Genomic DNA, 144,179 nt, shown 5'->3' on the forward strand with positions numbered 1-144,179 from the left:
ACACTAAACATTTGGATATATTAAGCATATGGTTTGATGCATTTTAATGTATGTTTGTACCTGTGTATCCGCCATTCAGATCAAAGTATAGAACTTTTTTACTGCCTCAAAAAGTTTTCTTGTGGAAATCTTTTGTATACAGTACCTAACCCACTCTCAACCTAGAGGTTGCCCTTGTTTGGATATCTATCACCACAGATTTATTTTGCTTGGCAGAAACTTCATATAAAGAAAATTATACATCACCTGCCTTTTGTGTCTTTTTTACTCCATGTAATTTCAGTATGGCTTTAGTTTCTTAATCTACACAAGGAAAGGAGTTGGGCTAGATGTTCTGACAATGTGATACTCTCTTCCCACTGCTTTCCAAAATTAGATGCAGAAATTTTGACCTGAATTTGTGGCTTTGGCACCATAACCATATTGGGAATGGTAATTTTAATGTGTAATCCAGTGAGAGCATTTGTGTTACATGTTTGGACAGGGAACATTTTATGTACCTGTCTTATGTAAGGACCGAACCAGTGGTTCTGAGCCCTCCCACGTCCAGTCTTCTTCCTTTGTGACTTGCTAAGTTGAATTGTACATATTACAATTTAAATAGTCATTGATAAACAGGCTTAAAATATCTACCTCAAGGACCCATCCTAATTTTGCTTGGAAATCCACAGAGGAAGTGTTTAAGAATAGTCCATGGAGTCAGGAAGACTCATATTCAAATCCCGGTGCTTTGTGTTTACCTGTGTGACCTTGGGCAAGACACTTAACATCTCTGATTCTGTAACCTCTCTGATTCTGTGTTTCCTCAACTGGAAATGGAGGTAATGACAGTTATCTCACAGGATTGGTATGAAGGACAAATGGGAATAAAGCATGCAAAGTGCTCAGAGTGTTTAGAATTTGGGTTCCAACTACTAGTGCCATTGCTGCTTCTCAGTGAGGTCTGTTATCCCATGTTGCTGAGACTGAAATTTCTCAATGCCTTTCCTTTCTGTTCCATTCTTCTTTGTGAGTAGATAACAGCCACAGGATTTGTAACTAATCCTTTGAAGAGGGAAACTATCAGTAGAGCATAGAGAGAGACAGTTAAACAAGAATAAGGAGAGACCTGAGGAATGGGAAGCCTGGGTTCTATCAACTTCTCTAGTTGTAAAACATTTCATGATCTTGACTGTGGCCCAAATCTTTTTTGAAAAAAGTATAGTAGCTTAGTGGTTTAGATTGTGTTTTTAATTCACACCCTGTTCTGCTCCTTAATCTAAAATGCCTCAAACTCCCCCAAAGGAAAGTTCCTCATCTGGGAAAGCAATAGAGTTTAGGAGTTAAGCAAATGGCAGCTGGAGTCAGATGAATTGTGTTTGAATCAACATTGCCATAAGCAATCTCTAAAATATTGAACAAGTTAATTAATTTCTTTCAAACTTGGCTTCCTGACCTGTAAAATGGGTTGTAATAAAAGATAGTTAATACAAGAATACTTTCAGTGGTGCCTGGTACAGAGTAATCAGTCAATAAATGTTAAATATTATTCACAAAATGGACTTTATGATACTTACCTCTGCAAATTGTTACAGGTGTTTGAATGAGATTATATAGGTTAAATGATTGGCACACAGTAAACAATTAATGCTGTAACTTATTTTATTGCCAATCTTATAAGACTTCAAATTTTACTTCTAGATAGACATTATAATTTATGAAAAGAGGGTTAGGTATATGATAAGAGTAGAAAACCATCAGCATATTAATGGCTTGACTATTTTTTAATGGGAGTTGAAGAAAAAATGAGAGGTGCAAGGGGGTAGTTCAGTGGTAGAATTCTTGCCTGCTATGTGGGAGACCCAGATTCAATTGCTGGTCCATGCTCCCCTCCCTGCCTCCAAGAAAAAAAAAAAGATGAGTGAAGTTATATTAAGGTTTATGATATCTGTGTAAAAGAATATGTTTTACTCAGAATTAGGGTAAAACGAGTAGAAATTCTCCAGTCTGGCAATAAAGTAATGATAATGATAGTAATGTTAATGCTAATAATTATAATAATGATTATAATAAGTTCATTTCCATGGAGTAAAGTGAGGTGAGGTCATTGCTCTTATGGAGTGCATGTTCTAGTGGGAAAGACAAATAGTGCAAAAGTAAACATTAATCATAAGAGGATGCCAGAAGGTGATTAGTGTATGAAAAAAATAAAATAAACTATGCAACAGAAAATAATTTTGGACATGGGGATGAGATAGACAGACGATCTACTTTAGATGTGGCTGTAAAGAAAGACCTCTCTGACTAAATACTATTTGCCTTGAATCCTATTTGATGAAAAGGAGCCAGCAACTCACAAACCTAGGAGAGGGGCTGTCCAGGCAGAAGGGACCTTTTGTATAATATGCTAAGGTGAAAATAAACTTGCCATGTTGGAAGAACAAGAACAGGGCTGATAGTGCTGGAATATAATAAGTTAGGAAAGAAATAATACTTCAAGCTGAGTTTGGAAAGATTCATTAGCTCCTTGTAGGCCACAGTTTGGAGTTTGGATCTAATTCCATATGTGAGTCTAGAGCAGCAGGCCTTATGAGAGATGGCTGGAGCTTCGTTTAGCTGGTAGCAGTGAGGCGTTCAGAGTATACGTGGAGGAAGAATTGCTAGGATTTATTGATGTATTGCTTAGAGTGGAATAAGAAGTTTAGGGCTTAGGCTTAAGAAATCGAGTTGAAGCTGGAGACATTTATTGTGATAGGCTGTAGTATGGTAAAACTGGTCCTTGAAGAACTAATGGACTCATCTAAATAGGGGCCTTCTGGCTATATCATGGTATTTTTTTTTTTTTTTTTTACCTTTTTTTGGTGGAAGTTTAAGCTGTTGTGCTGTTGGTGATGATTTCTTTTATAGAGGACTCTGTAGTGGTCAGACCTGTGTATGAATTAAGTAAAATTTCCAGTCAGTAAGTACTGCTAACCCTCTTTTTTGGCCAGTTATTTCGAAATGCTTTGAGAAGCATTTGTGGGGAAGGTTATTAGTGATAACAGAGAATAAAATAATGTTAAAAAATGAATACTTCTTGATTGCTAGGAAGAGTTCTACCTACTTTAGACATTATTAACTTATTTAATTTTAATTATTTAATTATGAAATAGGTACTACTATTATCCAGAATTTAGATATAAACTGGGACAAGGAGAGGTAAATGAACTTGCCCATATTTACACTGTTAGTAGAAGATGGAAAGCGATTCAACTTATTTCTAGAATCTGTTACAAATCACTATATCTACAATTTACAAGATTACCAGCCAGACATCTTTTTTTTTTATATGCAGAAAACGAATAACATAGTGCATGTAGTTCAGATAGCAAGTACTCTAGTGGTTAGGGAAAAATACGTGTGAACTGAATAAGTTGGTGCTAAATTAGCTGAGAACGTGTGACTTGGTTGAAGTATTGAAAGAAAGAGAACTTCTCTATTCTTTGATTCCCTGCTCAGTTGACCAAAAACCATCATTGATAGCGTCATCATTGCTATCAATTATTGAGTGCCTACTATGTGCCAGGCCCTGAGTTATAAGCACTGTAGATATTACTGATAATCCTCATATTGCTATCATCTTTTTATAGGTGGAGCTAGATGAAGTAGAATTCATAAGGCTTCATGAATATTAAGTGTCAGAGCCTGGATTCAAATCCAGCTTGCCTGTGTCTAATTTCAAAATCTTAACAGTTTTTACATTGCCAATTGGAGAAGATGTCATTTTCAAAGCCGGTGTGATACCAAGAAATTCAGGACAAAGAATTCACATAAGTTGACATATATTTAAAATATATAAGCAGTAGCCAAATCATGTGAGCCTTGAAAAACAGAAATGAGGAGGTAGATCTTGATCTTGAAGAAGTTGTTGGAGGATTTTGTGGATAGAAGTCACAAGTTAAGATTAATTTTTTATCACCCTCATACCAAAACCAGGCAAAGATATTACAAAAAAAAGAAAACTACAGACCAATCTCTCTAATGAATACAGATGCAAAAATCCTCAATAAAATTCTAGCAAATCGTATCCAACAGCACATTAAAAGAATTATACATCATGACCAAGTAGGATTCATCCCAGGTATGCAAGGATGGTTCAACATAAGAAAATCAATTAATGTAATACACCATATCAACAAATCAAAGCAGAAAAATCACATGATCATCTCAATTGATGCAGAGAAGGCATTCGACAAGATTCAACATCCTTTCCTGTTGAAAACACTTCAAAAGATAGGAATACAAGGGAACTTCCTTAAAATGATAGAGGGAATATATGAAAAACCCACAGCTAATATCATCCTCAATGGGGAAAAATTGAAAACTTTCCCCCTAAGATCAGGAACAAGACAAGGATGTCCACTATCACCACTATTATTCAACATTGTGTTGGAGGTTCTAGCCAGAGCAATTAGACAAGAAAAAGAAATACAAGGCATCAAAATTGGAAAGGAAGAAGTAAAACTATCACTGTTTGCAGACGATATGATACTATACGTCGAAAACCCGGAAAAATCCACAACAAAACTACTAGAGCTAATAAATGAGTACAGCAAAGTAGCAGGTTACAAGATCAACATTCAAAAATCTGTAGCATTTCTATACACTAGTAATGAACAAGCTGAGGGGGAAATCAAGAAATGAATCCCATTTACAATTGTAACTAAAAGAATAAAATACCTAGGAATAAATTTAACTAAAGAGACAAAAAACCTATATAAAGAAAACTACAAAAAACTGCTAAAAGAAATCACAGAAGACCTAAATAGATGGAAGGGCATACCGTGTTCATGGATTGGAAGACTAAATATAGTTAAGATGTCAATCCTACCTAAATTGATTTACAGATTCAATGCAATACCAATCAAAATCCCAACAACTTATTTTTCAGAAATAGAAAAACCAATAAGCAAATTTATCTGGAAGGGCAGGGTGCCCCGAATTGCTAAAAACATCTTGAGGAAAAAAAACGAAGCTGGAGGTCTCGCGCTGCCTGACTTTAAGGCATATTATGAAGCCACAGTGGTCAAAACAGCATGGTATTGGCATAAAGATAGATATATCGACCAATGGAATCGAATAGAGTGCTCAGATATAGACCCTCTCATCTATGGACATTTGATCTTTGATAAGGCAGTCAAGCCAACTCACCTGGGACAGAGCAGTCTCTTCAATAAATGGTGCCTAGAGAACTGGATATCCATATGCAAAAGAATGAAAGAAGACCCATGTCTCACACCCTATACAAAAGTTAACTCAAAATGGATCAAAGATCTAAACATTAGGTCTAAGACCATAAAACAGTTAGAGGAAAATGTTGGGAGATATCTTATGGATCTTACAACTGGAGGCGGTTTTATGGACCTTAAACCTAAAGCAAGAGCACTGAAGAAGGAAATAAATAAATGGGAACTCCTCAAAATTAAACACTTTTGTGCATCAAAGAACTTCATCAAGAAAGTAGAAAGACAGCCTTCACAATGGGAGACAATATTTGGAAATGATATATCAGATAAAGGTCTAGTATCCAGAATTTATAAAGAGATTGTTCATCTCAACAACAAAAAGACAGCCAACCCAATTACAAAATGGGAAAAAGACTTGAACAGACACCTCTCAGAAGAGGAAATACGGATGGCCAAGAGGCACATGAAGAGATGCTCAATGTCCCTGGCCATTAGAGAAATGCAAATCAAAACCACAATGAGATATCATCTCACACCCACCAGAATGGCCATTATCAACAAAACAGAAAATGACAAGTGCTGGAGAGGATGCGGAGAAAGAGGCACACTTATCCACTGTTGGTGGGAATGTCAAAGGGTGCAACCACTGTGGAAGGCAGTTTGGCGGTTCCTCAAAAAGCTGAATATAGAACTGCCATACGACCCAGCAATACCATTGCTAGGTATCTACTCAAAGGACTTAAGGGCAAAGACACAAACGGACATTTGCACACCAATGTTTATAGCAGCATTATTTACAATTGCAAAGAGATGGAAACAGCCAAAATCTCCATCAACAGAAGAGTGGCTAAACAAACTGTGGTATATACATACGATGGAATATTATGCAGCTTTAAGACAAGATAAACTTATGAACCATGTAATAACATGGATGGACCTAGAGAATATTATGCTGAGTGAATCCAGCCAAAAACTAAAGGACAAATACTGTATGGTCCCACTGATGTGAACGGACATTCGAGAATAAACTTGAAATATGTCATTGGTAACAGAGTTCAGCAGGAGTTAGAAACAGGGTAAGACAATGGGTAATTGAAGCTGAAGGGATACAGACTGTGCAACAGGACTAGATACAAAAACTCAAAAATGGACAGCACAATAATACCTAATTGTAAAGTAATCATGTTAAAACACTGAATGAAGCTGCATCTGAGCTATAGGTTTTTGTTTTGTTTTGTGTTGTTTTGTTTTGATTTTACTATTATTACTTTTATTTTTTTCTCTATATTAACATTCTATATCTTTTTCGGTTATGTTGCTAGTTCTTCTAAACCAATGCAAATGTACTAAGAAATGATGATCATGCATCTATGTGATGATGTTAAGAATTAATGATTGCATGTGTAGAATGGTATGATCTCTAAATGTTGGGTTAATTTCTTTTTTTTCCGTTAATTAAAAAAAAAAAAAAAGAGAAGGGATAATTGGAGATGAAGGGATACAGACTGTACAACGGGACTGGATATAAAAACTCAGAAATGGACAGCACAATACTACCCAATTGTAATGCAATTATGTTAAAACACTGAATGAAGCTGCATGTGAGGTATAGGTTTTTTGTTTTTGTTTTTTTTGTTTTTTTTCTTTCTATTATTGTTTTAATTCTTATTCTGTTGTCTTTTTATTTCTTTTTCTAAATCGATGCAAATGTACTAAGAAATGATGAATATGCAACTATGTGATGTTATTAAGAATTACTGATTGTACATGTAGATTGGAATGATTTCTAATTGTTTTGTTAATTCTTTTTTTTAATTAATAAAAAAAATGTAAAAAAAAAGATTAATTTTTTAAGGAATAATAAGTTATCATTTATTGTATACCTACTAAATTTTAAGAATTTTCAAATATTACCTAATTAATCCACACAATACCTCATCCTAGGCTCAGAAATTTTAAGTGATTTTCTGATGTTTTCACAACTAGTACATGGTTGATCCAGCACTCAGACCCTGATCTGTCTAAGTTTAAGGCCCACATTCTCCCTTTGTCATGCTACCCTGCCTGTAAAATGCTTTAGCAATGTAGAATAGACAACACTGTGCTGCATTTGAGATGGTGGAGATGTTGCACTGGGACAGCAATTAGATCAAGGAGTCAAATCAATCCTATTTCACATGAGGGAATACTTAGAACTCACATTTTTTCTGGTTAGTATTTTCTTGTTTGCCTTAAACAAGCCACGGCAGGCATACTGGGAAATTCTGTGAATTTTTTGGCAGAATTTTGGGATGCTTAAGCCCATCTTTTTGTGTGTGTTTTTGGTATATGCTTAAAAAATGTTTTTCTTAGGCCTTTGGGGAAAGGAATTACTTCAAAATTGAGAGGTGTTAAAGCTTCTATTGGTTCTTGAGGGATAGAAAGGATTTAAATGGGCTGTGATGAGAAAGTGGATATAGAAAGTGATTTCAGCACCAGCTCATAAGAATAACTATGAGGGAAAAGAAACCTAGGTCTACCGTCAAACTGTTTATGACAGTCTTGAACTGAGATTGACTACAAATTTTACCTTGAAATTGATCTTTTTGGAGCTACATTTCCTTCCTGTAGAATAGGAATAAAATTACATTCTTCATAAAGCTTTTGTGGTAATTACATGGAGTGATTAAGGGAAATGGGTTTGTAATATCTGAGATCAGCATTTGTGACTGTGTGAATTGTGATATTCTGTCCTGATCAGAATATCAGGAGATATTCTGGCTTGACCATGGAATGACCACAAGTTTAAGCACATTCCGGATAATTGTATTTTTAAATCTTAAGAGGATAAAAAATGAAAAATTCCCCTCATCAAAAAGTATTTATTCTCCTCAGATACTCTATAAGGTATTGTGCTTAAAAAAATGTATGAGGTATTGACTCTGCCCCGTTAGGTATACAATATGTAAATAAGAACCAACTCATGATCATTAGAATGATTAGTATCAAATGAGTGATCTTGTTGATATGTGTCTTTTAGAGGAGGGAGTGGTCCCTGAAGCCTGGGAAATAGAGAATGCTTCTTGTAATGGATGAAACTGCTCCACCTCAATTTTAAGGTAGTGGGAAGATTTACCTATTGATACTTTGCTCCAATATTAATATTGCATCATAAAATTGGGAAGAAAATTGGGGATCTACAGTTCTACCACCTCATTTCACAAATGTGGAAACAGGCTCAGAGAAGGCAATTTTCCTAAAATCTAGGTTTTTTAAATGATGAAATCAATATTCAATTCAAAGTATCTATGGTTTCCAGATAATGCACATCAGCACTTCTTTCCTTTTCTGTATGTTATTGTTGCACTGGAAGACTGCTGAAAGGGTGAGTTCCATAATGTTTGTGTCACTCTTTATATCCAGGCAAATTGACTTAAGAGTTGAGTCGTCTGCCTCAAATGTTTTTTAGAACAAGGTGGGGTGGAAATAAGTTGGTAAGTGAGCATAAACAGACATGAGTAGTCCAGGATAAAATGACAGTCTTTTAATCTAAGGAAATCCTATACAATGACTCATACCTCATGCAATGCTTGCCACAATTTGACCTTGGAAAATTTGATGGATCTTAAGGACAGTGTGATTTAATTCATTAAAAGGGGGTGGGGATAGGGATCTGGATGGAAGGGGAAGAGAAGAAACATTAATTCGTTTTTATTTGCCAGTTATTGGGCTAAATTTCATTTAACTTTAATCCTCACACTGTCTGTGAGAAGAATATCAGTATTTCTTCTTACCTACTAGTGATGTGCCAAAGTTCACACCCCTAAATAGAAGAGACAGGCTCTAAAACATGCGCCCTTTCCCCTGCACTGGTTTGCTTTGTACAGTTCAGATTGGGGTAGGTTTCCTCATCTGTAATATGGGAATTTTTCTCATCTATCCCCCACGTAAGGTTCCTTCTCAAATTTCATCTCTCCTATAAATATATATGTATTTTTTTGGCATGGGCAGACTTTGTGAATCAAACCCGGGTCTCTGGCATGGCAGGCGAGAACTCTGCCACTGAGCCACCGTTGCATTGTCCATCTCCTATAAATCTTTACTAAATCTCTCAGCTGGTAGTAAATTTTCCCATTCTAAACTCCCATGATGATTTTTTTTTTTGCCAGCTATTAGTTTTTATTTCAAAGTAAGGGTATTTTAGAGATATATCTCATCAAGCCTATTAGATTATAAGGTCCTTCAGGGCAAAATGTATATCTGATTAATCTTCAGTAACTTCCACAGAACTTTGAAATTCATATTTGGTAATGATTTAGTGAATAAATGAACAAATAAATGTTTTTGGTTGATATAATAGAAGATGAGAAATGGATTTTATAAATGACCAGAGGGGGTAGCAAGTTTGAATAATGTGTTTAGTGGGGAAAGATACAATTCTTCATTACATAGGGAATATTCAGCAGATACAAGATGTAACATAGCTCAGAAAATTTAAAATCTAGAGGGAAATGTAGTAGGGAAAAAGTATCTACACTTTCGCCTCATTGTGATTTTCTAACTGTTTATGCCTTTTCTCACTTTCGATTTGATTAATAAATATGTACATACTTCTTTGCATGTACCACCAGTAAGCTACATGCTGGATGTACACCGATGATTAAAAAGGTTATGTCCCTATACTGGTGATCAAAGAGAATCTGGGTGAGGCATCTTGGTCATCCCATCTACTTGACAACAAAAAACTATTTGATATGTATATTATAATAACATTCCAGATATTATTTGAACAAATTTTATTGTTTAAGTGTTGATTTAGATATAACAAAGGTGGACACATAGCTAGTCAGGAGGAAAGACTGAAGGTATCTAGGAAAGTTCTAAAGTAACAAGTTAGAGAGGAAGTTATGAGAACAGGCTTTGGGAACTCAACTTTAAGATAGACCTTGGCTATAACAGTGTAAACTGTCAAAAAATGCAAATAAAGCTTTAGAATGTGACCCAGTGTGAGTCCCTGGGTGGCAAAGTTTCCACCAAAGTGGAAGCAACTTAAAGAAAGGAAAAGGATATTTCTGGAATTTAGTTCTCAGAGTTTAGCCTTAAACATATTAAGTGATTCCATATGATTGGGAACTTTGGAGGAAAAAGGTGGAAAGAAGGGCAAGGTAAAATACCCAGTATTCTCCATCTTCTCATGAACTTGATCATGTCTCTGGCCAAAATTGATTATTTATGAATTCAAGATTTACTCACACATTCTTTACCCGGTACAGTGAGAATTCTATTTTTAAATCAGAGATGGGGTAATGGCTAGGCTATCATGTCCAGGTGTTTGGTCAAACACTAGTCTAGATGTTGTTGTGAAGATGTTTTGTAGCTATGATTAAGATCTTCAATCAGTTGACTTATAGAGATTACCCACCATAATGTGGGTGTGCCTCATCCAATCATAAGAGCAAAAATTGAGGTTTCCCAGAGAAGAAGAAATTCTACCTCAAGACTACCATAAATATCTTGTCTGAGTTTCTAGTCTGTCTCCCTCACCCTCTCTCTCTCTGGAGGATGCTGACAGATACAGATGGGAAACTGGCCTATGCCCTTTATAAGGATCATAGCAGATTTCTTTGTTCCAGAATCTACTGTCTAATCAACAAAAGAATTAATGAAGCTTTGAAGCTAATCCTGATTAATAAGCATAGAGCAGGGTTTCTGAACCTCTCTATTGATATTTAATCCAGTAATTAATTTTTTGTCGCGGGGGACTGCCCTGTGCATTATCAGATATTCAGCAGCATTCCTGGGATCTACCCTCTAGATGCCAGTAGTTCCTCCCCAGTTGTAACAAACAAAATGTTTCTAGATAATTGTCAAATGTCTCCTTGGGAAAAAATATCTCTGGATGAGAAATAGTGACGTAGAGTAAAATTTATAAAAATGTAAACTAGAGGTTGAACCCATCATATAAAATGCTGTTTAGGAGATACTTAGTGTTATTTCCTAGAATCCAAGATGCTGAAAGAGTCAAATACCCAAATCAGGCATGATTGGGTGTTTGGAAAAATAGTGTAGGGAAGGCATACTGATGTAGGAGTCAGAAGAACTGTAATGAGTTCAAGCTCTGCCACTTTCTAGCTATTTGGCCTTAATAAATTATTTTCCCTTGTCAGGCCTTCTTGACAATCAAGGTATTTGAACGTACTAGGCCCATTTAAGTATACTAAGGCCAGCACAAAGACTGTGATAAGTTGGTTACTATTCATAGATCTACGCATGGTTTTTTGGGTTTTGAACTTTCTTAAAGTCTATACACAAGAAGGTTGAGAGTATTCTCTTGTCAGGACTTAACCTGACAGGTTTTCCCTCTTTCTCTTTTCCTTTTCTTACTGGGCCTATCCCCAAATCCACTCTCACTGCTTAACTCCAGTAGAAATGGAGGAAGGAAGTATGATCAGCAAGGGCATAAGATGATGATGCTTATAGTGTTTTCTTATCTCCTACAAAGGAGGGACCAGGCACTTTTGGCTATGAAAGCCCTTTTTGATAAACTCAGAAATGTAAGCTAACTGGGCTGTGGGCAAGGGACCAGGGTGAATTCCCACTGGAATCATAGCACTCAAATCTCTCCACTTAACCTCTCTTCTCAGGAAACTGACATCAGAGGACATTCAGCATTTCCATCATAAGTAGGCTACCATTTTACCATTGCATCACAGCTCTAGGATGAGAGATTACTCTGACTCCCAAGAGTTGTTTTCCAGTTTAGCTTCATAACAAACCTGCTAATTAGGCAACATGACAGCAGGGTGGAGTGATACTTTTATTCTGGATGTTCCACACCCACGGTGGATTTGGCTCGGTGCCACCAGCCACCCTCACAGCAGAGGCATTTTACTTTGTAACCACACCCAGACAATACCTTGTCTTTTTTAAAGGCTCACTTTGAATTAAAAGTTACAAATATTAATTGATGTAGGGACAAAAAAGAAAAGTCTCAACATCCCCCCTCTCCTTTTTGTCCAGGTTTTGAGATATAATGAGCTAGAATTGTGAGCATTCCTAAAAATGGTGGGAGTTGGGGCACGTCATAGCAATATGGATCAAACCAGGCCTTGGAATAGCAGGGACAGGGACTAGCTTTTGCTTAGGACTTTGTAGCTCACAGAACACCCCTATTTACATCGTTTAATGACATCTTCATGACAGAACTGATATGTAGTTGGTATTAACGTTTTTACTTTGTTACTAGGGATGACCTTAGAGAGGTAAATAAAACTGTCTAAAACCACACAGACAAGTTGAGGGGCCCAGTTTTTTTACTTCAGATCTCAAGCTTTTTAATTCTTTTTCACAACTGTGTTCCCTAAGTAGCTTATAGATGGAATGTTCTGGTCAAAGGGACCATCAGTTAATTCAATACATATTGAATGTGACTCTGTTCTAGGTACTGCTGTCTCCAAAGATAATATTTTCATGACAGATGCATTTGATTAGTATAATTTAATTGGTGTGACTTCTTATCACCTTTGTCCACTTCCTAATGTTTCTTACCTCCTGAGTTATTTAGGAATTTAGTCTATGTTCCTAGTCTCACTTCATTGAAAAGTGAGGAATGGAATTAGAATATACATCTTGTGGCTCCGCATCAAATACTCTTTTGATTATACTTGTAACCTTTCTAGTAAGTTAGAGGCATAAGGATTGATTTCTAACTCACCTACCCCCCTACCAGACGGATGATAAAACATTTCCTCTCTTTTAAGGAAAGGGAGAAGTTTGAACATTCAAGAGCTTAGAATGAGATGTTTACTTTTTAAAACCTATTTGAGAAGGTGTCACTTTTTATGGCTTAAATGGCCTTCCAGCCTATCTAACCCTGTGTAACTATTGTTCATTAATGAAAGTAACGCATTTCTTGGGCCTCACCATTTGGAGTACAATAAGCTGCTAAATAAGGAGGGGGCACTATGAGGAAATGATTCCTCTAGCTCTGGAGGCCATTTTTACCCCTGAAACTAGACACTGGTTTTTGTCACTTCCCACAAAAGTGATTTAGTACTTTCTAAGCTCAGAAGTGGTTTTCCCCATTTCTCCTGATTCATTGTAATCAACAGGTAACTTAAGACACTTCTAATGAGATTGAAGATATTATAATAGCAACTAACATTATGCAGTCACTATGTACCAGACACCATCTAAATGCTTTAGATTTATTAACTTATTTAATCCTCATGGCAGCAGCTATTACAGTGTCAGTTTAATGGTGAAGAAACTGAGACAGAGAGTTTAGGTAAATGGCCCATGGTCACACAATAAAGAAGCTAAGCCAGAATTTGAGACCAGACAGCATTACTCCAAAGCCCAACATTTTACCACTAAGCTATAATAGCTTTGGGTTCTCAAGTAACCTTCACTATGGATGATTTTAACTGTTGCCCATAATAATAGATGCTTCAGTAGTTTCACACACATCACAATCTGCTCAACCATCCCATCAGGAGCTGATACTCCTGTAATTCATTTGAGGTCAGGTGCTAGCATGGTGCATGAACACTCCCAAATTGGCTGGTTTTCTATGGTATGGGTTGCCTTATACTGTAGAACACTATACTTATAACACTTTATAACGCTTTACTTATACAGTGTTAAGGCACTGTCTAGACCCACATGCAGGTCCAGGGAAATCCTGAAGCACTTTACTTTGCAATATACTATGAAGTGATTGTTGTGGAAGGATGCATCCCCCAATCAAAATAAATCATGATATTTGTTGTTGGATCATATAGCTCAGAATTTGGGTGTATAGAGTATGTAGTTTATTTTTAAATGGAAGATAATCAAGACAATCCACTCTGATGGTCTTAGTTTTGATATCTTCATCTGTAACCTAAAGAGGGGAGGCAGATGACTTTTAGTATCTTATTAAGTCTTAAAAATATCTGATCTTTCTTTTGATCATTTTTAAAAATAATGTTTTTAATGTCATTAAAAAGAATTCCTATTGCAGAATACTTATCAGACAAGAAAAATAAAAATCATAAGTCCATCGGTCATAGACAACGAGTATTGGGAGGTTTTATATATCTTTCTTTCTTTCTTAATGCATAGATGTTTTTAAATGTAGTATGGCATTTAATATATAATCTTTTCTAAAAGCTGGCTTATTGAGGTAAAATTTATAAAAGCAAAATTAATAATTTTAGGTGTGCAGTTACACAGGTTTTGACAAACATATATACTTGTGTAACTACCAGCACAAACAAGATACAGGTAGTTTCATCATCCCCGGAAGTTTCCCTGTTCACCTTTGTAGTCAATCCCCTATCTTTATCTCCAGCTCTATGAAACCATTAATGTGATTTCTGCCCCTATAATTTTGTCATTTGAAAAATGTAATATAAATAGAATCACAAAATATATTAAAGTTTGTGCTCCTGGTTTTTTTTTTTCATTTATCTTAATGCTTTTGAGGTTCATCCATGCTGTAGTATGTACAGTAGTTCATTTATTTTTTATTCTTGAATAGAAATTTGCTCTGTGGATGTACCACTGTTTGCTTTTACTTTCACCAGTTGAGGTACATTTTGGTTGCTTCTAGCTTGGGGCATTTATGAATAAAATTGCTATGCATATTCTCATACAGTTTTTGTCTAGATGTATGTTTTCATTTCTTTTGGGTAAATACCTAGGATTGAGATTAATAGATGGTATGGCAAGTGTGTATTTTACGTTATGGAAAGTACATAAAATTTTTTTGCAATATGCTTTAAAAAACCTTTTTTCCCAAAATAATTATAGATTCATGGGGATTTGCAAAGATGATAAAGACAAGTCCCATGTACTCTTTACCCAAATTCTCTAACAGTTAAATCTGGCCTGTCTTGGAGACTGACTATTCCACGCAGGCTTGAGAAGAATGTGTATTCTGCCATTGCTGGATGAAGTTTTCTGTTGGTGGTGTGGCTCAAGTCAGCTATGTCCTTACAGACTTTCTGCCTGCTTTAACCATCAGTTACTGAAACAGGGGAGAAGATTCCAACTATAATAGTGAATTTATCTATTTATCATAGTTCTATTAGTTTTTGCTTCACAAATTTTGATGCTCTGTTGTTGGGTGCATTAATATTAAGGACTGTTATATCTTCTTTATCATTAGATAAGGCCCCTATTTATTCCTGATAATTTTCCTTATTCTGAAGTCTCCTTGCTTTGCAAGAAATTAATATAGATACACCAGCTTTCTTTTGATAAATGTTAGCAAGGTATATCTTTCTGCATACCTTTATTTTTTAACTTTTCTTTATTTTTATATTTAAAGTAGGTTTCATCTAGACAATATACAGATGTAACTTGTCTTTTCTTCTTCTTAACAGAGCAAAGGTTTTTCAGTTTGACAAAGTCCAATTTATCATTTTTTCCTCTTATGGATCAAGTCTAAGAACTTTGCCTAGACCTAGACATTGAACACATCCTCCTGTTTTTCTCTTCTAAAAGTTTTGTAGCTTTAAGTTTTGTATGTAAGCCTATGATCTGTTGGCTGGGATCGATTCATTTTTTATTAACTTATGTATGTCCAATTGTTCCAGCATTAATTTGTTAGAAAGGCTAGCTTTCTTCCAGTGAGTTACTTTTGCAAGTATCAGTTGGTGTTTGTTTGGATGCATCTGAGTTCTCTATTTCTGTCCAGTGACGTGTATTTTCCCCTTGGTAAACACCACACAGTCTTGATTACTGTAACTATATAAGTTGTGAGATTGGATAGACTGAATTCTACCATTTTTTCTTTTCCAAAATTGCTTTATCTATTCTAATTACTTTCCTTATTATAAAATTTTAGAATAACGTTGCCTCTGTCTACGAACAATCTTGTTAAGATTTTTTTTAACACTCTTAATATATAATCATTCTGTTCTACATATATAATCAGTAATTCACAATATCATCACATAGTTGCATATTCATCATCATGATCATTTCTTAGAACATTTGCATCAATTCAGAAAAACAAATAAAAGACAACAGAAAAAGAATAAAATGAAAACAGAAAAAAAAATTATACATACCTGTCATGGTTAGGGACAGGTGTCAACTTGGCCATGTTGTGGTACCTGTTCGTCTGATTGGGTAAGCACTGGCCTGTCTGTTGCAATGAGGACATTTCATAGGATTAGGTTATGATCACGTTAGCTACATCCACAGCTGATTCCATTTGTGATCAGCCAAAGGGGAGTGTCTTCTGCAATTAGTGATGCTAAATGCAATCATGGGAAGCCTTTTAAGGAGGACTCAGAGGAGATAAGTTGCATTCCTGCTTTGGCTGGCGAGCCTCTCCTGTGGAGTTCATCCAGGCCATCCATTGGAGTCATCAGCTTCGCAGCCTGCCCTGCGGATTTTGGACTCTGCGTTCCTACGGTCACGTGAGACACTTTTATAAATTTTATATTTGCAAGTGTTCCCTGTTGATTCTGTTTCTCTAGAGAACCCTAACTAATACAATACCATACCCCTTACCACTCCCTTTCATTGATCACTAGCATTTCAAACTAAATTTATTTTAACCTTTGTTTCCCTTATTATTTAATTTTATTCCATATGTTCTCATCTGTTGACAAGGTAGATAAAAGGAGCATCAGACACAAGATTTTCACAATCACACAGTCACATTGTGAAAGCTATATCATTATGCAATCATCCTCAAGAGACATGGCTACCTGAACACAGCTCTACATTTTCAGGCAGTTCCCTCCAGCCTCTCCATTGCATCTTGAAGATTTTATTGTTAAAGAGCTTACAATGGAGTCAAACCTGCCTTTGAACTTCTACCAGGTCCACTCTGCTTTCATAGGTTGCATAAAGTAAAATTATTTTTTTTCTACTTGATCATAAAGAATTTCAACAAACTCCTTAGTATTCAACATGCCAACATATAACAAATCTAATTTGAAGTGGATTGATTATAAACAGATATTATGATTTTTAAATATGTTCTGAGAAAGTTTTGGTTTCATCTAACAGAACAAACAATGGGAAATATTCTTTCATCTAAATTTTACAGCTCTTGCCTACTTCTCATTTATTATGTACATGAATGTTTAGGATTGACATGCCCTCTTGATGAATTGATCCCTTTATCATTATGAAATTATTCCCTTTGTGCTTTGTTATGATTAATGTTAGCAGCACATGGGTTTTCCCATCCTTTTACTTTTAATCTATATGTCTTCATATTTAAATTGTCTTTTTTCTAGGCAGAAAATAGTTGGATCTTGCTTTTTTAAATCTAATCTGACAATATTTGTCTTTTAATTGGGGTGTTTAGATCCCTTGCCCATTAAATAGGTTATTTTAATGGTCATATTTAAATCTACCATCTTGCTATTTATTTTCTTTTGTCCCTCCTGTTTCTGTTCCTCTTTTCCTCTTTTTTTTTTTTTTATGAATCAAGTATTTTAATGATTCCAGTGTATCTCCGTTGTTAGCTTATTAGCTCTGACTCTGGTTATTATAGTGGTTGCGTACCCATTTATAGCATTCATTTTCTATATATCACAGTCTAGCTCTAAGTGATACTATACCATGTCACACGGAGAAAAAGAATCCTGAAATATCTCTCCTCTGACCTTTATGCTATTTTTATATTTTAGGAATACATATTCTATAAACCCCACAACACATTGTTATTATTGTTCAAGCATTAGTCATATTTTTGAAGAGATTTAAATATGAAAAAAAATTATATAGATTTACCCAGTTACCCTATCTAGTGATTTTCTTTCCTTTGTGTGGATCCGTATTTCCACCTGACATGCCTTTTCCTTCTGCCTGAAGAACTTCCTTTAATATTTCTTCTAGTCTAGGTCTGCTAGTGAATTATTCCAAATTTAGAATCTCTGGAAAGGTGTTTATTTCACTTTCATTTTTAAAAGATATTTTCATGGGGCACAGAATTCTAGGATTACAGATTTTTAATTTCACTCCTTCAGAAATGTTGCTTCATTGCCTTCTCACTTGCATTGTTTCTAAAGAGAAATATTCCATTCTCTTAAACCTTGTTTCTCCATAAATAACATGGCTTCTCTTGCCCTGGCTGTGTTAAAGATTTTCTCTTTATCACTGCTTTTGATAAATTTGATTATAATGTATCATTTTGTATTTTTCTTCCCCTTTCTTGTGCTTGTGGTTTATTGAGCTTCTTAGACTTATGGGTGTTTAATTTGAAAAATTTTGGCTATTATTACTTTAAACATTTTTTCTATATCCCCATACCCACCTTGGGAATCCTCAATTACATTTAGGTTAGGATGCTTAAATTGTTCGGCAGCTCACAAATGCTCTTATCTTTTAATTTTCGTTCTCTGTTTTATTTTGAATAGTTTCTATTGTGTATCTTCATTAACTTTTTCTTCTACAAGTTCTAATATATTGTTAGTCATATCTAGTGTCTTTTTAATCTCAGATATTGTAATTTATATCTCTGGTTCAATTTATGTATTTTTATATCTTACATGTCTGTACTTTAAATTTTTGAACCTGTGAAATGCAATTATGATAGCTCTTTTAATGTCCCTGTTTGATAACACTAATACCTGTATAGTTTTTATTGATTTTCCTTTCAGTTTGGGCCATATTTTCTTGCTCCTTAGCATGCCTAGTAAGTAATTCTTGATTGAGTGCAAAACATTGTGATTCTTACATTTTTGGGGAGTTTATATTTTTGTATATGATTACATATTCTTGATTTTGTCCTGGGACACAGTTAAATTATGTGGAAACCATGTGACTTTTCAAGACTTGCTACTAATATTTGTTATGCAGGATCAGAGCAACATTAGGCTAGAGCTAATTATCTCTTACTACTACTACTAAGGCAAGATCCTTCATAGTACTTTACCCACTGCCTTGTCAATTTTGAGGTTTCCCCATCTAAACAGTAGCAACAAGCATTATTTTTTACCATGTATGAGGATTACATCTCTTTCATTAATCCTTTCAGGTAGACCATCCCCTGGTCTCAAATAGTTTCCTCCTATGCATTTGATGATTAGTTTTCTGCTAAATACTCAAGTAATATTCAGCTCTCTTGGAGTCCCACTCTGTACAGATCTCTCTTCAGTGTTACCCTGCGCTATTAACTCTGTCTGCATTGGGTCCCTGGAATCTCAGCTAACTACGCAGCTCAGAACATCTTCATAGTTCTATCTGGGTTCCCCCTCCCTCTACTCTGGCCTCGAGCTTTCTCAAGTCAGAAAAATGAGGCAATTTTAGGCCCAGCTTACTTGCTTCCTGTCTTTCAAGGATCATTTATTTTTAATTTTTAAAATTTTTAACTATTTTATTGTATAGTATGACATATGTGGATGTCATGTCCCATGTAGTAGGGAGGGCAATGATTTCATTTGCAGCGTTGGGCTTAGAGAGAGTGAGGCCACATCTGAGCAACAAATGAAGTCCTCTAGAAGTAACTCTTAGGCGTACCTATAGGTAGTCTAAGCTTCTCCGCTACCTACATAAGCTTCACAAGAGTAAGCCTCATGATTGACGGCATGGCCTATTGATTTGGTTGTGCCTAATATCAATATCAGGGGATTCCTTGATGGTAAAGTTTAATATTTACATATTCTTTCTTCCATCCCTCAGGGGACTTTGCCAAAACTTTTTGATTATCTGCTTAATGTACTCTAGGATGTGTCCAGGCTTTACAATAATCTATACAGGAGTAAAGGACCTCTTTCTTATTCTGTGCTCCCTGTGTTTCAGTTGTTCAAATGAGCCATAGAGTTAGGTTGAATTAGATTGTGTACTACAGAAAGTTTCAGTTGCAGACCAAATAAACCTTTCATAGGTCTCAATGAGTATGTGTGGTTCTCAAATATAGACACTGCCTTCTTTACTCCTATGTTCTGAATTACTTTAACCCCAACCTGTTCAGCTTTGTTTTTATCTCTAAATATCAGGTTGTATATATATAAAAAGCCTTTCAAAATCCAGAAATAATAATCACCACTCTGGACTTAATGTGTCTGCTCTAAAAGCTTACAGTCTTGGCCCCTGGGTTCTTATAAGCATTTTCTAAAGGTGACCATACCATTCTTGTCCATTTGTCTCTGGCTTATTTTGTCTCACCAAATGTTCCACATGTTCATTCACATCATTGCATCCCTCAAGACTTTGCTTCTTTTTGTAGCAGCACAACCTTCGTTCATAAGTATACACCATCATTCGCCAGTCTACTTCTCTGTCAGTGCATCCTTCAGCCACCTGCATTCATTGGGCATCATATAGAGGGCCCAAAGGTCACAGTTCATCAACATTCTCAATTTTAGATAATTTCATTGTTCCCAAGAGAAAGAAAACCAATAAACACCCCTCACCAAATAGGAAATCTAAACTTCCTCTTAACTCTTGTTCCTCATCCCATTATTTGCCTCTGCTCTTGCTGTGGTAGTGCTGATGGTTTCCTTTCGAACATAGCTCATAGCAGGCAATAGCAGTTTTCCCCCTGTACCCTGGACTTAAACACTCTTTGTACAAGAATCATATCTTTGAAGTAATTCTTGTGAGAACTAATTCATATTTCTATGTTAATCTGTGGGACATGTAGGTCTGTACAATCCCTTTCAATCTTGTTCATCTTCAATACTGTAATATTACTTATAGATCCACTAGAGAACCACCTTCACTCCTATCTATTTCCTTACATCGGAATTCAACCTCATTAGCTAATAGTTCACCCATCTCTAGTTTCTATGTATCTCTAAGTCCCCTATATTCTGTAATATAAGCCTCTCATTATACCTTTATGCTGGTCATAAAAGTGCAATCATACAGTATCTATCCCTTTGTATTTGGCTAATTTCACTCAGCATTATGTCCTCAGGACTCATCCATCTTGTCATGTGCTTCAGAACATCATTTTGTCTTACTGCTGCATAATATTCCATCATATGCATGTACCACATTTTGTTGATCCACTCGTCTGTTGATGGGTATTTGGTTTGTTTCCATCTTTTGGCGATTGTGAATAATGCTGCTATGAACATCGGTGTGCAAATGTCTGTGTCATTGCTTCTAGTTCTTCTGGGTATATATCAAGTAGTGCTATTGCTGGGCGTAGGACAACTTGATACTTAGTTCCCTAAGGAACCACCAAGCAATCTTCCATAGTGGCTGCACCATTATACATTTCCAACAGTACTGCATAAATGTCCCAGTTTCTCCACATCCTCTCCAACATTTATGGTTTCTTATTTGTTTAATAGCAGCCATTCTTATAGGTGTGAGGTGTCATCTCATTGTAGTCTTGATCTGCATTTCCCTTATAGCCAGTGAAAATGAGCATCTCTTCATGTGCTTTTGAGCCATCTGTATTTGCTCTTCAGAAAAATGCCTATTCATATCTTTAGCCCATTTTATAATTGGGTTATTTGTTCTTTTGTTGTTGAGTTGTATGATTTCTTTGTATATACAGGAAATCAAACCTTTGTCTAATATGTGAGTTCCAAATATTTCCTCCCATTGAGTTGGCTGCCTCTTCAACTTTTTGACAGAGTTTTTTGAGATGCAGAAGCATTTGATTTTGAAGAGTTCCTTTTATCTATTTTTTCTTTTGTTGCTTGTGCTTTGGGTGTAAAGTTTAGGAAGCTACCTCCTATTACTAGGTCTTGAAGAGGTTTCCCTACATTTTCTTCTAGAAGCTTTATGGTGCTAGTTCTTATATGTAGGTGTTTGATCCACTTTTAGTTAATTTTTGTGTAGCGTGTAAAATAGGAGTCCTCTTTCACTCTTCCTCTGGCAATTGATATTCAGTTCTACCATGCCCATTTATTGAAAAGACTATTTTGTCCCAGTTCAAGGGATTTGGGGGCCTTGTCAGAAATCAATTGACCATAGATTTGGTGGTCTATTTCTGCATTCTTGATTCAATTCCATTGGTCAGTGCTTCTATCTTTGTGCCAGTGTCATGCTGTATGGACCTCTGTGGCTTTATAATAGGTTTTAAAGTCAGGGAGTGTTCATCTTCCCACTTTTTTCTTCTTTTTTAGGATGCTTTTAGCTATTCGGGGTTTCTTTCCCTTTCAGATGAATTTGGTAATTAGCTTTTCCAAATCTTCAAAGTAGGTTGTTGGAATTTTGATTGGTACTGTGTTGAATCTGTAGATCAATTTGGGGGAGAATTGACATCTTAATTATATTTAGCCTTCTTATCCATGAGCAGGGAATGTCTTTCTACCTATTTATATCTATTTTGATTTCTTTTAGCAACGTTATATAGTTTTCTGTGTGCGAGTCCTTTACGTCCCTAGTTAAGTTCATTCCTATGAATTTGGTTCTTTTAGTTGTTATTTTGAATAGAATTTTTTTCCTTAACAGACTCCTTTGCTTGTGTATAGAAATGTTACTGATTTTTGCACATTAATTTTATATCCTTCCACCTTGCTGAATTTGTTTATAAGCTCAAGTAACTTTGCTGTAGATTTCTCAGGAATTTCCAAGTGTAGAATTGTGGTAGATTCACTTATCAACTAGGCCAGGTGAGCGTACCTAGTTTTGTTGCTACGGACATAAGCCAATGGCTCATCTGTTGCTGATTTACATCTGCAGTCGGCTAGGAGGCATGCCTGCTGCAATGAAGGACGTTTAACTTAATTGGCCGATGCTTAAATGAGAGACCACAACTTAGCACAGCCTAAGCAGCTCGGCATCCCGCATCTCAGCACTCGAAGCTCAGCCCAGGCCTTTGGAGATGCAGAAAGAAGTCACTCCGGGGAAAGTTGTTGGAACCCAGGAGCCTGGAGAGAAGGCCAGCAGAGACCATCCTGTGCTTTCCCACGTAAGGAAGAACCTCAGTGGAAAGTTATCTGCCTTTCCTCTGAAGAACTAACAAAATAATCCCATTTTATTAAAAGCCAATCTGTCTCTGGTGTGTTGCATTCGGCAGCTAGCAAACTAGAAAAAGTATCATACTTGGATCTGCAAATAATGAGACTTTTACTTCTTCCTTTCCAATTTGGATGCCTTTTATTTCTTTGCCCTGCCTGATTGCTCTAGCTAGAACTTCTAGCTAGAAATCTAGCACAGTGTTGAATAATAGTGGTGACAGTGGACATCTTTGTCTTGTTCTTGATCTTAGGGGGGAAAGTTTTCAGTCTCTCTCCATTAAGTATGATGCTGGCTATCGGTTTTTCATATATTCCCTTTGTCATATTGAGGTGGTTTTCTTTGATTCCTATCTTTTGGAGTTTTTTTTTTTTGTCAGAAAAGGATGCTGAATTTTGTCAAATGCTTTTTCAGCATCAGTCAAGATGATTATGTGATTTTTCACATAATCACATAATCCCTTTCAGTTTGTTACTGTGCGGGTCATTTATTTTTGCTTCAAAAGACCTATGTCCAGTCTCTTGAAAATCATTGTTTCATGTATTTTATCTTTTTATTGTTGCTGTTTTTCAGTTGATTACTTATTACAGATAGGCAGGTAACACCTGTCCCTGTTATTCCATCTTGGCAAGGGTGGAAATATTACTTGTCATTTAAAAATAAACTTAAAGTTGCCTAAAAAAAACTTGGCATATGTCTTCGCTCACATTCTAATTTATTTCTCCTTCCAGGATAAAGCAGGTGTTTTAATCTTCTCACCTCCTTTCTCAAAGGCTTGCCATCATTTGCTTTCTAATTAACCTACGAATTTTATATCTAAGCATCTTTCACATTGTTAGGAGAGTCAATAGAGCAAAAGGTTATAGATTTTTTTCAGGAAACTGCTGTCTGTTTCCAGCTTTCACCATTTAATATTTGTGTCTTTGGGGATGTTCCTTAATGTCTCTAAATTTCAATAAAATGGAGGTGATATCACTATGTGTCCAACCTATGTCACAGTAAAAAAATATATATATCAGATCAGGAGCCAGAAGGCCAGAGCTCCTGTCTCAGCTCTTCCACTTATGGATAATAGATTTTAGACAAGTTATTCAGCTGTGCTGATCTTCAGTCTTCTCAACCATGAAATGGAGATGACAGCATACTTTCTGCTTACCTTTGCTTACTTATTCATGTTAAATGAAATAAACCAGTCAGAAAGGACAAATATTGCATGGTCTCATGATATGAAGTAATTAGAATAAGCAAATTCATGGAGTGAGAAACTAGAATACAGATTATGAAGGACTAGGGAGGGGGTAGAGCATGGGAAGTTCATGCTTAACTAGAACAGAGTTTCTGTTTGGGCTGATGGGAAAGTTCTGGCAATGGATGATGGTGAGGGTAGTATAGCCATTATGAATTTAATTGACACCACTCAGTTTTATACTTGAATGTGGCTAAAAGGGGAAATTTTAGGATGTGTATATGTTGCTAGAATAAATGTTGAAAAAAGTTAGTAAGTAAATTAAAAAGAAAAATAATGTGAGTGTCACAGAAGCTGAAAAACAAGATCTTGAAGATCAAATAAAAAAAGAAACAATGTAAAATATCACCATACTTACATTTTATATAGAAATTAGTAGTATACTATATTATTCTATAACTATGTATTGCTGTATAGTAAAATAAATTATACTGTACATATAACTGTGCTATGATATAATATGTACAATGAGAGGACAGTGCCTTTAATTTAATGCTAGTAACTGTATAGAATGCCTAATTAATTTCCTATACATTTTAAATACTTTTCTCAGCAGTATAAGTGTGTTTCTCATCAAGGAGGGAAAGCAAAAATAATCCCTATTTTATATTGTAGACTAAATCTAGTTATGGCATTTTGTAAGGCTATTGATATGGTTGGAAAATAAATGCCTGAAACATAGATTCTTGTTCAAAAATATGAAAATCACTTTCTGGAAAAACTTAAACAGTTTTACAGTAAGGATTTGGTGATGGAATACATTAATATCACATGGGATATGTCACTCAAAATAAAACTCAATAATAAATGCAAAATAATTTCCATCTTCAATTTTAATTTCATATCCCACCCACAAATATTATTAGGTAACTTCATATAGTAGAGATGAAATATATTAGATGAAAGACATTACCAGAGCAAAACTTCATTCCCACAAATACTTAAGGAATAATTTATTCTGTAAGCTGCATTTTTTAGATAGATGAGGCTTTGAGCATCAAATAAATTTTTACCTGTCCTATTGATTGCTCCTTTCTCCCCTGCAGCCGTTGACTCAGATGAATTACTTCTCTGCCCAGTTAAGTGGTTGAACTGAAGTTGTCCTATCCAGAAAGTAGAAGAAAAGAACAAACCTGTTAATAGTTTGTAAAGGTATAGAAGAGTTTAAAAAGTGTCCCAAGAAGTTGCCAACAGGCTCATCCACATTCCATGCTGTAACAAAAAGGACTGTCTAATTATGGCTTCACGTTGCTCTCAAGATGAACCCAAAGTTATCTTGATCTTGGGTTATAAATCCCTCTGCCTACTTCTCCAGTCACAGTTCGTTTCCTCTTTCCCCACTTCTTGTTGTAGCCACTCTGATCTTAACTTCAGTTTCTTATGGTGTAATACTTTCTTCTTTGAACATGTTTGAAATGCTGTTTCTTCCCTTTAACTGCTCTCACCTGTTAATTCCAGCTCATTTAAGTAGATCAAGCCAAATTTCACCAGTGAACCCTTCCCCTCACTCCCTCTGTAGGTTAAATATATCAATTATGTGAAATATTTGTTCTATGGACATCTCCTTAATAGCACTTTCACAGATTTAATGGAACAATGATTTGTTCTGCTAGTATATAACCTCTTAGAGATCAGAGACTGTATCTTTTTGGTCAGGTTTAACATTGGGCTTTAACATAGTACCTTCACATAAGAGGCATTTAGTAAATATTTGTTGTAGACATATGGGGAGTATTATGGAGTCTACCTGGAATATCATAACACCTTCCTAACTTTGGACTTATATTATCAACTTTTTCAATTGCATTTCAGTTTGGTCCCATGCCTGAGAATTCCCTGATTTCATTCTTATTACTCATTACCGTCTTACTTTTTCTGACTAATGATGTCAAAGTTGTGGTATTACAAATGGTTAATTCTATCTTTTTACTTGATTTAATGACATTTTTTATCTTTAAGTCTGAATATGAGTCTTAACCCTACCCTTAGAAGCCATGTGGTCTAGTGTGAGTCACTGAACCTCTCTCTGTCTTGACCTTCCTTTTAAACTATCCCTCTTTCCTAGAGCAATTGAGGTTAAATAATATAATAATTGTGGAAGTTTTCTGTGAATTATAAACTACCATTCAACTATTAGGCATTACTTTTTTTTTTTTTTACTCATTAATTCATTCAAACAATTACTTAGTTAATGGGAAAGATAGACAAGTCAACTGCAATTGTGTAAGACAGTATAGTAGGTGCTTTGTCTAGAAGTGGGCCCTAGATGCTACGGTGTTCTAGAGGAAGGTACTCTACAACAGGTGACCAAGGTGGTCTTAACTTCTCCTTGGATTGACTGATTTAAGAAGTCTTCTTCAGAACTCCAGGTCCCTGACCTCCTGCTCAGACAGCCTTTATATTTTCCAGGAGCCTAACAAGTGCCAAAAGAGAGAGTCACTTATATTTCTCTTCTCCTCTGGCCCTTACAAGATCCGGGTAGCCTAATCAGAGTAAAATAACAATTTCCTTTTGACCCTAATCACAGACTTAGTATCACTCACCCATCCCAGTGATCACCCCCTACCCTCATCCTTCAGTACTTCTTCCCTAGCCCACTGCCAGCCCTTCAGAAACCCTGCTCTCATCCTGTTTCTCTGGGGTTGATTTCTGGCATATGTCCCCTATTGCAATAGCTGTTACTTGATTAACATTGTGTGGTGTAATTTTTCCTTTGATGTGGGTCAATGAAGAGTTCCAGGAAAGGTGAATTCTACATTGAGTCCCAAGAAGATAGAGATAGCCAGGTAAAGAGTAAGAAAAAAACATTCTACCATAGACAGAAGCAATGTATGAATTCTTAGTAGTGAGATGAAACATGGCTCATTGAAGGAAATTCGTGAGTGGATAATATTGGGGAAAGCAGGGAGAGTCTGAAATCAGTCTAACTCTGTTATACGTTATTATTGAAAGCCATCTAAAACGCCAGTCTAGGACCTTCTGGCATAAGTGAGGTAAGATCTGTACAAAGAAATCAATGAGGGAGTAACAAATGCAGGAGGTAATCTCCATCCTGAAAGTTTGTTAACATCCCTGTTTCCTACTTTGTCTATTCTACAAGTTCATAAGTTTAATGCTTATTTAAAAGGAAAGCAACCTACATAAAAGTGAATTCTGAACTATTTAAAGGCCCCCATATTTTAATGTGCAGTGTACATGAGTAAATATCAATAAATGTTCTGAGTGTCTGAGATAAGTAAGTTACAAGTATGCATACTGCAGCCACTTTGGTGTGATGTTTAAGAGCACAGGCTTTGGAATTTGACTTTATTTTCATTGACTGTATTCATTTGCAAAGACCAATGCTTACACTCTGTACGAACCAGGGAAAGTTTTGGATTCATTCTGTCTGATTTTATCTGTAAAAAAATAATAGAATTATACCTATTCCTTAGAATTTTTGGAAAAAAAATGCATAGTATAACTTAGGTTAGTGCCTGCCACTTAGTATATGCGTAATAAATTTTAGAAAATTATGTATTTCTTTGCAAATCTTTTTATGAAGATATACTTATCCCATTTCCCTACTTATGCTTATAAATTTATGTTCTTTACTTTTTAATATGTGAATATATTTGTGTGTGTATATATATGTATACTTCTTAATATATGAATGTATATGTGTGTGATATATATATATATACACACAGAATGCTTTTTTTGCCAAAATTCTCTTAGTTACTTCAGAATTAATTCATTATGACTTTTTAAAATATCTGTGATTCTGTAAACCTCTGTTTTCTGTAGTCATGATGAATCCCAGGAAACTTTTAATGTACTCAATTTTTAAAGAATGGGATAGTGGTTCAGGTGGCATCTGATATAGGGAGAATCTGAATGTTGTGTTCAAGGACTAAATATAACACAATACAGCTTAAAAATAAGACACTGAAACTTTCCTGTTTTTTTTTTTAAGACTAATCTAATAAGAGCCACAATTGTGTTTCTAAACAGCAGAGTCTGTACACTCAGCGATCAAGGCAATACACCTTCCATTATATTCCTAGGTACAGTGAGACACTATCTCTTATCTTCTGAGCCCTTCCAGTGCAAACAAAAAAATTTCTCTGAGAGGGAGTGAAGTTAGCTGTTCATGGATCATTTTAAGGTGAGAAAGTGGATAAAGGCTGTTTCCCAATTAGTGTCTTTCAAAGAGGAAGTAGACATGCTGAATTGATGGGGCAAAAAATGATAATTACAGGAAAAGGAATTAAAATAGAGAATATAAAAAATAAAATTGCTTAATTTTCAAAAATCTATTAGAATATATACTTTTCTGGGGGGTGGAGGTGGGGGGGGGGGGGCGTGCATGGTCCAGAAATCGAACCCAGGTCTCCCATATGGCAGGTGAGAATTCTTCCACTGAAGAATATATACTTTTCAATCATGATCATATGTCTTCTGTTTTTGTCCAAGTGATTAGGGTGTGGTGTGTGTGTGTGTTTGCATACCTGTGTGTGTGTGTGTGTGTGTGTGTGTGTGTGTGTGAGCATGCATGAGAAGAGAGAGAGTACAAGTGCACAGGGGATTCCAGGAAAGAATTATATTAGTGTGAGGAAAGACCTGATTCCAGGATAATGAAGTATAAATATGGATTCTTGTAACTGCTCTGCTTTTGATCAGTTGTGATTTTAGGCATGTCCCTGCCTAAAATCACATAACCTCAGTTTCCACCTCTGTAATATGAAGGAGTTAGAAGTCCTTTCAGTAGTAGAATGATAAACCTATGACATCTGAATTCTCTTTAAACCTGCTGAAAGGCTGTGATGTAGCCACCAGGATTCAGAGAAGTTAAGAGTATAAACGAGAATGTGGCAAGGCTGGGAATATCATCCAAGCTAATGCCTACTCTGGGGTTCTTAAATGGTACCACTTTGTGCAGGCAAGGAAAGATAACATCTATTTTGCCACGTCACAGCATTACATAAACATGGCAGATTGTTTTGAAAGCTGCGGAAAGCACTTCAATCATAAGGGACAATAGTTATTTATTAAACTATCATTATAGTCAAGAATCTCTCTACATAGATAAAGAGAACATTTGAACCATGATCTGGATTTTTGGAAATAATCCTGATCTTCAGTAATATTACTGTGCTACAAAAAATGATTTATTTGATCATTTTCTCATCTCTTCCTTTTGTGTCAATAACCTTTATGTGAGTTGAAATTGTAAGGCACTTGCTATATATGTAGGATTCTAAAGTATATACTTTTTTTTTTTTAAAGGAAAGACAGAGAGAAGGAAGGAAGGATAGAAGGAAGGAAGGAAGGAAGAAAGGGAAACATCTTTAAACATTTTCTTGTTTTTTATTGTATTCTGTTTCTCCGTATTTGTTACATGGGCTGGGGCCGGGAATCGAACCGAGGTCCTCCGGCATAGCAGGCAAGCACTTTGCCCGCTGAGCCACCGCGGCCCGCCCCAGTATATACTTTTTATTACCTAGTTCCACCCATTTTAATGAGAAGAAAAATAATTCTATATTTGATGAATAACTGAAAAAAATTTAAAGAATGGGATAGTGGTTCAGGTGGCATCTGATGTAGGGAGAATGGGAAAGTGCATGGGAGAAAAAGACAGAATTTGAGATTTGAGAATGATACTTTTCTAACCTATCTCCGATTAAAACCCCAAGTTCTTCAAAACCTCAATCCCATTCATGTACATTTAAATTCTGTTGTTTTTCAGAAACAAAGAATGATTAACTGAGCATATGATGAATCACCTCTAGATTTACAGCATTCCTGAAATGAAATGGAGAAAAAGCTCCAATAACATGAACCAATTGACTGGCACTTCCAATTTTCGGGATGCTCACTGAATTTTCTTTTGGCTCTCTTCTCTTGGAAGAGGCTGTCAGTTCCAGCCCTCTTATTCATCATTTCCAAAGGTGCTGACTATCAGTGAGGAGCTCTTTTCCAGTCAGTAGGAAACCGACTCCTTCAGCCTTTCCTCATAGCAGAGATTCTTCAGAGAGACAATCATCTTTTGGTTCGTTTGTTCCACCCTGGCACCACTTCCACTGCTAGAAATATTATCCATTTGGGCTAGATTTGGAATCATTAGAGCATATTAAACAGTCATCAAATCTATTGTAAGATATTAAACTTTACTACCACCAATAATTGAGTGTACAATTGAGATACATTTCATATGGTCTGACAGAGCATAAGAAAGACTAAAAATGAATATTGGTATGTTAATATTTAGAAGTTTTTACAGATAGAGACCAGGAATCAACAATGATTAAAATATAGCAGTGACTTAGGAAAGTTTAACAACTAATGAGTAGATATTGTAGATTAGAATACAATGACAAAGTAAAAAAAAATCATAGATCTTCACTCTTTAGTTTTACTTCTGAGTATTGTTGAGGGTAAGTAATTGTTATACGATAACTGAACTTAAATCTATTGTTAAGGTCCATCTTCAAAAGAGGTTCATTTTTCTGGAATCTTAGAAATTATCTAGTACAAATGTATCATTATAATGACATAAAAAATGGAATACCAAGTATCATTAAGTATAAGGTTTATCACATATACCTGGAATTGTTCTGGACATTATATATGAATTATTTTTAACCCTTACAACAATTTAGAATATAAGTATCATTAATCCTATTTTACATGCTAGAAAACTAAGGCTTAGAGCAAATAGTGACTTTCCCAAGGTAATGCAGCTAGTAATTGGTGAGTCAAGGTTTGGAACCAGATCTACCTATCTCCAATGCCAGGATTGTTTCCATTACATAGAGTAGTTGAAAGAGAAGAACAGAAAGAGATTTCTTGACTCCTAGTCCCATTCTTCATTAAGCTGTTATGGACTTCAGTGTTCTATAACTGAATTGCAATTTGAAACTGCTCTCCATGGTCACTAATTTTAGAGGATCATGGGAAAGTGCTAAAGCCAAATATAAATTTAAATATATAAAACAGACTTTGAAACCAGTGATCGTATTTTTTTAGGAAATAAATTCTTTCAAGGAAAAAAAGAAAAAAAGGAGGGACACTGTTGCTTTGATGATTTTCAGAATATTGACGTGATCCTAAAATTGGGCAGTATTAGATCAGTTTTCTGGCAAAATCTCAGAAGGCCTTTGATATCATACAGCCCATAACTTTCTTTCTACAGATGTGGAGACTCTGAGAAGTACTGGAACCAAACCATCTGCTTCTGGCTTCACTCATCTTTGCATAATTCTTCAGCTGCTTCTTAAACTGGTAGACTAAAACTAGCTGGAGACCAAGTTCTTGTACAATAAAAGGAGAAAAGAAACTATCTCTAGAAAAGTATAAATTTATATTTCAAAGTATTTAAAAAGTATTTTCTTTTATCTTTCCTTCTTGGAAAAGTAAATAATAAGGCAATACAGGGGTAGACTTAATTGATGGAAAACCAAGCCAAATTTTTCAAAAAATGGAAAATTACACCTTGAGTCTCTAATCCTTGTGATGTTTGGTTAGAATATAAGACTAGGCATTAGAGTAAAAACTTGTTTCGACTGAGAATTTTTTAAAAAATAATTAGTTACATGCAGTCTTGATTTCATAGTTTCTGTTTAAACTAATGTGTAATGGTGAAGCAGGGTGGGAGTGGAAGGAATGCCGAGCTTGTGGTAACTTTCAAGTGCCAGCTCGGCCTCTTCCATCTAAATTGTATGTTCTTAGGAAAATCATTGTTACTCCTCTGCATTCTGTTTCCCCGTGAATATTAGGATTTTGCTAGGCTATTTCTTAGAGTTGTCAACTCTAACTTATGAATAAGTCTATGACACTGAATTCAGACACTTCAGAACATCTACACATGGAAGCAACAGGAATACTAGATTCTTTCATGATAAGCAGCTTTCTCCAGATGTGGAAATTTTTAAATCTTTCCCTGAGCAGTAGGACAACCAATCTATCTTCCTTTCTTCTCCCCTCCCACATATGAAGGAAGACCAGTTAGAAACGTGTTTTTCTGTGAGGTAGCATATCTGGTGTTGAAGAATTCAGTTCTCATATACAAATATGGAGTATTTAACTTTGAACAGGGTTTTTGGAGCCAACCTATTGCTTCTGGGGGAGGTATCACATTACTGGTAACAAACGCATTATTGCTTTAGAAATAGACATCATCTGTTAAAATCTGCCACCTTGACACCATACTAAAGGATGTTAAGATTAGTATAACCTTGAACAACTGGTTTCATAATGTTGGCCTGTCAGTGTGGGTGTCAACTGGGTGTAGCAGTATATATAAAAGTGAGATGCTTCTGTGCGGGTTCAGTCTTGGAGCATCAACTGAGCAATGCACGGAGCAGACTTGTAACCAACTTACATCATCTTCATCATGAAGATAGCCACATTGACCATCCTTCTGACTCTGGCTTTTTGCCTCCTACGAGGTGAGCAATTTGCATATAATCTAAGCCTCTTGCCACACATCTCAAGCTGGAGGGAAGAGACTTGTCCTTGAAAAAGAAAATATATATGTATATATGTGCATAAAATTCTATAAAGTCTTGCTAGACACAGAGCTGTGAAAATTATATGTGTGAGTTTATAACTATAGAAATGATAACATAGCCTGCAATATCTGAATTTTTGTCCATGAGAAATCCTTCTATTAAGTCCATATTAGTACTAAAAAATTAACAGTCTTCATCCTCCCTGAGCATATTAATTCATTTTGCATATACACATGATATATTTTGAATCTTTTAAGTAATATATTTTGATTTTAAATAAAATTATAAATATTTTTAAAAGCAAATTCACCAATCATCTTTTCTTATTTTTTAAGCAGTAGTACCTTCTAGCATATTTTACTTTTGTGGTTTCAAGTCCTAAATGGACTGGAAATATTTTTTCTAAAAGGTGAGCAGCTTTCTTAGGTGCTAGGAGGCAAATTTTTGTATTTTCTATTTGATTTTGAGTGGAAAACAGATTCCTTTTACTGTTCTTGCTCTGAAGCATTTACCTTTTTAAAAGGGAACCTTAGAGTTGGAGTGTCAGTGAGATCGTTATACATAAATAATGCCCACTTACCTAAAACAGTGTATAGATATGTCAAAAGCCTGCTAATGAGATAGTATAATGATCTGGGAACTTTAATTAATCTTAATTTTTGGCATATTCCTGATTTTGTAATAAAGAGGCAGAATCACCAGAATTCAGGAAACTGAATTATATGTGTATATGCTATAATCTTCATTCTATGTTAATTATATTAGACCTGATATTATTTATTTTAACTTTTTCAGTTAGTAAATATGTTCATTATGTTATAATTTTAAAAATAGTCTGCTATACTTTACTTTGAAGGGACCTTTTGGGAATTATATATTTTGAGGGGTCAGAAAGCAGATGAGTATTATTTCCAAAGTAATTGGAACTTTATGAGTAATTGTACCTTTGTGAGTGAAAATGCTGATCTTTCAGAGTAGTGCCCTGATTTTAGTTATCATGGTAAATTATTATGTGTTCAAATTCAAGGTTTTACAACACATTGTTATTAAAGCAGTGGCAAGACTGCACTGAATAAATTGTTTAAATTATTAAATATTTTATAATACCTTAACCTTAGTTTCTTTATTTTTGTCCCAGATGCTGCCAGTGAGGATGAAAATCAGGTTAGTCCTGCTTTTTCTGTTCATTGATTCTATTGTAAGAGCCCAAAGAAAACTGGTTTGTGGCCAACACATTTATGTCAATAATACAGACATATTATACTGATACATACTAATACGTTTTGCTAGAAACACAGAAACAGGTATTTATGAGTCACAGACATGCACAATGTATTATTGATGGTAAATGTCTGCAAGAGGCAATTCACTGTCCATAAGAAGTGTTTTAAATTCCATAAACAAACAATAGAAATCTACTGGTAAATGATGAGGGTCAGTGTAGCAGCTGAACAAGTCAAGACACACATGGGAGGTTGAAATAAGGGTTGTTTGTAGCTTTGTATCGGTGTATGTATTTCATTCAATAAATACTTATTGAGCATCAGTCTGTGCCAGACACTGTTCTACAGGCTGAGGATATTCTAAATAAATCAAATAGATAAAATCTCTGCACTCATGGAAGTTACATTCTAGTGGAGGAAAACAGGCATGTTAATAAGTAAACCATATAGTACATTAAATAATCATTAGAGCAAAGAAAAAAAATAAAACAATGTGGAAGATAGAAATTGCTGGGAATGGAGGTGGTATCAGTTCTCATTAGGATTAGGAAACTTTCACCATAAGATGACATTAGAACAATGATCTGAAGATGATGAGAGAGTGAATTGTGCAGATAATGGCAACTTAGCGCAGACAAGGCAGGACTGGCAACAGAGACCCTGAGGCAGGAAGGTGCTTTACTAACCCATAGAAGTCTTTTCTTGGGAAAACAAAAGAATCATTCTCTATAGAATTTAAACTTTCCATGTATTTGCAAAACAGGATAAAGGGCCAATTATATCCATATATACACATATGTTATGTATCCCATTAATTCAGCACTTAAAATAGGGCTAGATATGAGCAGATATTGGCTGTCTCTCCTAGGCCATGAACATTAAATGAATAATAAAATAAAATGAACTTCTCTACATCAGAGCTCTTAAAGCCATAATTAAAATACTCTCGTTGTAGTTTAGTGTAACAATGAAAAAAAATTCCCTACAGGAATATTCTAGAGTATTTCATCATGGTCTCTCTTATGTCAACTAGGTTTACTGAATAAGGTAAGGTCCAGAAAGTCAGGTAGAGTAGAAAGAGGCCTGAATTTCTGGGAATCAGAAAACACACACACTTGGATGGTTTATACTGGCAAGAAGGAAAGTATTATAAATGTCAGTGTACGTAAAGTTGCCATTTTCTTTTTTCATATTCTGATAGAGTAACTATTTTGGTGATTGTTTCTAAATTGTGCAGAGTTTTCATGCAATTTAACACTGTTTCACTGAAAATTGCTCTCAAAACATAAATTTAGAAACCTTTTATACTGGAATAAGCAAGAAGAACAAAAAGAATAATTATTTTTTGAAAACCTTTCTGTTGATAATCTTTGAGTATTTTTTCAGAAATGAAAACCGTTCATTCAATCTTTCTTATGGTGTTGGAATTTTTGCTGTTTTCTGAGTTCTGTAGTGTGGGTTCTTTCTAGAACCATAAAAGCTGTGTTGAATGTAATAAACATGAGCCAGTTTAGCATGGAAAAGCCATGTCGTCATCTGCAAGGATCTTTAACATTTGTGTAAATTTGCCCTCACAGAAAGGTTATTATGAAGCCGAAAGCAAACATCTAGCTGCTCTAACACTGAAATGCCAGTTCCTCAGGAATTTTATTATGATGAAATACAGCAGGGTAGTTCACAGCCAGTGAGGAAACAGGAAAGGCTTGGCCCTGGAAGTTTGCAGTGTTTCAGAGGTGTGTGTGGGTAGAACAAAATAAAAACAAGTCAGGGGTTGGCAGTTTGCTAATAAACAGTTGCTGAAAAGTCATCTGCCTAAGCCAAGGTGACTTTTTTAGTCTAGATTTCCTGTTTCAACAGAAACAACTTTTACTTTAAATTTTTAAGGTCTTCTGTTTTCCAAGAGTAAATTTGATGATTTCACAACACAGAAAAATAGTTGGCTCCCTTCTTAATAATTAGTTAACACTGAACAAAATTCTTCACCTAGTTTCTTGGCCTCCATTTGCCCATTTGTAAAAAGTGAGTCCATTTAGGAATTAAATTCTAATCTAATTGTGACTTTGGATATAGGTAATTCAGGAATAATTCTTATGGATGCTATGCTTTCTCAATTAACAAAATTATTTAGAGCCTCATCACAGTGCCATCATTAGTCTTTATTCTCAACACTCTCTAAGATCTTTTTTCATAAAGGTATATTGTTATTAAAAGGACACCAGGCTCTTCTGTGATTCTATGATAGGCTTTTTATCTATAGTTGGTAGAGTCAGTTATAGCTACCAAGCTGAACAGCAACATACCCTTAGTGTACAATACTGTATAATCAGGTGCCACACCCAGCACTCATGAGACTCAATAGTAATTTGATGTCAGAAATCACTGCAGTGCTACTCGGATGAGATCAGGGTGGTGACAGTAATCTTAGAGTTATTTAGTAGGTCACTGTTAGCAGAATCTCTCTGGGCTACTCTCTGACATTACTTAGTTTTTCTTCTTCACCATTAATCATTCTGTGAGAGCTCCCAATTGCCTACCATGTTTCGGTGGATAGGTGATGTGTGTCATTATTAGTGTAAGCACCACTCAACTAAGGACACTTCTGTTTTATTTTCTACTGTATCTGCAACACCTAGCAGAGTGCCTCGGACACTGTCATCTACTAATGAGTGTTTTCTCATTTATTGGATGATTATTATAAAAATATAGTAGGCTGAATAGAATTCTATCCTTGGTCTTTTGGAAGAGGTTGTATTCCTTGTTTAGAGTTGAAGCAAAGAAATGTTTGGACCTCTCTCAGGACCTTGGAAGTAGAATGTGACAAAGAAGGGTCCTGAGACTAAAACTTCTTTAACTTCACAATACATTTGCCTGTTTTCTTTTTTTCTAAAACATAAGGTATATCACAAGATCTGAAGTTTGTTTTAGAAAAGGAGGTATTTCAACCCCATTAAAATCCAGTTTCAGGGTGGGCAATGGTGGTTCAGTGGCAGAATTCTCACCTGCCATGCTGGAGACCCAGGTTTGATTTCTGGAGCCTGCCCATGCCAAAAAGAAAAAAATCCAGTTCCAAGGAATCATGTTTGTTTCATTCACTATAATAATCCAGTGCTGAATACTATAGCCTTTCATGACAGACCTGGTGGATACATGGTTTCCAAACATATCTGATCAAAGAATCCTTTTTTAAATTTAACAACTATTAACATTTCTAGGAGCTAGTGTTTTCCTGTACTCCCTTTGGGAAATGTAGGCAGAAGCACTTTACAGATTTTCAGGCTTGCAGTTTGTTTCAGCTGTCCAGCAACTCTTTCATGGACTCACGGCATTTGTTGGCCTACTATGCTCCATACTTTTACCTGTGTCATCTTAGTATTTTTCAACAATATTAACAGTGACAGCAACAAGAATAATAATAAAAGAGAAAGAAGAGAGGAGAATCTGTTTATTGAACATCTGCTATGTACCAGGCACTCTCTGAGGGCCTTATACACTTATAATAATTAATCCTTCAAAATCTATGAGATGTATATATTTATATCCCCTATCTTTACAGTTAGGGTAATAAACTTTGAGGGGATAGTTTGCTAAGGCTATATGGCTGGTAAATGAAAACTCCTGAAAACCAACTCAGGCTTTTTTAATTTAAGTCCCTTATTGTTTCCTTTTCATTAATTGTTTTAAGTGAGTGCTTATTAGGTAATGTGCAATCTCAAGTAGACAAATAGAATCATTGTTTATTTGTGTGTTTTTTGTGTTAATTGAGTGCATGGCATCTATATTATCAACACAGGTAGTAGTCAGTGAATACCACTGCTGAAAAGTGCTTAGAAGGTAAAGCCTTGATTTGATGAGATTTAAATGAACATAACTTGTTTTGTCTTTTCTTCAGGAAAACTGCAGCGAATTTAGGGAATTGATGAAAAATGGAAAGTTGTTCTGTTTGAAGACTAAACATCTTTTTCAAAGTCCACATGGAATAATACTCATCAACAAATGTGCCACGTGCAAAGTGATCTTGTGAGTAAAGACCCCTTTCTTTCGAGTATTTGAATTAACAGTTGTACACGGAACCAGTTAAATGTATTCTCTTTCTTTTTTTCTTTCAAATGTATTTTTCTAAACCTGAAAGGTTAAATACAGATGCTTAGCAAATTCCTCTGACAGTCCCCTCAGACAAAGTTGAATAATTTCCAACAAACTAAAGAGTTTTAATTATCACTATAGTGGTAGTCTAAAAGCATTCCATGAGGCCATTATGACTGCCTTAAATAGTGGTCTGTGGTCTTTTGCGAATGTAGGTCCATTTGGGGCTCTCTGGCTCTGGAAAAAAAAAAATTTCAGATAGAAATTCAGGTTCCTTGGGCTTGGTAAGACCTGGCTCTGCTGTACAGTTGGCACTGAGAAGAGCCCCTCAGATGAGGATCTGACTATCCTGTGCTGGAAAACCAGCAGGTGGATTTAAGCAGAATGCATCCCGTCTCTGTACACTGGCAGTACCTGCAGACATCTGGGATAAGCTGTCATTTATTGTTTTAATGTCTGACAATTGTTTCTTAAATGAACACCAACCCAAATTAGAAATAGGACAGAAACAATGCACTTTTCTCTTATACTGAATCACTAGGTACAAACATAAGAAAAGGTGAAGACAAATTATTTGTAAACAATTAATTACCTTTATTATTGAAGCAGAGTGACCTGAAAAATGCCAACAACAACATCAAGGGAAAAAAACCAAAACCCAAAAATATAGTTTACAAACATGAGCATAAATAGGTAGATTGTTAAAAGGGTCTCTCTCTACAATTTGGAGAAAGGGAACTCACTCCCACTTTAACCAAAACATTATACAAGAACATATGAACAGATAGAATTTGGTAACATAAGAATAATTTGTTTCTTCTTGCTTTTGCCTTCATTGATGGTAAATAAAAGTAAAAAAAATGAAACATCTCTTTCCTCACTGAAACTACTAGCATGTTTTCTCATTTGAAGGAGATTCTTATAAAATATGTAAGTTTGATTGTGTTCAAGATTCTGTTTCCTAAACCTGAGGCAAACTAATCTTAAAAAAAGCTGTTTATCTATAAGTTATGTTATTATTTTATTAATGTTCTTTTAACTCAAACCAGTTAATGTTTAACATGATATGGCTTCTAAAACAACTGGAGTCATAGGATGTATAATTAATACATTTATGTCTCAGAAGCAAAAATATGACTTCTTGCTCTTCACAAACAACACATTTCCTTTACAGTTTGTAAAAGCCGAGTATACAAAGAAAGAAAAAGGAACAAATCAGTAATAGTTCCATGCTCAGGAAAACAAAATCCTTATGATCGTGCTATGGGTCCGTCCAGAAAAAAAATAACTAGATATAAAGAGAACAAAATTTTTATGTGCCTGAAGTTCTACTAAAGGATCGATTATAGCTTCCAGTTATCCAAATCTCAGAAAAATTAGGATGATGGGAGGGATCGTTTACTCACATTTATCCAAAGCTTTTTAATTTGGTTTCCTTCTTTCCAAAGACACAAAGGGAAGTAGGCTTGAATTTACAATTATAGCCCTCCAGACTGGAGTATTCTAACTGGTTTTGAACAGGAAACATCTTCAATATCTGATCATCAACAACACTTCAACACTGGTAATAGGTGAATACTATGCTTACCCTTTTATGGTAATTATGTTATAATTGGCTTTTGAAAATGCCAATTTGGTATGTATCAGGAGATTTAATTTGACATAGTCGATGATGTTGGGATAATGAAGCTTTAATCACTTGTGTTGCTTCTAGTGAAGAGACTGTGGGAAGGTGAAAGTAGGCAAGGTAAGATTTAGGGTGGGGAGACACACAGGCCATTCTTAAAAGCTGAATGTAAATCAGCAGGTGTTTTATTTACAATAAAGTTTCTTTCTTGTTCCGTAGGGTTTTTGATGGGAAACCAAAGCCATATATATAATGAGTTTCCTGAAAAATAATTTAAAACAAAAATAAAAATGTCTTAAGACACATAAGACAGTTTTCATTTGAAGGACAGTCACTCAATTATTATTTTTGTTACCTATGTAAATGGTGGTGGAGTAAACTTGGTTTTTAGTCTGAAAAGAAGAGGATTATGTGAAGCATAAGAGCTTTTTTCAAGTTGCTGAATGACTTCTGTGTGGAAGAGGATATTGATTTGCTTTGTAGGTTTCTAGAGGTTAGAGCCACAACTATTGCATACAGACAGACTTTGGTTCAATGCAAATATGGTCTTTTAAACAATGTAAATATGGTCTTTTAATTGGCCAGCAATTAAACAGATAGCTTTCAGATTTGTTGATCACCTGGCTATCGGAAATATTAAAGGGAAGTAGTTTGCTAAGCAGGTAAAGGTAGAGATTTTTGCCATGAGGAAACGCTCCTTCAATAGAGCCGTGTTTGAGATCTCTCTCAGCACTGTGGAGAAATTTGTGGCACTATGTTATGGAAACAGCCTCTACTTATGGCATGCCAGATTAGGTTGAAGACTGCAGTATACACCTCTTAAACAGGACAACATTAATTTTACTATGTAAGTTGTTATCCCTAATGGTTGGGCAAACATGTATAAGCTGTGCTACTCCTTGTTCTCTTCCAGGGAAAAGGAAGCAAAATCCCAGAGAAGAACAAGGCATTTGGCAAGAGCCACTGGAGCCACTGCCCCAGCAAAGGTGAGCATATTTGGAGAAAACCTTTCAAGTTTTGATTGTGTTTAGTGCTGTCTCTTTATTTCCTAACTACTAGGTCATACCTGTTGTGAAACCAACTGCTTTGAAGGGAAAGAACATAACTTAGTCCACAGGTGGGTTAAATATTTGATACAGGTTGTCCATTTGCCCAACCCCTGACCCAGTTCTCCAGAAAGACACTGGGCAGTGAGATAGGCTGAGAGACGGAGTAAGCTAGTGTAATGCTGCCTTCCCTGGCCGTTTCTCATTCCTGCTTCCTGTCGTACCTCCAAGAAGAGTATTCTCGGGACTGTGGAACTAAGTTCACATTTTAGTTCTTATTTACTATCTGTGTCAATTGGGCAATTTACCCACCTCTGCGTCTCAACTTTTTATCTGTGAAATGAAAAACTTCTTATGAGAAACTAAGATTAAAAAGCTGATCACAGTGTTTAACATCTGTTAGCAGACTTCTGATTCATTTAATTCTCTTTCTTTCCCTCTTTTGCTCCCTACTTCAAACAGAGAGTTGCGTTTCTATAACCATCTTGAAGTTTGGGATTCAGACTAATTATCATTGGAGAAAAATGATCTATGGCAAAAGATAAAAAAGAAGAGGAAAGAGATAAAGTGTACCAATTAGGTCCATCGTTCAACCACTTCACTTTATAGATAAGAAAAAGATGGCCAGATTGGGGAAAATATCTGAGCTACAATGTCTTTGGATAGATTATTGACAAAGCTATAACCGGGTATCCTGACTACTATACCCGTCACTCCAAGTCTTCTGTGTGGCTTCTTACCCAATATTTTCTTTCATTTCTTCCCCTCTTGACCCTGACATGTACTTAAAATGATCAATTAAGACAGCCCACCCAAATTACTTAAAGTATCCCCTGTCTAACAAAGCTGTCATCTTCCTTGACAGTGTTAGTAATGCCTGAGAACCTCCGCCTTTGCAATAAACCTGTTTACCTGTGCTCAGTCTCACCTTTGAAACAATATATCATATAGCCACAGTCACCACTCCATTGGTCGATAACCGCAAATATTTTATCTATAACAACAGGGACATGCTTGTGTGTTCTATAAAACTTGAGAGAGTCAGAAAGCTTTACTGATAACTTTCGAATCTGCCTTTATTTGTCAAATTCAAATAGAGACTTGCTCCATGTGATCCATTCTCCTTCATGAAAAACCGATATATTAGTGGTATTAAAAATATAGACTATAGGGCAGTGCAACGGTGGCTCAGTGGCAGAGTTCTCGTCTGCCATGCTGAAGACCTGGGTTCGATTCCCAGTGCCTGCCCATGCAAAACAACAACAACAAAAACAACAAAAATATAAAATACAAACAACAGACAAACAAAAATAACACACGCACATACACACACACATACGTATATGCACCCCAATCCTAACAAACCTATTTTTAATATTGGGGGTCAGATGTTTCTGTATCTAGACACATCTACTGACTTTTAGTCAAAATGGTTGTTTTTTTACATGGGTTGGCACCGGGAATCAAACCCGGGTCTCTGGCATGGCAGGCAAGAACTCTGCCTGCTGAGCCACTATGGCCTGCCCTTAGAATGGGATTTTTAAGAAATAAAATCATAGAATTAAAAGATACTATACCTTCATGCTAACATTTGATACCTGAGTTATAATTTTTACCTTTAAAGTTCTTAGATGCTATGTGGTTTGCTATCTAGGAAAATATTCATAAATTAAGTTACTATTTGGCTCATGTGCTTTTCAAATAATTTCTATCTGTAGTTTAGTTGTCTGAGTTTGAATGGATTTGTGTAATTACCCTGTTTTGATTGTTATTGTTCCCTCCATTATAACAACTCATTAACTTTCTTTGTTTAGATTTCGCCAAAAATCAAACCTGCCACTCAGTTGCAGAATAAGATGCTTTATTCAAGAAATTCCCACTTATAGACATCCCCTCTCTCTTGCATCATCAATTACTTCTTCACAAGTATGTCATTCTTTCATCTCCAACTCAGCTCTAATGTCTACTCCATTAGCACGTCATGGTGGTACTTTATCCCACATTGACCCCTTTTCATTCTGTTCATTGCTAACCTCTGCAGTCCAATCAGTCATAATTTCTGTCCTCTAACAATTTTAGTTCACATGAAACTCTAAAAATTGATTGATAGTTGCTTTTAATGTTTTTATTGATTTATTTTGCCAGCTTTGTAGGATATTAATTTGAATGTGTATGTGTGTATCTGAGTCCTCTATCCTGTTCAAATTGGTTGAGTACTTTAATTGCTAGTAAGGTAAGTCCTGCCTCCTAGTTCATCCTTTTCAAAGTTGACTAAGTGATACACAAATACATATTTTACATGTATATATTAGAAATAAAATGCTCACTGAGTTTATAAAAATCCGTCCTGAATTTGGGAACCCATCTGGATTTGGGATACAACAAAATTTATTAATTATTTAGGTATATTTTACTTTTTATAATATTAACATGCTCACCTAAGGAGCATAGAATTGCTTATCATTATTTCATATAATTTCTAGATACTTTATGAAATACCTTTAGAGGATCTTAATATTTTTAAGGTTAGAAAATTTGTAACTTCATTGTTATTTAGAATGACATTTTAAAATCTCCTTTTAGCTAATTTTGAGGTAGACAAATTCTCTTGGTTTCTGGAATTGATTTTATATTAGACAACTTTGCTGATATCTTCTGTTAATTCTGAGTTTGTTGATTACATTATTTTCTTCAGGGTGGTTGATTGCATCATTGTGTATAATAGGAGTTTTGTAACATCCATGCCAATCTTGCCACCCCTTTCTTTTTCTTTCCTTACATCATTTGCAAGTATCTAGAGTTCAATGGTTAAACAACAGTGATAATTATGAATGTCTCCCTACATCCTCTCCCCCCATATAAAAAGGAATACATCTAAAGTTTCTTTTTTAAGTATGTTATTTGCTATAGGTGTTTTGTCCATAGACTTTAGCGAGTTTAGGAAGTTCCTGTACATTTTCCTAATATCTGTAAATTATTATTAAATGTCCCCTGTTTTTTTAATGTTAGTCTATTAATGTAATAAATTTCTTGATAAATTTTCTAATTTAAAACCATTTTCATTTCTTAGAGTAAATCATACTTGATCAGAATATATAGTTAATATTTTATTTAGAAATTTTGCAACTGTTCATCAGCAAAATGACTTTATATTTTTCTTAATTATTCTTAATCTGGTTTGAGGATCAATATTAAATCACCCTAAGCAGTCAGCAAATCCTTTCTCCAAAAATCAACTTTAAAGTAGACATAAATGATAAAATCAACCATTTTAGCACTTTAGAAATAACCCAAAAGCATATGTTAATTTGAGAATCATTAATGCTTGAAAAACTGCTAAGCTTTAGTAAGAACAAAAGGAGTTGGTTGCATTCTTGCTTAGAGCTACTCCCTCCTCACCCTCAGTTCTGTTGGTGTGAAGATTCTACCAAAGCATTACAGGCTATGAGGATTGGTAGCTGCAGTGCCAATTTAAGTGGGTTCACCTGATTTGAAGTAGTGGCCAACAACCATGCCCCTAGAGGTGTTTTCAGTAGAAGTGCTGAAGGAGCATGGCTTGCTCTACTAACCTGAGGTTGCAGGCTATTTCTGGCTGAGTCTTCAGATATGGGCAGCAGAGATTAAAGAGGGCCCAAACAGACTACACACTCTTGGCTAACTGTGGCTCTGTGCATTCACTTAGAAGACACAGAAAGTCTCAATGGATAGCAAATGCTATGGTAGATTTAAAAACAGCATGAACTTTGAATGCCCTCCCTTATATACATGGATCTAGCTGCAGAAGATCTAAGCCTTATTGGCTTGAGGGGTTTAAGAACAAATGTGTCCAGTCTTAAGCTGATCACTAAGCTACACAGGCAAAGGGGAAGAAACCTAGGAAGCCAGGTTTAGAATAATAATTATTATTTTGAAATGTCCTAAGCAAACCTATGAGCAGTTACACTTTATGATAGAGGAAGATTTCACGGATTAACCCAGGTAAATTACTAAAAAGATACAAGTAAATCAACAACAATAATAATATTTAAGGGAAAATCAGAATCCAGAGTTGCTGAAATATATTATTTAAAATTCTCAGTTTTCAACAGAAAATAGGAGATGTGCAAAGTAATCCGAATGCATGACCCACATGCAAGGAAAAAAAGTCAGTGGAATTTGTCTCTGAGTGTCCCTAGATGTTAGGTTTGGTATGTAAGACTTCAAAGTAGCTATTAAAAATATGTTCAAAGTACTAAAGAAAACCATGTTTGAAGAACTAAAGTAAAAAATTATAATAACAATCAACAAATAGAGATTCTCAATGAGGAAATAGAAATAAAAAACAGATGGAAACTCTGGAGTTAAAGAGTGCGATAACAAATGAAAAACTCAATATAGGGACTCAACAGCAGACTTTAGATTGCAAAAAAAAAAAAAGAACCAGTAAACTTTTAGAAAGGTAAATTAAAATTAGAAATTGAAATACAGAGAGAAAAGTGATTGAAGGAAAATGCAGAGCGTCTGAGAGACTCCCACAACAACAAGCATTCAAGCAAATGTGTGATGGGAATTCTAAAAACAGAGGAGAGAAAGGTATAAAAAATATTTGAAGAAATAATAGCCTTAAATATACCAAATTTGATTAAAAAATTAATCTTCACATCCAATAAGCTTGACAAACTCCAAATAGGATGAATACATGGAGATCCACACCTATTTATGTCATGATCAAAATGTTGAAATCAAAAGACAGTGAAAATTTTGAAAGAGCCAAGAGAAAATGACATATCCTGTACAGTTTAAATAAATTGTCAGCTTCTCATCTAAAATAGTGAAGACAGAACACAGTGGAAAGACATGTTCAAAGTGCTGAGAGATTAAAAAACAAACAATGCCATTAACTATGATTCTATATCCCGAAAAACTATCCTTGAAAAGTTAAGGCAAAATAAATACATTCTCACATCATTGACATTTGAGGGAATTCACTGCTAACAAAGTTGCCTTATGAGAAATACTAAACGAAGCCCTTCAGCTGAAAGGAAATGACTACCAGATGGTAACTTGGGCCTACCATGTGAAAAGTATCAGAAATGGTACATATATGGGTTAAAATGAGGCACTCTCTAAATGTAATTTCCTTGTTTTCTACTAACTTCCTCTATGGTATAATATTGTAGAAAGCAATCTTATAATGCTGTTTAACTGGGTTTATAGATATGATATATATGATAACACCAGCACAAAGAAAGGATAGAGGGAATGGAGCTTTATTAGAAGAAAGATTAAATATTTTACCAGAATTAAGTATTAATTTGAAGTAGATAGTGAGAAGTGAAGATACATATTGTAATTACTAGAGTAATCACTAAGAAAATGACACACACATTACAACCCCTTAAAATGACAGTAAGGGAGGAATAGAGACAAAAAAGACAAGACCATATAGAAAATAAACAGAAAAATGGCAAATGTCAATACAAGCATATAAATAATTATATTAAAAGTGAATGATTTAAATATCTCAATCAAAAGACAGAGTTGGAAAGGAAAAAACTATGTATAAGCTGTATCCAATAGACACACCTTAGATTCAAATATACAAAGAGGTTGAAAGAATGAAAGAGATACATTATGCCAAGTGTAACCCTAAAAGATAAGGAGTGGCTACTTTAATATCAAACAGAATAAACATTAAGACAAAAATATTAGAAATGAATAGGAACATTTCATACTAATAAAAATGTCAATATGTCAGGAGTTGTAACAATTATAAATGTATATGTATTTAGCAACGTAGGTTCAAACTACATGAAAAATTTAAAGATGTACTCAATTAGAGATTTCAAAACTTTACTCTCAATAATTCATAGAAAACTAGAGAAAATATCATTAAAGATATAACACCATCAACCAACTTAAACTGAAATACAGAGAATGTTCTACTAATGATTGCAAAATACACATTCTTTTTAAACACCTATGGTACATTCTCCAGGATAAACTGAATTCAAGGATATGAAACATTGCAATAAGTTTAAAATAATAAAAATCTTTCAAAATGTGTTCTCTGACCACAACTTGATTGAATTTTAAAATAACAAAAGAAAAACGTTTATAAATTCCCAAATATTTGGAAATTAAACAGTACACTTATAAATAACTGATGGGTCGAAGACGATATCATGAGAGAAATTAGAAAATAATTTTAACTGAATGAAACCAAAGCACAGCATATAAAAATGTATGGGATGCAGCTAAAGCAGTGTCTGGAACTTTAAATGCCTATATCAGAAAAAAAGAAAGATCTCAAATCAATAATATAAACTTCTACCTTAAGAAACTTAGGAAAAGAAGAGAAAACTAAATGCAAAGCAAGCAGAAGAATGGAAAGAATAAAGATCATGGTAGAATACAAAAAAATACAAAATGTAAAAATAATAGAGGAAATTAAGGAACCAGAAAATTGGTTCTTTGAAAAGAACAAGGAACATCGACAAACTTTTACTTATATTGACCAAGAAAAAAAGAGAAGATAGAAATGACTAAAATCAGGGACGAAAGAGGAGACACCCCTGCATGCCCTAGAGAAATTATAGGGACTGTACAGGGTTATTATGAAAAAGCATTTTGCCAACTCATTAGACAATTTAAGTGAAGTGGACACATTTCTAGGCAGATAAAAATTGCAAAAACAGACCCAAGAAGAAATAGAAAATCAAAATAGACCTATAGCAAGCAAAAAAAAAAAAAAGCATTTGTAATAAATTAAAGCCCAGTCCCAGATAACTTCACTGGTGTTTTCCATCAAATATTAAAAGAAGAAATAATTCCTGTTGTTTACAGATTCTTTTAGGCAGTAGAGGAGGAAGTGACACTCCCCAGTTCACTCTGTGAGACCAGTATTATTCTGATACAAATCCAAGATGAAGCTATCGCAAGACCAGAAAACTGACAAATACTCTCCATAACATAGACATAAATATCATTAACAAAATATCAGCAAACCAAATTTATAATATATAAGAGTGATAAAACCATGACAAGTGGTAATCTTTCCAGAATTGAATAATAATTGGTTGAACAACAGAAAATCTATCAGTGTAGTACACCATATTAACAGAACAGAGAGCAAAACTACATTATCTTCTCAATGGACATTGAGAAGCATTTGGCAAAATCCAACACTCATTCGCGACAAGAACTCTCAACAAACTAGCAATGAAGAAGAGTTTCTCATTGTACTAAAAAGTGTCTACAGAAACCTACAGCTGATATTATCCTAAATGTTGAAAGTGAAATGCTTTGCCCTTAAGAATGGGAAGAAAGTAAAGATGTATACTCTCACTATGTCTATTCAGCATTTAACTGGAAATTCTAACCAGTGTTAGAAAATTAATCTGTTGAATTTTGTTTTAAATTTATTAATTAAAGACATCCATGTTGGAAAGGAAACTATTTTATTGCAGAAACATGATATTGTTTGTAGAGAAACCTAAGGATACCCCTTTATAAAAAACTACTAGAATTAATAAGTAGTTTATCAGGGCTGTAGTATACAAGATCAAATGTACAAATTTAGTTGTATTTCTATATACTGGAAATGAAAAATCCAAAAATTAAATTATTATATTGCATTTATAGCAGCATCAAAAATAAAATGTGTAGGAATAAATTTAACAAGAAAAGCACAAAACATATACACTAGAACTATGAGATGTTACTGAGTAAAATGAAAGCTCTAAATAAAGTGATATATACCATGTTCATAAATTAGAAGACTCAGTGTTTTCAAATGAAAATTCTCCCAAAATTAATTTATAAATTCATCATGTTTCCTCTCAATATCCCTGTGAATTTTTTGGGGGGGAAGGGGGAAGAAATCGCCAAATTGAAACAGAAATGTTGGAACATTTAGCAATACCTCACTTTAAAACTTAGAAAATGCCACAGTGACCAAGGTAGCATGTTTTTAGTGCAAGACATATATATATATAAATTGAGATTCCTTGGATTCCTTGAACTTTTGGTCATTTAATATAGGCTCAATATGTCAAGATCATTTAATTCTGGGACAACTGAATATCCACAGATAAAAGTTGAACTTAGATCCTTAGCTTACACCATGCATAAAATTAATCCAAAGTTATTTTTAGTCTTAAATTTTAAGAGCCAAAATTATAAAACTTCTGAAATAAAATATAGGAGAAAATATTTATGAATTTTGGTTAGGCAAAGAGTGTTTAGATATAAAATGAAAAGCTTGATCCATGAACAAAAAATTAATCAATTGAACTTCATCAGAATTGAAAACTTTAGTGCTTCCATTGACATCATTAAGAAAATGAAAAGGCAAGCCACAGACTGGGAGAAATATTTGCAAATCATTTTTATGTTTAAGGACACGTGTTAAGACTACTTAAGAATCCTTTACAACTCGATTATAAGACAACTTACTTAAAATAAACATTTCACTGAATACATGTAAATGGATAATAAATATGTGAAAAGATGGTAAACATCATTATTATTTAGGGAATAGCAGATTAAAATTGCAATGAGAGACCACTATACATCCACTAGAATGGCTATAATCATAAAGGAAATACCAAGTATTACCAAGGATATAGAGACACTGGCTACCTCACAGATTGCTGGGGAAGTGTAAAAGAATGTACCCACTTTGAAAAATAATTTGGCAGTTTCTTAAGAAGTTAAACATGAACTTACAATGGGACCCAGTAAATTCAGTCCTAGGAATCTGTCCCAATGAAATGAAACATGCGCCAATATGAAGACAGGGCTGTTAACATTCATAGCAGCCTTGTTTTTAACAGCCCCCCAACTAGAAAGGATCCAAATGTCCATCAGATCGTAAGTGGATTAACAAAATGTGGTATATTTATACAATGGAATATTATTCAGGAATAAAAAGAAGGTACATGTTAAAAGCTAGATGAACCTCAAAAACATTACCTAAAGTGAGCAAAGACAGAAACAAATGATTACATTTTGCATAATCCCATTTACGTGAAGTATCCAGATATGGCAAATTTTAAAACTCAGATATAAGATCAGTCGTTGCCTGAGGCTGGAGGTGGGAGCTGAAATGAACTACAGATGGGCACAGGAGAACTTCTTGGAATGACAGAAATATCCTAAAACTGAGTTGTGTTGGTTACACAACTTTGTAAATTTACTAAAACGTCAATGAATTGTTCATTTTAAATGAGTAGATTTTGTGGTATGCAAATTATATCTCAATAAAGATGTCTTAAAAATTGTTCAATTTATATTGTTCAATTTCTATAGTAACATAAATTATTTAATATGTTTTCTTTTTCCTGAAACTTTCTTTTACTTATTACACCAATTTTGGTATTTTTTCTAGGCATATCTTCATTTTGGCCAGATTTTCAAGTTTATTAGCATATAGGTACTTGAAACACACTTTCATTGGTTTCATATCTCAGTATTTATACTGTCGTGCCCCATTATTTTTACCCTCTTTATCTCATATCACCACTACTAACAACATATTCTATTGTTATTTTTAAAGAACCGGCTTTTTGGTTAACCTTCTCTAAGCCATTCTTTTTATGTTGTTTCATTATGTATGCTCTGTTCTTCACTTTAAAATGAATTGAGAAAATACTTAATTCTTTAATGTTTAACTTTTTTCCTGCCAACTATATTTGAAGATACTAATGATCATCTATTCCACAATTTGTATTTGAAATGTTTCTAGTTGTCATTCAGTGTCAAAATTTCTTAATTTTTCTGTATAGTCCTAGTGTTTTGATGTTCTTAATTTTATTGTGCAAAACAGGATTATATCTTTTCCCCCTTGATATATAATTTTATGACAGGTGAGTATTACAGTCTTTAAGTTATTTATTTAAGTTCCTTATTAAACTTATCTTTGCTATTGACTTATCTAATTCTATTACATTCTGTTAGTTGTTTGACATATTAGGACATATTAGGACTATTACATGAATGTGTGCTCATGGTTGTTATAACTTCTGGTTTTATTCTGCCTTTTACATTACAAAATAACCTTCTTTGTCACTTATAATTTATTTTAGACCAAATTCTATTTTTTTCTGGTATTAACGTTGCTACTCGTACTCTCTTCTTATTCACATTTGCCTCATATAGATCTTTTTATCCTATTTTTTTGTATTTTTGTGCCTTTTAATTTAATTTGTCCTTTGTTATCAATACATTTTTGATACAATTTTTAAAAATCCAATAAAATTTTCTTTTAATTTATGTTTAACTAATTTATACTTATTATTATTTCCATTATAGAAGGACATGGTTCTCCCCCCCACTTTTTTTTTTTTTCATATTTTCAGTTACTGCACTTGATTTTTTTAAAATTTATTTTTGAATTGCTTTCTTTCTCCCGACTTTTCTTTGAAAGTTACACATCTGTTTTTGTTCTTTATCATGGCCAAATCTCCTATTTATAGCTGTTTAGCACTATTACTAATATCTGTATCTATTACGCATCTCAAGCTCCTTTTCTGCAATGTGAGTACTTTAACCTGCTCTTCATTTCATTTTGTTAAAACCTTCCAAACCACCAAAATGTTATTAGTGACTAGAATTTTAGTCTGAGATGTTATGGATATTTCTCTTTTTCTCTTGTTTCTCTCATTTTTGAAATTAATTATAGCATTTTTTTCTTTTCTCTTATTTCTTTTTCTTTTGCACTTTCTTTTTTTTTGAGAAGTTTTACTCCCATAAATCTCCAAAGAGAAACTAGGTGGCATCTTGCTCTTTCATTTTTAAAATTAATTGTAGCATTTATTTCCCATTTCTTCAAATAATCCTTTTTTACATATTTTCCCTCCTTTTGGGGACTTCTATCCTTTATGTGGTGTAACTTTTCTACTTAACGTTTTATTTTCTTTTTATTGCCTCCTAGGAGAGTCCCTTGATTTGATCTGGTTCATAAATTTCTTATATATTTATATCCATCTTGCTTTTATACTTGTAGAATTTTATTTATTTCCATTTCAATATTTTCTTTGTCTGAACTTTCATTTTTTTCCTTCATACTTCATTTTGCCTGTTTCATATGGAAGGTATCTTTCATCTCTTGTCTCTTTAAGGCAGAGCAAAGTTAAACGTTTGAAAAATTATTGTCCTGCCCGTTCCAATAATTCGGTTTCAGTTGAAACATGTTGTACAGTCTGCTGTCTTTATTTTATGTTGTTTTACTCCTCCAGGTAGTTTGTAAGTTCTGTAATGGCTTTGGCTATTTTTTCCTGATAAGTATATAAGATAATGTTTTAGTTTCAGTCTGTGCCCCTCTGCTGAGTGTAAGGAAAGGAAAAGGGTAAGGTCCAGAGTAGAATGTTCTGTAACTGGCATTGCCCACCCCAGTTTGCTGTCACTCCACTGGTCAGAAAATCATCTGTAAGGCCTCAGAAATGATCAGCATTAGGAAGAGGAGTTCCCTAAGGTTATGACCCACTAACCTTTCAGAGAATGAGGGGGAGGAGGTGGAATAGTAAGTGCTTGCATCTGTTGCCCATCTGGGTGTTGGATCCACCCAGTCATTACTGTGCCAACACCTGTGACCTGGTATGTTGCTGTTGACTTTTCTTGTCAAGGAGTATAACAGTGATTGCCCCAAGTTAATTACTTTGATCCATCATTTCCTTATGTTTATGTAGTTTATCCAGAAATTATTTTTAAGAGAAAACCAGCAGGTTTCCTGCTTGTTCCTTACGCTCCAGCCATACTTGACAATCTAGTTCCTACCACAAATCCATTGCAATTGCAATTGCAGTTCTCTGTGCCTTGAATGCTCTTCCTCCAGTGTTAGATGGTTGGCCCCCTCTAAAGAATCTTAGCTCACCTCAGATGTCACCTTTCTAGAAAGACCTATCTTGCCACTACATTTAGAAGAATCACCATTCCATTGACTTATCAGTTTGTTCAGTTTATTTTTTCATAGCACTTATTGTAATCTAAAATATTTGTATTTATTGTTTGTTTCTTCGCATCAAAATATAAGCTCTATAGAACATGCCTGCTGTTTCTCATTCCTAAAATCTAAAAAGAATGCATGAGCCTAGTAGATGTGAAATTAATTTTGAGGAATGAATGAAATAACATATATGGCCCTTACTTCTATTTTTGACTTTTCCCTGAACATATGATGTGAATAGTGCAGTGTAATTTCTTAACTGTTACACATCTTTTACTAAATTTTTTCATAAGATGATATGCCACAAAAATTTATTTTGTAATTACATCATGAAAAAAAAATTCCAGTTTTCTTTTCTTTCAGATAGAAGTTAAATTTGAATTAAATCTGTATCTTCTTTAGCTAGCTTAAATCACAGTAATGAGTTGCCCAGTGAAGAATTATATTATATTTGAATAATCAAAAGTGTTTCATACATATTGATTTGATCCTCACTACAAGGCTATAACTTAGGCAGGATGTGAATTCCCATTTTGCAGATTAGGAAAGTGAGGTTCAAAGAGATGAGGTATGTGGCAGATCTCATATTTGAGCTTTAGTCTTCAAATATTACTCAGTACAGTTTTTTCATATTATTAGAGTACACATTTTTTAATATCTTCCATCAGCCATTAAAGATATTTAGTTTCTCTTGCTTGTTGCTTGATTGTTGAGTCTTAAAAAAGCATTTTTTTTTTTTTTTTTTTGCATGGGCAGATTCTGGGAATTGAACCCAGGTCTCTGGCATGGCAAGCCGGAATTCTGCCACTGAGCCACCGTTGCCCACCCTAAAAAAAAAAGCATTTTAAGCAAAAACATCAACAACAAATAGCTATGATATGCCAGGCACTGTTCTGAGTTCACATATTAACGTGTTTAAGTCTCCTTATGATCCTGGGGGCTAGTAATATTAATCCTTTTGCAAATGAGGATGCTAAAGTGGAAAGAGGTTAATTAACTTACCCAAATCAGAGTTTTGAACCTGATGGTCATGCTTTTAGCTCTACCCTAACCTATAATAATAAAACTTTATTATAGCTTATAGTTTTCAGAGAGCTTTCATATCCATTATCTACTTGACCTCACTACCTCTCTGTGGAGAAGGCAGACAGAGTTTAATAGACAAATGGTATATTACATTTCAAAGAGGTGGTTAGGCCTGGATCACCCAGCCAGCAAGCAGGTGGAATCACACGGGAATCCTCTCTCCTGAAATCCAATTATACCTTCTTTTCTTTGAACCATGTTTTATTATCTATGATTTTTACCTGAACATGTTCTCTTCCCCCTCCTGTGAATTATGTTGTCATGAGCCTACAGTTCTAACCTACTTATGTATCTGAGAAATATTTTATTTCTTATGTTTTGGTGGCTTGATTCTGTCTCTTGCAGTTGAACTGTGATGATTTCAGCAAGGGAGAACGAGATGGGGAATTTTTGTGCACGTTTGATAATGCAGCTGTTTGTGGCACAGATGGCAAAACATACAGCAACAGATGTGCTCTGTGTGCAGAGAATGCGTGAGTATTTTGTGAAGCAGTCTTTCTCCCTAAAACATGTTCTCGGTACAATTATGTGACATATTTTTTCCCACTGTCTTTAAGATAACAATCCATTTCATGGAAGTTAGCCATCCATAAACTAGTACTACAAATTCTTTAACTACTGGTAAAAACAAACAAAACATATACTAACTATATATATATAACACTTTATATTATTCAAAGCACTTTTTGTGTGCAATTTATCAGATACTATCCATTGTCTATGATATGAACAGAATACACACACACACATCCATATGCATTTGACATCTATCTATCTATCTATCTACCTCTGTATCTTATCTTGGATTATATCCTTTTTCACAGAGGATGATTTAATCATCAAATGGTATTTAATAAGTGCTCAGGAATTTAAAATATTACAATAGAGAATTGGGACTTTCAATATTGAGCTTCTTCCAATCTATTCTGCCTTTGTTACATAGCTAAAGCATCTCACTGTCTTATATTTTGTCCCCATTTTATTCTTTCTCCACCCTCAGTGCCAGGCTTGGGAATTGATGCTCTTCAACTAACAAGATGGCATACCTGCTTTGCAGGTTCTGGCTTGTGACCTCGATCTTGAATTCTTTGCTGTTCACATTTTGCAAATATAATAACCAGTGTTTGAGAAGGCTAGTAGGGGTTAAGATGATGGTTATCTTTGTGGTTCTGCAAGCTTTATCCCTTTTTGTAAGAAGTATCATCTCTGAAATACAACTGAATTAAATCACTCTGCCTCACCTGACTCAGAAATACATTCAAAATAATGCCTTCAATTCTCACCAAGGTTCACCATGAAGAAAAAGAATGCAAAAATTGACATACATATTTTCTAACACTGCTATGAGCACGCGTACATTTGATTTTCACTGCATCTTAAGTGGGGGATCCTGTGGTAAATTCTCTAAATGTCTGTGCCAGAAAAATTTTCTCTTTCCTAATTTCTAGTATAATTACTTTCATTAGACAATGAGAGGCATTGCCCATTGTGTTTTTATCTAACTTCTGGTTGCTAGAAGGCTCTGTGGTCACACTACAACTTAATTTTCATAATTTCCCTTAGCTGGCACCTTTGATATAACTTTAGTTACTTATAACTACTTAGCTGTCTTCCTTTGATGCATTTATTGTATTTGTCATTGATATACTGATTCTATGATGATAAGCTGCCTTATTATTTTTAGACTGTAGGAAGTATATCTTACATTTATGGGTTTTTTCTTTCAGATATACTTTAAAGCTCTACTCAACTAAACAAAATTATCATGACTTTATCTGTTTCTTATGAAAAATAAGATGCTAGTCAGCATAACCCAAATGAAGAGGAGTATAGTAGAATGCTAGATACGACAAATTTGAATTCCTTTATTTAAAACCACAGCAGCAACAACAAAAAAGTTCCCTGGTGGGCATCTAACACCTAGTTATGAACTTTACTTTTCCCGCCCTTCTGTAGTTGATCTTCCATAGACACAGAAATAAAATATTTGGAAATACTATTTATAGGTCTGAATCTCATCAGTTCTTCTAAGTGACTCCATTTCTTTGCCTCAACATTATAAACATAGTCTCTCATTAGAAAGAGTAAGTAAAGTAACCAATATGACACACTGTTTTCGGGAGCAAGGGAAATCAAATGCAGTTAGATTTGATTGGTGGGATGATGGCTGAGATATTAAATTGCTATTTCTGCTAACTTTCTATTCCAGGAAGACCAGGTCGCATGTTGACGTAAAAAGTGAGGGGGAATGTGAGAACAGTAATCTGGAACAGGTGAGGGCAAATGTCAGCGGGCTGGGAAGTAGGGTGGGCTGAGTTCACAGAGAGCAGAAGCTCTTCTCTACCTTCTTCGCTGGGGTGTTCAAGAGGAAGTCGTTCTCACCCACTTGAAATGGGAACCTACCTCTTTAGATGAAAAAGCAATTGTTAATTCCTGAAACTGGAGCAGGTTACTTTCAGAGACCTTCAGTTCTGTTTCTACTTTGTATTAACAGACAGACAAAACAGAACAAATCAAAAGGAGACTGGATGTATAGTTAAAAAAAAAAAGGCACTAAACTTTAGTCACTTAACCTGAGTTGCAGCCCCAGCACTGCCACCTGCTAAGAGAACTTGCAGTTAAGTACTACAATTAAAAAGGTGAATTTCAAGTTCCTTTCCCTGTTTCTCAGGATGTATGTAGTGATTTTCGGCCTTATTTGAAGGACGGAAGACTTGGGTGCACAAGGGAAAATGACCCGGTTCTTGGTCCTGACGGGAAGACACATGGCAATAGGTGTGCGATGTGTGCTCAGCTGTTGTAAGTATCATCATTCCTAAGCAGGTGAAGCTGATCACGCACTCCTTGGTTCCCTTCCTGAGAACTGCTCTTCGAAGACCTAGAGCCCTTTTCATTGAAGCCTGTAATCCTCTACCTTCCTAATGTGAATCAAACCTTACTCCTAGAATGGCTTCTTTTCTTTAACTTCATATCATCTACTGAAGTTTCTCAGAAGGAGTAAATAATGTCATTATGTTAGATATTAAATTCAAACCCTTAACTACTGAATAATGAGTCTAATTAAAAATAATAAATGCCATTTGGCTGGATTCATTATTAGTGGAATGTTATGAAAGGGAAGAAACCGTTGGGTTATTCATTATATAACCCATTCATACCTCAAAAATCTTTCCTTAGGTTCCCTGCACTTCTCTGGGCAGTGAGACCCAGGTATGAGTAAGATCCAATGAGTCTCTAATAGCCTGGCTAAACAAGGTATAGACTGTAATAGCTTATCAATACAGCTTAAAGTAACTCTCCATTTGGTGCTTTAAAAGTAGGGCAGAGAAAGAGTTAACAGGTTAATAAACTTGACAACTGTCTGAAAATTACAGTTAGTTATTATAGAATATAAGGACAAGACCTTTTAGGGTCAAAAACAATGATTATAACTGGTTTCTGGACAGGAAATCAACTTGATTTCCACTTTTTTCTCTAGGAGGCATGAGCTTTTAGTGTTCAAACCTGTTCTAATTCTGTGGTTTTCTATTTCTTTTCATGCACTGTCTGAGAAGGAGAATTTTGGCTTCTCTGTCTCTTATGTCTTCCTTTGCAGAACTTTGGTAGTAACTTCTGTCTCCAGGATGGGATTGCAGTTAGATAATATAAATGAAAAGGCTTGGAAGCCCCCAAAGCATGATTCAAATATAGCTTTTATGCAAAGGCAAACAAATAATTTGCAAGGTAAAAGCTATATGTAAGAGTATGGATGGCAATACCTTAAGTGCTCTGTTTTGTTTAATCCTTGTCAAAATATTGTTTTAAAAGCTTTTGGTTCTGCCTATTAAGAGGAATTTTCCTGACAATCTTCTATTTGTCAATCACAGCATCACACCCATCTAGTTCTACGGAACAAAGCTCCCAATTGACTGTAGTGAGTCAGTTTCACAGCTTTTCTTTTCTTTGGCAATTCCCTGGCTCAGACATTCAAGAGAAGGAAATGCTTGTCTCATAAAAGTGGATTGGTTTCAACAAATTATGGCAAAGGAGAGGAAAGTGCTTAATAGAGAACTGGACGTTGAAAATACTATTGAGCCATAAACTGACAAACTGTTTATTTTTCTTAACAGTTTAAAAGAAGCTGAAGAAAAGGCCAAGCAAGAAGGTGAAACCAGAATTCGAAGAAATGCTGAAAAGGTAAATGATTCTCCAACACAAGTTTGGTATACTTTATGATTTTTGTGACCATAACTATTAGCAAACTTATGTCTGAAACATTGAAGTAATGCAATAATGTCACTGTCCTCTATTAATACACTGGATATTTTTCTTAATTTCAAAATTTCACAAGTTGACTATTTCTAGTATTTTAATCATTATATTGCATTAAAATAACATTCCCCATCTAATGCCTAAAATATGCAATTTACCCACCTTACTTCCCCAAATGAAAAGAATGTAAAAGAGAAATTTTATGCAAACTAAGTTCTGCTTAATTTATACCAGTTTCCCCTCTGGCAATATAAATTCATTTTTCTTTGAATAAATTAAGGAAAAATAAACCTGCCACATAATGTAAATTAGGTAGGAATAATTTTTTTTAACCTCCTGAGTCTTTTGAATAGAGTGTCCCCTGGCACATTTTACATATAATTCCATTGTCACAAATTGAAGTTCTTCACTTTTCCATTACAGTTATTACACTCAGTGAGAATTGCTTTTATAAAGGTCTTATTTCTACTTAAATGAGAATCTCAAGTAAATATTGAGATTGTGGCTTTAAAAATACTCTTAACATTATTTAGTTTCCAAATTATTTGATCATTTAAATTTTCAACATAATGTAAAATATTTACTCCTTTTGTTAACTGAATGAGCATGATTGGTAATGCAGCCTGGATTTGTTAAATCACCATAGTCATAAAATCCGACCTTCAAAGAGAGTGATCTATGATTACTTTGTTAAATGACTAGTCTTTTGTTTGCAAGTCAGAACACCTGAGTTCTAGTCTTAGTTCTGTCAGGCTTTGGGTGTGTACAACTGAACAAGTCATCTCTTCTCTCTGGGCCTCAATTTTCTTGTCAGCAAAGTGAAGAGGTTGGATAGATGATCTCAGTTTTACCTTCCTGTTGGATTGGGATTCTGTATCCTTCCCTCTTTTGTACTAATAGAAGTATGTGATTTATATAGAGCATGTGTTTTCCTAAGGGTAGAAAAAGGACCATTTTTAATAGTCAGGGACTGACCTTCCACTTATAATGACATTAAATATAGTAAAGTTCCCACCCTAAATAGGGTGTTCAGAGTTTAAGAAAAATGAAGCATTCATAACTGTCTCTAATTTGTTCAACACTCATGGATTTGAAAAGTAATTTTTTGTGCTTATTGTTAAATTTCTGCCCAAAGCTTTGGTCATCTTGTATTATTCAGCATTTTATTACTTCATAAACAGAGTTCTTTTGTTTTTCATCAGGTCTTAGCTATATTTCCCTCTTCTGTGCAGCTGGATTTTGGTGAGGTTGTTGGACATGATTACATTCAATAGGAATGCTTTATAGTGAAGGCTCAATATCCATCCCATAATTAAATTGTTAGTGATTGTTCCTAAAAGTGTTTCTTCAGAATCTCCTTGAATGAATCACAACTTATGAACTGAAATTATCATTGTTTCTGTTATGGGAATCAATGAGTATTAATTTTATTACCATGCTCTGATTACTGGGTGTTTGTTTCTCTGTTTGTGTTCCTAGTTTGTTACAACCAGGAAGTGTGAAACACACCCATTGCTCTTTCCAAACCAAAAGTCTTCTTGGGAGGCAATGAAGATTCTCTTTTAGAGTGCTGTAATGAAATGTGATTTATTTATTTATCTTTTTACATGGGCAGGCACCAGGATTATTGTTTTTTAAATAAGATAATTTTAGATCTAGAAAAAGTTCTAGAATAACCTTATTGTGTAGATAGTAAGATTGATGTTCCAAAGGTTGTGGGGCTTTGCTATAATCTCCCAGTAAGTTAGAGCAAGGGTGTAGGTGCCCTGATTTCCTGACTTCATCCACTGCTCATCATGCTCATGTTTCATTGGCTGAAATGAGAATATGGGGGTCACACAGTTGAAAAGAAAGTTATAGAGCAGGAATTTTTGGAGATTGTATTATTGCAATTTATGCTGTTACAGAACATGTTTATTGACATATTTTGATATCAATAAACATAAATATCCTATGCTATCCCTAAGCCTAGAGGGATATACTCTAAGCCTAGAGTATACTTTTTGGTAAATAGAGCCCTCATCGTATATTAGAATTTGCAAAACAAATAGAAACCTGGAAGTATTGCCAAAACATCATGAAATCTAGGAACAAGCCTCTCTTGAATTTTTGGTGAAGTCACAACCTTTCAGGGTTTTCAAAATAAATATTAGTATTAGGCTTGATGGTCTTCCTCTCTAGGATGTGGAATAAAAGAAAATTAGATTCACTCCTTCTGAGGATTTCAGCTACAATATTAATATTAATAAAGGAGGTAGAGTACACAAATATGATTCATAGAGCCACAGAGAAAACAAAGTAACCATAATGCTATTGAATACCATGTTAATTCCTTTTCCCCTGCAAACTAGGTTAGATTGTTTTTGACCTGATCCATGTTAAATCACTTTTAAACATCTTATTTTACCTTACAGAGTCTATTTTCTGCTCATCGGCAACAATTTTTTTTTTTTGTCTTGCCTACACACTTTGCCATGTCTTTGTTGGAAACTCTTGAAAAATTTCTTTTTTTTACCCATGAATTTAGAAGCCAACAAGAATTATTTTGTTTTAGATATGCTCTGTCTTCTTTTCTAGGATATTTTACTTTAATAATTTTAACAGGTACCAAGTAATTTTATAGTGTAACTACTGTTTCTTATTAATTCAGCTGTATGTTTTTTATCAATGTCTTCTAGACCTGACATTCTGTGACTATAAATTTATCATGTGAACTTTCTAGATTAAAGAGTAGACAAGTGCAAAATGAAATTATTTGCCTTTTTAAGGATTTTTGCAAGGAATATGAGAACCTTGTGAGGAATGGGAGACTTTTTTGTACACGGGAGAGTGACCCAGTCCGTGGTCCTGATGGCAAGATGCATGGCAACAAATGTGCCCTTTGTGCAGAAGTTTTGTGAGTATAAATATAATTTTTCACAATTACTCAAATGGCAGAAGTGGAGCGCAATTGGTTGATGAGTAAGAATAACATTGGGGGAAGTTTTTGCTATTGAGAGCTATTTGAATAGTATCATACCCCACACAAATCATATATTCTAGTAAGAAGGCTCTCGTACTGTCTGTCTTTTCTGAGTACAGCTTGGCTTTATTTTCCAGTTGGAAGACTGGTTTACAAAATACTTAGCATTTTCCCTTGTGACTTTGTGAGCCTCTTTGTATGTGATCATAGCAGAGAATAGGGATAAAACAGGTATAAAGACTGATTTTTTTTCTTTAATACTTATCTCATTGTGTTAGAGTTGATGGGATTTCTTCAGGAAATTCATATTCATACGTTAATTGGGTTACTCATCTTTTCATTTGGGGCATCTGTCCTTGGGAGAAGGGCAGATTCTACCATAAACAAATTATGGCATTTATGAAGATGTCTAAAGAAAATATCTCAACACAATTTCTTTCAGATCCTTGAACACCATAAGCTCTTTCCTATATGCTGCTCCCTCTGCCAATTCTTCTTAGTCTTGGCCAGCTAATGCTTCCTCTTCTTGTAGATTGCAAGTTGTTAATATTTATTCACTTTCTATTTATTTAAAATAGTTTTATTCCCACACCATACAATCATCCTAAGTGTACAGTGAGTGGCCCTTGGTGTATCACATAATTATGCATTCACCACTACAGTTGGTATAAGAACATTCTCATTTCTTCTGAAAAAACAAACAAAAGTCTCATACCCTTTATATCCCTTATTATTGACATTTAGCTTTGGCTACAATTAATGAAAGAATATTCCAGTGTTACTGTTAACTATAGCCCTTAGTTTCCATTAATTGTATTTTTTCCATATAATACCCTATTATTAACACTTTGTATTAGTGGCGTACATTTGTTCTAGTTCATGTAAGAACTTTCCTATTTTTATACAATTAGCCACTGTCATCATTTGGTGCAAGCTTGCTCAGTTATACAGTCTGAGTTTTTATCATCTAGCTTTCCTTCTAGTGACATACACAACCCTAGCCTTCCTCTTTCAATCTCTTTCAACTATACTCACACTCAGCTTTGGTACTTAAAGTATTGTGCTGCTATCACACAGTATTGTGCTATCCATTTCCGAACCTTTACCATCAACCTTATTAAACATTCTGTACTCCTTAGGCAGCAGTTGCCCATAGGTTGCATCTTAAGATTTTCCTTCCTTTCATAAATCTATGAAAGTCCCCAATCTAAATCCAATTCTTATGAACTTTAATTTTCTTTCATAATTATTATTGCAGTTTATAATTGTGTAGTTATATCTATGACTATTTGCTGACTCTCAGTCTCCTCTACTAGGATTTAAGTTCTACATGGGCAGGGTGTGTGTTTGCATTGGGCTACACAGTATGTCCAGGGCCCAAGCCTATGATTGGCAAAAAACAAAAAAATAGCCATTAGCTAAATACTGAATGAATGATTGGGTAAATATATGAATGAAGATCCTGGCTCTGTAGAAACTTAAAGCTAATAGCAAAAATAAGGCATGGCCACACCTAAATACATCGCAAGGCAGAATGCAAACTATACCATAAGAAAAGAATGGTCAGGTATGAAAATACGGTGTAATATGTAGAACTCATTTCCATTTGGGGACTGGGATGCCATCTTAAAGGAGGCAAAATTTAACCTGGGGAGATTTCAAAGAGAAGGAGAAGAGTAAAAAGATTACAGCAGAAGGAAATGGTCTGCCCCAAGGTAAAATGCAAGGGGCTCTTTGAGAAAAGAGGGAAGAGTTCAATTTAACAAAAGTTGTATGAAAGGAAATTGAAGATGATTTAAAAATGTTTGTACTAGATCTCAGATGAATTTAGCCATTTTCCTATCTGCCCCTAAGTGATTATTTTTTACCATGAAGATTTGAAGCATCTCCACCCATTTATTTATTTTTCTCTCTTCAGCAAACAACGTTTTTCAGAAGAAAAAAATAAAACAGATGAAAATCTGAGGAAGGCTGAAGAAAAAGTTAAAGTTAAGAGAGAAACTGAGGTGAGAACTGGTTTGATCAGTCTAATTATGATGTGCATGTGTTAACGCTGACATGCACTTTCAATAATGGTTACTTTTTCCCCACTACTAATGGGTTTTCTGGAAGCTAATTTATGGTTATTGTTTATGAGACAAAAGAAGAATTATGGCATTATAAGTCTAGCTGCAGTTGGAAGAAATTAATCAAATCACACAATAATAAAATAATTCCATACTTTTAAATGAAGGCAATATACTCAGATATTATCTGAATCCAAAGTGTGATACGTATTCGTCTTCAAACATATAGTAGCTGTGTTGTAGGCTTTATTTTTAAAAGCAATATTATTGTAAAATTTTAGTATATTCTCTTTCTAAACATCACATAACATGTCATCTACTTTTTACCCACTGCTACTGTCTTAGCTCAGACAAATTTAATAATTTCCCTTTTTATTGAGATATTAGCATGCTACCTTGTCTCTATACTTCTAGTCCCCACACCCCTCACTCCTCAAGATTCAGTGTGTCCTCCACATTCTCATAAGGTAAGAGATGTTTCTATGAACCCATTGCATTAAGAAAGTCCAGTGTTTGAAGGTATCCCAGAATGTATTTTCCTATTTTACACCATATAGAGCACCTTTTTAGCTTGTTTTTTCCAGATGGTTATCCAGGCTTACATGTTTCAAAAAGTAGTCCACTTCATTAGGCCACCCTCTGCCATCTTGTATCTGTGCCTTATTCCCTAGAAAACTCTTTTCTTCCCTACAATCATTTTAATTTTAGCTCTCAAATGTCACTTTTATACTTGACTTCCAATGACAATTTTGTTTGTATTTATGTATTAGTTATTCATTTATTTATGTGTATTTTTATTTCTTAGAGTAATTTAGCTAATGTCCCTAACTGTAGTCCATTCACTCAAATCTTTACACATCTAGCTAGGCAATCTTCCTAACACAAAGATTTGATTATGTTCTTATTTGTAGTATTTACCATTTTCCCATGGGCTAATATTAAAACCCAAATTTCTTTCAAAAGTAAACAAAGCTATTAGTGGCCTGGCCAATCTTTATAATCTTCTTTTGACCACTTCTTAAACCTTTTTCTTTCCTGAAATGAATTGTTTAGCCACTCTCCTCAGAGACATATGAGACCATCTCAAATAATATGTTCTTATGTGCCTCCATGCCTTTGATACCACAATTCCTTTTGGAGCAACTTTTTTACCATGTTATATCCTGGACACATCCTCAAAATACAACTCAGACATAAGCTCTTCTCTGAACATTCTATAAATCGCTTTTTACTTTATGCCTCTACTCACTTAATTCAGACCTGTGTTATATCCCTTAACTTTCTTACATTGCAATTATTTGTCCAAATGGAAAGGACAAATAATATTTATATCCCTTTAATTTATTAAATTTGTTGAATACTTAAATGAGTGAATATTTCAAGGAAAGAAATATCACAATTTTGGGGATGATCCTAAAAGTTTTATTTTTTAACCCTTAATTCCCCTATTTCAATAACTTCGACAAACATTTAAAATTAATAAACAGAGAGCAAGGAAGTATATGTAAACTGCATCATTTTCATTATTCAGAAACTCTGCAGTGAATATAAGAATCATGCAAAGAATGGAACACTTTTCTGTACCAGAGAAAATGACCCTGTTCATGGTCCAGATGGGAAAGTACACGGCAACTTATGCTCCATGTGTGAAGCATTCTAGTGAGTATAGAGAGTCATATAAATCTAGAATATCAAGAAGAGACATTTCCCTGAAGATACTCTCATTGAACTACCTTGTTACATAGATGGAGAAACTATGGAAAAGTGTTTGAATAAATTAAACAGATCAGGCTGTAATAGAGCTGAGACAGGAACCTAAAATTATTCATTCCAAGATGCCTTATTTTCTCTGGCACTCATCTCTTAGCCGGGAACATCTGGACAAACCTGAGCTTGTGCTTCCTTACAGCCAGAATTTTATATGTAGACCTGCTTTAGCAGTTTTTAGACATCTTACTTTCCATGGGGGTTAGTATCCAAAGTTAGCAGTTAGCACAGAAATCAGAGTGAAAATTACACATAAAACAATCATAAGCCCCTACAAAATTACAGTAAATGTTTCTTTATATATTGTGACATTTCTCAAGAAGTTAGAACAGTTTGCTTCAACATTTAGAACAGCTCTCAGTTTACCTAGTTGAGCTCAGATTAAGTAATTGACTTGCACTTAGAATCCATAGTTTTCTGTTTAGATTGGTATGCACATATGGTTGAATTACCATAAAATGAGTTATCAATGTGTGGAGTAATTGGACATTTTTTTTTGCATGGGCAGGCATTGGGAATCAAACCTGGGTCTCTGATATGACAGGCGAGAACTCTGCCTTCAGAGCCACCATGGCCCACCTAGTAATTAGACTTTTTATGCCCTTTTCACAATTTGTCCTTTAGAAGAAACAGTTAGGAGTAAGAAATAAATTTAAGTTGAATAAATGAAAACAAGTCTCCATGTATTTTGTCACTATGGTTCTAGTTTTGATGCTTCTTGGACATTGATGATGTTATTTTTTGACCGTGTACAATAAAGTAATCGATAGAAAGCAGGTTTTCCGTACATGTTCTTCCGATCTTAATCAGAAATTAGAGAGAAAATAATTTGCAGTAAAGTCATTGTATTTTACCATACTGGAGGCTTTCTTGTTGCTTCTCACTGATATGAAGTGAAAAAAAGGAGCAAAGTTGTCCTTCCCTGTGGAAGGCAAGCAGAATGGAAATGTGGAGAAGTCACTGCATGTGTTCAGTCCTAATGGATCCTCCTCGTTTTCTTTCTCATTCAGCCAAGCAGAAGCTGAAGAAAAGAAAAAGACTGAAACAGAAGCAAGAAATAAAAGAGACTCTGATAAAGCTCACTCATATGAAGTAAATAGAATCCATACAATTGGTCCTACCTGGCACTATACTTTGAGCACACATCAGAGAGTATAATGGCTGGAATATCACCCCACAAAAGTCTCCACAAAATAGTCATACTTAGTCTGGGGATGCCTTTGAGATGAATGCCACGGGAGATTGCTATATTGATCAACTATGGCTGCTTCTGAGATTCATCTTATATACTCACACATAACTTATTTGGAATCTGAAAAACAGACTTTTTGTTCCAGTTCTATCATTTACAGACTATGTCCTCTTTTTTTTTTTTTTTTTTTTTTAATTTTTTTTTTTTATTAATTAAAAAAAGAATTAACAAAACAATTAGAAATCATTCCAATCTACATGTACAATCAGTAATTCTTAATAACATCACATAGTTGCATATTCATCATTTCTTAGTACATTTGCATCGATTTAGAAAAAGAAATAAAAAGACAACAGAATAAGAATTAAAACAATAATAGAAAGAAAAAAAAACAAAAAAAAACAAAAACAAAAAACCTATACCTCACATGCAGCTTCATTCAGTGTTTTAACATAATTGCATTACAATTGGGTAGTATTGTGCTGTCCATTTCTGAGTTTTTATATCCAGTCCCGTTGTACAGTCTGTATCCCTTCATCTCCAATTATCCCTTCTCTTTTTTTTTTTTTAATTAACGGAAAAAAAGAAATTAACCCAACATTTAGAGATCATACCATTCTACACATGCAATCATTAATTCTTAACATCATCACATAGATGCATGATCATCATTTCTTAGTACATTTGCATTGGTTTAGAAGAACTAGCAACATAACCGAAAAAGATATAGAATGTTAATATAGAGAAAAAAATAAAAGTAATAATAGTAAAATCAAAACAAAACAAAACAAAACAAAACAAAAACCTATAGCTCAGATGCAGCTTCATTCAGTGTTTTAACATGATTACTTTACAATTAGGTATTATTGTGCTGTCCATTTTTGAGTTTTTGTATCTAGTCCTGTTGTACAGTCTGTATCCCTTCAGCTTCAATTACTCATTGTCTTACCCTGTTTCTAACTCCTGCTGAACTCTGTTACCAATGACATATTTCAAGTTTATTCTCGAATGTCCGTTCACATCAGTGGGACCATACAGTATTTGTCCTTTAGTTTTTGGCTGGATTCACTCAGCATAATATTCTCTAGGTCCATCCATGTTATTACATGATTCATAAGTTTATCTTGTCTTAAAGCTGCATAATATTCCATCGTATGTATATACCACAGTTTGTTTAGCCACTCTTCTGTTGATGGAGATTTTGGCTGTTTCCATCTCTTTGCAATTGTAAATAATGCTGCTATAAACATTGGTGTGCAAATGTCCGTTTGTGTCTTTGCCCTTAAGTCCTTTGAGTAGATACCTAGCAATGGTATTGCTGGGTCGTATGGCAGTTCTATATTCAGCTTTTTGAGGAACCGCCAAACTGCCTTCCACAGTGGTTGCACCCTTTGACATTCCCACCAACAGTGGATAAGTGTGCCTCTTTCTCCGCATCCTCTCCAGCACTTGTCATTTTCTGTTTTGTTGATAATGGCCATTCTGGTGGGTGTGAGATGATATCTCATTGTGGTTTTGATTTGCATTTCTCTAATGGCCAGGGACATTGAGCATCTCTTCATGTGCCTCTTGGCCATCCGTATTTCCTCTTCTGAGAGGTGTCTGTTCAAGTCTTTTTCCCATTTTGTAATTGGGTTGGCTGTCTTTTTGTTGTTGAGATGAACAATCTCTTTATAAATTCTGGATACTAGACCTTTATCTGATATATCATTTCCAAATATTGTCTCCCATTGTGAAGGCTGTCTTTCTACTTTCTTGATGAAGTTCTTTGATGCACAAAAGTGTTTAATTTTGAGGAGTTCCCATTTATTTATTTCCTTCTTCAGTGCTCTTGCTTTAGGTTTAAGGTCCATAAAACCGCCTCCAGTTGTAAGATCCATAAGATATCTCCCAACATTTTCCTCTAACTGTTTTATGGTCTTAGACCTAATGTTTAGATCTTTGATCCATTTTGAGTTAACTTTTGTATAGGGTGTGAGACATGGGTCTTCTTTCATTCTTTTGCATATGGATATCCAGTTCTCTAGGCACCATTTATTGAAGAGACTGCTCTGTCCCAGGTGAGTTGGCTTGACTGCCTTATCAAAGATCAAATGTCCATAGATGAGAGGGTCTATATCTGAGCACTCTATTCGATTCCATTGGTCGATATATCTATCTTTATGCCAATACCATGCTGTTTTGACCACTGTGGCTTCATAATATGCCTTAAAGTCAGGCAGCGCGAGACCTCCAGCTTCGTTTTTTTTTCCTCAAGATGTTTTTAGCAATTCGGGGCACCCTGCCCTTCCAGATAAATTTGCTTATTGGTTTTTCTATTTCTGAAAAATAAGTTGTTGGGATTTTGATTGGTATTGCATTGAATCTGTAAATCAATTTAGGTAGGATTGACATCTTAACTATATTTAGTCTTCCAATCCATGAACACGGTATGCCCTTCCATCTATTTAGGTCTTCTGTGATTTCTTTTAGCAGTTTTTTGTAGTTTTCTTTATATAGGTTTTTTGTCTCTTTAGTTAAATTTATTCCTAGGTATTTTATTCTTTTAGTTGCAATTGTAAATGGGATTCATTTCTTGATTTCCCCCTCAGCTTGTTCATTACTAGTGTATAGAAATGCTACAGATTTTTGAATGTTGATCTTGTAACCTGCTACTTTGCTGTACTCATTTATTAGCTCTAGTAGTTTTGTTGTGGATTTTTCCGGGTTTTCGACGTATAGTATCATATCGTCTGCAAACAGTGATAGTTTTACTTCTTCCTTTCCAATTTTGATGCCTTGTATTTCTTTTTCTTGTCTAATTGCTCTGGCTAGAACCTCCAACACAATGTTGAATAATAGTGGTGATAGTGGACATCCTTGTCTTGTTCCTGATCTTAGGGGGAAAGTTTTCAATTTTTCCCCATTGAGGATGATATTAGCTGTGGGTTTTTCATATATTCCCTCTATCATTTTAAGGAAGTTCCCTTGTATTCCTATCTTTTGAAGTGTTTTCAACAGGAAAGGATGTTGAATCTTGTCGAATGCCATCTCTGCATCAATTGAGATGATCATGTGATTTTTCTGCTTTGCTTTGTTGATATGGTGTATTACATTAATTGATTTTCTTATGTTGAACCATCCTTGCATACCTGGGATGAATCCTACTTGGTCATGATGTATAATTCTTTTAATGTGTTGTTGGATACGATTTGCTAGAATTTTATTGAGGATTTTTGCATCTGTATTCATTAGAGAGATTGGTCTGTAGTTTTCTTTTTTTGTAATATCTTTGCCTGGTTTTGGTATGAGGGTGATGTTGGCTTCATAGAATGAATTAGGTAGCTTTCCCTCCACTTCGATTTTTTTGAAGAGTTTGAGCAGAGTTGGTACTAATTCTTTCTGGAATGTTTGGTAGAATTCACATGTGAAGCCATCTGGTCCTGGATTTTTCTTTTTGGGAAGCTTTTGAATGACTGGTTCAATTTCTTTATTTGTGATTGGTTTGTTGAGGTCATCTGTTTCTTCTTGAGTCAAAGTTGGTTGTTCATGCCTTTCTAGGAACTTGTCCATTTCATCTACATTGTTGTATTTATTAGCATAAAGTTGTTCATAGTATCCTGTTATTACCTCCTTTATTTCTGTGAGGTCAGTGATTATGTGTCCTCTTCCATTTCTGATCTTATTTATTTGTGTCCTCTCTCTTCTTCTTTTTGTCAATCTTGCTAAGGGCCCATCAATCTTATTGATTTTCTCATAGAACCAACTTCTGGTCTTACTGACTTTCTCTATTGTTTTCATGTTCTCAATTTCATTTATTTCTGCTCTAATCTTTGTTATTTCTTTCCTTTTACTTGCTTTGGGGTTGGTTTGCTGTTCTTTCTCCAGTTCTTCTAAATGGACAGTTAACTCCCGAATTTTTGCCCTTTCTTCTTTTTTGATATAGGCATTTAGGGCAATAAATTTCCCTCTTAGCACTGCCTTTGCTGTGTCCCATAGGCTTTGATATGTTGTGTTTTCATTTTCATTCGCCTCGAGATATTTACTAATTTCTCTTGTAATTTCTTCCTTGACCCACTGGTTGTTTAAGAGTGTGTTGTTGAGCCTCCACGTATTTGTGAATTTTCTGGCACTCTGCCTATTATTGATTTTCAACATCATTCCTTTATGGTCTGCGAAAGTGTTGTGTAAGATTTCAATCTTTTTAAATTTGTTAAGACTTGCTTTGTGACCCAGCATATGGTCTATCTTTGAGAATGATCCATGAGCACTTGAGAAAAAGGTGTATCCTGCTGTTGTGGGATGTAATGTCCTATAAATGTCTATTAAGTCTAGTTCATTTATAGTAATATTCAGATTCTCTATTTCTTTGTTGATCCTCTGTCTAGATGTTCTGTCCCTTGATGAGAGTGGTGAGTTGAAGTCTCCAACTATTATGGTATATGAGTCTATTTCCCTTTTCAGTGTTTGCAGTATATTCCTCACGTATTTTGGGGCATTCTGATTCGGTGCGTAAATATTTATGATTGTTATGTCTTCTTGTTTAATTGTTCCTTTTATTAGTATATAGTGTCCTTCTTTGTCTCTTTTAACTGTTTTACATTTGAAGTCTAATTTGTTGGATATTAGTATAGCCACTCCTGCTCTTTTCTGGTTGTTATTTGCATGAAATATCTTTTCCCAACCTTTCACTTTCAACCTATATTTATCTTTGGGTCTAAGATGTGTTTCCTGTAGACAGCATATAGAAGGATCCTGTTTTTTAATCCATTCTGCCAATCTATGTCTTTTGATTGGGGAATTCAGTCCATTGACATTTAGTGTTATTACTGTTTGGATAATATTTTCCTCTACCATTTTGCCTTTTGTATTATATATATCATATCTGATTTTCCTTCTTTCTACACTCTTTTCCATATCTCTCTCTTCTGTCTTTTTGTATCTGACTCTAGTGCTCCCTTTAGTATTTCTTGCAGAGCTGGTCTCTTGGTCACAAATTCTTTCAGTGACTTTTTGTCTGAGAATGTTTTAATTTCTCCCTCATTTTTGAAGGATAATTTTGCTGGATATAGGAGTCTTGGTTGGCAGTTTTTCTCTTTTAGTATTTTAAATATATCATCCCACTGTCTTCTAGCTTCCATGGTTTCTGCTGAGAAATCTACACAAAGTCTTATTGGGTTTCCCTTGTATGTAATGGATTGTTTTTCTCTTGCTGCTTTCAAGATCTTCTCTTTCTCTTTGACCTCTGACATTCTAACTAGTAAGTGTCTTGGAGAACGCCTATTTGGGTCTAATCTCTTTGGGGACGCTGCACTTCTTGGATCTGTAATTTTAGGTCTTTCATAAGAGTTGGGAAATTTTCAGTGATAATTTCTTCCATTAGTTTTTCTCCTCCTTTTCCCTTCTCTTCTCCTTCTGGGACACCCACAACACGTATATTTGTGCGGTTCATATTGTCCTTGAGTTCCCTGATACCCTGTTCAAATTTTTCCATTCTTTTCCCTATAGTTTCTGTTTCTTTTTGGAATTCAGATGTTCCATCCTCCAAATCACTAATTCTATCTTCTGTCTCTTTAAATCTATCATTGTAGCTATCCATTATTTTTTCTATGTTTGCTACTTTATCCTTCACTTCCATAAGTTCTGCGATTTGTTTTTTCAGTTTTTCTATTTCTTCTTTATGTTCAGCCCATGTCCTCTTCATGTCCTCCCTCAATTTATCGATTTCATTTTTGAAGAGGTTTTCCATTTCTGTTCGTATATTCAGCATTAGTTGTCTCAGCTCTTGTGTCTCATTTGAGCTATTGGTTTGTTCCTTTGACTGAGCCATATTCTCAATCTTTTGAGCGTGGACAGTTATCTTCTGCTGCTGGCGTCTGGGCATTTATTCAGATTTCTCTTGGTGTTGGACCCAGCGAGGTTGTAATATTTTTCTGTGAAATCTCTGGGTTCTGTTTTTCTTATCCTGCCCAGTAGGTGGCGTTCGTGGCACACGTTTGTCTGCGGGTCCCACCAGTAAAAGGTGCTGTGGGACCTTAAACTTTGGAAAACTCTCACCGTCCTGGGGGTTCGCTGGCCCGGGGTCCGAACGCAGGGAGGGTTGCTGGTCGCAGCAGCCAGGGAAAGAGCCCGTCCGAATTTCCTAGTCGGCCCTGGGCAACAAGCGTGGCGGGAGGGCGCCAGCGGCAGCGGCCCGCCTGAGAGAGTGCACGTTCCCCGGGAGTCACGGGTTTGGAAGGGTCCTCCCCCACCCGTCACCGTTCTCCGCGGCCTGGGGGTTTCCGATCCAATTCTCTCAGTTGGTCCGGGGGCTGCGCGTGGTGTGGGCGCTAGCCGCCTTGGTTTCAGGGGACCGCCTCTCCAATTCTCCCAGCCGGCCCGGGAAGGGGGAAGGGAGTAACTCCGGCCGCTTGCCACCCCGCCCGGTAAGGCCCGCGCGCCTCGGCTATCTCACCCGAGCTGCTTCTCTCAGCCAGCCAGCCGTTCCAGGATGGGGTACGCTGTCTCTTTTATCTCTGTTGTGGCTTTGGGCGCTTTCTGTATCGTTTCTACTCCCCCAGTAGGTGTCCTGGAGAAGAAACCGCCACGCCCTCCGCGGAGTCTGTCCCGTCGCCCGCACGCACCACCACGCGGGGCGACGAGAGGGTGGGGAGGAAACGCCAGGGCCACTCGCGCCGCGGAACCCCACGGCGAAGGCCAGACTATGTCCTCTTGAGCAAGACATTCAATTCTTAGTTTCTAATAAATTGGGCTAATAATCCTTGCCTTTCCTATTACCAGAGGGTTATTGAGAGGAACTAAGTGGTAAATAATATGAATGCACTTTGTTAATCATAAAATGTGGTGGGCATTAAAAGTTTTATTACTGTCGAGAAGGGGAAACACCCCCCTCCCCCAATTAAGTTAAACATGGACTTGGGTTAGGATCCAAAAGGCTGCATAGGTAGTATGGTACATTGGAGGGCTCTGAAAGATTCAGAGGAGCTAAGGAAATAATTTATGGAGAATCAAATCTATATTTATGATAAACCTTTATGAAGCACGAACACTGCCTCAGCATCCTGAGAGGCCTAGAATTGGGCCAAATCCAAACAGGGGTCTTCAATTTTCTGAAATAGAATTTACTCTACAGAGCGGGCAAGGGCCAGGCAGGATGTGAGGGCACTGATGTGTAAAGTGCCTCAGATTCTGGAATGACTTCCCCCCGTGCCCAGGCCACCTCAGACACATCTGTGATACTTTCACTTTAGAAAAGAATAGCATAAATACTCTCGGCATAAACAAGGAAGGAGCTATTAATTTTTGCTAACCATTTTCCAGAGAAACTGTATGTGTCTATTTTAATACGTTTTAGTATTTCTGAAAATTCACATCTGAATTGGAATAAAAATACTTTGATCTTACAAGAAAGGCATGACCTCTGATATATTACAATATTCATTTCCATAGACTTAAATCAATAATAATCACCTCTGATATAGGTAATGAAAGTCTCCTAATTTTTCCACTGGATCCTATCTATCCCTTATCCAATTATCCTCCCTAAACTCAGCTAAAATAATGCTTTCAAATATAAATCAGAACACAATACAGCTCCACTTAAAATAGCTCATCTTCAAGTATAGAATCAATTTTAATCTCCTTATCTCTCCTTATTTGGCTCTTTACCTGCATTAAGAAATTCATGTTCTGCTATGTTCTTTATAGTTTTCTACTTATGTTTCTCAGATTATTTTATTTTCACAATCTGGTAAGCTTAGTTCTCAAGCATTTACTTTTATTTATTTATTTATTTTGGCTGGGAAAATCCTAGTCACTCCTCACATTCTCACCCAAATTATTTTTGCTTCCTGAAATACTTCCTGGTCTCCACAATCAGATGTCATGGTCCTAACTTCTAAGATTTTCTTGTACCTATATGTTTATATTTATTTTATTCTGTCTGGATTATGATAGATTTTGCTTGTCTTCCTTTTCCGTTATATTGTGACATCCTATTATGTCTTATTTTTTTCCATCTCTTAGCATATCATAAATTCTATTTCTTGAATTACCTGTGAAAGAAACAAAACTAAAATTCTAGGTTTAAAGAGACACAATATTCGTTTATGCCAATATAGATATTTCACTCTTCTTCTTTACTGACTAGGAATAAAATACATGTCTAAGTCTCTTTCTCTGTCTTGGCAGGAGCTGTGCAGTGAATACCGCAAGCTTGTGAGGAATGGAAAATTGCCCTGCACTAGAGAGAACGACCCCATCCGGGGCCCAGATGGGAAAATGCATGGCAACACCTGCTCCATGTGTGAGACCTTCTTGTGAGTGGGGCTGCACTGGGAAAATGAAGGGTGGCTTTGTCCTTTCTATTCTGTTTCCATGTTGAGTTATGAGAGGGCCACTTCAAGAAGATAACTGAAGAATTAAAACATATTTAGAAGAGCCACCTGATTTAGGAAATTTTAAAACCCATGTCCTTTGAGGATTGTTAAGGCTTGGATCACTTAGGCAAGGTTACAGTCTCTAATTTTCCAAATAGTTTTTGTTCTCAAATGTGAAAACAGGATTAGTTCTAGATTATCTCCATATGTGAAAGTGGGGCCAGTGGGTAACATCTGTGGAAGACAGATTCCAGCTCAATGCCAGGAAGACTTTTCTAACAGTTTGAGGATTTTCAAAATGGAATGACCTAACATGGTTGCTCAGGATGATGTAGGTAGAGATTTCACTGGCAGAATTAAAGCAAAGGCTAGATACTTAGTAAGCAGTTATACATGAGCAAATGTTGGAAGTTTATAAAACCACCTCTGGACTTGGGTTTAACACCTTAGTCAGCACTTTTTAGCTCTATATTCTTTTTTTTTTATTTTTATTTTTTATTTTTTTACACGGGCAGGCACCGGGAATCGAACCCGGGTCCTCTGGCATGGCAGGCAAGCATGCTGCTGAGCCACCGTGGCCCGCCCAGCTCTATATTCTTGAGCAAGTGAACCATTTTATATGAGAGTTAGTTTTCTTATCACTAGAGTATTATAAAAGTTTCTGCTAATGCAGTTGTGAGAATTTGGTGGTATAAGCACAGGTTTAGGCATGAAGTAAGAAAATAAATATTAACCATAAGTTATTAAGTGATATTTTAGATCACTTTAAATGTTGAGGTCCTATTGTTCTTACTCATCTCTTTTCTAATCCTTCTTTCTCTAGCCAATCAGAAGAAGAAAAGAAAAAAAAGGAAGGTGAATCAAGAAATAAAAGGCAATCTGTTAATACAACTTCATTTGAGGTAAGTGAACATTGTCTTACAAGTCAGGGGTATACATACTTGGGAACCCATGGATGGTGTCCAGGCAACTGTTTGGAACTGCATGAAACATCTGTGGTATGTATTTTGTGTGTTTACACACTCGCATGTGCATTTGCAACTCTTTTTAGGTTCGGGGTCCATGGCTTTTATCTGATAGTCAAAGACAGCCATGCTTCCAAAGTTCAGAACCTTTTCTTTAAACTCCCATTGCTGATCTCCTTCAGAAAAAAAGTCTTAAATTCTTCTGCTATGTTTCCAGTCTGATCCAAACTGTATTTATCATCTCCAACTTCCTTCTTCAATATCACAGGAGTTGTGCCGTGAGTACCGCAATTTGATGAGGAATGGACAGCTTCTTTGCACCAGAGAGAACGACCCCATCCAGGGCCCAGATGGGAAAATGCACGGCAACACCTGTTCCATGTGTGAAGCCTTCTTGTGAGTAGAGTCGTAGCAACAGGACTTCTGAGGCAGTGGGCAAAAGGGAACTGCTGTGGGAAGTTTTCAAACAATGGTGAATAATGCATTTTCCTCTTCAGTGTAGCATTCAGTTCTGTGTATTACATAAAAAGAGAGTTAAAAAAAACAACAAAAACAAGCAAGTAGAGAGCTTTAAGAGGATAGCTATAACCATGGTAAAGAAATTCAGAATAATTTCTTCTAGGACATTTCAGAAGAAACTCAGTATCTTGCACTCGGAGAAGAGAACACTCTGTGATAATCATACTTGTTTCTAGTTTTCTGAAAGATTATCATCAGAATAATATAGAATTGATGAGATTTACAGGTAAAATATCAGAATGGTGAATGGGAAATTTTATGAGTTTTTTTAAAACTTACTATCTTTCTTCTTGCTCATTCTGTCTGATGTCAGGAAATAGAACTAAAATAGATGAGAGCTATGGAGAGACAATTTGGGCTCAATATGAAAATGAACTTTTTATTATTTAGAGTAGGGAAATACTGCTTCAGGAAAGGTGGTTTTGTTGCTTAGGAGTTTAATGCCCACTTATAGGGGGCTCTAATTATGTCATTAGAATAAATGAGATGATATGTGCCCTCAAACAAGAATCTATGATTTTCCTGAACTCTTTTGATATTTGACCCAAGGAATACCCCAGTGTATTTTCTGTGTACCCAGAATCTCTGATAGGATTCAGTTGTTCAGTCTTCCTTGACAGAGAGCAATGTGACTCACCAGATTTATGAACTGATTGTTGTTTTTGCCTGTATTTATAGCTTATTTCAGTCTTTTTTTTCTTTACCTCTATATAAATCTTTCATCAAAGGAAATTATTCTGCCACCTAGTGGTCAGTACTGCTGCTTCCTCTAATAATTTCCCACTATGAAAAGAAAATGTTTTTAAAGTTTTTTACTCAACCTCGATTCATGATAAAATTGAGATCAATATCAATATAAAGAAATAAAAAAATTTTGAAGTGATTTCAATAAGTTTCTTTCCATTAATACGAAAATTCCTTATAAAAAAATTAAGTTTTGTCACCTTAAATTTTGTGGATGCGTTGACTTTGAGAATCATCCTCTCCCAACTAATTTCTCGCACTGCTTTACACCACATGTAAACAGTGTGATAAATATTTTTTTAAGTTTTAATTTGGTTAATGAGTACGTCTTATATTATTTGGAACATATTAAAATATTTTCGCAAAAATTTAATTATTTTCTTGCTGTACAACATAATTGAATTATTTATGTTATAGAGCCAATTATGCTATAGCTCTAGTCCACTAAACTTGATTTACAGCACTGTTGGTTATCCAAAATGACTATTCACTCTCACTTCATTTCAATCATAGCCTATTTTTGAAAGGCTCCCTTTCAAGTAAATTCAAATAAACAGTTATTGCAGATGCAAAAGGATTAGTGAATAAGAAAGTGTTGCAGTACAAAGGTAGGGAAGGTAAATACATTTACTTATTTAAGTTACATGAGTTTATATCTAAGGGGTTTACTCTTACACACCATTCTCCTTGAAATGAGGTGCACCATTTTAATTTAATTTCTCCCCAAATTGCAAACTACCGTGGGTGGCTCTCTGAAGTTGCTAGAGAATAGTCAAAGCAAGAAATGATAGTGAATGAGTCAATGATCTGTGAATGTGAAGGATCTACTTTATTAAGATCCATTTGTTCTTCATATTGATTATTATTACTGTTATTCTGTTCCTTATAGTCAACAAGAAGAAGGAGCAAGAGCAAAGGCTAAAAGGGAAACTGCAAAGGTAATTTTCTCAGGAATCCTGATGCTGTGTTCTGACTCGTTTTACTTTTCTTTCTACAAAAGAATCCTAGGGGTCCCCTTAGCGTAAGTGTATTCTTGCTCATTTTTCATGCTTGAAATGAATACAAACAAATTCATGTTGGTGCAATTTATAAAATAATTTTACGTATAATATTTGGTCTTCATTACCACCCAGCTATAGAGGAAGCACTAATTTTCTCAACTCTAATTAACATAATGAAGTCCTATGACATTCCAGTTTTTAAAAACATCTGCCTCCAGTTTTTGCATTTAGGAGGGTATCTGTGTCTCGAACTGCTATATTCTATAGTGTAACATCTGAGATTACCTTTACCAGAGTCATAATAGCGAAATCATATAGTATCCGTACTTTTGTGTCTGACTTATTTTTCTTAGCATTATATCCTCAAGGTTCATCCACATTGTCTTATGCTTTGGGATGTCATTTTGTCTTACTGCTGCATTATATCCCATCACATCTGTATATCATGTTTTGTTTATCACAAAAAGGGTACAAAATGAGGTTGGACGTAAATGCAAGGATTGGATAGAAGTGATGGTAAATAATTAGGAGGGTTATAAGTAACATTGCCATATGGAAGGTGAATATGACTGAAAGGGGATGTATAGTGCCATGTATCCCACTGATTAAGTCTACAATTATAAGTAAGTTCTTGCACAAACTATTTCAAAAGTTCGATAGTGAGCAAAGAGTCAATATTAGAGAGCTACAGGGGAAAACTAAAAATGCATGCTCTAGCCAGCAGTTAGCAGAAAGACATCAACAGTACCACAGCACTACCAGGTGCTACTAATTTGGGTGAAGGGACAAGTGATAAGGAGTGGTTTTGATTTGATATTTGTGAGGCCATTTGTTAGTTCTTTGTGTCTGTGGACCAGTGAAAATTATCTAAAATTGACAGTGCTGCTGATTGTACAACCAAGTGAGGATACTGTAAGATATGGTTTATTTAATATAAATACATATATTTATAATATAACTTACTAAGTTATATTTCTGATATTTGAATTCTCTTAGATTTCTGCACAAATTAGTAATAACAATTTGTGCAATTTACTAATTTCTGTTTAAGCTATCCAGACCTCTGTTATTTCAAATAGACAGCTCAGGATCCCTATCATTCATGTTGGTGCAATGTGTAAAATAATTTTAACTCGAGAGGCACGCAATGAACTGAATAAACCTTGGGGACAAAATAAGTCAGAAACAAAAGAACAAAAGGACAAATAAGCTAAGGTCTTTTTCAGAAAATACTTATAAGAAAATTGGAGCCTAGATTATAAGACCTTATAGTAGCCACACATAGTCTGTCGTTGTAAATGTATTTCTGGAGTCTTGAGACACTGAACTATATGCATATTAGCTGGTATTTTCCTGGAACTTTGTATAACTCTGTGACAACTAAGACACAGAAATGGTGTTTTACTGCCCTGGAAGTTGGCATAGCTATATATAATAACAGTTAAAGTGACTGAAAAAGAGATCAGGCCTCATTTGAAGCCAGTCTTGCCTGGGTCTAATGTAAATTCGAACACAGGGTATACGATGACAGCGTATGTACTCTAGGCCTTCACCTACTGTGTGAGACCAAAGACAGAGAGGTCTATTATGTCTAGAACCTAAATTTTCAGTAACATATAATCTAAATCAGCCTGTCTGGATAGCTCATTTAAATGCCCCAAACTCCTGGAGTCCAGTACAGGAACAAGGCCTCATAATTCTGTGTAGCTTTGTGTAATGCCAGGATATCTCTCAGACTATGGTGGGCTCATAATTTAAAAGTATTGGCAGAGTCTCTTGAGGATCCAAAGAGTGTGTGTGTGTGTGTGTGTGTGTGTGTGTGTGTGTGTGTATGGAACTATTAAACTTTCCCTTCTGGGAAACCCCGGGTGCTTTCTCAACTATTGGGGACTCCCAGGAAAATAGGCCAAGTCCTTGATTTTGAGGCTTGCCCTCATGAAACTAATTTCTGTAGTGGAGAAGCTAAGACTACCTATAACGAGTTCTGAGATGCTTCCAGGAAACCTCTTTGTTGCTCACATGTGGCCTCTCTCTAATCCCAACTCTGCAAGAAAAATAGTACACATATACCCATGTGGGACATGACATTCAGTTATGAAGATCTCCCTGACAACTTGGGTGTGATTTCTGGGGATGAGTCTGGCCCTGGGATCTGAGGGAGAGTGCCTTCTGGACCAAAAAGGGAAAAGGAAGTTGATAAAATAAGGCATCGTTAGCCAGAGAAGATCAAATAAAGTCAAGAGATTATCCTGAAGGCTGTCTAATGCAAGCTTCAGTAAGATAGTGCTGATTGCCATGGTTTGCTAAACCCCAACCAACATCACTCCTGTTGACTCTTAAGGACACCGAGGGCTCAAACCAAGACTCTTATAGAGGTTTTAGCACTAAGTTTCCTTTCCTGGGACCTGTAATTCCCAGAGGGTTCCTAGGTCAGATAAATCTTGAAACCTAGAACAATCAGCATCTCCAAAATTATCAATTGTTTACCTCTTCCTATCCTTTAGTGTTGCTACCACTTCTCAAATGAAAAAGTCACAACAGGCATTACCTATAGATTGGGAGAGGGATAGAGGAGAAGGAAGAGATACAGCAGAGAAAATAGGATTTAACAAATGAGTATGGCCGCTGCATCACTATATTAATATTCCTTCTAGCCTCCAGTGTTTTGGAATAGCTAGAAGGGAAAATCTGAGATGGTGGAATGGTAGCATATGACAGAATCTGGGATCTGTTCTGTAATTACTTGTGGAAGTGTGCTTGAGAATCATTGCTGTTTCGTTCTTTGTTTTGTATATATGTCATATTTTACAATTAAAAAATCTACCCTCCATAATTCTATTATAGTATAACCTTCTAAGTAGCAGAGCAAAATCTTTCTGTGTGTTCACTCTGAATTACTTTCATTAAATAACAACATACAAGATTTACCTTTACTTATTTTATTTCCTAATAATAGTGACAAAATACAAATTTAATCATTATTTGGGAAAAGTTGACACTGGTAAAAATTTTACTTTAATTGACTCTCATTCTCAATGACATTTCTCTTAACTGGTACTATCATTTTATTAGTAATTTAGAATTGAAAATTGGTCTCATTCATCATACCTGGTCAGTCGCCAAGTTGTCTTGGGTTTCCCAACTGGTTCTAACGCATTCCTCCTTCTCTTCAACCCTCCTGTTCCTTTCCTGATTCAAATCCTCATTCCCCACCCCTGGACATTATCAATATACTCCTAGAAAGCTGTCAGTTTCTTCATGGGTCTTACTTGTTTCCACATTCATCTTATTCTTCTCACAGATTCTTAAAATAAAACTTCATTCCTTAGTCTAAGCACATGTTTTCTCTGCTTTCTTAGCCTCCTTAAAACAAAACTCAGTAAATGTTCTCAGTCCCTCCAGAAAGGGCTCTTTTCTAGGCCTATTGAATCCTCTCACCTTTGATCTTTCCTAGCTTTTATAGACTGTGGTACACAACACAATGCAAACTTATATATGCTTATATTGATCTCTACCAAGTTTGCCAGCCTTCTTTCCTGCCTAGATTATAAGCCTCCTCTGGAGAATGATAGTGACAAATATTTGTAGTTCCACTGGAGTGCCAAGACAATTCTGAGTTCATGATGGCAGAGTTGTAAATACTTATTGATGTACTACTACCTGTAATCGTTTTTCTTTCTTCTCCATTACTTATTCCTTACTCTATAAGAGGCAAGGATGTGTCTGCTGGTCCCTTGCTCCTGGGCTCTATTGCTTTCAACCTCTGTTCCTGTGGGGGTTCCTTACATTGCTTCTCTGGGGCTGGCTTTCATCTCTTGGCTTCCCTTGACTCTCTCCAGGTTCTGGCTTGCTTAACATCTCATGGTGATGCCTGCTGGGCTCCAAGCATCTCCAAACATCTGTATCTCTGTTCTCCAAGTGTCGGCATCTGGGTCAGCTGTGCTCTGAAATTTCTGTTGGCTTTGTCATTTCTGTCTCTTTCCAAAATGTTTCCTTTTTCAAAGGATTCCAGTAAACTACACAAGACCCACTTGCAGTGGGTGGAGTCAGATCTCCATCTAATCAAAAGATCACACCCACATTTGGTTTGTGCCACAACTCCCTGGATGTAATCTTATCAAAAGTTTCCCACCTACAGTATTGAATCAGAATTAAAAGAAATGGCTGCTCCCAAAAAATTGGATCAGGGTTAAAATGTGGGTTTTCTGGGATACGTAATACTTTCAAACCAGCCAGTGGTCAAATGGGGAACAATAGCATAGTTTTTAAAGGGGTAATGCGGATGATGGTTTCCAGTGTTTAATGATCTGACTCTGAAGTCCTCTCTTCATTTGGCAGGAACTGTGCAGTAAATACCGCGACTATGTGAGGAACGGACAGCTCTCCTGCACCAGAGAGAATGACCCCATCGAGGGCCCAGATGGAAAAATGCATGGCAATACCTGCTTCATGTGTGGCGCCTTCTTGTGAGTCATGCTGCGGCAACTGCCGCTGCTGAATGTAGAAGAAGAGAGGCCAGAGGCGGGTGAGGGAGATGATGGTGAAGATTTTCTCCAGGAGATCGATGATGAAGGCTACATTCAGAGGGTTTACTGCTATGAAACCATTACTTAGTGCATTTCTCTTCAGTGACCCCAATATTTTGAAAAGTACTTGGATTACCGTCAAAGAAGGACCATATACTAAAAGGCATATTCTGCTTTTAATGATGTAAAAGGTTTGGAACTTCAGTCCTGTCCAAATATAGGCTACTGCCATGGACAATACAAAGATGTAATCATTGGATGCTAACAAATTGGAAATCTGTTCTCATCTAGCCACAGTGGTTAATATTTTTTAAATACCCCAGTTGTGTTTTGGGGGAGAAGAAAAATATCTTGTATTTTCCAAACAAAATATAGTACTGGCAGTTTATTTACTGGTCTGCTGTGGCATGCTTGTCTTATTCTTTAAGCAGTAATAAAAACAACATTTACTGTACTACTCCAAAACTAACTCGGTAGAGATATGGAAGTAAGCAGTATTTCTATATTGGGTGCTAGAAATGATGTTTTTTCCCCTTTTCTTATAGTCAGCAAGAAGCAAAAGAAAAAGAAGCCGAATTCAGAGCAAAAGCTAAAAGAGAAGCTGAAAAGGTAGCTGTTCTAGTATGTTGATACCTCAATGATAGGATGTGGTTTTGCACCTTCTCTGTAAAAACTCATGGAGTTATTGGAGGTCCTGTCTGTGAGGGAACTCGGGGCTCATTTATCCATGGAATTGGGAGACTTTCTCTTAAAGGGCCAGATAGTAAATATTTAGACTTTGTGGTCATGTGGTCTCCGTGGCAGCTACCCCACTCTGCTGTTGCAGCTTGAGAGCAGCTATAGAGTATATATATAAACAAGTTGATCTGGCTGTGTTCTAGTTAAGTTTTATTTACAAAACAGGTGGTTGGCCAGAAATTTACCCTACAGACCATAGTTTGCAGATCCCCTGATTTGGTCCTTTCCCATATTTTAAAACTGAGAAGATATAAGTCCAGAGCGGGCAAAGAACTTGCTTACCCAAGTTATTGGGGACATTAGTATTAGAACCTTTATTTTCATATTTCAAACTTTTGGCAGTTGACAAATGGAAAAAAATAAAATTCAAACCCAGAATTTCTAATACTAAATCCAGCACTCTCCCTAATCACTATGTTAAGTTCTTTAGGGATGAGAAAGGATGTGGAAGTCATGCCATATGCAGAATGACTGAAATGTCCAGGGATATTTAGTGCTTAGAAGATAACATAGAGGGTATGGGAAAAAGACAAGAAATTCCTCTCCAAATATCTGAAGGACTCTCATGTGGAAGAAGAAAAATATCCTCTATCTCTGAGGGAAATAAGTATGTCAACTTTGCTTGCTGGTCTGAAGTAACATATTCTTCTGCCTTTCATGACATTTAGAAGAATAAACCCTAAAGATAGGAATCCTATAGGACTCAGAGTTATCTTCCATGATTTCCCAAAAGAAATATTATGGCTGATTTGAACTATTTAATAGAACTTTTGAAATGAACTGCCTGTGAAGGTAATGAATTCCTCATCACTGCAGGTGTTCCAGCAGAAACTGGCTGGATTCTTAGAAGGCATTATGTAAAGGGGCTGAGATACAGTATGGATCATTGGACAAGATAAACTTTGTGGTTCTGTCCATATCTGAAATTTGTTTCTATGATAGGTGAAGTGGTTGATTGGCATTAGTATAATAGATATGTGTCACAGAACTGTAAGAACTATGGATCAGTTCCCAGAGAACCCACTTTATTAAGAGAGTCTTGTTTGTATGTGATTGCAAACTCATTCAGGATTTGGGGACTAAGTCTAAAGGAAAAAGAAACACAAATCTCATTTCAAGTCCTATGGTTTAATGGGAATTGGATGATGCAAGTGCCACCCAAAATTATTCAGTTCATTTTCTCTTCTTTACAGAAAACACCTTGTAGAAACTCAACAAACTTATTTCCAGGGAAATGCCCAAGACTTGCTTTTTCCCCTCTTTTTAGGATACATGTAATGAATTTCGGAGTCTTTTGCAAGATGGAAATCTTTTCTGCACACGAGAAAATGATCCTGTGCGTGGCCCAGATGGCAAGACCCATGGCAACAAGTGTGCCATGTGTAAGGCAGTCTTGTGAGTGCACAGATGAAGCTCAGGCAGTGGGTTGGCAGGGTTGGGGAGTGAACAAGCTAGGCTGATATTGTTTTTGTCCTTTCCTGACTTATAAAAGAAATTGATAATGAACTAAACATTTTTAAATGAATTATTCTTTCAAAAGGCCAAGATTCACAGTTCTAAAAATAGACATTATATTAGTAATTTATTCCATTCTCTGTTAGTTCTGGGGTAGAGCTACCAATAGATCACAATATCTTCCAGAATAAATTCTAAGTCCTTTGCTGTCAAATAGATGCTTTTCTGGATTATGTTGGAATTCCCATTGGAAGATTATATTGTCATTCTAACTCTTTTATCTATAGTTTTGAGCATATCACATTTTTAGGAAAATTAAAAGTAGCTCTTTATACAAAGTTGGGAAGGACACTTAAATATTTAATTAATACAACAGTCATTTTTTAAACATCTGCAACGTGCAATTTATGTGAAGATTGTACAAAGATGAACGAAACAGACATTCTTCTTAGACATCATACTCGTGCCGAAACATGGACTTTAATATAAAAAAGGAATTTCTAAATTCAAGATGTTTTAACTAACTGTTATGGTACTTTAGGGAGGGAGCAATTAGAAAGTTTTTTTGGGAATAGAACTAGACCTTATAATTTGGAAAGGATGTGGACATGAGAGGAAATAATGAGTAGAGAAGAGGGGAAGAATAGAATGATGATCTACAGTTTAGAAAACTAGTTAAATATAATATAAGAGCAAGTCATCTAGTTTCAGTTAGAACTTGCAAGCTGTACCAGCTTTGACTGTAAGGCCAAAGATTTTGAGATAAATTCTACATATTGTGGGAGGCTGCTAAAAATTTTCAGATAGGAGAGTGAGTGGCATAAATGCCATTCCTTTAGGAAGATTCATGTCACCTGTATAAAAGAGATGAAAGAGAAGGAGGGGTCTAAAATCCAGAGTCCTCCTAGTGGGAGGGGACAATAGTGATCCAATGAGAGGTAACCAGGGTAAGGGAAGTATGACGAAAGGTGGCTCGGTCATGATGGGAGACATTGCAAAGGTGAAATCAATGTTATACAGCAACAGCTTCATGAGCTGAAGTAGAGGCAGCAGTTAGAGATTATTTCAAGTTTTGTTCTTCAAGAAAAGTAGAAAATCTAAGAGGAAGAACATATTTAGCAGAGTAGATAATTATTCTGGACCTTTTGAATATGAGGTACTTGGAGAGGCCCAAATGAAGATACCCAGTGAGCATTTATGAAATGTTAATTAATTGCTCACTTCTGTGGTACAAGGTTATGTACATGTTGGCCTACATCTACTTCAACGAGAGCCCTACCAGGCAAAGGACTCCATCTAATCTTTTATTTTCAGAGAAGAGGGCCTGCAACATGGTAGTTGTTCAATAAATGTTGGTGAATACTGGACAAACCCAATTTGGTCGTGTGATAAGAAACTCATTGAGAAATACACCACTCTTTCTAATCTATTATTCCTTACCCCCATTTTCTAATTTTCAGCCAGAAAGAAGATGAAGAAAGAAAGATGAAAGAAAAGGAAGAGCAGAGAATTGCTTCAGAGAATGCCTCTAATGGTGGTGGGGGTGGTGAAGAAGCTGAGGTGAGAACAACCTCTAATTTCCATAATCAGAGTGGGCTCCACTCATTGACAATGGGGCTATGACACAGTTTATGGTAAAGAGGAATGCATTTAGTGTTCAGTTGAAAAGTATCCTTAGATGCTTAATGTTTCCCCTTAATTATGAAGGCTAAGATCTTCTGCATTATTTAACCTTCTTAGTGCTCATTTTGTCTTCTTTAAACCTGATGACCTTATTTCAGTCCTGACCCCTCTTTATAATATTCTAGCCTTCACTCTAATTGGTTTCATCAGATCACTTGCTCTTCATTTCCCTTTATTATTCTCTCTTGCCTTATAAGGAACCATATTTTTTGAAGTATCTTTTCCATTGTTCCAAACCAGTTATCCAAAAGATAGTAAAAGAATGTAGGCATTATATTCAGTTGGTTTGGGATACAATCCTGGCCCTACAACCTATGATGTGTGAAGCCTTGAATAAATTCATCTCAATGAACTGTAGCTTCCTTTATTTAGCAGTACTCTTAGAGGGATGAAATAAAATAATTCAGATTAGTTTTTAGCATATATACTGAGACACTTTTAGGTGTCAGCATGACACATTGCGTGTAAGCCTACTCCTTGGGTATGTAAACACAATTTCATAGGATTACAGCCACCTTATTATTTTTTTTAATGATCTTGGGATAGCAAGACTATCTCTTTGCTCCTAGACCTGATTCATGTTCTAAATTTATCTTTGAGAAACTCTGGCCTTTCTGTTTTTCCACTTTTTTGGCTTTAGGAGGCAGACTTCTCACTCACAAGGGCTAAACCTCTTAACATTTTGTCTATTTTCCTTATAATTTGTTCAAGCCCATATTCCTTAACATCTCCTTTGCAGAAATTTGTGTTTCCTCCGAGCATTTTTTCTCCCTTCCATCTATACCAGAGGTCAGCACCCTTTTTCTCTAAAGGGCCAGATGGTAAACAGTTTAGGCTTTATGGGCCATGTGGTCTTTGTTGCATTGATTCACCTCCATAAATCATATCTAAATGAATGAGCGAGGCTGTGTTTCAAAAACACTTTTTTTATAAAACAGGCAGCAGACTAGATTTGGGCTGTGGACTATAGTTTGCTGACCCTTGAGCTACACTGTCATATCCCAGCCAGCTTTACAATTTCCCTATGTAGAAACTTATAAGCAGCATTGATAGCCATGATGACTGACCTCTTAGGATTTGAATATGGACGATTTTAGCCTCTCTTTCTCTGTGGATATCAACCCTAGATATTATCATTCTTACAAGGAGAGGTATACAAAAACTTTTGATATTCAAGCTATTAACAAACTTAATGAGAATACAACATCCTAAGTTACCCAGGAGGCCTGCTCTCTTCTCTCCTTTCAGGACCAGTGTGCTGAGTTTCGGGGAAAAATGAAAAATGGAATACTGAGCTGTACTCGGGAGAGTGATCCTGTACGTGGTGCTGATGGCAAATCATACAACAATAAGTGTCTTATGTGTAAAGCAATACTGTAAGTACTACTCTCAATAGGCATACCTTAAAGATATTCACATGCCTCTCCCAGAGCAATAGCTATTGCTCATTTGCTTATGATTCCTTCCATTAGTTTTGCTGATTCTCAAATATTATCTCTTCCTCTTGCATCTCCTGAGGAGCAATGTGCCCTAGCAAAGGCAGTTGATCAAGTGGCTAATTCCTGCTCCGTTTTCTATCATAATTCTATAACTTATAAGTGTGATCATTTTATAATTTTTCTTTAGAATATGTGTCCCTAAATTTTGTAAAGAGTCTGTGATTGTCATTTGGGATAGTTGGCTGACAGTTTGAAAGCTTGTTTCTTGTCGTATGTATGAGACACATATTGCCTAATCCAGGACCTGCTCCTTCTGTGCATTTTTCTTTCTTAAATGGTGTGAAATTGGAGTGGTTTATGATTTGTGCTATTGGGGCAAGTAGCATAACCTGTCTTAGTTCCATCTATAAACTGAGGATGACTTTGAAAGATCCTTATAGTTCTAAAACTTGTTTCCTCCATCACAATCCTCCTAATTAGGACAAAAATTCATAATTTAATGTTATTATCAGTATTAATACTATTCATCCCCTGCCCCCGCCCAACCTTCACCTACTTTCCTCCTGACACATAGGAAGGAAAGAAAGAAGGAAGAGAGGGAATTTGGGGACAGAGAGAGGAGAGGAAGGAATGAATTACAATCTTGTGGTAGGTCAGGGCGTGTGAGAAAACATCTAATCCAAATGCTACATGTTAGAGATGAGAAAAACTGAGAGCCAAAGTGAGAAACTGATTTACTCAAGGTCGCTTGGGGAGGGAGCTGCAGGGTTGAAACTAGAATCCACTTCTTCTGAATACCAGTCTAGTATTTATACCACATTATTAAAATTCTTGAGTAGAAGCAGGACTGCAGAGTGGAGCTAGGATTTTTGCATCAGACCACTATTTTAGCTCCTTGTCTTTGGATAGATTTTTCATTTCAGTAGACTTCAATTTTACCATATTTACAATGGGAGAACAACAATAATCACACTAGCCATGTAACTTTTATTTTTTTTTCCAAATCGCTCTGGGATTTATTGGGGCATCACTCTGGACAAACCTACAAAATCTCATGCCCTACTCAAGGTTCCATGTACTATGGTGTTCAATTAAGCTGTCCACGTAAGTTATATTAGGAAACACACTAGTCAAAATATAAATTTTGTACTAAATAAAAATTTTTTGCATTAATCTCACACACAAGTTAAAGTTTTAAAATATTAATTACCATCTATTTTCAACACCCTGCAGTATTGACATTTCTTTGTTCTTCATGCAAAAACAGTTTTAAATTTGTACATTTAGTCATCATCATACACTCTAGGCATTCCTAGATTATATCATCTCAGTCTTTATTGCCTATCTTTCCTTCTGATTTCATATGTTTCCCCAGCCCTCCTCCCTCTATCGTTCTCACATTCAGCACCATTCAGTGTACTAACATTGTATTACAGTTAGGTAGTATTGTGCTATCCATTTCTGAATTTTTACTATCAGTCATGTTGTACAATCTGTATCCCTTCAGGTCCAATTATCCAGTCTCTACCCTATTTCTATCTTCTAATGGTCTCTGTTACCTGCTGAAATTCTCCAAGTTCATTCACTAATGTCAGTTCATATCAGTGAGACCATACATTATTTGTCCTTTTGTTTCTGGCTAATTTCACTCAGCATAATGTCCTTAAGTTCCATCAATGTTGTTACATGCTTCATAACTTTATTCTGTATTATAGCTACATGATATTCCATCGTATGTATATACCACAGTTTGTTTAGCCACTTGTCTGTTGATGGACATTTTGGCTGTTTCCATTTCTTCACAATTGTAAATAATGCTGCTATGAACATTGGTGTGCAGATGTCCATTTGTGTCCTTAGACAGGGCGAGGTAATATTTCTTTGGGGAGTTAAATGAGATGAACCAAGTCTCCAAATAAAGGACACTCGACATCATATCTGGCACAAAGTAAGCATACAGTAAACGTAAATTCCCACTATTAGCATTGTCATTAGTGACAAAAAGAAACACATATTACGTAATATACAAACATATACATACCTTTGTTTTTTGTACAAAAGAAAATGAAACTTTAAGAAAGAAATTTACTTATTAGAGTTTTTCATGTTTGAAACTTGGGACAGCTGCAGCAGAATCATCTGCCTTGCTTGTTAAAAATCAGATTACTAAGCCCCAATCCAGATCTTGTTAATCAAACTCTTGAGTTGCTCTGTGAATCTTATTTTTTTAAGAACTCTCGGGTGATTCTTAATGCACATTAATATTTAGGAACCAAGGGCATAAATATTTTATGAGAAAAGCAAGAGATTTTAAAAAGCACAATTCTAAGGTAGTTTTAAAATTACTTCTTTCAACTCTGTGCTTGGGCTCCACATTTTAAGAAGTTGACTCATGAATCAAGGGACCAAAACGGGAGTGTGATGTCAGGTTCAAAACTATAATTTATTGTAAAAAACTTCTGATGAGCTCATAACATGTGAAAAGGCAAAGAAACTGAGTAAATGAGCTTGGAGAGGGAACTTGTCTTTACATCTCTGAAGGAATGACACCTGAAAGGGATAACAGATTTAGAAGGCTTGTTCTGAGTTCTCATAAGCCTGTGAAATAAGAATACAAGGTAAAAGTTATAGAGAGGTCAGTTTGGGCAAAAATAATGTAGACTTTGTAGTTACTGGAGTTGTTTTATGTACAATGTCTATGGTATAATTGAGGAGTTTCTTGCACTGGGGTCTTGATAACGTCAATGGGTTTATCTCAGGGAGGTGCAGAGAGACTACCTGGGAATCAGTTGTTTTAGGATCATCTTTAAACCCCCTCCAACCTGAGTATGTATTAACAAGATGACTGCTGACTCTTCTCTTCTAGGCGAAAAGAAGCAGAGGAAAAAAATAAAGCTAGCTCCAGATCAAATGGGACATCATCAGCCTCAGGGGAGGTGAGTCATTCAGTAAGTAGGGCTTAGAAAGAATGGACTTTCTGTAAACCAACTCTTGACCATCAAAGATATGGAAAAGGGGGATCATTGTCACTACCGGAGATCTTAGAGATCTTGCCCTTAGAAAGTCAGAAGCCATCATTAATACGAGTATCACTGTGCCTACTCCATTGTAGAGATCTCATGTCAAATGAAAATGTTTCAGTCTAACTTTTTATAAAGCACTTTTATAAATGGAAGTTTGTTTAATTTTCTCAACAGTCTGGTGAAATATAAAGCATTTTAACTTTAATGGGTGGATGAGGAAAATGAGGTTCAGCCACTGCATTACTATTGCTGCTATAAAAAATCACTACAAACATTGTGGCTTAAAAGAATACAAACTTATCATCTTATATTTCTGGAGCTCAGAAGTCCTAAATGGGTTCCCTGGGCTTAAAATAAAAGTGGCATTAGGGCTGTGTTCCTTTGTAAGGCTCTAGAGGTGAATCTGTTTCCTTGCTTTTTCCAGTTACTAGGAATGACCTGCATTTCTTGGCTTGTGACTGCTTTGTCCGTTTTTAGATCCAGTAATAGCCAGTCAAGCCTTTCTCATGAGGCATGACTTTGACACTGACTTTTCTGCCTCCCTTTTTTCACTCATAATAATATTTGTGATTACAGTGAGGCCACTTGGATTATGCAGGACAATCTTTCCATCTCACAGTCAGCTGATTAGTAACTTAACTCCATCTGCAAACTTAATTCCTCCCAGTCATGTAACATATTCAGTTTTCAGGGGATGTGGACATCTTTATGATTATTCTGCAAAGTTAAGTGGCTGCCTGACTCTTGAATCAAAATGATCTGATTTTCAAATATAATAAAATAAAAAACCATTCAAAAACAGTATTTTTAATATAATCTTTCTTTCTTTCCAGGATGTATGCGATGAGTTTAGAGGTCTAATGAAAAATGGGAAACTTATCTGCACTCGGGAAAATGACCCTCTCCGAGGTCCAGATGGCAAGAAACATGACAATAAATGTGCGATGTGTAAAGAAAAACTGTATGTATTTTTTAAATACAGGGTTTTAATTATACCATTTAAAGTATAGTAATCATTTCTCATCTGTTTGAGGAAAATAAAATCTTTTCTTAAGTAAATATTATAGTAATTCAAGAGATGTGTGTTCACTTTGGTTGAAAAGTGCCTTTCTATCTTTTCTGCCAGGGAAAAGGAGGCAGCTGAAAGAAAAAAGAAAGAGGAGGAGGACCAGAGAAGTACTAGTGGAAAGAACAATGAAAAACAGGTATTATATACTGTACATGTTAATATCTAAATGTGGTTGGTTGGCTGTATGGTTGATTCATTCAACAAATAGTTATGGAACATTTTCCCTGTCCCACTCTTTGGAAATATAATCATGAATAAGAAAAACATGGCCAGATCTTGCAAAGCAAAAAGCATGCTATTCAGTGTCCTGAGAGTAACTCTGATGCACTTAACACATTTGTGGGACCAGTGATAATTGTCAAATATATTGCTGTTATCCAGTCAATTTCATTTTTGAAACTTTAAAACGAACAATCAAGTAAACATATGCCAAAAAGTATAAACTGGAGAGCAAGTTATCAAAAAATGAAATCTGGTTGATAGCTTTTTGATATGATTCTTCAGCAACATCTAGTTGTCAATTTTTGGCCTTATAAATAATTCTCAAAGCTTTCCAATACCAACACATAGCATATGATACAACACAATTTCTCTAATCCATCTATAGACTCCAATTAAAAAAATCAAAGTAGTACAAGTTTCCCAGGGAAGGTTTCCCATTAGTGAAGCAGCTTTTCATGAGGTCTGTGCTGACTTAACAAAATGAAACAATAATAGCAGTTATTATTTTTTTAAAACTATCTTGGGAATTTGTTACACATTTTGATATATGAATGGCTCTGAGGAAAGACTTTATTATACAACTTCAAATTATCTCTACTGGCATCTATTCTATTTAAAATCTTAGTCGGTTTTCTATTTCATGATATCTATTTTAGAAATTTCGAACAGGAAAGCATATATATATATATATACACAACAAGTATATATATATACACACACACACATAACGCATATACACACACAGAAAACATCCAGATTTTTTTGTGGCAAAGAGAGTTAGAGTCATATCTTCACATTCAAATTGAAATAAATTTTACAAAGCACATATATTAAACTCTTTAAACCTTCCCCATATCTGTTCAGTGGATAGCATTGTTCCAATTTTACAGTTGAGAAAATATCAGAGAAATTTACTGCACACAGCTAATAAATAGAAGTGCCAGAGACTAAATTATTTTTTAAATTTATTTATTAATTTAAAAAATTTAACAAATGAACTAAAACATCAGCATATATAATCAGTAATTCACAATATCATCACTTAGTTGCATATTCATCATTTCTAAGAACATTTACATCAATTCAGAAAAAGAAATAAAAAGACAACAGAAAAAGAAATAAAATGAAAACAGAAAAAAAAAAGATTATACATACCATACCTCTTACCCCTCGCTTTCATTAGCATTTCATACTAAATTTATTTTAACATTTGTTCCCCCTATTATTTATTTTTATTCCATATGTTCTACTCATCTGTTGACAAGGTAGATAAAAGGAACATCAGACACAAGGTTTTCACAGTCACACAGTCACATTGTGAAAGCTATATCATTATTCAATCATCCTCAAGAAACATGGCTACTGGAGCACAGCTCTACATTTTCAGGCAATTCCCTCCAGCCTCTCCATTACATCTTGAATAACAAGGTGATATCTACTTAATGCGTAAGAATAACCCCCAGGATAACCTCTCAACTCTGTTTGGAATCTCTCAGCCATTGACACTTCGTCTCATTTCACTCTTCCCCCTTTTGGTCGAGAAGGTTTTCTCGATCCCTTGATGCTGAGTCTCAGCTCATTCTAGGGTTTTTCTCAATCCCTTGATGCTGAGTCTCAGCTCATTCAAGAATTTCTGTCCCGTGTTGCCAGGAAGGTCCACACCCCTGGGAGTCATGTCCCACGTAGACAGGGGGAGGGTGGTGAGATTGCTTGTTGTATTGGCTGGAAAGAGAGCCCACATCTGAGCAACAAAAGAGGCTCTCTTGGGGATGACTCTTTCTAAATTTTAAGTGGACTTGACCTATCCTTTGTGGGGTTAAGTTTCATATGAACGAACCCCAAGACTGGGGGCTCAGCCTAAGGCTTTGGTTGTCCACACTGCTTGTGAGAATATCAAGAATTCAACTTGGGGAAGTTGAATTTCTCCCTGTTCTCACCATTCCCTAAAGGGGACTTTGCAAATACTTTTCCAGTCACTGATTGAATCACTCTGGGATTCATTGGGGCATTACTCTGGACAAACCAACGAAATCTCGTGTCCTACCTGAGATTCCAAGTACTTAAGGTGTTCAGTCAAACTATTTACATAAGTTATATTAGGAAATGCACTATTCAAAATATAAATTTTGTACCAAATAAACATTTTTTGCTTTAGTCTCACACATAAGGTGAGATTTTAAAACGTTAATTGCCATCTATTTTCAGCACCCTGCAGTAATGACATTCCTTTGTTTTTCCTCATGCAAAACCATTTTTAAAATTTGTACATTTAGTCACTATTATTATACACTCTAGACATTCCTAGATTATATCATCTCAGTCTTTAACATCTATCTTTCTTTCTGATTTCATTTATGTCCCCAGCCCTCCTCCATCATTCTCACATACAGCTTCATTCAGTGTTTTAACATAATTGTGTTACATTTAGGTAGTATTGTGCTGTCTATTTCTGAGTTTTTATATTCATTCCTGTTGCACAATCTGTATCCCTTCAGCTCCAATTATCCAAAGAGACTAAATTCGTAAACCACGTGCTACAATACAGACAGATAAGTGCTGTTATTGACATATATGTATGTGGTATTATAGGTATCGTGAAAGAGAAAATATTTCTGACTTCGGAAAATTGTGGTTGTGAGACATTTAATTCCAGAGAACTATTATAATACTGCAAATCCAAGTAGTCTGGAATTGTTTCCGTGTATCACAATTGTAAAATATGGATTACTACAATCTGAATTGCTGGCAATATTTTTTGATGTATTTTCCTGTATATCTGCTTTGTCTTAAGCTTAGAGAAATCTGAATGCAGACTTTTATAGATCCCTAAAGATTTCAATAGAGGCCAGATCCTGTGGGCTCAATTCTTTTGGCTCCTTTTTTAGGTCCTTATACTTCAGTGAATAACAGCAACAAAAATGCAGTACCATCTTTTTACAAATGTATTGGAACTTTATTCTCTGCCATGTAAAAGCAAAGAAGAGACAATATGATCTGATTGTTAGCAGGATTTAAGTCATGAATCAGAAATTGACTTTAAATTCTTAATCTCTCCAAACTTTATTTTTCTCACCTGTAAAATGGGAATAATAAATGTCTATAGGACTTTTTAATAATTAAGAGAACGAGTGCCTGGCATATAATGCACCTCTAATAATAGTTTTATAAAACTTTTCTTAGTGAAGAATAAAGCTAAAAATTTATGGGTGCACGGGTGATTCAGTGGTAGAATGCTCGCCTTTCATGTGGGAGACCTGGGTTCGATTCCTGAACCGTGCACCAAAAAGAATAATAAAATTTGCATGTCCATATGTCTGGCTAGAAGAGCATCTCTTAGTTCATTCCAGAGTTTTTGAATTAGATCTTCTGTGTGTGGAATAATGAATAGGGTTGCAGGGAGACAGATTTGAGGCTCATCCTAATAGAAAACTGCCGCAAAATGGAATGGGCTAACTTAGGTGGTAGTGGAATTCCACTGGGCCAGAACATTTATTTGAGAGATATACTATTGAGAATACTTAAGCTTCTTAAGACAAAATTAAATAAGATGGCTTTAAAACACTTTCCATCCATGAAATAACATTTTCGCTACTTTATTTTCTTCCCTCAAATGTTATGAGTTCATATCTAACCAGCCAATTATGTTTTTAAGATCAGATATGGTACTAACAATTTTTTTTTTTTTTTTGCTCATATTGGCAGGATCAGTGCCAAGAATTCCGTCACCTGGTGAGAGACGGAAAGCTTGTCTGCACCAACGAAAATGACCCTGTTCGAGGCCCATTTGGCAAGATGCATGCCAACAAGTGTGCTATGTGTCAGAATATCTTGTATGTGAAGACATTTATTGATCAGTTTAATATGTTGTACCTGTGTATCATGAAATAGTTCCTATTACTTTAGAATCTAAGACATGTTAAAAATATAATAATAGCTCCTCACTTTTGCAGGAGATAGTAAGTTTCTAAAGCACTTTGACAAGGAGTTTTTATTTTGATAATGAGAAGCATAACCCTATCTGGAGCTACTGGGGTGGATGAAAGCAGTTGTGTAGTGGCAAAATCATTGCTTTTCAGCTCAGTACCTGGAATAAGTCAGTTCATTTTGCACAGCCTCAATTCCTTCTACATATATATAGTGGTAAAAATGCAGTTTTTATGGAAATTCAAGGAAACCGTATTTATAAAAATGTTTTTAAAATTCAAAGCACTATAATTATGTAGGGAGCAACCAAAACTGTAGTGTTTAGTTGTAATTTAACTAGAAAAATAAAAAGAAGAAATCAGGTGATGCTCTTAATTAAAACCATAACTAAATTTTATTAAGGAGAAAAAAAAAAGGTCCTTTAGGATTATATCATTATTGATGACTGTAGTAGCTAGATTAAATACAACTGATAGCATTGCTACAGATAAATTATATGAAAATTCTAACAATCAGAACTGATTAATTTTAAAAGGGCAGTTTTAGATATTTTTTAATATTGGAAAATACTTAAATATGCTAATTTTAGAATTGAATAAATACTTTGTTAACAAAAATTCGATAACTATCAGTGAAATATTCTCCTATACTTTTTTATTCTTCAGTGAACGAGAAGCTAATGAAAGAAAAAAGAATGATGAAGAAAAATCAAGTGCCAAGCCCTCAAATAATGCAAAGGTTAATTCTTAAAAGATACCAAAATAGCTATTTTAATCACACCCTCAGAACATTGCATTTTCCACAAGTTTTTGGATGATAAAATGCTAAGTTTTTACTTCAAAGAAAAATTGATTTTGCCAGTTTTATGACTTTGGGACATAATAAGACTCTTTTTTTTGGTTTTGAGGTTTAATGCTTTTCTTGATTTTGTAGAGAATTCTCTAAGAGTATGTATCAATTTTCGCTTTAGCTTCTCCTCTTTGGGAAAAATATAGATTGAAAAATATGGGGCAAAATTCTTCACTGCCACAGCTGCATGTGTACCTTTGAGAGTTTAAATGTAAATGAGGCTTTAGGTAGCTTGTTGATACTGATTTTAATAATTCAGGTACTATAAACCGATCTCATACCTCTCCTTTAGTTTCTTTTCTTTATGTCTTTTACTCTTTCTCCAGGTTATTTTCCCAGTGTACATGCAAGATGCTGCCTTTTCTATTTCCTTTTCCTGATTGCAAAGGAGACATCCATTAATAGTGATGGTCACTTTTGTAGAGTTAGGTGTCTATGAGACTGTCCTTTGGTAAAGAATGTGCCTATTTGGAAATGGGGGGAAAGAAAGAAAGATGAAAGGAAGCAGAGAGGGAGCCAAGGAGGTCTAGCAAGTGTTGTTTTACGCTTCCCCTACATTTCCAAGACCAGTGCAGGGAGGTTCAGTATGAAGCTGAGAATGGAAAGCTTAGACAGGTTGGATGTTCCTTGGCCTCCATTGCCAAGATAAGTGCAGTGAGCCTGAACCCTGAGCCAAGAAAGGACTTCTTGAAACCATATTTGAGAAAGCTGCCAAGCATAGAAGGGGAAAAAGAGACATTTTCAATTCCCCTTTTCCATTTTCTAGGATGAGTGTGGGAACTTTCGGGAGTATGCGAGGAACAAGGAGCTCACCTGCACTCGAGAGAATGACCCTGTGCGCGGTGTAGATGGCAAATTTTATAAGAACAAATGCTTCATGTGCAGAGCTGTCTTGTGAGTAAGAGGATTCCATTTTCCTTTCAGCTTGTAGAGGGACTGCATTTTTAATTGCTGATTGAATAAATAAATGTTCTTAGGAATCACCTTGAAGTAAGCCTTTAGGTTCAAAACCTTTAAATTGAGAACCACTGATACAGTAGAAAGAAAACTTGGATTTGGAGATAGAAAACCCAGATGCAAGTTTTAACCATGATACTGCTTAGGTGTGTCAAATAAAACAAAAAGCAAAAAACCCTGCAACACTCAGGATCACAGTTACAAGAAATTGTTTCAGATCTGTTTCCCACAACTAGACTGACATGAATTCAACAAAATTGTTTTTAAAATACAGATTTTTACACCTCCCAAATATTGCATCGGACTTTCCAAGGCTAAGAAATCTATTTTTTCAGAAGAGGGGTTGGTATTCTGATAAGCAACCAGACGTGAAGACAGTGGACTAATAGATAATGATAATTGATGACAAGCTTGTTGATAATGGTTGTGATAACCACTATGAAAACAACAACAAAAATGATTCTTTAATTTTCCACAGCATTTTCCTTGAGTTAGGAGGTATTAATACTATACTCCTTTTATGTTCTAAGAAATTGAAGCTCAGGGAGTTAAAGGGAACTTGCTTAAAGTGATTAAGCGCTGAAGTATTTTCTTAATATATTGTCCTTGTCAACACTATGTGTTTTATGTTTTAATGATGTTTTTGGGTTGGTTTTCTTTTTTTAGGATTCTTAACTTCCCACAGGCATGAGGCGCTGGCTCTTGTGGATATCATTTTAAATTATATTCTGTTTCTTTCTCTAGCCAGAAAGAAGTGTTGGAAAGAGCAAGAATCCACACAAAGCCACCGCACATTAGAGCTTCTGAAGAAGACAGTCCAGATCCCTCCAGTGCTTCCCTGGTGAGAAAAAAATAGCTGAAAAGCTAAACTTAGTTATCTTGTTTTTCTTGTTTCTTTGACACTTGCTCTCTGTAAACCCCAGTTCCGTAGAAGAATCTGGGGAAGTCTGACTCAGTGCAGCCTCAGTCGCTCTGAGGACAAAATACACGCATTGAATTTTCACGCGTTGTGAAAATTCTGGGGTTACTCATCTATGCATCACTTTGTGCTTTTTGAAATTGTCAGTGCTTCTGTAAGCCAATTTAGTATATTTAGAAATGCATGCAAAATGAATGTGACTGATCTCACATGCATACATATAAGTAATCACTTCACCTTTGCAATGTCAGGAGACCAAAAAGAATCATCAGCACGCACCTCTCAATCCCTCATCCCGAGCAGGTTATTTCCCCAGCAACCTGGAACGATATGCTTAGCATGCTCACATTTATGAAATTCTAAAAAAATGTTGAAACTTAATTTAGAATATAGACTCATGGCAATAAGTAATGTATACTGTATGACAAATTAACCTAATCAGATTTCTTTGTTAGACTTTTGGCAAGGTGAGGGGTGGAAAAGAGAAAAGGGGTTATGAGAATAAGTGGTATATTCATGACATGGAATCTCAGGCAGGATCCTAAAAGGGAGACTTTAGCACCTGGGCAGATAGCTCAGAAAAGGAGAAAGAAAGATATAAAACCTGAATTTTATGTAATTATTTACCCAATTCATCTAGCTTCACAAGTGAAATAAATTTTAATTACATATTTTCAGTAAATTAGGCACTACATGAGGATTCCTAAGCATAGAAAAGAATTATTCACAAAATCTATTTATTTAAACTTATACTGAAGTATAGTAGTCATATAGAAAAAGTACACATAAGTGTATGTGTAAATGAAGTGTCACAAAGTGATCACATCTGTTACCAGCACCCAGGTCAAAAAACAAGACATCCCCAATAGACCAGAAGCATCTTCATACTTTCTTATAATCCACAGTCTGGCTTTGAGCTGAGCTTTCTGTTGAAGAATAGAGTGACATTGATTAATCATTTTTTTCCATCCATTTAGCAGTCCTTTATTCATTCAACAAATATTTATTGAGCATCTACTAATTCCAGCATTATTTTTGTATGCAGGATCAATAGCCATAAACAAGACACACAGAAGTCTACACTCATGGAGTTTATATTATATTGGAGGAATATGGACACAGACAATAGATAATGTGAATAAAAAATATATGCACCAAAGGGAAAGAAACAAAGCAAGGAAACAGTCTAGTAACTGCTAGCATTGGGAGTGGAGGGGGGGGTACAATTTTAAGTAGCCTGTAGAGGAAAGAGCTAAAAAGGTATTTGCACCAAAGCCTAGGGGGATTGATTCCATATGTGGATCGGTGGGAAGAGGTATTCCAGGAAGAGGAAGGGGCCAAAGAACAGCAAAAAGTCCCATGTAGGTAAAATGGGGTAACCTCAGGAGAAAACTGTAAGAGAAGAAGTCAGAAAGATAAAGGGAGGCTATGTTATAAGGATTTTATAGACCATTTTAAGGTTTTTGGCCGTCTGATGATTTTGAAAAGAGAAATGATGTGATCTGGTTTATGTGTTAAAAGAAAAACTCTGGTTGTTATAAATATACTGCTGAGAGGCAAGGACAAAAGCTGGAAAGACATTTAGCCACTAGATGATAGCTTATAACTAGTGATAGATGGAGGTCATCTGGCTACACAATATATTTTGAAGATGGAGTCAAGATCTGCTTATAGGTCTGATATAGTATATAAGAGATATGTTTTGTCTTTGCTACCTCTACCTGCTTCTTGTCTGTGATGCTTTATTAGTAGTTTTGAATACAGCAGCAGCTACTTGAGGATATTCTGGGTTCAGTACTACCTATGCCTGAGATTCATAGAAGGTGCTTGTCCAGATTCTTCTGGAATATCTCTATGGACATGGAAATCCCCACATTCTAAAGCATTCCATTTAAATGCTTGAATTATTGAATAAAGCACACAAACAAGTAAATACTTTTTTACTCTTATGAAGTAAATACCAGCAGATATACTCTATTAAATTTCTATTTCTTTTTTGTGTCTTGTTTCAGAAAGTGAATTTGTTAATTTCATCCACATTGTCAAATTTATTGGTCTATGGATAAAATTTCTATGTTATCCTTTTTTTTTTTGCATGGGTAGGCACCACACAACGTACATTATCCTTTTAATAGTGATATGGCTTTTTTTTTTTTTTTAATCTTGGTGATTTGTGTTTCCTTGTTGCAGACAATTTATTAACTTATTAATGTTTTCGAACAACCAGTTTTTGGCTTTGTTTTGTTTCCTCTTTCATCAATTTCTCTTCTCTTTATTACTTCTTTTTTTAGACTTAATTTTCTCATCACTTTCTAGCTTCTTAAGATGGAAATGTAGAAAATTGTTTTTAAAATTTCTTCTTTTCTAATGTATATATCTAAAGTTATATCTTCTCCTTAAATCATTGATTTAACTCTGGGATTTGATAGTTTGTATTTTTATCATCATTCAGTTCAAAACATTTCTAAATTCCATATGATTACTTATTTTGAGTCATTTAGTTTAGTTTCTAAATACTTGGGGATTTTTTAGTTGTCATATTGATTACTAGTATAATTTGTGATCAGAGAATTTACTCTTTTGACTTCAATTCTTTGAAATGTATTCACACTTATTTAATAGCCCAGAATAAGTTCTATTTTGATAATTACTTCTTGCGCGCTTATAAAGACGGTAGTGTCTGCAGTTATTGGATGTAGAGTTCTATTAATGTCATTTAGGTTAGCCTTGTTGTTCAAATATATATCTTGATTTTTTCTATGGTCTATCAATTACTGAAATAGTTATGTTAGAATTTTCAGTTCTGTGTGTGAATTTTCCTGTCTCTCCTGTCAGTCAGTTTTTGTCTCACATATTTTGAAAGTATAATTTAGATATGTGCATATTTAGGATTGATAACTGATGAATTATCATTTTATCATTAGAAAGACTCCTCCTTATCTCTGCTAATGCTTCTTTTCTTAGAATTAACTTTGTCTGATATTAAATAGACATCATAATTTTTGTGTGATTAGTGTTTGCATATATAATTTTTCCAAACATTTGATTTCAATTTATCAGTCTCCTATATTTAAAATACATTTCTTGTAAACTTACATGGCCAAGTCTCTTTTTCCATGCCAACAATCTTTCTCTTAACTGGAGTACTTCGTCTATCAGTATTTAATGTAATTATAGGTATCACTGGATTTAAATCCTCTATATTCCTGTTTGTTTTCAATTTGTCTGTATGTTCTTTTTCCTTTAATCCTATTTTTCTTCATGTTCTTTTTTTTTGCATGGGCAGGCACCAGGAATCAAACCCGGGTCCTTGGCATGGCAGGTGAGAGTTCTGCCACTGAGCCATCATCACATCGCCCTATATGTTTTTGATTAATCAAATTTATTACGATGATGATGATTAAGTTCACATTTCCAAAAGACTGCAAAGAACAAATATGTTCCCTCTTCTAAATGGAAAATTTATTTTACCATGGAAACATACTAACAGCTAATACTTAACTGAGCACTTAGTAAGTGCCGAACACTTTAAATACATTATCTGATAATCAGATAAATGCATTTAAATACATTATCTGATATAATCCCCTAAAGCAACAATATGAGATAGCAGCTACTACTATTCACATTTTTTCATATGAGAAAATCAAGGCACAGAATAATTAGATTAATCAGTCTGGTGGTACACAAAATCCATACACTTACTTAGTATTTGCCTCTGGGTCTTTTCTTTCTAGGTTGTGTCTAACCAGTGGCAACTTTTTTTTTTTTTCAGGATATTATTCCTAGCACAATTACCATCCTTTTTTCTTCCTATGGGCATGCTCCAGTTTATCTGTGCCCAATTTCATGTAAGGTTTCTTCTTTCTTATTCCTTTGTTCTTCCTTGTTCTTTCTTTAAATACTGATCTCCTCTAATGAAAAGAAGCCAAGTGCAGGTTAAAACTACCTAAGATTGCATGAAATAAATACAAGTCCTTGAGTACCATTGAAAAGGTCTGTTTTATTTTTGCTTCTTCAGGATTCTATGATGTGTCAACGCTACCGAATCTTGCCCAGGATGGGTTACCTCTGCCCAAAGAATTATCAGCCTGTCTGTGGTGACGATGGCCAGACATACAACAATCCCTGCATGCTCTGTCATCAAAACCTGTAAGTATACAAGTTGCACCAACAAATCTTTCAGTAATAGAGGCTCTCAATTATAGTGTTGGCCCACAGCCCGGCATTGATATCAGTTTGAAGTATGTTGCAAGTGATTTATGAATCATAGCAGTAAAAAATTCAAAGCTTGTGAGTGATCTTGCTTATATAACAAATACAGAAGATTTCAGGCTCTTTTTAAAAATTGCTTACTATCTTGTTATTTATTTTGCTCAATGGAGGAGCAAGAAAACAGTGGTAGGGTTACAACAATTACAGAAAATCTCTGTAAGCCTGTGTACACCCACAAGAGTGTGAAACATCATCCATACTTGTGTGTAGCAGGAAAAAATGTGGTTGAGAACCACTGCTATGTAGAGTCAGCCCAGCCTTTGATCTCTAAAGGGTCCTATGAATGCATGAGAGCTGCTGATTTCCCATCTTTTAGAAGCCTTCTGCTTGGAGCAGGATGTGGTAACATGGAAAAGAAAACACATGAAACAAAGAGTACATGTGGTACTTGCTGTCAGATTTATTACTCTTTGTGCATCCTTGTATTATCTCATCATTCTGAAACTTAATTTCTTCATATGAAAAGTGGAGACTTCTCTGAGCCAGCTAACTTTACAGCCTTGAGAATTGCTTGCTGTGAAAATATTTTATTTTACTGTAATTCCCATTCTACAGCTTTTATTTTGGATTGTAGCTTTTTTTGTTGCTGTTTTACTCAAATGCTATCTGGTTTTGGTAATAATTTCTCTTACCTGGTCTCTGTGGCCTTAGAGGAAACTGTAAGGAAGCAATTTCAACTTCACCGGTGTCCAAAGACAAAATTGACTGCTTTGGTGGGCAATGAATTTCCCATCACCATAGGAAAACAAGTAGAAGCTTCAACCATAATATTTAAGAAAAATGATACATTGAAGTTCATGTCCCTTAAGATTCTTTCCACTTGTCAAATTCAGACTGCATGATTACATCTTGTTATATTTTATATTCCCCAAGGCACATTATAGATACTCAATTAAATGAAACTTCTCTCTGGGACCCAATTTTCCCATCTATAACATATAATGGCTTTTGCCATAGATAATCCTCAAGTTCCAACATTCAGTAAAGCTGTGAATATATAAATGAATGAAATGTGGTGGATAGGCTCAGGGTTAGGGACAAAAAAACAGTTGCTAAGACAGGAGAGACTGAACCTGGATGATACCCACTAGAAAATGGCTGGATGAAGATCACAGGCCCGATTCCTGATTTCAGTTTTGGCCTGATGTCCAACTTTACCTACGTTGGTCCTTTGTTGTTTTATCTTTATAATGTGGGTACCCTTACTGTTGAAATTTCTTCTGTTTTAGGATGTACCAAAGTGATATACGCATCCGTACTGAAGGGAGGTGTGAGGAGACTAGCACGCCGGGAACAACATCTCCCAGCTTGCCAACATCTGTAAGTACATTAGTATTTGCAGGGTCCTGCTTCTGTTTTGCACTGGGTAGTAGTAGGCTTTTCTCTGGCCAGGAAAGTGACACTAGGTCAGGTGACCCTGAAATTGCTCATATCTTCATTGTACAAGGAGATAAGTAATTACTGATATGTGTGAGAATAATAATGTAGCAGTTGACATTTAAAAATTATTTACCATATACTATATACTGGACTCAATAGATTTTTTATTAATGATTTTTTATAACTCTAATCTTCTAACACTTCAAAGGTTAGGTTTTATTATCCATGCTCAACAATAAAAAATGAGATGGAGCCCAACAGAGATCAGATAGTAAGTGAGAGAGCTGGATTTATAATATTCTATGCAATCCCATAATCTTGTTCTTTACACTGTATGAAACTGTCTGTCAACATGAAAAGTTGATCTATTTCACTTAAATTCCTGAAAGGATGTTTTCGCTGGGACTGAATTTGGTACTTTCCCTAGTGGTTGTATTTGAAGAATCTCTTTCTCAGGCCAAGTAGTATGTAATATATATATAGGAATTTTCAAATAAGAAAAAATATTTTGTGATCAGATAAATCTGGATTCAAAATCCAGTTTTTGATGTTCAAACATGAGACTTTGGCATGTTACTTAAGTGACAAACATGTTACTTAATTTCTCTAAGCCAAAAGCCTCGTAGTAAACTATTGAAAATATTCAATAAATACCAAATTTTAAACATTTGGCATTGTGTCTAAAAATTAATAGACCTTCTATTATTATTATCACTATTGTTAACTAGGGTATTTCTAGTTTCATACTCGCAGCTGGAATATGAGTTGGAGTAGGCAAAATACTGAGATTAAATTGCAAGACCTCTATTTCTTTATTTGTGTGGGGTTGACAAATCATCTATCTACGCTGGGTCTTTACACATCCATAAAATGAGAGTTTAAACTTGTGTCCTAGCCCCCATAACGTGTTTGCTGTCTTACGTATAAATCCTCAGTGATTTGCTCTCCATTTTATTGGCAGAATATACTGTCACCCCACTTAACAAACACACCTGGTTGCATGCATCTCAGAACAGGTTGGATAGAAATGCGATATAAAAAAAATCTGTATGATTCAGTGGTGTGATCTTGCGTACAGCCTTACACTGATGACTATTATGGTAGATATTCTAAGGCTAAGGACCTATTGCCTGTATTTTATTCCTACGTGGAACATTCTCTAAGAGAGTCTGAAATCCTAGAGTCTGTAATTTTACTCACTATTTAAGCAGTACTTTGTATTATACAATAATTATGATAAACTAATCATTAAGATTTATGTGGCTCTTAAGAGTTGTCTGTGCATTTTCTTATTGCGTCCTCACAATAGTCCTGTGAGTAGAGCAATGATCATTATCTTCCCCATTTTACAAGAAATCAGCTTGGGGGAAATTGTGTGATTTACCAAAGCTATTCAATAGTAACTCTAAGATCCTGTATGGATCTTCTGATTTTATTTTGCTCTTCTACCACCCCTCTGTTTTGGGGAGTTTCTAAAAAACAGGAGCTCTGAACAAAGCGTTACCTCAATCAAAAGAATACTTGCTTTATTGGAAGGAAATTAACATATTAAGATAAATATCAATGTTATTCTATGAGACCAATAAATGGCTCCTCAGTTTCATGGAAAGGATTGTCAAGGATTCAGCAAGATCATAACTTGAGACTTTCCCACCAATGGAAACCTCAAAGAGTTGGTGTGAGAACTGAAAGGAGGTTTAGGTGTAGAGTGACAGTGCTTCTTGTGTCCCAGATGGTACTAGCTTACATGAAAGAAAACTTGCTGAATCCTCCCCTCCCCACTCCCCAGCTTTTAATGTTTATCCTAATAGTATATGTATACATAGATTAGTCAGGCAAAGAAGACATAGGAAGTATTGAATTTTACATCATGACCAGTGTGAGACTTTAGCAAGCCACTGAAGTTCTTTGAACCTTAATTTCCTTGCCTGTGAAATGTTAATTTTACTGTGAGGTCTTACGCAACCAAGAGCAAAGTTAAGCCATGCGCATTTGTGTATCCACCTTAACTGCTAATAGATACTATATGCTTAATAAATACTTGTTGAATCAAATTGAGTAAAATGCGAAAGTGATTTTTAAATTGTGAGTCCTTGGCAGAATGCAGGAATCTAAGGATTTAATTGATTAGGGTCCATTTATAAATGTCCAGCCCACATCTCTGTAGTGTGCCTGGGTTCCCAGCATCTAACCTACCCATCTTCTCTTCTAGGAGAAATGGTGAAAGCTATGAGGCAAAAAATATATACCCAAATTCTGTGGATATCCTACCTTCACCATCTGTGTATACAAAGAACTCTTCTGAGTTCATCTTATTTACTATAGAAAACAGTACCAAGTTGTTGGGGAATAGACTTACTGATTTTCAATCTTTTGCATCTCTTTCTTCCTAGACTTCTGTTATCTGAGGGCACAGAGACATCTCCACCCAGTCTGCATTCTGGAAACCTCCTGATCACCACACTGCCTGTCCAACTACTTGTTCAATAAAAGTAAACTCAGCAGAGTGTCATTTCTGAGATTTCTTTGTCACTACCTGGATAATAGAAACTTGTTTTTACAGAAGCTGGATAAACTCTGTCCTTTTGTCTTGCTAAACTCATTGATGGACAGAGCATATTCATGGTTGTTCAAATTCCAGTTGCTTTCCTAGGTTGGGAAGGAGTGTGTAGAAGAGAGTTGAGAAGATATGGTCTTCCAGTCAATCTTACCTGTATTCCCATCATGCACCAGCCCCCCAATCTAGCTTCTGTATTTCTGTGAATAGCATTACTGTCTCTCAGTTACATAGACATAGACAGCGTCCAATGACTCAAACCAGAAATTTATCCTCTCTAATCATGTTACCTCTTCACAGTTTCCTATACTAAGTCCTTGTATCCATAGTCTGGAGAAGACTAAGGAAATGAGAATTACCAATATGTACAAGCCTTTAGAGAAGTGATGTCCAGTAGAAATATAATGCAAGCCACATATATAATTTTAAATTTTATAGTAGCTACATTAAAAGAAAGTAATAGGATGAGTAAAATGAATTTTAATAATATATTTTATTTAGCCAAATACATCCAAAGTATTGTTCCAATATCAATATCACTTTTTTCTTTTTACTATATCTTTGAAATCACTGTGTATTTTATACTTACAGCACATCTTAATTTGGACTAGCCACATTTCAAATGCTCAATAACTATATATGTATGTTTTTTTTCCTAGGGCTGTAGTAACAAAGTACCACAAATTCATGGGTTAAAACTGTAGAAATTTCCTGTTACCATTTGATAGAAAGAAAGAAAGAAGATTTGTAGATCATTTTTCAAGTATAAGAAAATATAGGGTCATTTCAGGGAAAAAAACCTGTTGGTTATTTTCTTTGGCAATTTTAGGGTGTACGGAATAGGGTTAGAGATTCTGTGAGGTGCAAGATTTCATCTTCCTCCTTGTCATGTCTAGGGAATCAAGAAACTTTTTATGGCTAAGAGATATGCTCCTTTGAGAGTTAGGTGTTTTGATAGGTAATTTTGAACATTTTATTAAGATTTAATATAGAAATCCTTTACATGTCTTTCTTTATTATTAAGTAATGTTTGCAAAAGACTGTCATCCCACCCTTAAGACTTATCCAATCCTCAATAATCACCCTGAGTGGCAGGAATAGAGTGTGGTTCAGGAATAGGATAGGGCAGAGGGTAGGATGGTCTGGAATCGGCTTAGACATGGGACTCAGTGAAAGTCAGAAGTGAGGTGGGGAGCAGAGGTCAGGAATGTAATAGGGGCCAGGGAAGATAAGATTGAGAATGGAATGAGACTCAGAGATGGGAATTAGAAGTGGGAATGTGTTGAATACATTACTTGGGATTTTAAAAAAGCTGAAAGTCGATTTCTTTTGAAGGCACAAACTAAGGGTGAATATGAGAATGTCATCTCTGTCAAGATGGTCACAAAGTAGAGCTGCATTAAAAATCAAGTAAATTAATCTTTGACTTGCTTCTTTGATTATATGCTAATAATGGAGGCAAATGAATACCAGATCCATCTCGCTGAGATCTCAGACACCAGCCCTAAAATTCTGAACTAGAAAGCAATAAATAATCCTTAGATGGAAGTAAAGAAAGTAAACTGTTTCTATCCCCTCTTCCTGGCCACTACCTCAGACTTATGCATTTCTCTATAGCTGATATTTCAGACTTCATTTTCAGAATATGGGTTTTCAGAGATCTATCATTGTCAAGCCCATTATTTTTTCAAATAAGGAGCCTACCTAAAATCTTCCCATCTCAAGACTTCAGAGAGATGCAAGGAAAGTGCTTACTTAGATTAGGGGTCAGCAAACTTTATTTTAGGCTTTGTGGAGCATGTAGTCTTTTGATAACTACTCAGTGCTTTTTTTGTGTAAATAAATGTAAATAAGTGGATTTAAATTATGCAGAATAAGTGGCTATGGCTGTATTCCAATGAAACTGTATTTATGAAAACAGTTGGTGGGTTGAATTTGGCCCATGGGCTGTAGTTGCCTTGGTCTAAACCAACACAGTAATGGGCAAGTATCTATCTCTTGTCTTTTTTCTTTGTAGCATAGCTATCTTTACTTTGTTCCCTTCTGTATTTGTAAACATAAACCGTATCGTTCATTCTAATAATAAAAATTATGCTTGAAGCTTAGAAAAGCACATGGCAAGGGTCACATTTATACCCATTTATACTTTTTTTAAAATATTCTTTGTCGCCTTCTTATTTGACTTTGACCAAGACATATATTATCTAGCTAAATTATGGGAAATGAAGTGAGTCAGTCTTCAAATAACACTTCCTGTGGCCTTAGGCATGAATGGGTGGTATTTCAACCAGTTCTAGTCAATGAGAGAAACAAACAGTTCATCCTGTTCTTTCAGTGACATCATCCTGGCATGTGGATCCTCTTTTTTTTTCCCCCCAGTATTGAAGTCAAGGTTCTCTCTATATAATATGAGACTATACATCATTTCTCAAGCATGACAAGAGAACAGAGAGAACATCAATTGTTGAAAGATAACAGGAAAAAAATCAAATATTTGTCATTTTTCATGGAATTTTCATTTTGCTATATTGACTTCAGAGCTTACTTTGAGGGATGATATACTGTTTTCTTCCAGGTCATTCTATGCACTCCATTCTAATCTTACAGTATTTGTCAGTAGCTCTTAAGTCTATAGACTCTGCATTCTACCTTATTTTATTTTATGAATTTCAGATACTCCTTTTTGTCTTTGGTGGAGTTTTGCAATAGGCTTTCTTGTCTCTATCCTTTAATGCTCTCTTCTTTTCCTAAAATGACCTTTCTAAAACACGGGCCTGTTTGTTTCAATTTCCCAGTATAAATTCTTGAAAACTCCTGCCAAGCAGCCACATAGCACTAGAATTAAAGCATATCTAAGCAGACTTGAAATCTAGTTATTCTCATTGTCTTCCCCTCTCTCTTTTTTATCCCCTTTAGAGTTAATCACTGAATCTGATAAACTCTTTGGTTCAAGGCATCATCATCCTGTCCTGGATGCCCACTTCTTATAAATCATCATCCTGCTTTAGTCTAGTCCCCTCCAGTTTATCCTCTACTGTACACAGAATAATTACCTGAAATCCAAATTTTACTGAATTATGCTTAAAGCCTTTAAATGGCTTTTCTAGCCCTCAAAGATTAACTCCAGACTCATGACATGCAAGGCCTTGACTCACCTTTTCACCTTCAGTTTTTGCATTATCCTTCTTTCCTTCTACACGAGTTAATTTCTCAAACTCATTCCTATATGTCTCCTTCTTCTGAAATATATTCTTTACCCAGATCTGATCCTTTTCACATTTTTCTTCTACCTGACAATGTCAATCCTTAACTTCTCAACTAATTTCTTCTCACCTCTGTAAAGGTGCAATTTTTTTGAGGCAAACTTTCATGACCTCTTTCCCCTACATATAAACCTGTCCTTATACCTATATCACTAGCAGTTTTTAAGAGAAGGGACAGTTTAATGTTCATATTTGTACCCTAGTGCCTAGTACCATCTGTGGCATGGAGTAATTTCTCATTAACATTTATTGAGTAAATTTAGGCCCTTAAGCGTTTTAAAGGGAATTAATATTTAGAACAGAAACTTCCAGTTCTGGTCAGTGACACAAAATTTTCAAGGAGGGGGCAGGGTCATTATTTGTCAGAGAACAAAGAGATTCTGTATTTCCATCCTGGTATAAATAAAAAATTTCTGGCATTGATGATTGGGAATAAGCTAGTTACATGAAAATCTAACCTTATAAAATGTACCATCCCTTGAGAAAGGCTAAATTTCTGAGATGTTTTTCAGAAATATTAGCACAAAGTACAAATAAAGAGGAATGCAAAAAGCAGCATGAACACAGAAAAATATGCTGTGTTGTGTATTATGGTAAATAATTTTGTACTAATTTTCAACTAATTTTTATCAGTTAAATGATTTATTTAAAGAAATTTATCAATTTATCATTGATAAATAAGATTTTAGTCAGAGAAAAGAATTTCAGGTTGATAAAATCACAAATTGACAGAACTAGAAGATAATTAGAGATGAATTACTCAACATCTTTTAATATATGAGGCCCAGAGAAGGAAACTGATTTTCTGAACTTATCTAAGTGGGTGTATGTATCAGAAATACAAATTCAAATAAATGGCTGATCGTCTTATATTTACTACTCCCTCAAGTCTTGTGAACCCCACCTAGCTCCATGATCTTCTTGCAAATAATAGTATCTTAGGGTATTTTCAGGCAAAAGGAATGGAATTTGTATCCAGTGATCCTAGAAAATAATTCACTATCTACAGAAATAGTCACTACAGCTAATTGTGGAATACTTTAATTTCAAATCAATGGAATGTATAGCAGGAGAAAGTACATTTGCAGATATAGTCATCATATGGCAATGGGTTAGAAAAGAAAATAGAATTCCAATGGCTTGTGTTACATGAAAGAAATCCAGAAGCCAATAATAAAATTAAAAGTTGTCATTTATTATGTATTCATCTCTTGACCTAAAATGCTTCTAAAGTTTCAAGAGAGAAATTTTCCAGAACTGCTGTTGCTAGGTAATTTTAAATGACCTAATGGTGAGTTGTGTCCACAAAAAATATTTGCTTAGGTCTCAGCCTCCGGTCATAAGATGGATATTGAGGATTCAGAAAAGTAATGTTGCAAACTTCTCTAATCAGAGGCTGCACCTGTACACTAAAATGAACCCCAGGCTATTGGACAGGTTTCAAATGTTAGGACACACTGACGGATATCTGGTGAGACTGCTCATCCCTAGATAGGCTGTTACTTAGGACAGGAGATAAAATTCTAGAGAAAGCATAAAATTTTGGCGAGTTATTGTAATTTCAGTATGTCAAACAGGAAACAATACATCCACAACAAAAACAACCCTGAAAGGTTAAAAGCCATTAACAGGTGTTTCAGTTTGCTAAAGCTGCCAGAATGCAATATATCAGAAATGATAGGCTTTTACAGTGGGGATTTATTAACTTACAATTTACAGTCCTTAGGCTGTGAAAACACCCAACTCAGGACACCAACTCTGAAACCAGGACACCTCTGTGACATGGGAAGGCATATGATGGTATCTGCTGGTTCTTCTCTCCTGGGTTTCATTGCTTTCAGCTTCTGGCTTCAATGGCTTCCTCTCTGTTACCCATGAGTCCTCTTTTAGCTTCTCCAGGCCTTTTCTCCAAACTTCTCTCAATTTCATCTTTTAACTTCTGCATATGTTTTATCCTCTTATAAAGGACTCTAGTAAGAGGATTAAGACCAGTATTTAATGAGGTGGGTCACATCTCAATTGAAATGACTTCATCTAAACAGCCCACCTATAATAGGTTTGCACCCAGAGGAATGGATTTAAAGAACATGACCTTTTCTGGGGGTCATAACAGCTTCCAAATACCACAAAACTAGGAAGAAAAATAGATTAAACTGAAAAAAAAAACATAATGAGCAAGAAATTAATCTTAGCTGCTTTACTACCTTGGAAAATAACCAAAAGTTAAGGTCTTAAGAGAAATGAAAAAGATTGAGCTATAACAGTGGTCAAGAATATTGCTTAGGGAGCATATTGTGGGAAAGACAGAAGAGAAAACTTCAGGAATCAGTCCTTCCACCAATAAACCATTAACTAACTTGTGGAAACTATCTAAATCAAGCACTTTGAAACTGGTGTCTAGGGGACACTGTACATGATCCAGGGAGGAGCAAAAGGACGATGCTAGTATTCTGCGATAAGTACCAATGAGTTTCACTCTCCTTGCAGTGGCTGCCATGTTCCTTCCCCCAACCTCATGGTGGGCAGCAGTGGGGACTGGAGATCTGGATCCTGGAGCAGCTTGTTGGTGCCAGACTGAAGCATAAAGACTTAGTACTCCAAATTCCGGTAGTGTATGGACTGATCCCAGAGCTCTACTTTTGATCATCTACTTCAAATTGTTGGGGGCTGGCACTGAGGATGGCCATTGGTCCAACCCCACTTAGTTCTGAGGGTAACATTCCTCAAAACGATGGAAAACAGTGAGAAAGCTTTATTAACTGAGTTAGTGCTGAATTAAGAAAACATAACTTCAAAAGCCCATAGAAAAAGCTCCTGATGCCTTTGCTGTCCCCTCCTCCACAATGAATATGACACCAGCTTGCACCACCATTGTGGGTCCATGGCACTGTTCCAGAGGGAGCAGAGCAGACCCTGAGTGCACGCTGGGGTGCAAGTATGTCAGTGCAAATCGATCAGGTTGAAGTCTAAGTGATGATGTCAGGGAATGTGTCTTGAGTTCATCCTCCCATAATTTTTCCCAAGGGCAGAAAGTTTATTGTAAGAGCACCCAAGAGGGGGCAGAGATATGTTCCAAAGGGAGTTGAGGGGGTGCCCACTCAAATTCCTATGGACCTCAAACTAGGAGTTCCTGGAGTACAGGTACAGGAGAAGAAGTAGGTTCCCTGGCTCCAGCTTCACAAGAGGACATGACTGTTTCTATTTGTCTTGAGCTGACTTGGTTGATAGAAGGGCTAATCTCCGAAAGAGATCATTCACCAAAGCAGAGCCAATTTCCAAAGAAAGTGAAAGGTGCCATTTTTACTTGACTTGTTTTGATTAGCTCTTGAGAGTCAAGAAAATCTATGTCATATCACTACTGGATACAAACTTAAGGGAAAGCTCAGGTACTAAATTCCAGATTTAACACTTATAATATTAAAATGTACAGTATGCAATAAAAAATTACAAGAAAATCAAAGAAACAAGAAATAATGGTCCATCAAAATGAATATGATAAAAATCCAGAAACCACCAGCAAAGAGGACCAGACTTTGGACTGAATGGACAGAGACATCAAAATAATGATCCTCACTATGCTCAAGGAGATAAAGGAAAACACAAAGGAAGAAGTAAAGTTTATGAGAAAAACAATGAGTGAACAATATGGTAATCTCTCCAGAGAATATTGGAGTTAACACACACAATATCTGAAATGATAAATTCCCTAGATGGTTTTAACAGCTATTGGAGGGGGGAGAAGAAAGAATCAGTGAACTTAAAGCCAAAGCAATTAAAATGATTCTGACTGAGGATCAAAAAGATAAAATAATAAAAAAGAATGATGGGAGCCTCAGAGACCAGTGGGACACTACAAAGCATAACAATATATGCATTATGGGTGTCCAAGAAGGAAAAGAAAGAAGAAGAAAGAATATTCAAAGAAATAGTGGTAGAAATCTTCAGTTTAATGAAAAGGATGAATATGCACATTCGAGAAGTTCAGTGAATGCCAGACAACATAAATTCAACAGCAACCATGCCCAGACACAGTAATAAAATTGCCCAATTCCAAGGACAATGAGAGAGTTCTGAAAGCCACAAAGAAAGGTAATGAGTTATAATCAAGGGAATCCCTAAAAGGTTCAGTGCTGATTTCTTGTCAGAAACAATGGAGGTAAGAAGTCAGTGGTATAAAACATTTAAAGTTCTGAAAGAAAATAGTTGCCAACCAAGACTTTTATATCTGGTAAGACATCTTTCAAAAATGATGTATAGATTAAGACATTTCCAGATAAACAAAAACTGAGGTAATTTGCCATCACTAGATTTGCCCTAAAGGAAGTTCTTCAGACTGAAAGGAAAGGACACTAGACAATGGACCAAAGCAGCATAAAAAAATAAAGACCTCTGGAAAAGTTAACCATTTGAGTAATTATAAATATCAGTATAAATGCATTATATTGTTTGCTATGTAGCGCCACTCCTGGCATCATACAGGTGTAAAATGCAAATTCATAGAAAGTATGATAATGATGTTTTTGGGCATATATGTACAAATATTTAATTTGCAACATTGAAAAATAAAGTAGGGGATGGAGGGATATAGGAACAGTGTATATGGATGTTACTGAAGCTAAGTTACTATAAACCAAATATGATTATTTTTACTGATTTAGGATGTTAAATTTTAATTCCATGGTAACCATAAAGAAAATATATGAAAACTATATTCAGAAAGAAATGAAAACGGCCTCAAAATAGTACAGTGCAAAAAAGACAAATAAGTGTGGAAGTAGGCATTAATGAAAGAATTTAGGGTCGGAAAAGGTATGGCTTACAAACACGAAATAGCAAAAGAATGTCCTGTATTATCAGCAGTGACTTTAAATGTAAATGGATTAAACTTTCCAGTCAAAGAGCAGAGATTGGTAAAGTGAATAAAAAAGCATGACCAAACTATATGCTGTTTACAAGTGACCACACCTTAAATTCAGTGTTACAAGTAGGTGGAAAGTAAAGGATGGGAACAATATACCATGCAAATAATAATCAGAAGAGAGCTGAGGTAGCTATATTTATATCAGGTAAAATAGACTTTAAGTCAAAAACTGTTACAAGGGACAAAATGGGTCACTCTATAATGATAAAAGGATCTATTCAACAAGAAGACATATCTATTAGAAACTTATATGCACCTAACAGCAGAGGCCAAAATATGTGGAGCAAACATTGGTAGATTTGAATTGAAATATAGATGGTTCTACATTAATAGAACTTTCAATACTTTCAATAATGGATAGAGCATCTAGACAGAAGATCAATAAATAAATAGAAGACTGCATTCTAAACCAGTTAGACCTAACTGACTTATATAGAACATTTCATCCAATAGTAGTAAAATATACATTCTTCTCTAATGCTCATGGATTATTCTCCAGGATAGACCATGTGTTAGGTCACAAAATGAGTCTCATTAAATTAAAAAACACTGAAATCATACAATGTATATTCATCATTCACAATGGAATGAAGCTAACAATCAGTTACAGAGGAAAATTCACAAATATTTGGAAATTAAACAGTGTAATCTTAAACAATTTATGAGTCAAAGATGAAATCTCAAGTGAAATTAGGAAATATCTTGAAGCATATAAAAATGCAAACACAATATAAAAACTATGGGATGCAGCAAAGGTAATGCTGAGAGGAAAAGTTATAACTCTAAATGCTTAGTGTAAAAAAGGAGAAAGATCTCACATCTCAAATCTAGATGATCTAGAAAAAAATAAAAGCAAAAACAAGCAAGGAGAAGGAAGGAAATAACAATGATTGAAGTCAAGATAAATGAGATAGAGAATAAAAGAACAATAGAGAGAATCCAACAAAACCTAAAATTGGTTCTTTGATAAAGTCAATAAAGTTGACAAATCTTTAGCTTACAAGATAAAAAAGAGGACAAAAAAACCTAGAATCAGAAGTGAAAAGGGAAACAGTATTACTGACCCTACAGAAAAAAAGAACTATAAGAGGATACTATGAATAACTGTATCCAACACATTAGATAACCTAGATGAACTGGACAAATTCCTCAAACTATGCAAACTACCTACACTCACTCAAGAAGAAATAGATCTCAACAAATGAATAACTAGTAAAGAAATTGAATCAATAACCTCCCCCAAAAGAAAAGCCCAGGAACAGATAGCTTCAGAGGTGAATTTTACCAAACATTGAAGTACTTCCAAGTACTAATACCTACCCTGCTCAAAGTCTTAAAAAAAAATTCAAAAGAAGGGAACACTCCCTAACTCATTCATACCAAAACCAGATAAATATACCCCAAGAAAAGAAAACTATGTACCAATATCCCTTATGATAATAATAGCTGCAAAAATCCTCCAAAATATTAGCAAACTGAATCCAACTTCAAAATTATTATACATGATGACCACTTAGGATTCATCCCAGATACGAAGGTTGGTCCAAAATAAGAAAATTAATAAATTTAATGTACCACATTAACAGAACAAAGTAAAAACACATGGTAATCTTGATGCAGAAAGGGCATTTGACAAATTCTAGCACTCATTTTGATAAAAACATGTAGAAGACTAGGAATAGAAGGAAAATTCCTTAACATGATAAAGAGCATCTATGAAAAACCCAAAGCTAACCTAACACTCAATATTGAAAGATTAAAAGCATTCCCTCTAAGATCGAACAAGAGAAAGATGCCAACTGTCACCACTATTATTCAACATTTTACTGGAAGTTCTATCTAGAGCAATTAGGCATGAGAAATAAATAAAAGGCATCCAAATTATAAAGGAAGAAGTAAAACTTTCTCTATTTGCAGATGGCATTCTCCTGTAAAAAGAAAATCTTGAAAAATCCACAACAAAAACTACTGGAACTAATAAATGCATTCATCAAAGTGCTGGGGTACAAGATCAACATGCAAAATCAGTGTGTTTCTATAAATTGGTAATGAACAATCTGAAGAATAAATCAAGAAAAAAATTCCATTTACGATAGCAACAATGAGTGAAATATCTAAAAATAAATAAAAGCAAGGGTTTAAAGACTTGTACACAGACAACTGCAAAACATCACAAAAAAAAATCAAAGATCTAAATAAGTGGAAAGACATTCCATGTTCACAGATTGGAAGACAAACTGTTGTTAAAATGTCAATTCTACCCAAAATGATTTACAGATTCAATGCAATCCTGATCAAAATTCTGACAGTGTTCCTTGCAGAAACGGGAAAGCCAATTATCAAATATATATGGAAGGGTAAGGGGCCCGGAATAGCCAAAGTCATCTTGAAAAACAAGAGCAAAGTTGGAGGACTCACACTTCTCAATCTTAAAACTCATACTAATCAAATAGCAAGGTGCTGTCATTAAGACAGACCTATAGACCAATGGAATTGAGAATAAATTGAGAGTTCAGAAATCATCCTTTATGTTTATGGCCAACTGATTTTTTTTCTTGTTTTGCATGGGCAGGCACCGGGAATCAAACCTGGGTCTCAGAATCTTTCTGAGTTTGCTCCATCCATTAAATAGCAACACTACTGAGATTGATATTTCACAAGTTTGCTTTAATTACTAAATAGGCAAATGCATGTTATGTACCCTCATAAAATATATTCTATAAAAGCAAGTTATTATCAGTGCTGTTAATGTCATCTACTACTGTGTATTTTAAAGAAATATCTCATTGCCTCTGTTTTTTATTTCAAATTACCTAAAGGTAATATGACCTTAATATCCTTTATATTTGACATGTAAGTTTTTATTTCCTCTTGCAGCACCTATGATTTTATTTGCTCTCAAACATAGCAATGACATTGTATTTGCTAAGAACATAAGCGGAACATGATTCAAGAAGTCTTTTGGTAGATGATTTCCAGGGTGTAACTGTTCAAACTGTGTATATGTCAAATGATAATGAAATTTGCCTTGAGAAATCCCTCTCTTGGGTAAACTACCAGTCACCACTGAAAAGGTCAGTTTCTAATGAGGAGGACCCTACCTTGGCACATGTGTGTGTATATATATATATATATTTGGCAGACTGCTTGATCCCTGGACTTCTCTCAGAGAAGCACATCTCCACCATCTCCTTTACCATCACCATGCAGGGCATCGCTGCTTCTGTCATACTTGCTCTGGCAGCAACTACATGGGCTGCTTCTCCCCTTGGTGAGTCAGGATTCCTTTCCAGTGTTGACTGCAATCTACTCTGTCTTCATTAAGTTATAGAATGTTAAAATCTGTAGAAATTTTAGAAGGTATCTATTTGCATTGTCCTGATTAACAAAGGGGTGGGGGTCAGATCTCCAGTGAAAAAAAGAGAGGAGAAGAATAAAGGATTGTGAGCTCTGCTCAGTTCCTGGTCAGGACCCCTCAGTTTTCTGAATTCTCCTTTCAGAGACAACCTGTGAGCTTTGGAACCATAAACCAGTTCTAACCATAGGCATGCTCACAGGAACTCCTGGACACCCTGTGAGGTCCCAGCCATTTCTCATATGACAGGGCTTTTCTCCCTATTTATTTCAGGGTACAAACACCTTTGTCTTCATCCTGAGTTCGGCCCTCTTAGGGTGGGGCTATACTAGAAATGTTGGAAATTGGTTTTCTTTGCTATGAATAATGGAAACATTTTCATGCTTCTAACTGCGGATTTTTGTTTTTCTCCAATGTGTCTGACCTCACTCTCCTCTGGAGATCAAACAAAAGGGACAGAGGTGAGTATAACCTTCTCTGTATAGTCTTTATATAAATAAAATCAGATAAAAATAAAAACGAAGAAATAAAAATATAAAAGAAAACAAAAAGCTTTTAAAACAATTACAAAAAATGAAATCAGGGCTGTGAAAGGAGCTGTGAAAGTAGCTTAACTGGCCCACCAAGGATGGAAATAATTCCTCAGTGTTCCTTCACTGTACTGCCTGGTTGTGTTTCTTTCTTTAAAGTTTGTAATAGGAAACTCCTGCAAAAGGTAAATTGAACCTTTACCTTTAGGCAACATTTTAAAGTTTTCTGGGTATTTTTCACATTCAGAGAATCCATCAGGTTATCAGGTTCCCATTACAATCTTAAAAATAGAGATCAATATGCCCCTCTTAAACAACTGATTTTTCATTGCATTTAGGTATTTATCATGTCTGATTCATTTCTGTAACACAGCACCTCGTCTATTGACTATGCTGTGGATGTGTTTGCTGAAAAGTTGAAGAGGCTAGTGCTCTTTTTACCCGCCTTCCTCTTTCTCCATCTTGCTAGGAGATTGCCTGTGGGAACTGAGAGAAAATCATTAAAGGCATTTTTTTGTTGTTGTTCCGATTACAGGTGGACTGCTCCAGATATCTAAGGTACAAGATATGCCCAAGGATATTTCGACCAATATGTGGTACAGACCAGCAAACGTACAACAGTGAATGCATGCTTTGTATGAAAAACCAGTAAGTGTCCATTTGGAGCCCTTCTTTTAGATCAGAAGCCCACAGTGGCATAAGTCTTCTTGGTTTTCTATAATCTGGTTTGACACATTCTACCTTGCGGCATGCTTTTTCAATAACTCTTGGACATTGCTTAGTTAAAACAGTGGCAACAAAAGGTTTAGTTTTATCTCAAAGGATAGATAGATAGATAGATAGATAGATAGATAGATAGATGAAATCATATATATATTTGCTGTACAGCCAAATGCTCATTCATATTATTTGGGCATTAGCTGGTACACATAGAAAGTTTTTATACTCACATTACACCTGAGGAAACTGGGAATCAGTCAGTAAATATATTTTGTCACAGTTCCGTGAATCTTTCTTTCTGCATAATAGGAGCTGAAAAAGCACACATAAATCTGTATTTAGGCTGATCAAACCTTCATACTCCAGGAAAAAATCCATATTGCTTCTCATGATCATCTGAAAAGTCAAGGGAAGACAGTGATAGTACAAATGGATAGTTGGAATTAATATTAAATTGGTGGAGTTGGTGATGGCAAGTTGATAATTCCAAAAATCCATTTGGAATTGTTAAAAAAAAAAGTCCTCATTTTAAGAAGTTCTAAACTTCTAGAATGAAAGAATTGTAATTTCCAGCTATTCCAGCAAAGTGAATTCACTACCTTATGATTAAAGGTTAAAATCATAGGCTTTGGTGTCAGGTATCTGGATTGGAATCCAGACTGTGCTTATCACATTGCTAATATCAGGGCAATACCGAAGCCATTATAAGCTCCAGTTCTCTCATCTGTAAAATGGAAATTAGAATAACATTTAGGATTGATTGTGATAAAACAAATCTTAGCAAAGCAGCTGACACAGAGTGAATAGTCATAGAAATAAGCACTTCTTCCTTCTTACCTTTTTCCCTCCTTTTTTTACCTCTTATTTTCCAGTTCTTCTGAACATTGGCAGTCCAGTGTAATTGCAAGTGTTTCTCATACCCCAATAAAATCATAAAAGATTAAGGATGGATGAGATCTTGTAAATTATATTATATCATATCCTCTTTTTCAGAAGGCAGGAATCTAAATCTCAGAAAGAAAAAGTGGCTATAACACAATCACATAGATTTAGTGACAGAGATTTGGGCTTTTTTTTTTCTTAAGTGAGAAGATGTTTTCACACTATATTATGTCCTTGATACTCAACTGAGTATTCACAGACTATTTTTAAAATTTTATAATCTTTTGTTAGTTTTTATTTTATTTTTTATAAGCATTTGAAAAATAATCTCTGTCAAAAATGTTTACACTCAATATCACCTAATTAAGGTAGTATATTAACCAGAACTACTCATTCTCACCCAGAACAGACAATACAGAATGTCGTGTGACTCTATTTTACACTGTGCACTATGAAATCCCAAATACCTATGTTATGTATTCAATAAAATCTTCTTTTCCAGAGAAAAAGGACTTCAACTGAGAAAACTTCATGATAATGAGTGTGTAAGTATTGGTAGCATTTTTCTTTATTCTTAGTATAAATGTTACAATAATCCCTCACTTTCATGGAGATTAACGTTATTAAGATATATTTTCTAGAAAGTATCTATCACTATATGTGGTTATAGGCAGAGCATCTGGCCAGTGTAAACAAAAGACATGAAGTATAATGAATTTACTTACCCACAGGAATACTCATAAACCGTATTCATAGCCCTTAATTGGGACAAAAGGGAAACATATGGTTAATTTCTAATGTTTCAACTAATTATTATAGATTAGAAGATTATTTCAAGGGATTATTAGAACTAAAAGACACTCCAATAATGATAAAGGAAATTATTTTTAAATCATGAAAAAATTCAAGAACACGTATGAAGGCAATGAACTCAGGGGTAAAAGAGCTCTGTGTGAGTGAGAAATTACCAATGTTAATATAGTTTGAAATATAAGAGAATTGTAAATGGGGATTGTGGTAGTAAAAATAATTTGTTTTAAGGAGGGACACTTAACCCAACTCCATGGGTGAGGGAGAGACATGTCGTCATGAAATTGTCTAAAAGTAGTTGTGCTGACATTTAAATGAGTAGTAGGAGTTAGCCTGTTGGGCTAAGTGAGTAAGACATTGCAACATAGGGAAAACAGCATAAGCAAAGGCACAACAATGTATGAGAGCAGGAAAAACTCTGGAAATTCAGTCATTGAACTACTACAACTTAGTATAGGAAGCAGAGGATGGTAGCAGATGAGTCTAGAGAGATAAATAGGGGCCATGAGGGAACTTTCTTCTGATGGGGAAATCAATTAAGTATTTGAAGAACAAGATCTGAATTTGATTTTGAAAGATCACACTGACATCAGCATGGAGGGTGACTGAACATCAGGTAAGCATAAAGGAACAGCAATAAATTGGCAGACAATTGCAACTGTTTAGGCCAGATATATTGAGGGCCTGAATTAAGTGATAACAGTGTGGAGAGGAGGGGGGTGGTTCAGAAATTAAGTATGAATCCACAGGATGCATTTATTATGTAGATGTAGGGAATGAGTGAGCGGGAGGGCCTACACATGAGCTGAGCTGTACCTTGTTATGATGAGATTCTCACCATTACTGGGTCAGAGGATGTAAGCTTCATAGGATGTATATATATATATATATATTTTTCTATTATGATAAGGACTAAATGCCTCAGCATCTTTAAAATGTTCATTTTCTATGAATTATTTGAAACTTGAAACTGATTTTGCTTATTTTTTAATGGGTGAGCAGATTCAATGTACTGTATATTCTGCAGTATGTACCATGGAATTCATACCTCATTGTGGATCTGATGGACAGCAATATCCCAACAAATGTGCATTTTGCAATGCTGTTCTGTAAGTACTGAGTTCAACATATTATTTGCAAAAATAGTTCCTCCCATATTACTAGATACCACCTTCGCTACTTAAAAAACTAGGTAATGATTTATTTTTGAGGGGGTGGGGTGCATGGTCTGGGAATCGAACTCGGGTCTCCCCGGGTGAGCATTCTAACCACTGAATTACCTGTGCACTCTAGGTAATGATTTTGTAAAGTCGAAAATTGATATTGTTTACTGAGAATCAAAATATTTTCCAGAAAGAAAGAGAACGTGGGAAGAGATAGAGAGAGAGGAAGGGAGGGAGAAAGAAAGAATGAAATGAATGAGCAAAGAAAATGAGCTAGGAAGATGAGAGACTTGATCAACAGTATAACATTACTAAGTGCTAGATAAAGGGAAAATTTTCAGATTCTTTGGCTCCTAATTTTGTTTTTTACTATCACATTAAATTTCTTTTTTTCCACAATGCTGAAATTTGGGGGTTGTTTGCTCACCTTTCATGCTAATACACTTATCTGGCTGACTTGGTCTAAGAATATGTAAACTTTTCATTTAAGTTTTCCATAGCTTTCATTTTAAAATATTGTTTCTATTGTAGGGAGAGTCGTGGTGAACTTACTTTGGCAAGTTATGGATCATGCGAGTCTCCCTGATGCTCAAGGTCAACAGTTCCCATTTAGAAGGTTCTACTCTGAAACCAATTTTTCTAGGATGATGTGGGGCAATCAAAGGTCTGATAAAAAATGTGCATTTGATTCTTCAATAAATAGTCTCTTCATGAAACTTACTTCGAAGCTTGTATCTGCAAAGGTGATTCTTCTCTTAAGGAGATAGTCTATGTTCATTTTCCCAAACTACATGTCTCATGGAAAGATTTTCTCTATTTTTATTTAAGGTAGAAGCTGGTTGATTAAACACAGTGGTAGGAGGAGGATCTACTCATAAACATCACAATTTAAAAAGGCTTACCTTTTTAAGTAAAAATGGGTCAAGGAACTACCTATAGGTATGCTTGAGAACCACTTCTGGAGGACCTCTTTTATTGCTCAGATGTGGCCTCAGTCTCTCTAAGCCCAACTCATTGCCGTCCTCCCTACATGAGACATGACATCTAGGGGTGAAAGTCTCCTGGGCGACATGGGAGAAGACTCCCAGGGATGAATCCAGACCTGGCACTGTGGGATCAACAATTCCATCCTGACCAAAAGGGGGAAAAGAAGTGTAATTAATAAAGTATCAGTGGCAGAGAGAGTTCAAATAGAGTTGAGAGGCTACTCTGGAGGTTGTTCTTCACAAGCTTCAGATAGACCTTGCCACCTATCATAACCTGCCAACTCCCAACCAGGACCATTCCAGCTGATCCTAAAGAACACCTAGGGCAATATATAAGATTCCACAAGAGTTCCATGCACTAGAGTAACTTTCCAGAAACCTACAGCCTCCAGATGTGTGCCTGGCCCAGACAAGTCCTGAAACCTAGCCCAGCCTCTCCAGAACATCAGATAGTTCGACCTCTCTACCCCATATTAGTGACAGACCCTTCCAATATGAGAAATTTAGAATGGCCTTAGCCCAAACGCCCCTAAAGAGAGGGATGGAAAGATCAAAGGTGATGGTGGAGTTATACATAGACGATACGATTTAACAGATGAATATGAATGCTGAATCATTAAATTGATATTTCTTTTAGTCTCCAGTATTTTAGAGCAGCTAGAAATAAAACCTAAAATTGTGAAATTGTAACACATGCCAAATTCTGAAATATGTTCTACCACTAATTGTGATGCTGCACTTTGAGATTTATAGCTTTTTTGTATATATGTTATTTTTCACAAAAAAAAAAGGAAAAAAAGTCGATTGTGATGATAAAATTTTTTTAAGTCCTCTAGCATCCTTTATTTGGAGCAGCTGGAAGGAAAAATATGAGAGGATCTTATGGTAGCTCATGACAAACTCTGGGGTCTGTCCTGTAACTACTTATTGAAGAGTGCTTTGAAAACTATTGCTTTTTTATTTCTTTGCTTTGTATATATGTTATACTATACAATAAAAAAAAAAGTTTTAAAAAATGGGTCAAGGAGACAATCTGATGATAAGTTTCATATTAACTTTAGCTACATGAATGATAGTGGACAGTTTTGGAATAAAATAGAATGAGAACCCATAATACAATGAACTAATTAAAACAGACCAAGAATAATATACAAACTTTAAGTATCACCATATTAAAGGGACTTACTCATATATGGATACATGCAAAAGAAGACATCACATTGTAAGAAGAGATTAAAAAAATAATATAATCTGATTAAATGATGAAGACATTGATGTAATTCAAAGCTGAAAAAAATGAAGGTTTTCCAGGACTGTTAAGATATAAACCAGAATTTTCTCATGTCTATGGTTCCATAGACAAGACTCATACTATTAAAGTAACCTAATGTGGTAGTTTGAAGCTGAATGAACCCCAGAAGATCATGTTCTTAAAGTTAATCTATTCCTGTGGGTGTAATACTATCAGGATGGGATTTTGATTAGGTTATTTCAGTTGAGGCATGCCCCAGATGGGTCTTAATCCTCTTACTGGAGTCCTTTATAAGAAGATGAAATTCAGAGAAAGACAAAGAGGAAAGACAGAAGCTGAGAGAAAAACCCACAGAAACAGAGCCACTGAAGCCAGAAGTTAGAAGGAAAAAAACCCAGAAGTGAAAAGAGAGACCAGCAGACACTGTCATGTGTCTTGCCATGTCACAGAAGAGTCCAGGATCACCATAAACATGTCTTCAGGAAGAAGGTATCATCTTGATGATGCCTAGATTTGGATATTTTTGTGGTATCAGAATTGCAAACTTGTAAATGAATAAATCCCCTTTGTAAAACCCAACCTATTTTTATGGCATTTGTATTTCAGCAGCTCTAACAAACTAAAACACCTAAAGAGATAGATATTTTGTTTTGATAATGAGCAAAATTTCCTAATAATCTGTCTGCAAAATAGAAATAAAATTACGCCTTATAAGATCATTTGTGTAGAGTGCAACTGTTGTTTATCATAGCTTAATTGACTCTTTGCTAGTTATGTATTAGAGATTTGCATGTTTTTACTAGCAGCACTAGGTATAAGGCAATATGTTTTATGGGGGAGAGTGATATAAAAGGACAACAGGAAGAATTCATGACATGAAGGAATTTGCATATTAATCAAAGAAATGGACCTTTAAAGAATTGATTATATAAAATTTTACAAGGACTAACATCAAGAATTATTAAAGGTTCAAGAAGAACAGAAAGAAAAGACATGAGATGTATGTGACGAAATGAGGTAGGTTGCCAAAATTTATTATTACTACTAATTATTATTTTCATATGTAAAAATAAAATGCATGGCAATATTAGTATAAAAAGCCAGGAGGGCATAAATAGTATTGTAAGGTTTAGATATTATATGTGAAATGGTATAATATCACTTAAAGTTAAAATGTATGGTATAAATCATAAAGCAACACTAAATAGCAAATCAAGAGATACAGCTAATAAGCCAACAAAGGATATAAAATAAAATCATAACATATCCTCAATCCAAAATATGGGGGAAAAGAAGTAAAAAGGAAAGAAAACAATGTGGCAAATGTAAAACGAATATAAATTATCGTATTAAATAGAAATGGTCTAAATACTTCAACTAAAAGGCAGAGATTGACAGATTGGATAAAAGAGCAAGATCCAACTATATACTGCTTAAAACAAATACATTTTAAGTATAAAGACACAAATATAATAAAGATAAAAGAATGATAAGAGCTTTATCAGGCTCACACTAGTCAAGATAAAGCTAAAGTGGCAATATTAATTTGAGACAAAGTAGATTTTAGAACAAATAATTTTACCAATAGTAAGAAGATAATTTCATAATGACAAAGGCCAGTTAATTAAGAGAATATAACAATCTTAAATGCTTATCAACTTTATAAAAGAACTTCAAAATTCAGGATCAAAAATGAATAAAACTGTAGGGAGGAGGAGAATCTATGGTTATTGTTGGAAATTTCATTATCCCCTCTCAATAATTGATAGAACAAATAGACAAATATTAGCAAGGGTATAGTAGACTTGAGCAACACTAACAAGTAACATTACCTAATTGACATTTATAGACCACCCACCCCAAAACAACAATGCATATACACAAAATACTTAACAACTCAGATAATTTTCTAGACCATAAAACAAGTTTCAATAAATTTGAAAGTTTCAAGTTGCATAACATATATTCTCTGATCACAAAGGAATTGAAGAAGAAAGCTATAGCATAAGGATCTCTCAAAAATCCCCAAATATTTGAAAAGTATGTAGCACACTTATAAATAAGCCTTGGCTTCAAAAAGAAACCAAGTGGGAAAGTAGATAGCAATTTGAACTTAAACTAAAAGAATATAACATATCAGAAGTTGTAGAATCCTTCTAAAGTAGTTCTTAGTGGAGAATTTGTAACACTAAATGCATATATTAGAAAGAAAGATCTCTAAACATTGACCTCAACTGGGAAAAGAAACAGCAACTAAACCTTAAGTGAATAAAAAATGAAACAATGAAGATTAAATTGAAAATCAGTAAAATAGACACTAGAAAGCAATAAAGAAAAATCAATAAAACCAGAAGCTGGCTCTTTGAAAATAGCAATAATATTGATAAACCTCTAACTAAAATGATCAGGAAATAAAGAGAGAAGACAAAAATGATAAACTTTGGAAATGAGAAAGGAGCTATCTCTACAGATTCAACAAATATTGAAAGAATATACCATGAACAACAGCAAGCCAATGAATTCCATGACTAAGATGAAATGAATGTACTTTTTGAAACACAAAAAACCAAAGTTCAGTCTAGAAGAACTATATAAACTGAAAGCTCTATATCTATTAAATAAATTGAAATTGAAGTTAAAACCTTTCCAAGAAGAAAATTTCAGGCACAGGTGGTATCACTGGTAAATTATGTTAAACAATTAAGAAGTAAATATCAATTTTACACAAACTCTTCCAGAAAATTGAAGAGGAGGGAACATATTCCAATTCATTCTACAAAGTCATAACTACTCTGATGTCAAAAGGAGTAAATCATAATATAAGAAAAGAAAACTACAGACAAATATCCATTAACTTGAATGCAAAAATCATAAACAACATTTTAGCAAATAAAATATAACAATTTCTTAACACATTATGAGTAAGTGGGGTTTTTTTAGCAATGCAGATTGTTTTTTTTTTATAAGACATCCCCTTTATTTATTTATTTATTTATTTTTTAAAATTTTTTACATGGGCAGGCACCAGGAAGTGAACCTGGGTCCTCAGGCATGACAGGCAAGCATTCTTACCTGCTGAGCCACCGTGGCCTGCCCTGCAGATTGGTTTAACTTTTGAAAATCACAAGTGTCCTTGTAGAAGCCATTATGGTAAAACTGAGATTGAAAAGTGTGCTAATTTTTCTAGGTTTTCTTCATTCCAAGTTTTAGCTTCACTTTTTTTTACTGGCTTCTTAGTACTTCAAAGTCTTCATTCAGATATCTTGATAAAAGTCAAGCCTTTCTTTTATTTTTTTCCCTTTTTTTCCCCAGTAGATGGAATGATCTGAATTATTGATTTTCAAACACCAAATTTGAAATTTGAGGGTAAAAAACCTTTATAAGAGGGCTAAAAAATATAACAGTTACCAATGCATTAAGAAATGTGCCCATGAGAGGAATACCAGCATCACTAAGAAGTTCATGGAAAGACTTGGGGCAAGATGGCAGTGTAGGGGTGTGTGAAATTTAGATCATCCTCTAAGGTGGCTAGTAAACACCAAGAACTGTTTGGGGGACTTCTGTGACTAGACTACATCATTGACCAGCCTGGAATGGGTAGCAGGGCCAAGATCATAGCACTGAACGGTAAGTAAATTTTTCTACACTGTGGAATCCAGTGCCCCTCCTCCACTAGCATGGCAGGCTGTCTCAAGTCTCCAGCAGGAATCAGAAAACAGAAGCCCTTTCTGATAGGAGCAAGGGAATGAGGGCTCAACCAAGCTCCAATTATAGATTTAATTAACAAAGTTGAATTGCTGAATATAAGTTCCAAGCTCCTCACCTTAATAAATAAGGCAAGCAAAACAAAAGAAACCCAGATATCTCTCCCTGGCAGTTAGGAGGTGGGACTGATGAAAAAAACAGAGGCTTTTGGAATTGGCTGGACTCAGAATACTGGAAAAGGGCTGAACCCCAAGAAAAGGGGCACATAGACCTAGGTACCAACTCTGGCTCTTGATTGGTGAACCTGAGGGCTTGGGTCAAGCTCTGAAAAGGATTTGTTTTTTGTTTTACTTTTTATCAGCCCATTAAATAAAGCACAGGCATCCTCATATGTTAACACTGCCCCAGGAAGGACTGTATTCAGGAATGTCTGTGAGATAAAGTACCCAATGTCTTTCCCAAGATAAGTGGGGCAGGGCGCAGCACAAGTGACTGCTCTCATTTAGAGAATTTAGACCCCAAGGGGCTGGGATATCAGCAACAGTTTTAACCTACAAAATTGTAAACCAGCCTGTATCACATATGTAACAGTTTCAACCTATACAAAGTGGAACCTAGTCTGTCTCAAATACATTCCTGTAGTGGGAAAGGTGGGCCGTTTGACAGGCCTGTAACTTTTCCAGCTAGTAGGGAACAGAGAATTGAAGAGCAGCTCCTCTGCCCCTCACAGCCCCCCCCCCAAAAAAAGAGGTGGGGGGGCAAGGCCCAGTACAGGCAGTGATAGATTGTTATTTAGAGAGTCCAGACCCTAGGAGCTAGAAAACAGAAACAGTTTAAGCCCACTTTTGGACTCAGCCTCTGTCTCAACCTGGAACCTGGCAGGGAGCCAGCCTGCTGAGAATTAAAGCCATAGTACCACTTTATGCTGGTGGGGAGCTGCAGGCTGACAAGCACCATCTTCTTGGCAGGACAGAAAACCACAAAATTAAAAGGCTTCACAGGAAAATGGGCATCCTGGTAAGTGTCCTCCCCAGGAAACCTTGATACTGATTACACCTTTGTCTTGAGTCCTGGGCCTGTCTTGTCTAGGAAAATATGATTGGGGTTGATTCTATCTGGGGAGACCCTCCTCCCAGAGCCAGAATTCCAGACAAAAGTTGCTAGAGGTAACAAAAGGAGTGTTAAAAACATATAGAGGCAAACAAAACAAAACAAAACAAAAATAAACAGCAGATCAAAATTCCCTGAGAAGGAAGAGGGAAGAGAGAGGTTTTTTTCCTGGGGGCAAACAACTTCACACACACATACAAAGGGCAATTTCAAAAAACTTCCATATAGGCAGGGAAAGAACCAGAAAAACAAGAGCTAAAAAATTCTGATCAGTAAAACGAAGCTATGCTAGAAGACTAGAATAGGTTTAACTGAATGTCAAAGAACAGGTAGAGAACAAAGCCAACCAACAAGAATACCATGAACAAAAGAGAGAAAGTGACCTCCAAAATAAACTAATCAAGAAAATCAGTTGCCTAGGTATCAGTAAAAAATCATATCAGACTAGGAAATGCAAAAATATGTCCCAATCACAAGAATGAACTAACGCTTCAAATTAGGTAAGGAGTTGGAACAACTAATTAAAGGTGTTCAAACAAATCTGCTAAATCATTTCAATGAGTTGGCAGAGAGTATAACAAAAGAGATGAAGGTATAAAGAAGACACCGGGTGACCATACATAAGAACTCAAAGATTGAAAAAACAAATGGCAGAATTTATGGAATGAAGGCACAATAGAAGAGATGAAACACACAATAGAGACATACAACAGCAAATTTGAAGAGGCAGGAGAAAGGATTAGTGAACTAGAAGACAGAACACCTGAAATTCTACCACAAAAGATCAGATAGGGAAAAGAATAGAAAAATATGAGCAGGGCCTCAGGAAATTGAATAATAATGTGAAGTGCATGAATATATGCATTATATTGTGTCAGGAGTAGAAGAGAGGACAAAAGGGGTAGAAAAATTGAGGTAGCAAATAATCTGCAGAATCCCAGGACAGAACACACACACACTATTCAAGTTGTAGTATTATTTGTAATTCTACTCTCTTCTACTTTACTCTGTTTTATTTAAAAATAATGTGGTTACAAAATAGACTTTACATTCCACTAAGTAGTCACAACCTTCAGTTTAAAATAAAAGTGTTTCACTGTGCTCTCTCTGAGAAGTAATGCTTCCTTCTTGGTAAGTGTGAGCATGTGTCTGTGTACCTGAACCTGTATATGCACCACGGTGAAAAGACACAGGAGCATCTTATTTCACATTGATAGAACAAAGGAGAATTGACCTTGAGTGTTCGCACCTGACCTGGTGCTCATCAAGCCTGAGATTGTCAAAGCCCCTCCTCCCATTATCCTGTAAGATATTGCAAGCACAATGTGTTTTCCAAAGGTAAGTGGAGGAAGAAAGCAGCTCTTTGAAAAAGTCATAAATCTGAGGGAAGAAGAATCAGATACCAAGGTAAGTTCACCACCACAGCCCTATTTGAAAAGACTCTTATTTTCCTTCTCATCTCTGGAGAAACTCATCTTTATGCTAGGCTCTTTAAATTTTTCCTTTTTCTTCCGTAATTCCTTTTTAAGATTAACCCTTTATATTTAGTAAAGAAAATCATATACACCTATACAGCCAGGTTTGAGGCTTTTAGGAAATTTAAAAGGCTAGAGCAATAAAGGAAAATGGTGCCATTTTTCAACTCCACTTCCTCGTTGCTGATGGATAGGGAATAGGAGCCTCTGGTGGTGGTTGGGATCAGGAGGTTACCGAGCTGAAACCAGCAGTGTGGGGTTCAGGGAGGAGCTTAAAATCACAGAGAGGGTGGTGTGATGGTGACTCAGTAGTGGAGTTCTCGTCTGCCGTGCCACAGACCCGGGTTCGGTTCCCAGCCCCTGCCCATGGGGAAAAAAAAATCACAGAGATAGGTAAATGGATGGACGATTTAGGAATTACATAGGGATAAAAATTGGCAACTCCTCCATTTTATGTTAGAGGAATTGCATTTCTGAAAGGTAGAGACTTACAATTGAATTATGCAAAGTTGAACACTGGTCTTACAAAGAAGTTATGGGAAAACTCAATAAAGCAGAGATACAGTTCAAGAAGAAGAGATAAGAAAACTCTTTTTCATTGGGATGTTGGTCTAAAGAACACATCAGAAATTCTATTATCCTAATCAAGTGCTAAAACCAGTGCATAAGAATATGTAAGTTTGGCTTAAATGCTGGGCTGGGACTTCCATAAAATTGTGGAGAAGGGAAAGTCATTATTCTTCAGTCTGAACAGTGCTGAACATTTGTGTGGGTATCGAGTGATTTTTGCTGTGATGGAGAGAACAGCTTTTGGAACCTAGACCAAGCAGTTCAGTGTGTGATATAAATACAATTGGATAACAGCGTGGGGCTGGACTATGAATGTGCTCTGTTAGGTGGTAGAGTTGAGACTTTTGTTAGGATGACAAAGGAGATTCAGAATCAATCCTATGACACTAGAAAGGTGACAAGAATGTTTTAGACAGTAGGATGTTGGGGTTTTGATTTTGAAGATGTTGGTTTTAGGTAATATTGGCACATATAAATAGACTTATTTCGTTGATAGGAATGGTATCTTGTGAGAAAGTCTTACGCTATAGCTTTTGGTATTAGACCATGGATGTGATGGATGATGATGGTCCTGAGACTAAGAATTCTCTGAGAGAGACATGGTCTTCTTGTTGACATATCCTTTTCTGATGATATTGGTTCAGTTGGACTTTGGAGGAGTTTGCAAAAGCTAAAGATATTTTGATCTTTTTTCTTTTCTATAATGCTTACTTTCTCCAGTATGCTCCAGGATTTAATAATGTTTAAAGACACTTTTCTGTCATCTTATTTTGGCATCTGTTAAGTTGAGCTGTTAGTTTACAAAGTAAAAAACAAATCCAGACTTGGTCAGGAGAGACTTTATTTGAAAGGACTGAAGGGTTGTTGCAAGGGGGTGGGATGCAGATGGGCTATTACAATAGAAGCAAGGGAACTACTGCAATAGGGAGAATGCCCCTAAATATAAGATGAGCAGATGTCCAAAGTGGTCAGCAAAAAGGACTTTCCTTTTATAGAGAGGAGTAAACAAGTCTAGAAAGAACTAAGTGTGGGAAAGTGGGATGAAAGAGTGGTATGATCAGACAGTAAATGAAAGGATGTTTTACACTGATGCCAGCCTATTCTCGTAAAGGAGGAGCAGTGTGCTGGTTCAAGCTGAGGGCCTGGAGGGTGGAGAGAAGTTTAACCCACATTTGATTAACAAGCATTTTGTTCTGCTTGATCAGTAGGGACAAGAAGTTCAGCTAAACATTTATGAGACCAAGAATGTAAATTTGGAGAGTCGCTGCCTGGTCTTATTACAGGTAAACAAAGAGGGGGTATCCATAAGTCTTGTCTAAGTCAAAGAGGAAGAGTGGCTCTTTGCCACAAGCCATTTTCTGGAGCACAAAAGGTAGGGGAATTTCTTAACCATTGGTGTTTTCTAGGATCACAGAGCTCAGATAAGTTCAATATTGTCGTATGATAACATGCAATTTCTCTTACCTTAGAATATTTGCTTACTTTTACCTAGTTAATATGTTGGATTTGTGGAATTCTGTTTGTTTTTTGAATGCTGTCATACATGAGAAACAGAGAGACCATGAAAATACCTGAATGTCATAAAATTTAGAAAACTCAAATATTTAAAGTCATTTCCTGAAATACACATTCCATGTGTAATTACATAATGACTTTTCCACTACTGTAGTATAAGTTTAATGATGTAAGAAAAATGCCAGTGATTCACTGCTACATTTCCAGCGCCTCACATTTCCTAACAGATCTGAATCCCAGTCTATATAGAAAGCCTAAGGGAATTCACTTTATAGGTGATGCTCTAATAGCAAAATCTGCAAAAAAGCAAAGATAAAAAATTATTCATTCTCAAATGCGAAGTAACTTGACACTCATTATTATCTTTGAATATTCATTCTATGAAATGACATCTGCGGTTCTGAGCCTAAATGGCCCACATCAGTAGCAGTAACTAAGAAAGATCCACAATAAAAGGTGATTTATTAGTGGCTAATCTAGGTCAGGCAGTTTTCCAAACATTTTTTTTTTTTTTTTTTTTTTTTTTTTGAGAGGGAGGAAGGGAAGGAAAGACAGAGAAGGAAGGAAGGATGGAAGGAAGGAAGAAAGGGAAACATCTTTAAACATTTTCTTGTTTTTTTTTATTATATTTTGTTTGTTTGTTTGTTTGTTTTTACATGGGTTGGGGCCGGGAATCGAACCGGGGTCCTCCGGCATGGCAGGCAAGCACTCTTGCCCGCTGAGCCACTGCGGCCCGCCTTTTCTTGTTTTTTTTTATTATATTTTGTTTGTTTGTTTGTTCCAAACATTTTTAATGTTATCTCAATTAACCCTCCCCAGATCCCTTAATTAACATGTATTTATTCCATAGTGCAAATGGGAAAATTCAATCCAGAGAGAAAAAATTACTTTCCAAATTGACCAGATCTTTTGTTTCTATGTCCAAAAGCCTTTCTAACCCCTGGTCCCTCTTCCTCTCTGCACTAGAGGACAATGATTCAGGAAGGTGATAGGCTATTTTCAAATTGCATCATTTTAGATTACAAGCACAGTGCCACAGATTGGATGAAAATCACCTCTTTCGTGGTCTAGGTGGCCCAGGTCCTTTCTGAAAGCTTCTAGAAAATCAAAAGCATCTCAAACAGGAGTAGCAAGATTGCCTACTAAATAAATAAGAAGGCATGGAGTCGAAACGCTTTTGAGTCTGGGCTTAGGTGAAGAAATAGACATTTTATTACTTCAAACTGTCTTCAGGGTAATATGCAGATGGGAAAATCACAGATGCATAGTCTTTATAGCATTCATTTCTTTAATGCCAAATGTAGGGCCAAGCTCCCAATGGACAAAAAAAAAAAAAAAAAAAAAAAAACACCCAGAAATTGAGGGCCCACTTCCAGAAGGTCATCTCCATGCCAGAAAAGAGCATCAGATTTCCTCCTCTATTCCCTCTTCACACATCAGTGAGAAGACCTTTACTCACCATCAGGTACCTCCTGTGGAAAAGGTAATCTAGGGATTTCTGAAAAGCAGAATGTTTCTTCGGAAGGAATATAAGTATGTATCAGCCCTTCAGAAGGTGAAATAATTCCTGGGATCCAAACTAAGCCTTCTTCAAGGTTCATTTATATTTTAATCTAACAGGAATATTTTCTTATTAGAAAAAGTCATCCCTCAGATATTCAGCCAGGAAGTCTGTTAACAATCAGACTGCACCTGCCCATGAGGTCAGGCCCTGCAAAGCAGTGTTCCAGTTTACTGGGTATATGTTGGTAAACAATCCACAGATGACACGAGTCAAATCTCAATTCAATTTTCCCTGATTACCACTCAGGTGAGTGGCATTTTCCACGTGAATGGGCTGTGGTAGGAAGAGGTAGAAAAGATCCCACTTCCCCATACACAAGCTGATGCATCATTCTTCCTTGTCTTTCCCATGGCTCACTCCTGGGCTTGTTGTAAGGTGACATATTTACAGGTCTCACGATTTGAATATGAGCATCTTTGGGGAATCATTCTGCCAACCACAAAATCTATATTGTGCACCTCAGGCATTGTCACTGCTATTGCAATTTAATTGTATTTTCAGCACCAGCTCAGGTAGTCAGGATTTATTTCTTGTAGCTAAACAAAGCCTCCACATTTCAGGTCACAGCTCTACCACCTGATGTTCTGTCTAGAATTTCTACCCTCACCTACAGAATCTGCACTGTACAGCTGAAGGTCAAGAAGGATTCCACTGTTGGCAAAAGGAAGAGATGGAGAGATCCTAGATCTATACATACAGTCTTTGTAGCAATTCATCTTGTCTCAGCCTTGGTGAAGTCTGAATTGGATCTGAATTTTCTTTCAGGCTTGGCAGTACAAATAAAATAAGTTGTCCTAAAAGCCTTGGCCACAGACATAATAAGTGTCATGGTCAGGCTCATGTGTCAACTTGGTCAAGTTGTGGTACCTGTTTGGTTGGGCAAGTGCTGGCCTGTCTGTTGCAATGAGGACATTTCATAGAATTAGATCATGATCATGTCAGCTGCATCCACAGTGGATTCCATTTGTAATCAGCCAAAGGGCAGTGTCTTCTGCAATGAGTGATGCTTAATCTAAACACGGGAAGCCTTTTAAGGAGGATTCAGAAGAGACAGGCTCTCTTCCTGCTTTGGCTGGTGAGCCTCTCCTGTCGAGTTCGTCCAGACCCTCCACTGGAGTCATCGGCTTCACAGCCTGCCCTGCAGATTTTGAACTCTGCATTCCCATGGCCACATGAGACACTTTTATAAATTTTGTATTTGCGAGTGTTCCCTGTTGATTCTGTTTCTCTAGAGAACCCTAACTAATACAATAGGTATTTCACATTTATGCTTCAAATTCTCTGGAATCAGACAGATAATGGTTCATTTTTTATCCAGTTGAGTTAATATTTCAAAATCTCTGTATTTTCATTTATAAAATGGAGGTTGAACATACCATTGTAGTTAGAACTATACAGGATAATGCATATATGGTGGCAATGCAATTTCAACACTAGGTACCCATAGCTCAGATTTCACAGGTCTGTAGATGTAGACCTCTACAAGGCTTCTCTCACTTAAAGTACCAGCTGCATGCTGTGTAGGCAATAGGGCTACCCTCACTCTGGCCAACTGCTTCAAATTTGGGGGTTCCCACCATTCATCAGGTTTAATGACTCACTAGAGTGACTCACAGAACCCAGGACACTGTTATACTTTGAATTATAGTTTTAGTATAACAAAAGGAACAAATCAAAATGAGCCAAAGGAAGATACAAATGTGCAAGGTTTGGGAAGGTCCCTAAACTCAAAGTTGCTTGGTGTTGTTAAATTCCACATCTTTCTGTTTGTTTTTTTATTTTTCTATTTTCCAAATTTTTTGTTATCAACATAAATTCCCCTTATATATGAAGAATTATTCTTTACAAGAAAGGAAGATAGGGTCAGGAAATTCAGATCATAGGAAGAAAGCTAGCTATGGTAATATATATCTTCCCCAGTATAAAACTGCAAAGGCTCTGGATTGCAACAGGGATAAGGCTGGACCCATTGCAAATGGCATCTAAGGACCTCCTCTGTCACTGCAACCTCTTGTTCTAATCTTTACTTCCTCCATTTTCCCACACATGCTACCTTCTGGCTAAAGGAATAAATCATTGGTGTGGAACATGCTGAGTTCTTTTTGCTCTTTCTCTTCCTGCTCTGGTATGTTTCTTTATGCCATTGATTCTCTCTGGATTGCCTGCCAAGGGCTGCCCTTCCCAAAAACCCATACTACCCCTCAGGTCTTCCAGACAGTTCTGTGCAGTCTTCCTCATCACCCCCTGCTAAGGTTTGATCTTGACTCAACCTGAGTGATGGACCTCCCAGGGTCTGCTCAGGCCAGCACACAATGCTTCAGTGCCTTCTCTTTCCTGTACAACCACTCTATCTCCTCCCAAAGTCCTACCACGTATTCCTCAAAGGAGAGGCAATGACCACAAGAGAGTGCCTTACCTTTCTCTTCTCTTCTTCTGAGGTAAGTTCTTAAAAGATGGGTGAAGTGGGGTAGGAAGTGGGGAGACTGGGCATCAGGCATTGTGCTTGAGACCTCTGGCTGCAGAGAACTCATCCACTGTTTTTGGTTCTTTACTAGAGGAATCTGGGGAAGATGACAAGATGAGGTAGGGATTAGCACCTACATGGTGTTCCAGGATGTCTCTGGAGCAGGCAGAATAGCAGCTATGGACATTGTGCTAAGAACACCCAGCCCTTCTTGGGGTGATAAACACTGGAGACTTGACAATGTCTCAGATAACAAATGCCACATCATAGTATATCAGAACAGAGTTTATATGTTACCGATGAACATATACAGCAAAGCAGGGATAAAGACCAGGAGGATGTGGGGAGGTTCAGTTCATTTTTGTAGGATTGGGAAGACAGGAAGAGCGGTCCTCGGTCAGGACCTAGAAACTGCAGATATAATTTGGACTCTGAAAGGTTGCCATGAGGGGAGGCAATCCAGAGAGAGGATTTGCTAACTGGCTTCTTCCTCTCTGTCTCTGAATTAAAGTAGCTCTGGGCCCCCCATTAGATGATGCAGATATTTTTCCTCTATACACTCTTTCAGAATGTCCCAAGAGACTCTAGCATTCAAAGTCAAAAGATTCTCAGTACATCTGAGAATGCCTGAAATACCATAATTTTTTTTCTCATCCCAACAGGGAGTATCTACTTATCAGTCAGTAGAGATCTGCTTCCTCTACTGAGAAGCTCTTATTGTCTAGAAGCCTATGCTAGCCTCATTATTTTCTTTGTATGCTCTCAAAGAATAAATGTGGGTGAACATTCAGGTAAGGAGTTACCCTTTCAAGACATCTAAAATAGCTTTACAATAAAATAATACAATTATGCCCGATAGAGTAACCTCTGACATACTTCGATCTTCTCAATTGTCATAGATCTGTCACCTAGTTCTATACGTTTATTTGTGACTTATCAAGTTTTAACTTTTCCTAAGGTTTGTTCTTGGGAAAGGGTAGGATAGGCCTTCTAATGGACATGAGGAGTAGTCTGGAGTTGGATATTAATTTCAAAAGTGGTCTTAATATCCTGATTATCTCTTCTTTGATTGTTTGGAGGGCAACACCCTGAGACAGTATCTCAGAGTATCATCCGAAGGATAAACCAGGTGGAAAATGGCCAACTCCTTCTCAGCACTCTGCTCACTTTTGTTCTTCATCCTGATACATTCTGTGTTACCTTCTGGTGAGTAATTTGGCTGATCCTGGCTGGCATGTAAGCTTTCCTCATGGGTTCTGGCATTGTAATCTAAAAGAGTACATTTGGAAGTTCTTTTTTATTTCTTCAAATGGATCATTTTGCCATATCTCTATAGCTACATATAGAGAGAAACATAGTGGTGTGTGTCTAAAGATTCTGGACTGGTGGGAAAGGGCCTTAGTTTTCCCATCAATTACATGCAGATTATGAGACCTAACTCATGGCGGCAGGGTTGGGTGATTCGGTGAAGTAATAGAAGAAAATGACTGGCAATATGCCTATACCAAAGCACATCTCAATAATTCAGAACTTCTGAAAATGCATTGCCATATATTTGAGAGAATCACTATCCTTTGTGTCCTCTTCTGGAGACGATGTCATGTAGAGAGTGATAAAGAGACCTAGTCTCAAGGAAATCTTGAGTTTTCAAATATCAACCATGAATTATTGGATATTATATAAGCAAGTGTCTTTTCCCTCTCAATAAAATATGGGGATTGGACTACAAGATCACTTTAAAGTTCTTGCATCACCTGATTTCTTTCATATGCTGGCTACCAGCTCTGAATCCTCTAAATCCCAGACTAATTAGTGTTTATCAAAAAACTACCTGATATCTGTTAGACTGGACTGGCAACGTTTATGATACATCTAGATAGTCCTCTGCTTGTGCCTATCAAGACTAGAAGAGTTGTTCTATCTTTTTGGAAAAAAATGAATGAATGTGTGTATAAATGAAATGCTTTTCTGAATTTTTGAAAACTTCCTTGGCAATAAATTATGAAACTTCTATTTTGTTAGTAGACTAAGCTGCAGCTTTCTAAGGATTAGAAATTGTAACTATTTTCTTTTATGTTCTAGTTCTAGGACCTCGACATTGGTGGCCACCACATGGAAATATAAGGGTAATCTCCCACACATTTCCTTGAACTGAGATTCTAATCTGAATTTTCTTTGGAATTGCTATTTTGGAATCTCACTGCAGCAAGGTTGGCTGTGACATTCTCAAAGGTCCACTGACACGAGTGGCTAGAAAACTGCAGGCACAAGAGTGCAGGGGAAAGTGATCCAAACTGGGAACTAAGTTGAGATCTAGTCATGTGCATACCAGAAAGCCTTGTGTAGTATCTGCTACGTGGTTATGAGCATTGACAACTGCCAGGCCCTTAAAAATCCAGACAAACTTGAACATCACATGGTTGCTGCTCCTAAAAAGCTCGCATTTTTGTGGAGGGACTGGCTCGAGGGAGTGCCCATAAATACCCTGAGATGTACAGAGAATGCCTATGTGAGTTGTGAATAAGGAAAGCAAACTCTGGGCTATGGATCAAGGAAAATGTACAGGAATAGGAAATCTCTGAACAGGGTCTCGAATTACGTTTACAACTTGTAGGAGGGCAAAAGAAATGAAACCCCTTATTTTTTTTGTTGCCTAGCTCTCTGGCATTGAAAACATTGTGAGGTCAATAAATCTTTAATAAATAAGGGAAAAGATGAATGAGAGATTATTCTTTTAATTTTTATGTAGATTTTATGTATCGCTGTAATCTTTCACTTGAGAATTTACACTTTAAACTTCTGATTCATTAGTAAATTAAGGGATATTTCTTCTTGAAAGTAAGCCAACCATGAGCCGACTGGTGAAGAAGATATTTTGAGGGTGACGGTCCCTTCTGGGAATCCATGGGTTACAATGTAGAACCTGCCTGAGGCTACACCTCCAGTGCAGAATTTGTTTGGGATTTTTTTCTCTGGTCTCACGGAGTTCAGTCCTAGAATCTTCACCAGAAGGTTGCCTGTGAGAGGAGTTCTCCCCTAGCCTATCAAATCTGTAAGCGTTTTCTCATTCTTACTTAATTTAAGAAATATTTATTAATTGCCATACTGTGCCCTGAATATACAATATTGAGAAAAACAGACACATTTCTTTTTCTTTTGAAGTTTATAAGTAGCCAGAAAAAAAGTAAGGAAACCTGTGATTCATGGCAAATTCTATAAATAAAAGAAGTAGGACACCGTGCCAGTTTGAAACTATTATGTACCCCAGAAAAGCCATGTTTTAATCCTAATCCAATCTTGTAGGACCAGACCTATTGTTTAAGGTGGGTAATTTTGGTTGTATTGTTTTCATGGAGATGTGATACACCCAACTGTGGGTGTGCCTTTTTGATTAGATGGGTTGTGACTCCACCCTTTCAAGATGGATCTTAATTAGTTTACTAGAGTCCTTTAATGGTGAATCCTCAGATGCAGATATTTGGAAAACAGTTGCTTCAGAGCTGACAGAGATAAGGGTGTTTGGAGATGCTGGGAGTGCCAACAGAGAGAGCATGTGCCTAGACACAGGCAGAGCCCAGATATCACCAAGTGCCTTCCCATGAGATGCTAAGCAAGCCAGAACCCAGAGCTGTGTCCCAGAAGAGCTAAGTGAAGGCCTAGCAATGCTTAGAGAGGAAACCAACAGCATTAGAACCTGGAAGCAATGGAATTGGGAGCAGTGATGCACAGATGCCAGCCATGTGCCTTCCCATGTGACAGATATCTGTCTTTCTTGAGTCAAAGAATCTTTTCCTGGATGCCTTAATTTGGACATTTTTTTTTTTTTGGCCTTAGAATTGTAAACTTGTAATGAATTCTCTTTATAGAAGCTGTTCTATTTATGGTATATTGCATTCTGGCAGCTTTAGCAAACTAATACAGATGCTGAGATAGAGAATGTCCATTGAAGGTAGAAAACTACTATAAACCATGTGATGATGGGCATCTAAGGTGAAAACTGAAGGGTAAAGAGGTGCCACCCAAGTAGAGAGGTCTTTATCTAGTTGAGTCACTGACTGAAGACTTCTGTGATTGGAGCACAGAGAGGAGGCAGAAAGGGCAGATGCTATCATTACTGGACCAAGTGGTGATGCACATCCTATTTGAGAAAAAAAAAAGCTATATTTATAGGTAGAAACTATTTCTTGCTCTTGTATTTAATTATTCTATTTTAATTCATATTGAACTCTATTATAACTCACTTAGTCTATCCATTTTGCAAACACTGATAGACTGATGACCAAGTGCCAGGACCTGTGCTGGACATAGGGCACCCAGTGGTTAGCATCGTCATGTACAGACCTTATTCTTGAGGGCTTGCAGTTCCTGTGGGGATATGGCATTAGTCAAATAATTACACAAATGCTGTATTACAAACTGATGTGAGGTAGAAAAAGAGATTGGGGTCTTTTGATTGTATTTTGAGAAATATTTCTGAGAAAATATTTGAGTACAGGAAAAAAAAATGTGGGTGTAGAAGTGATTAAGACAATCCAGAAGAGTCAGATGAGGTAGGAACATGGGGCAATTGGGAAAATAAAAACATAAAACCTAAAAGGGCAAAGAGCAACGTGTTATAATTAAGGTTGAAAGAGTTAGGAGGGTTGAGGTTATATTGGGGCTTTTAGATTTTTTTAATGTTCAATTAGGTGTAATGAAAGGGTCATAATTAAGGGAATAAAATGTAGAAACTAGAGAAAAGGGAATAGATGTAGTGGAGGGATTGGTCAGGCAACAGACATCAAAGAGGCAAATGATAATAGCCTGGCCATGGTGGTTGGGGTGGAGAGGAAAGAAGGAAAAAGAGTTAAGTGCAAACATACCCCTGTTTTTCTGATATTCCCAGCCAACACTCCCAGCTTATATTGCTTGAGGCACTTTACATGGTGCCTAACCCATGGCACTCATAGAGCTCCTGAGACCACCATCCCCAAGCTCCATCATCCCAGTCACCTTGTCAAGTCATTACTGACACCAGCATTGATATTGACACAGAGCAAGGCAACATACATTCTCCATAGAGACAGAACCAACAGAATATATTTATATGTATGTATGTATATATATATATATATCTATGTGTGTATATGTGTGTGTGTGTGTGTGTGTGCAAGACTTATTTTAAAGTATTGTCCCATGCGATTATGGGGACAAATTCGGTGGCAGTCTGGAAGCTGGAAATTCCAATAAGAGTGATGTTGTAATCTTAAATCTGAATTTTTAAGTGGAAGTCAGCAGACTGGGAGTTCCAGTAAAAGTTGATGTTGACATTTTGAGCCCAAAATCCATAGGGGAGGCTAGCAGGCTGGAAACTTAGTGAGAAGTAGAGGGCATAGTTTTGAGGCTGAATTCTTTTCTTCTTTCTAGAACCTTCAACCTTTGTTTAAGGCCTTCAACTGATTGGATGAGACCAACCCATATGATCAAGGGTTATTTGCTTAAGTTAAAGTCAGCTGATTTGCAGTTGCTAGCCCCATAAACAAAATTCCTCCATGGCAACATTTAGGCTAGTGTTTAATCAAATGACTGGACATCATAACCTAACCAAGATGACATCACACCTAATAAATGAGGGAGCTGTTGTTCTAAATGATCTCACATTTCACAACCTCAAGATTGAAGGTGACTTGGGAATTTTGAGAGTGGATAAAATGTGAAAAAAATATTTTAAAATAAGGTTTATGGATTTCAGTAAAGCATATTTTCCATGTCTTGGACTTCAGTGTCTTTAGCTGAATTGGCAAAGAAACTGTCTAAGAATGTTCCAAGATAGAATAATCTTGAATAAAGGAAATTGAGAGAGAAGCTAAATTTGTCAGATAAATTATCTACTTATCCACTCTTCCTTTCCCCACTTATAACAGTCCTCTGTTCTCTACCACGGAGAAGGGCCTGACAATGAGGATATAAGATTGTTATCAGATGGCTACACATATTCTGGCCCCAATGCTATTGGAGGTAGGAGCCATGAGAGCTTTTGTGTGACTGAGAAATGGAACTGACTATGTTTAGATTCTTCTAGTAAAGTACAAAGTTGACTACCTGACTGTGGGGGTGATTCTAATTGTATCAATCTTTCAACTCAATTTCAGGTGAAATGTCCATATAAGAAAGTAGACATGAGTTGGTACAGTGGAACAGTGAACCCTTGTCCAGGTTTAATTCAACCCATCTGTGGAACCAATTTTATGACCTATGAAAACCCTTGCATCTTGTGTATTGAAAGCTTGTAAGTACTATCTGGGGAAAAGAAGAGAACTATAAATAAGCTCACTCTGCAGCAATTGCTATCTACCCCTCCCCACAAGCACATCAGCCATGAAGCAAAGAATTTGTTCTGTTTATACAGATAATGAATCCCCACACAGAAAAGCAGGTTGCCAAGAGAAAGCTCAATTGAGTAGAAAGCAGTCCCTTATTGTACTGAATGGTATTCCTCAAACCCTTTCTTCTTTTGAAGCCTTCAGTATTCCCATATGCCAAGGATTGGTTTCTACTTGAAGCCCTCACATATTCTTTTGAGTCCTGAAATTTTTTGATCTTCAAAAAATTTATCTTCATTCCCTCATGGGTCTGAAATTCAGAGCTAGGAAAAGGGGGCTGCAAAATTTGTGTCCCTCACTTAGACCTGGGGTTTAGTATTTGGAATTTAAAACACAGATCTCAGTGATTAGACAATGAGATCTCACAAAACCATGGCTTCAGGCTTGATCCTTGTATAAGCCAGTGAAGTTCACAGGGAGAAAAATTTTCCTCATGGTCTCATACTGGAGCCCGCAGGCAAGCAATCATTTTGTAATTTTATGCAAGTCACAATGACAGGAATGTGTAAACCTCAGCCATTCCCACTGAGTAAATTAGCCAAAGGGTGGGAGTATGGATAGGATAAAATGGGCATCAGTATGCCTTGCCTCACATTTCACAATCTCCAAACTGATTAAATATCTCATTATCAATTAAATTTTAGCATATATCATGGTATCTTTAGTGACGACTAAGAAACATGGAAAGAAAACTGGATAGGAAGTCAAATGACTGAACATTTATATTCTGATTATTATTTTTCTCAATAGAAGATAGGGCACTAGAAAGATTATTTTCAAGCATCTTTGAAACTCTGACTCTACTATTTAATGAAATGTTTATTCTGACTCTTAGGAAGTCTAAGGGAAGAATTAGGTTTCAGCATGATGGAATATGCTAGCTGAGTGGACTTCGAAGTAGAAGAA

The 144,179-nt window shown here is 35.8% G+C and overlaps 3 protein-coding genes across 7 annotated transcripts in view; all 3 read left to right on the forward strand.

Moving 5' to 3' along the window:
• The first annotated feature begins 32,108 nt into the window (after nt 1-32,108).
• Nucleotides 32,109-106,581, forward strand: SPINK5 (serine peptidase inhibitor Kazal type 5). 5 transcript variants are annotated; one of them, XM_077137352.1, is made up of 32 exons: nt 32,111-32,732; nt 33,934-33,959; nt 37,908-38,035; nt 40,642-40,714; nt 54,132-54,259; nt 55,996-56,059; nt 56,458-56,585; nt 57,896-57,962; nt 60,806-60,933; nt 62,918-63,005; nt 64,597-64,724; nt 65,843-65,924; nt 74,194-74,321; nt 75,205-75,283; nt 75,615-75,742; nt 77,499-77,547; nt 81,949-82,076; nt 82,682-82,745; nt 84,142-84,269; nt 85,790-85,889; nt 87,261-87,388; nt 90,318-90,399; nt 91,308-91,435; nt 91,601-91,679; nt 95,468-95,595; nt 96,355-96,427; nt 97,305-97,432; nt 98,240-98,336; nt 101,701-101,736; nt 102,436-102,566; nt 103,919-104,009; nt 106,463-106,581. In XM_077137352.1, the coding sequence occupies exons 1-32, from the start codon at nt 32,678-32,680 to the stop codon at nt 106,475-106,477; spliced, it is 3,015 nt and encodes a 1,004-aa protein (XP_076993467.1). In that variant the 5' UTR covers nt 32,111-32,677; the 3' UTR covers nt 106,478-106,581. The 5 variants fall into 5 exon arrangements, with proteins under 5 accessions (XP_076993471.1, XP_076993467.1, XP_076993468.1 ...); XM_077137353.1 differs by having other exon boundaries at nt 32,115-32,732; nt 90,318-90,387; XM_077137354.1 differs by lacking the exon at nt 101,701-101,736 and having other exon boundaries at nt 32,117-32,732.
• An 11,356-nt stretch (nt 106,582-117,937) lies between these two features.
• On the forward strand, nt 117,938-122,990 carry LOC143663953 (double-headed protease inhibitor, submandibular gland-like). The gene is made up of 6 exons (XM_077137357.1): nt 117,938-118,081; nt 118,607-118,626; nt 119,231-119,343; nt 120,800-120,842; nt 122,110-122,216; nt 122,802-122,990. The coding sequence occupies exons 1-6, from the start codon at nt 118,015-118,017 to the stop codon at nt 122,854-122,856; spliced, it is 405 nt and encodes a 134-aa protein (XP_076993472.1). The 5' UTR covers nt 117,938-118,014; the 3' UTR covers nt 122,857-122,990.
• A 15,057-nt stretch (nt 122,991-138,047) lies between these two features.
• SPINK14 (serine peptidase inhibitor Kazal type 14 (putative)) overlaps nt 138,048-144,179 on the forward strand; it is a 6,169-nt gene continuing 37 nt past the window's right edge. Inside the window, exons 1-4 of the mRNA XM_077138066.1 lie at nt 138,048-138,117; nt 138,994-139,037; nt 143,043-143,179; nt 144,109-144,179. The exon at nt 144,109-144,179 is cut by the window's right edge and continues 37 nt beyond it. Of these exons, the coding sequence (XP_076994181.1) occupies nt 138,048-138,117; nt 138,994-139,037; nt 143,043-143,179; nt 144,109-144,154 (297 nt within the window). The 3' untranslated portion in view covers nt 144,155-144,179. The remainder of the gene's footprint in view (nt 138,118-138,993; nt 139,038-143,042; nt 143,180-144,108) is intronic.

This window comes from Tamandua tetradactyla, chromosome 20 (assembly GCF_023851605.1).
Source record: "Tamandua tetradactyla isolate mTamTet1 chromosome 20, mTamTet1.pri, whole genome shotgun sequence".
In the NCBI taxonomy this organism is placed as follows: domain Eukaryota; kingdom Metazoa; phylum Chordata; class Mammalia; order Pilosa; family Myrmecophagidae; genus Tamandua; species Tamandua tetradactyla.

Bases quoted from the DNA above. Each gene is read 5' to 3' on its own strand.
- LOC143663953 (XM_077137357.1), top strand. From the start codon at position 118,015: ATGCAGGGCATCGCTGCTTCTGTCATACTTGCTCTGGCAGCAACTACA. The intron at 118,082-118,606 runs GTGAGTCAGGAT...TCTCCTCTGGAG, and splicing joins ATGGGCTGCTTCTCCCCTTG to ATCAAACAAAAGGGACAGAG. The intron at 118,627-119,230 runs GTGAGTATAACC...TTCCGATTACAG, and splicing joins ATCAAACAAAAGGGACAGAG to GTGGACTGCTCCAGATATCT.
- SPINK5 (XM_077137352.1), top strand. From the start codon at position 32,678: ATGAAGATAGCCACATTGACCATCCTTCTGACTCTGGCTTTTTGCCTC. The intron at 56,060-56,457 runs GTGAGGGCAAAT...CCTGTTTCTCAG, and splicing joins AGAACAGTAATCTGGAACAG to GATGTATGTAGTGATTTTCG. The intron at 75,743-77,498 runs GTGAGTAGAGTC...TGTTCCTTATAG, and splicing joins TCCATGTGTGAAGCCTTCTT to TCAACAAGAAGAAGGAGCAA.